The sequence below is a fragment of the Xyrauchen texanus genome, chromosome 26, assembly GCF_025860055.1.
Source record: "Xyrauchen texanus isolate HMW12.3.18 chromosome 26, RBS_HiC_50CHRs, whole genome shotgun sequence".
In the NCBI taxonomy this organism is placed as follows: domain Eukaryota; kingdom Metazoa; phylum Chordata; class Actinopteri; order Cypriniformes; family Catostomidae; genus Xyrauchen; species Xyrauchen texanus.
Window position 1 is genome coordinate 32901192 of NC_068301.1, and position 144179 is coordinate 33045370.

General features: G+C 41.9%; 4 protein-coding genes and 2 pseudogenes across 4 annotated transcripts; all 6 read left to right on the plus strand.

Annotated features, from left to right (window-relative positions):
* The first annotated feature begins 16540 nt into the window (after positions 1-16540).
* Positions 16541-18415, plus strand: LOC127620317 (perforin-1-like; annotated as a pseudogene).
* A 15091-nt stretch (positions 18416-33506) lies between these two features.
* LOC127620222 (perforin-1-like) lies at positions 33507-35564 on the plus strand. The gene is made up of 2 exons (XM_052093369.1): positions 33507-34030; positions 34169-35564. Exons 1-2 carry the CDS (start codon positions 33507-33509, stop codon positions 35373-35375), a joined length of 1731 nt encoding a protein of 576 aa, XP_051949329.1. The 3' UTR covers positions 35376-35564.
* A 15335-nt stretch (positions 35565-50899) lies between these two features.
* On the plus strand, positions 50900-76877 carry LOC127619525 (perforin-1-like). The gene is made up of 4 exons (XM_052092368.1): positions 50900-50908; positions 51818-51895; positions 74970-75496; positions 75636-76877. The coding sequence occupies exons 3-4, from the start codon at positions 74973-74975 to the stop codon at positions 76840-76842; spliced, it is 1731 nt and encodes a 576-aa protein (XP_051948328.1). The 5' UTR covers positions 50900-50908; positions 51818-51895; positions 74970-74972; the 3' UTR covers positions 76843-76877.
* A 21117-nt stretch (positions 76878-97994) lies between these two features.
* LOC127619526 (perforin-1-like) lies at positions 97995-100227 on the plus strand. The gene is made up of 3 exons (XM_052092369.1): positions 97995-98052; positions 98180-98706; positions 98842-100227. The coding sequence occupies exons 2-3, from the start codon at positions 98183-98185 to the stop codon at positions 100046-100048; spliced, it is 1731 nt and encodes a 576-aa protein (XP_051948329.1). The 5' UTR covers positions 97995-98052; positions 98180-98182; the 3' UTR covers positions 100049-100227.
* Positions 100228-101782: 1555 nt separating this feature from the next.
* LOC127619527 (perforin-1-like) lies at positions 101783-103794 on the plus strand. Its single transcript, XM_052092370.1, has 2 exons — positions 101783-102306; positions 102442-103794. Exons 1-2 carry the CDS (start codon positions 101783-101785, stop codon positions 103646-103648), a joined length of 1731 nt encoding a protein of 576 aa, XP_051948330.1. The 3' UTR covers positions 103649-103794.
* A 193-nt stretch (positions 103795-103987) lies between these two features.
* Positions 103988-107434, plus strand: LOC127619675 (perforin-1-like; annotated as a pseudogene).
* Positions 107435-144179: the final 36745 nt, after the last annotated feature.

Sequence of the window (144179 nt, forward strand, 5' to 3'; positions counted from 1 at the left end):
TTGGCTGAGCCGGCTAGCCAGCCAATAACTTCATCAGCCAGCCATTATTCTCAAAACAAATGGCTTCGGGCTCTACTACCTGATCCCTGAAGGGTGTGGTAGGAACCTTGGGCACATAGCCCGGTCGCGGTCTTAGGATCACGAAAGTGTCTGCCAGACCGAACTCCAGGCAAGCGTCGCTAACAGAGAACGCATGAAGGTCCCCGACCCTCTTGATGGAAGCAAGCGCGATCAGCAGGGCGGTCTTGAGAGAGAGGGCACTGAGTCCAACTGAGTCAAGCGGCTCGAAGGGGGGTCTCTGGAGTCCCGTAAGGACGACCGAGAGATCCCAGGAGGGGAACAGGTTAGGCCAGGAGGGAGCTATCCTCCGGGCACCTTTTAGTAACCTGACAATTAAGTCGTGCTTACCAAGAGACTTTCCGTCTACCGTGCTGTGGTGGCATACACCTTGAGGGTGGAGGGGGACAGCCTCCTCTCCAGCCTCTCCTGAAGAAACACGAGCACTGACCTAACTGCGCACTTCTGCGGGTCTTCGGCTCGGGAAGAACACCAGTATGCGAACAGACGCCACTTTAGGGCGTAAAGATGCCTGGTAGAGGGGGCTCTGGCTTGATTGATTACATCTACGACGGCAGATGGTAGACGGGCTAGATCTTCCGCATCCCGTCCAGGGGCCAGACGTGGAGGTTCCAGAGGTCTGGGTGCGGGTGCCAGAGCGTGCCCCGTCCCTGAGAAAGAAGGTCCTTCCTCAGGGGAATTCGCCAGGCAGGGGCTGTCGTGAGGAGTGTGAGGTCCGAAAACCAAGTCCGGGTAGGCCAGTAGGGGGCTACCAGAATGACTTGCTCCTCGTCCTCCCTGACCTTGCATAGCACCTGTGCAAGAAGGCTCACAGGGGGAAATGCGTACTTGCGCAGCCCCGTGAGCCAGCTGTGTGCCAGCGCATCTGCCCCGAGGGGAGCCTCTGTCTGGGCATACCAGAGCAGGCAGTGGGAGGTTTCTTGGGAGGCAAACAGGTCTACCTGGGCCTTGCCGAACCGGTCCCAAATCAGCTGGACCGACTGGGGGTGGAGTCTCCACTCTCCGCCGGGCAAGCTTTGTCTTGACAGCGCGTCCGCCATCACATTGAGGTTGCCGGGGATGTGAGTGGCACGCAGTGACTCCAGTCACTGCTGACTCCATAGGAGGAGACGACGGGCGAGCTGTGACATGTGGAGGGAGCGTACTCCGCCTTGGCGGTTTATGTAGGCTACGACCGTGGTGCTGTTTGTCCTGACTAAGACGTGTTTGTGCCGAATTAACGGAAGAAACTTCTGCAGGGCCAGAAAAACAGCCAGCAGCTCTAGGCAGTTGATGTGCCAGCGCAGCGGGCCTCGGTTCCACCGGCCTGCGGCTGCGCGCCCGTTGCATACGGCGCCCCAACCCAATTTGGAGGCGTCGGTCGTGACCAGAACTCATCGGACACCTGCTGCAAGGGTACTCCAGCCCTTAGAAAGCAAAGGTCTGTCCAGGGTTTGAAGGTCTGCTTTTTTTCTTGTCGGCTTCACGCATCTCGACCATGTTCAGCCACAGTTGATGTTCCTGGACCACTAGAGTGGCCATCGCCTGCCCGAGCGCTTGCGCTGTGACCTTCGTCGCTCTCAGGGCGAGGTCGGTCGCTGAGCGCAGTTCCTGCAGCATGTCGGGATCAGGGCCACCCCCGTGCATGTTGCGAAGTTGCCTTGGCTTGGTGGACCTGCAGGAGAGCCATGGCATGCAGGGCGGAAGCGGCGCGTCCGGTGGCGCTGTAGGCCTTCGCTGTCAGCGAGGAGGTTGCTCTACAGGTCCGGGAAGGGAGTACGGGGCGACCTCGCCAGGTGGTAGGGGTACCGGGGCATAGATGGATCGCAACCGCCCTATCCACCTGGCGCACTCCGCCATCGAGGGTGGGGAGGGCGGACGAGCCTGTGGCGGTGTGACGAGTGGAGAGGGGTGCTCTCCATGAAGACGTCAGCTCGTCATGCACTTCCGGGAAAAACGGAACCGGGGGGGCGAGGCTGTGAGCGGCGCGCAGACCCCAGGAACCAGTCATCCAGCCGTGATGGCTGTGGGGAGGATGGAGGGTTCCAATCCAAGTCCATGCTGTCGGCTGCCCGGGAAAGCATGTCGGACATCTGTGCGTCAGCCTCAGCCTGGGCGTGCAAGCCCGAAGGCGGCAGCCCAGGGGAGTCCTCTGCATCAGATGCTGCGCCCTCCGATGCCGCGGCGAGCTCATCGGCTTCCATCGCAAGAGGGTCGGCTGACTGGCTGTGAGGCGAGTCGCTGGCACCTCGAGCACGGACGGGAATCAACGAGCGTGCTGGGGTGCGGGTGGGCCGAGGGGGCGTACCCGGCGGAGCTGCACCCACTGCCATCTCCAAATCGCCTCCATCGCCAGCCGCATCGTCCTCAATCCCGTGGGAAGGAGCAACACGGGGGGCGGCTGGAGTGGCTTGCTCACGGTTGTAAGCAAGCCGCGACCGCAACGTTGCCATGGTCATGTTCTCACAGTGAGAACATGAACCATCCACAAACGCAGCCTCGGTGTGATCGCTACCCAGACACACGAGACAACGCCTGTGGCCATCTGAAGCGGAGAGCACTCTACCGCATCCAGGAACAACACAGGGGCAGAAGGGCATCTTTATAAAGATGCGTCCTTAAAAGGACGTTCAACGCCGCTGTGTTTTGCTCTTTTAGTGAAATTTACTCTTTTAATAAAAGTCACTCTTTTGTGAAAAAACTTGTGAGAGCTTATTAATTCTGCACTGTCGATGCGCCCAGGGGCAGGAATGCACAGCCGTGCAAACAGGAGAAAGCCGCTGTTGTGCGCCGTGGAATCCAACAGTTATGCAGCAGAGGGATGACAGGAACTCGGTGTGTAGTATGCAGCAGTTGCAGACACGACCATCGGCTCCGAAGAAATTTTCTGAATGAACTCCCGTATTTGGGCCACTTAAATACCCGTATGTCCGGGGGCGGGACATGTAAATACTGGTTGCCAACTCTCATTGGCCTTTTTTCATAGTTCAGAGGTGAATATCGGCGCTCAAGAGAGACCCCTAGTGTCGCTTCTCTGACACAACGTGGAGAGAGCGACAGAAGGGGAACTACATTCTAAATAAGCATGTCATAAAGGAAGGGGGCAGAAGACAGGAACTTCTCCCTTGGCTGGGTGGTATGAATAAACATTTTGGAATCAGAGCTTTGCGTCTCCAGAAATCTTTGACTCGTCTGCACTTTGATTGCTGTTTTGAAGAAATCTACCATGACATAATTAATTGGTGTCAGAAGTGGGATTGGTTCAGGAGCGGAGTGAAGGCTGCCACATCGGGACGGCTGCTGGCGAGCTATATACAAATGCGTGGCCACTGTGAAGTAAGCATTTTTGCTTTTAGTATAAGTGTTTGTGTTAGTTCACCACAAAGTCTGCCCATAATGGTAAGATAATTCTTAAAAAGTCTTCTCCAAATTAAAGAACAGACAAGTTACTGATTCCAAAAGCATTGACTTGTATGCAAAAAATTGTTTGTAACTGTTAAGAGGGCCTTGATGGATAACATTGAATATTGTGTATAATATGTAGAAAAGTCCTGCATGGGTAGGCAAAAGGGCTGCTTATTAGGTCGCCTAAGAGAGGTGATAGAATAGTTGGGTTTTAGAAGTTTGAAGCTCTGTGTTTATGAAGGCTTTATGAATGTAAGAAGTGTGAACATTTCAGTGTTTGTTAGAGTATCTGTATCTGTTTTTGAAAGTGTGTGTAGTGCAATTGTGTATGAAAGTGTATGATTGTGTATAAACAATGAGCCTATATCTAAGGACAAATGTGAATGAAATGAGTACTTTAAAATAAGGAACATAAGAGTGATTGTTTCATGAGACATAAATCATAAATGGACACTAAATGGAGTGGAAGTTGTCTAAAAAAGAAAGTTTGAATTATATACGTTGAATGCATGAAAGCCTGTCTTTTGTGCAAATTTGCAAATGCATTTTCTTTGTAAACACAGAGAAACTAAAAACTTTCCAAAATTTTCTGATTGAAGAATTTGTGATCTAGATGGAGAAACTCAATCCTTGCTGTGTGACTAAAATGGTTAAATTTCATTTGGAAATCACTTATCTGGACAAACAATAATGCTTTAAGTCAAGTGTATCACTTACTAAAGCCAACTAAGTAATTTGATATAAAACAAAGGTTGTATTAAAGATAAGAGTTGGTATAATTATGACAAACACTCCAGTGGAAACACTAACATCTACAAACCCAATGTGCAGGGAACTGATTAATAAAATCCTCAAAGAAATGAGAAAAAATAACCAAAAATTGGAATACAGTATGGCCAAAAGAGGGAACATTTGCTGTGACAGTTGTGAAGAGATGGAAACATTGATAAAGAACTATAATGAATGATAAGAGTAAAAATAGTATAAATAAAAGAGAAAGAGAATGTGAAGTGTTGACAGTGTTTAAAAAGGAAGGAGAAAACTTCTTGAGAAACATAAAACAGGCAAGAAAAATGCTACAAGATGAAGACAGAAAAAAAGTTAGCAGATGTTCTTGACAAACCACCGCACACCAGGTGGTCGGTTTCCAATGATGAGAGGAAAAATTGAAGAAATTGGAGAGGTAGACATAAAAGGGGAAGTATAAATAGCTCACGGAAGCTAATTTAAACAAAGATAGCACTCCAAAAAGGGAACAAGCTGAAGAAAAACAGAGGGAGTTACATTTGGATTGTTATAAGCAAGGGAGCATTGCAGAAGTCATAAAAACAGTATAAAGAAGGTCTAAGATGGAAGACTGTGGATATAGAAGGAAGAGAAGATTAAGATAGTGAAAGAGAAATGAGAGATATAAGGTCAGAAAGAAGTTATAGTGCAGATGGTACAAACCAATAGACTAAGACAAAAAAGAGAGCAGGAAGAAAGGCTATGGGAAAAACCCCAGACAGAAGGAACAGGAGGGGCCAGGTTTAAACAATGTCCCATTTTAGTTAAAAGAACACAGGCACAATATGTGCCATGGGCAACACAGGCCCTGAAGGGGCTGGTCTCTAGTCTTTCTGACTGGAAGCTGACGTAGCTGTAGCGAACACACACACACAAGATGAGACAGTCACAATGTCGGATGAAACTGCTTTATTAAGAGAAAGCAGTGCAGGCAAAAGTACAAAGGGCAAATCCAGTGAAGAGTTGTCGAGGGAAGCGTAGGGTCAAAAGCCGGGGGAATCAAAGTATCGTAAGGGGCAAATCCGGGAGAGAGAGGTAAACGAGAGCGGGAGGTCGAAGCCGGGAAAACAGTTAACAATAAGGGTGAAGAACTAGACGGGACTAGCGGGATCAAAGACAGGGTAACAAGGGGAGCTGGCAAGCTAAGGGGTAAACAAGAGGAGGGCAGAACTAGACGAGACTAGCGGGGGGCAAAGATACGGGAAACTAAACACAATAACCAACACCCGTGAAATGGATGTGCTGTGGTATTTATAGGGGAAGGTGCAGGTGTAAACAATGAAAGGTGACGAGACGAGTGCAGGTGAAACTAATGTGCAGGAGTGCAGATGACGCGAGTGCAGGTGGTCATAATGTTCTGGGGATTGGAAGCGCGTGAGAAACTCGAGGAAGGGAGATTGCCTACGAGCATGTGAGCGAGTAGGAGCAAAGTGGGCGTGAGGGCTCGAGCGAGCAAAAAGAGCGTGAAAAGCTCGAGGGGGCGGAGTGAGGGAGTGTGCGTGTGTGTGCTAGACGATGCGGGGAGAAGCAGAGGAGCGGGGTTTGTGACAGTAGCCCTCCCTAGGGCTGGAAAATGGATTAGGGCATTTGAAGAAGAGACAATGGTTAAGCTCTTGGCATTAGGAGACATCAGGGAATTCCTAGCAAATATACTGGGTGGAGTAAAGATGGAAGATATCCTCTTTGAATCCCACTTGGTGCTGTGGGCACTTCTGAACAACCTTAGATGGCACACCCTTCAATGTGACCCGACCAGACATGTGGATGGTATTAAGCGCTGAATACCCATATAATTTTAAAATTATTTATTCTTGCAAGAAGGACCCAGTCATTACACAGGAGTTAATCTGTGCCATGAGTGAGACCGTGAAGGGGAGGGCTGACTTGTATTTTATACTCTTTTATCCCAAGGTTTGTTAACAGAAGCAGATCCTTCCCCTCTGCATTCCTCAGACACAGAGGCATTCCCTTGCAATGACTATCACTGATCAATGAGTATCAAAATGTCTACAACAGGATCCAGAAAGAGACCCATTAATGACCACACTCTTCAGAAATGCAGTGGTTGATGCCATGCCACAAACAATCAAGAGATGTGGTAGGTCTGAACTTTAAGACACACAAAGACATGTGACCATGTGTCCCATGCTGTAGAACAATACAGAAAGAATGAAGCTCATAAATAAAGAGAGAGAGCTGCAAAGAAAACTGACACAGCTGCAACTTGAAGAACTGACAAGAGAGAATAAAAAGAGGATACTGCTTTCAGTAAAGAAAGAAGAGGTGGAGCAGATAGCAGTCATAGCTCAAATGAACATCCACCTACTCAGATGAACACCAATTGTCCAACCCACTCAACCTGCACTGGTCAGTTCAGTTGTGAACCAGGTTGCTCCTGTGCCAATTGTCAATATCTATAGTGAGCAGCAAGGACAAGTGGGATGGAACAGAAAGCTGCCATAAGGGGGACAAAGAGGAAGAGGCAGACCAAGTTATGGTCCACCTGGAGTGTGCTGGGTATGTGGTCAAGCTGGACACAACAGACGCAACTGCTCAATCAATCCATTGCAAGTGTCTCCTTGTGGTGAAGGGGGGAGGAGTTGACAGCAGCCCAGTCAGGACCAATAGCAAGTCCCAGCAAATTGGCAACAACCCAATAAAACCCTACTACAAGGTCTAGTAAATCCACGGCAGGGTCCTAATTTGGATACTAGGGGTGCCCAGAGAATCCTACAGGGGAGCTTTCAATTTTTAAAACAGAACTGCAGAACCTATGCTGCAGTTAAAAATAGAGGGTAAGAACACACCCATGTTATTAGACACTGGAGTGACCTACATGTGTGTATATTGGGTTTATTCATTCTTGTCAGGTCCACTTCACTGGAGCAGAATTACAGAGAATCCATAGCAGTAATCAAAAAATTGGCTCAAGGAGGCCACAAGGCTTCTAAAACTAAATTGCAGTACTGTCAACCACAGGTAGAATACTTAGGACAAATGGTAGCCTATGGAACAAAAGCCATAGCTCCAGCCCAATTGGAAGGCATAAATAAAACGCCATTGCCTCAAACAGTAGGTCAAATTATGACCTTTTTGGGAATGACTGGTTTTAGTGCAGACTGGATAGAGGAGTTTACTCTAAAACCATTGCGTGAAATCATGAAACAAGCAGGGTTAAATAATAAGAAAATTGAACAGGGCAAATTTGTTTTGACTCAAGCTCATATTCTAACATATCCACGGTGTTCCTGACATACCCAGATATCACTATCAAGCGATATAATACAGTTAACCACACCACATTGATTCCTTTAGCCCATTAAGGAACACCGCATAGTAGCATGGCTAATTCATTAGTATTTGCTAGGTTAAGGCCATATCTTGAATCTATAGCAATCATTATCAACCAACCATTATCACTGTGTAAGAGACACTCTGACTCAAACAGTCTTTTAAAATAAATGTATTCTTGCAAGAAGACCCAGTCATTACACAGCAACCCGTCTGTCATGAGAGAGTGTTTTTTATCAGGCAGGGCTGCCTCTCTTATACATTCCTCCCCCCCTGAGGTCAGCTGGCAGAAGCAGATCTTCCTCCCCCCTTCTCTCCCTTGGATACAGGGACTAGGCTACTAGGCCTGATTTATTATTAACCAGCCCAAACGTACCCCCCTGTACTACATGTCCTCTGATCTGAAGAGGGCAGAGGTCCCCACTCAGCCTGGACCGAGGTGTCTCTGTTCTGCTTTTCAGTCGTAAATACTATCCCTTGTTCAAACATAAATTTCCCAATGTCTTCAGATCAGAAGACCAGGTGGCATTCCTGTGCAATGACTGAGTCTTGACCACTGAGCATCAAAATTTCTACAACAATTACCTTCACTTGAGCAATTGCAAATGGAACTGAAGGCATATATGCATCAACTAACTGCAATACATAAAGCTATCGATTTGCAGGAAAAACATCTAGGTTACTGTTGTAACCTCCATTCCCTGATGGAAGGAACAAGACATATTTTCAAATGAAGCGACACTAGGTGACTTTCTTGAAGGTCTCAGTTACCTCTAAACTTGAGAAAAGGCCAATAAGAAATTGGCAGACAGAATTTGCATGTCCCTCCCCGGACATACGTGTATAAAAGGAGGTATTCGTGTATCTGTTCGTTCAGGTTTTGCACTGATGAGATGAGGTGGCCTGGGGGAACGCAACGTCTCGTTCCCTCCATCAGGAAACGGAGGTTACAGCAGTAAACTAGATGTTACCCGTCAGTCACTCACTCGACATTGTGTCGAATTAAGCGACACTAGGGGACTTTCTTGAAAAGGCCACACCAGCCGCACCTTTTCTCTCTCTATGTTTCTCTCACAGAGTTAAAGCGTCTGGGGCCATTTAAGGCTAAAACATGCATCAGGAAAGGTGTTCTTTTCAAACTCTTATTTTTCCAGGGGGAAAAGACCCCATTTAGACCACAACCTGCCTAGACTGGGGGGAGGTAAAATGTGGCAAAATACTTCACATGGGTTTTCAGGCGACATGGAAGTGGCGCAGTGATAGATCCCATATATTTCATATTTTTTTGATGAGCTGAATTCTTTACCTAGCTTCATGGCAGGAAGCAACCAATACACAACACCATTTTTGTCATCAGGTTCTTAAGCTTGAACGATCCATTGATGTGCGATGGAGCTAGAAATCCAGGTCCTTACCAACCATAGTAAAAGTAGCCATATCCAGACCAAAATGGAGACACAGGGTCTTCTACAACAAATACCAACAAAACTATCTCATTTTTTGTTACTCTCTGTAGCGGTAGGGGACAGACAAGTTGGAGGGAAACGACTGAACAGTAAATGTAAAGTTTTAATGCCAAATTTAACTTAAAACAACATAAAATATAAGACACACACACACACACACACACACACACAGTGGCTGCATGCGTCTCTCTCTCTCTCTCTCAACTGGTGCCTCGAAATCATCTTTATTCCCTTCCCTGCTGATTAGCCCAATTCAGGGCCGTGTGTATGTCATCACGTCCCGGCCCCGCCTTCCTCCTCATCACATTCCTCCATCGCCTGACTCAGGTGAGGGAATGGCCTCCCTTCCTGGAAGGGGGTGTTGCCCTTCCCAGCCTTTCTGAAGCCCTGGGAGAGATAAGAGGAGGGAAAGGAGAGACAGAAAGAGGGAGGCAGAGCAACAGAGAGAGAGAGAAAACTGGCTCACTGGTCCTCAGACATACCATCGCCTGGTTCTAAGCCACTCGTCCGACCTCTGGTGAACGACAGCTCTCTCCTCCCCTGGCGGATGGCAGCGATTTCTCCGACCCATGGCTGATGAAATGGCTCCTCCCCTTTCTAGGCAGACAACAGCGGCTCCTCCAACTCTTGGCGGCTGGCAGCGACCCCTCCGTCCCCTGGCAGATGGCCGTGGCTGCTCCCCTAGCGGACAGCAGTGGCGAGTACTCCTTAACAGCACATCCCTCTTCCTTTCCAAGTTTTGGCACCAATGTAATGGTAGGGGACAGGCAAGGAGAGGCGGGAACCGGCTGAATAGTAAATATTAACTTTTAATGCCAAACTGAACTTAAAACAACATAAAATACAGCGGCCACATGCGTCTCTCTCTCGAACTGGTGCCTCCGGCTTGTCTCAATCCCCTCCCTGCTGATCAGCACGATTCAGGGCCGGCATGTTTCCTCATGGCCTGGCCCCACCCTCCTCCTCATCACAGACTCATTTAGGAAAACTTTGCTGCTAAAAGATTGCAAACCCTACGCTGTGTGTTGTGGATTGCATCCACCTAACTAGAATGGCATGAGAGTTAATAAATAAGGACAACATTTCTAATTTTTTGGTGAACTTCTCCAATAATTTATCTTAAAAGAACCATAAACTAGGCATTGTATAAAATAAATAAATAAATACATAAAAATAGGTTAGGGGAAAAAAACTCTTCATAATTTGAATTAAGTAATTTGAGAGTATGGCACAGAATAAACGTCCATCCTGTTTCAACAATGTCCACTCACATTAAAATGTCTGGCCTTGCTGGATGTTAAATAATAGTACATATTCAGTTTCAGCTCTCATTTAGTGGCATCTATCAAGCTATTTGCAGTCATAGCTGTCTTGAGTGTCTTGTGCTTTAAAAGGTCACATGCATTTGGAGAGGTTACTGACACATCTCTATAGTAATTTCATCTTTAGATGCTCTGCTTTTCACTGAGCATATTTATAGCTTTTTACAGTTTAGGGGACACAGAAGTTTTACTCAGATGTTACTGTAACTTTAGAACAAAATGTTTTACAGTGACGCTGTAGTGTTAAAGCAGAAAGTGCATTGATATATGCAGGGAATGTTTAGAGTGAATACCATACCAGCATAATAATAGTAATAACGATAGTTTAAACCTCAAATAAGCTTAAAGATTTTGGCTATGAAGTGTTGTTATAGCTGCCTAATGATGTGGCAACTGACTTTTGACACCCACAACCACCACTACTATCCATATAAAACAAGAGATTAGTGCAACAGTTTATTAGACAGACTAATGATCGGTTGTGAATTTAATGTTAAGACTCAAAAAATGTAATGTAATTGTGAAACTCTAAACAAAAACTATATTATGATTTTCTTTTCTTTATTTTTGGCTTGTTTGTTATTGCACTTATTTGAAAATGTTCTTTCTGATATAAAAAGCTATAAAACTGATGTAAAATTTGACACCAGTATTACCTTTGACATAACAGTTAAACATTTTTCTTTTAAATTTTTCAGACAATAGAATGGCCAGCCCACTGCTCTGCTGATATCTGCTAAGAGGCCCCATTGTGTGGAGTGAACGCAGTCAGGAGGGCAGTCTTTAAAGAGAGTACATTTAGCTCAACTGACTCCAGCGGCTCAAATAGAGCTCCCCGTAGGCCCCGAAGGAGGTGTGATCTGGGGAGATGATCCGTGATCCATTGCTGACTCCAGAGGAGGAGATGGCAGGCGAGTTGCGACATTCGTTGAAAGTGCACGCCACTTTAGCAGTTGATGTACACTACCGTTGCCGTGTTTCCATCCGGACCAACACGTGCTTGCCCTGGATCAATGGCTGAAGCCTCAGCCAGGCGATCAACACTGCCAGCAACTTGATGCAGTTACGTTTACATTTACATTTATGCATTTGGCAGACGCTGTCGCCAAAGCGACTTACAGTGCACTTATTACAGGGACAATCAGGATCAAATTAAAAATATTTTGATAAAATTATTATGTTATGAAATTGTTTTACATTTAACTTATTATATTATGTGCAGTTATTACATTATGCTTAGTCATTATATTATGAGTTGCTACAACACTTTTTTAAAGAAAAAAATTCTAGTTGATTATGATGAAGCTGGGGTTGATTATGATTATTTTGATTTTGATTTGAAGCCTCCACAGATCTTTAATCAGCTTTATTTCTTGAGCTGTAAATGTCAGCAAGAGGCGCAGTCATTGGAGAATGCTTATATCCATTACACTGATGGCCCTCTAGACTGGGAGAACATTTCACTTCTTAGGTTAAAAGAGCAAGTTCCATGGAGATCGCTGTTCCAGTAGCTGTCTGCATCATATACTTTGAACTTTAGTTTGTTAGCCATGGTGATCTTAATAGGACTAAACTGAAATGTTTCAGGCCAATGTGGATTGTCATCATCATTATTAATCTTAGCGTGCTTTTCCTGTGTGCCAAATGTGACTGATACAACCCCATCTGTATGATGGTTATAAATACTACCAAATAACGGTTCCTTGGCTTGTAACAGCAGAACCATTTTTGGTGCTAAATAGAACACTTGGAAACTATTGATATGTTTTGAAAATGATTATAATATGACAAAATTATTACATTTTCAATTAAAATGTTGAAATCATAATGTAATACATTTCTCATATTGCAATATTACCTATTAAATTTCGGCAAAAAAAAAAAAAAACTTTATTATATTATGTGTTCTAACATTACATTTTGAGAAAATTATTACATTATGAACATTTATTACATTTAACTTATTATATTATATACAGTTATTACATTATGCTTAGTTTTTATATTATGAGTTGCTACAACACTTTTTTAAAGAAACCATAAAAAAAGTATTATTCAGAACCTGAAAATTTTTGATGCAAGGTTTCTATAAAACATAATAGTCTCAATTACGGCTTTACATTAAATAAAAACAATCAAACAACTAATAAAATAAATAAAATCAGGGCATTTGTGTCAATTAAATACTTTTATTTTCTATTAAAATAAATTTTTTTATAAAAAATAACAATGCTTTTACAGCAATCATTAGCTGAATCCATTAATAAATTATTGTAATTTAATAATTCCAAATGCATGAACCAGTCACATTAATAAATACATCAACAAATATATAGATGAAAGAGAAAAAGAAATGCATATGCAAATGACTTAGCAGACTTCTAATTGCTCCACACATTAAGGCTAAATCAGAAACTTATGAATTATTTTATCTTTCATAATGAGAGCTTTTTCTTCCATACTGACACTAATCCTTCGATGACCAAAGTCCCAAGGAATTCACAAATAGAGGTAATAAAAACAAAATTTCATTAATACATCTCCACAATTCTCTATGAGTCTTCATCATCAATCACTGTGTATTTTGGTGTATTTGAGTGGGAGTGACATGGTCCGGTCACCTTCTACCTGATGGGACCATGACAGTATCGGCCATCCTTTGTGTTTTGATTTCCCCTTTTGTTTGAGCACAAGGGTCTGGTTGTTTTTGAACCGCCATGCACGTGTTAATGCTGTGCGCTCTCCAGTGATGTCATGGTCCTGTCAACCGGTCAGGTTGTGTGTGCGCCTGTGGAGAACCATGGCATCATCGTCCCTTGTCTGTTTTGTCAAACGCGTGTTTACGTTTTGCCTTTATGTGTTTTAGGTGTCACTGACATGCTGAATCAGCGTTTCCATGGGAATCTTGATTGTTTACATGGCAATGCTTATCATTACAATCTTCAGCTGGGAATGACACCTACCCCGTGTTTGTTGGACCCAGTTGCACTGCAGTGTGGTGAACCAATCACCACCAGGGGGAGGAGGAACAAGACACCCGTTTCCCTACCACTTTCAGTTTCCGCTGCCATGGAGGCTATTTCCCTGCCACTGCCATTGTCCACAGCCACAATGGCCGTTCCTCTGCTGCTGTCAGCGCCCATGGTCACTAAGGCCGTTTCCCTGCCACTGCCAATGTTCAAGGCCAAGAGGGCCGTATCCCCACTGCTGTCAGTGCCCACGTTCACTGAGGACATTTCCCTGCCACTGTCTTTGTCCACGACCATGAGAGCTGTTTCCCTGCTGCAGCCAGCACTCATGCCTGCCATGCCAAAAAAACAACATCCATGCCTTCCACGGCCAACAAGAAATCTTCCACACCTGACATGGCCAACGAGCCAGTGCCCACATCTGCCACGGCCAACAAGCCAGTAGTGTGCCCACAGCAGTGTGTAATCTGCATTTTGTGTTGTCATTAGAAATCAGAAATAGTTGTCTTGTGTCTTCCTTTAATGCCTGGTCAAACACATGAACAGCACCTCTGCATCACTTATAAAACTCTCTCTGTAAGAGCTAGCTGTAATTTTTGAAGGAAGTCATGAGTGCAGAATCTAAATTCAGCTTGAATTTAATAGAAAAATAGACAAAGTACAAAATAGGGTAAGTACTGGAAAACGGCAAGACTAGGAACTGGGAACTATAACAAACGTACATGAAACAGGATCAAAACACAACAACTGACAAAGACTGAACAGAAATCAGGGCATTACATACACAAGGAATAGGGAATGGAACACAGGCGAGAACAATTGGTATAAGCTGACAGAGATGAAGGCAGTGCATTTTGGGAAGTGTAGTCCAGGGAAAACAGCAGACGGAGGATAAACACAAGGCAACACAACAGTAAATCATGAAGCTCACATAAACTGGGCAGAATAAATATACAAAATAAACAAAAAGTACCTGGTCAAACACATGAACAACCTTTTGAGCTGCTCTGCACCACTTACAACACTCTTTGTGAGAACCAAATTTTGCATCCAAAAATATAAAATAACCAACAAAACTTACATAAAAACATGACCATAATCTCAATGTCTTAAACACAAAAATTACAAAAACAGAGAGTAATCAAATAGATTAAAAATGTAACTAATTAATTGACCACACTTCACATGCGACCTACCTCTGTGAGTGTAAACTGGGAAGAAGCAGAGTGTGCAGACTCCCCAAGTCTACAGAATAAGAGGAATCATCATTGTCATGGTCATGACAAGTGGAATCACAAAACATACTATTTAATTATTTACCTGTTACACATGTTCACAGACACGAAGGCTGTTCTCCTGCCACTGAACACGACCATGGAGGTTGTTTCCCTGTCCCTGCCTGTGTTCACAGCCATGAAGGCAGTTCCCCTGCCACTGCCAGTGCCCATGACTGCACAGGTCATTTCTGTTCCTACCTGTGTTCACAGACACGAAGGCTGTTTCCCTGCTACTGCCAGTGCCCACGTCTATAGAGTCTGTTCTCCCATCATGGTCGGTACTCATGTCCTTGGAGGCTGTTCCACTGGTTCACTTCCAGTACTCAGACCAAGTAATTGCTGTGCGTGATTTGCCACTGTGTGCCCTGTAGTGATGTCATGGTCATGGCACTTAGCCAGGTTGTATGTTCATCTGTGGAGGACCGACATCATCGTCCCTTGTCTATTTTGTCAAAGCGTGTTTATGTTTTGCCCTTATGTGTTTCAGGTGTCGTTGGCATGCTGAATCTGCATTTCCATGGGAACACTGATTGTTTCCATGGATACACTGATCATTACAACATTTAGCTGCAACCGTCACCTGCCCGTGTTTGTTTCTCTTATTTAAATCCTGTCATGTACATGTGTCATGTACGGTGTCTGAATATTGTGATGTACTGTGACTGTTACTGTTTGCCATGGTCTAACACTTCTCTTTTGTGTAGTTGTAGTTGGAGTGTATCCACTGGTTGCCTGTTAGTTGAGGTGCATCTACCTGTCTGCTTGTATTCGCTCTCACTAGTTGGAGCCCAGTACTGTGGAAAAGGATTCCTCGGATATCTGCCCGTGTTTTGGGACTTGCTTACTTGCTTTGAGTTTTGAAAAAGAACTGTTTAAGTTGTAAATAAATTCCAATTGAACTTTCCCTCTGCTTTTGGGTCCTGTCTTCCCCGTACCATGACAGGCAGCCCCTCTCTGCAGGTACTGAGATTGTCGGGAGAAACTTATACACAGCTAGGTTCAAAGGCAGTGATTAAGTATACTGTATGCAAATAATATTTGTTATATATATACAGTATGTTAAAAAGAAAAAGTGATAGCTATAAAGTGTGATAGCTTTATTTGTGACTGGACAAACCTGTGCATGAACCCAAGTTAATTATTGAATAAAATTCTATATGGATCACAAATTCAGACTTTATAGCTCACATACTTTTAATGTAAATACATTTGTATGTGTGTGTGTGTGTGTGTGTGTGTGTGTATGTGTGTGTGTGTCTCACTCAATGTTAAATAATAGTAAATGCACAAATATTCAGTGTCTGTCAGCTCTAATTCAGTGGCGTCTATCAAGCTATCTGCAATCATATATGTCTTAAAGGGCTGTAAAAGACTGCATGCATTTGCAGAGGTTATTTCTGTTGTAACTTCATGTTCTGATGCTCTGTTTCCCACTGAGCATAATTATAGAATTTCACACCTTAAATTATATTAGACCTAAATGCTTTATAATGATGCCGTGGTGCTTAAAAGGCTGATAGTATACAGTGAATACCTTACCATAATAATAATAATAATAATAATAATAATAATCATGATAATAATAATAATAATAAAAATAATAATAATAACAATAATAATAATAATGTAATAATAAGCAAAAAAATATCAACCTCGAGAGATTGTGTTGACACAGACCAGTGACACCCACAACCACCAACACCAGGACTTGTATAAAACCAGGTTCGAGTGACAATTTGACTCATTTATGATCATCTGGGCTGTATTTAAAGGTAAGACTCAAAAGATTTCTGAATGTAATTATGAAACTCTAAATATAAACCATATTATTATATTTATTTAGAAACCATTTGTTTTTGCACTTAAATAAAAATAATCCTATTGATATAAAAATATTTTTAACTAACATCAGATTTGACACCAATAATGACTTTGACATAATAGCTCTTTTAAAATTACATTTTACAGACAATGGGGCAGATGCGGGCTCACCTTATTGTTTTCTGGGCAAGCCATTTGTTTCTCCTGACAGTTTGTGGAGAGGATGAATTAGGCACATCAAAACAGTGTGAAGATGCTCCATTTGTTCCAGGACACAATCTTGCTGGAGAGGGATTTGATGTTGTGACCATGGAGCGAAAAGGTTCTTACGTGATCAACACAGAAAAATGGGATCTGGGAAATGGCACTTGTAAATTGTGCACAAACCCGTACTTGGAGGGAGTAAAACAGAAGTTACCAGCTGCTGTTGTGTTCTGGAGGTCTTTACCAAAGTGTTCAATGAAAGTCTCCAGTAAGATCTTTGAATCAAGTGAATCACTGGTCAATGATTCATCATCAGCTCTCTCGGTCAGCTGGAAAGTTGGTTTAGATGTGAAGGCTGCTGGAGCTGCAGTTGGAAGCACCCATTCCAGGGAAGCAAAATTTGCAATGACAAAATCAAAAGAAGACAAATACAGTTTCACCAAACATGAAGTTGGATGTAACTTTTACAGGTGAGAGAGCTGAGGTCTTGTTTCTCACTAATACATTTATAATGACAATGAAATGAAATAAAAACTTTATTTGTAAATTAGGATCTCTCTGATTTCTTTCATCTCACTGAATGCAAACATGTTTCCTGTTTCTTTGCAGATATGGTTTATCTCAAAATCCACCTCTTCATCACGAGTTTCTTGAAGCAGTCAAATCACTCCCTTCATCTTACGATCCAAACGCTTACCGCAGCCTGATCAACACATTTGGCACTCACTATATTGAACAAGTCAAGTTAGGGGGGAAAATGAAAGCCATAACAGCCATTAAATCCTGTCAGGCAACAATTAGTGGGCTTACAGACACTGCAGTGAAAGACTGTTTGGACGTGGAAGCCTCGGGTTCTTACTCCGGAGTAACTGTGAAGGCAGAGACACATTATTGTAAAGACATGAAAAAGAAAATGGGCAGCAATGAAAAGTTTAGCAGCATGTTTACCGAACGTCAGACAGAGATTATTGGAGGGAACATAAATGGAGAAGATCTGCTTTTTTCTGGTTCATCACACCCAAATTCCCTTAAAACCTGGCTTGAGTCTTTGAAGACCATTCCCGACATAGTGCACTATTCTCTCAAACCCCTCCACTTTTTGCTCAGTGGTAAAAACCCTGCCCAGAAAGGACTTAAGAAAGCTGTGGAAGAATACATAATAGAAAATGCCCTTATGAAGGTTTGCTCAGAATCTTGCAAGATTGGCAGGAAATGCAGTGCAAGAGACCGATGTGCTTGTGTTTGTGATAGTAGTGATATTATAAAGTCTAACTGCTGTCCAACTGCAAAAGGACTTGCAACCCTGAAAGTCTACAGACTCATGGGCTAAAGATCTATATGGAGATGTAGGTTCTGAAACAGATGGGTTTGTATTAGTCAAATTTGGCACACAGGAAAAGCGCACTCAGATTATTGATGATGATAACAATCCACATTGGCCTGAAACATTTGTGTTTGGTCCTATTAAGATCACCATGGCAAATAAACTAACATTCGAAGTATATGATGCAGACAGCTACTGGAACAGTGATATACTTGGTACTTGCTCTTTTGACCTTAGAAGTGGAGTTGTGACAGAAGCCTGTGTCTTTACCTATGGCACCTTCTTTTTTACCTATGAAGTGAAATGTGCTCCCAGTCTAGAGGGCCCTCAGTGTAATGAATACAAGGGTTCTCCAATGGCTGCGCCTCTTGCTGACATTTACAGCTCAAGAAATGGTATTCTGGTTAAAGATCTGTGGAGGCTTGAATTAGCTCAAAATAACTCAAACAAGCTAAGCTTCAAGAGCACTGATGGAAAGCAGGCGGAGCTGTGATTTGCATTTAAGATCAGACCAAAATAATCATAATCAACCCCAGCTTCATTATAATTAGCTAATAAATAAATAAATAAATAAATATATATATATATATATATATATATATATATATATATATATATATATATATATATAAAATAACACTTGCTTCTATTTCTTTTCCAAGTGCATGTTGTATTTTTAACTTAATAAAGCATTCACAAAGGCAGACTTTTCTAATTTCTTTCATTTTCCTGGAAAGAGATGTTTAGCCAGTTACATTAACAATACTCCACAAAGGACAACGGCAAACATGAGGGCTACAATACACTGATGTGGGTAACAAGTTAACAAGACCACCAATGAAAATATAAGGCTGAAAACAATGTAACAAGACAAGATTAATAAACAAAGGAACCAATGAGAAAAAAACACATGAAACATGGCAGGAACAGGATAATCACATGACTAGACAAGGAAGTGGACTGTGGCGCAGAGGTGGGCCTGGACCGTGGAGTAGAGGCGGGCCTGGTCTGGTGAGCAGAGGTTTGCTTGTGACATGGCATGGAGCAGTCTGGAGTTTGACTGAAACATGGCTTGGAGCAGACTGAAGCTTGGCTGTGACATGGCATGGAACAGGCTGAGGTATGGCTGTGACATGGCATGGAACAGGCTGAGGTATGGCTGTGACATGGCATGGAGTAGACTGGGGCGTGGCTGTGTCATGGTATGGAACAGGCTGAGGTATGGCTGTGACATGGCATGGAGCTGACTCTGGCATGGCGGTGACATGGCCTGGAGCCAATTTATTAGAAATTAATATTTCAAGGTTCCACTTCTCTGGTGAAAAAAAAGTATGCTAAGTATACTTGATGCCAGACTAATTTAAGTATGCTTCAAGTGTGTTAAATTAGTTAACTTGAAGTGTGCTATTTTGGAACAACAAATTTTGTACTAAGTATATTTTAGTTGTAATTATATTGTAGTAAAGCATAACTTTAAGTGTATTTAGTGTCCTTTTGTGTACTAAATTGGAACAACTTCAAGTATACTTAGTATACTTTAAGTATATGCCAGTGTAGGGTAATTACATGCTTGATTAGTGATATTAAAATGTACTTTATTTGTGTTACAAGTACATTACAAATTAATTGCAAGTGTCTTTGAAACATACAAGTAATATACTATAAATGTATTATATTTGAGTAAAAAGTATATGCTACCTTTGGCTTATTCAAAATACTACAAATTGCACACTGTCTTCAACAACAAACTGTTATTACTTAGCTATACTTTGTACAATATACTTTAAACATTACATCGTCATACACAAAAACAGTATTTTAAATGTGTTACCTGCATGACATTTTTACTTAAAAATTAAGGAAACCGATTACCTTATTTTTGCAAAGCAAACTTGCTAGCTAAAATGAACTTATATTAATGTTCCTATGCAAGTAATGTCAACTTGTTATTATTCAACTTAATAGTACATTTCTAGTTAACTTTACTTGCTTTTACTTGCTTGTTTTTGTTAATTACTATCAATTAATTAGTAACCTTACAAATGATTTATTTGTAAGATGACTCTATTAAGTCAATTAACTTAAAATTAATACAATTTGTTCACTTTACATCTGAAATACAACTAATCTCAACATGAGTTTACTGTATCACTAAGTTGTATACACTTAAAATACTATGTGCAATCGGTTTCCACATTCTCTTTAAGTAAACTGAACATAATGTTTCTAAAAATGCATCGCTTCGCTTTAGAAGGACTTTATTAAACCCCTGACGCTGTATGGATGATTTTTTTTGAGATGGATGAGCTTTTTTGGGCTTCAAAATTTTATTGCATCAATTTAAGGAATTTAAATCAACAATGTCACAAATCAGAATTTTTTCACAATAGACAAATACAGCAACTGTAAAAGTACACCCAGAACTTTTTCATAATCTAATCTATAATATCATGTAATAAAGCAAATTGACCATTTAAAAAATATAAACAGCGATAAAAATACTTACGAAGCTCATCCTGAAAAATTCCTCTGGGTCATCAGGAGGATTGGAAGACCCTGAAGTACTGCAGTGCAAACATATGTAACATCAGATGACTACGAAAAAGTAGAGACAGGTAGACGTGAGTGTAACAATCATAGCCAAATCATTTCCATTTGATGCTTCTTGGCCAGCATTAGGGGGACATTTTTGAAAAGTTGTGCATCACGGATCACTTTCTTGAAGACTTATGTTACCCCTCAAATCAAATTGTCCATAGATTTCTCAATGGCCCAAACATTCCTCAAGTTTTGGTTTGAAATTTATTTTTGATAAATGTACTTTTAATACGTAGAATGACATGGACACTCGGAATGGAGACATGGTATTGAAACAATTCGAGAATATGTTCCGTGGCTTATGCGATAGTGCTTAAAATGTTGTGCCCTCTTTTCAGATGTATAAGTGCAGAACTTACATTTCCACTGCATAGTAGGTCATCATCTGGTACTCTACAAATAATAATAATAATAATAGTTAATCCATCACTCAAAAGTAAAAGAAACAAAATCAGATGCATATGTTTCTTCAAATTGTGGACCACTTACAATGTTGGACAATGACTAAAATGGAAACAGGTATTAAAAACAAAGCCTGTTGAAGTATCTGTGCTGATTTATATTTAAAAAGATATACATAATACTACTAATGATAATAATACTCTACTTGAAAAGGTGGCGGCGATGGGGTCGGCTGAAGACTCGCTGATAAACTCAATTGAATAGTACCTCAGAATAACACCAACCTCAGGAGCCTGCAGACTACCGTAATAATCATAATAAGCAATCATATTATTTTCGCCACAACCAGCTTGACTGGAGTTCACCACACATCATTGCGTTTTTAAATGAGAAATGTCACGTATCAAATTAAAAAGAGTTACTTTAAAAGAACCAGGCTCAAGATGTCATGGTCTGTTACATCAATTTGTACTTTGTCTGGATTGCGATCTCTAGGGTGAAGGCATCTATGTCAGTCTGCGCTGCCTCGTTCTAATGACCAGTCTTCAGTTCAAACTACTCCAGTACTCCAGTACTCCCATACTCATGCCCATCAAAAACATATACATTTCAAAATGATTTAATATGCTAACAGTCAACAAATTTTACAGATATGAAGCGGGCAAAGACTAGTTTTAACAGAAATGCCTTCAAAAAAAGTGTAGTGAATAACGTGTTTGTGCAAGTTCTTAACATGAGCTAATACGTCACAAAAAACAGCATGAAAACAACAAAGTACAAAAACTCAAAAAATTATTAAGAGTATTAAACAAATAAAGCAAAGTTTAAATCAAAATATATTACCTTGCATTTACCGAAGAAGAACGTCGATTCCTCAGTCCATGTGCTTCTGCTCTGTGTGTGGGAGGGGAAATTGCCGTCCAGTGCGCATGCCTAACAGCACGTCTTGAACATTTTGAGTAGTTAGTTAGTTATGGGAGCTGGGCGGGGGGCGTGACAAGATGGCGGAGAGAGCAGACGCACTGTGAATAGCTCAGAGTAGCAAAGCCTTAAAAATCAATGGAATGGACTAACTCAACAAAACCCTGATCTATCAGATGTAAATCCATAGGGAACTTATTAAAATACTTCAGAAACGTGTAAGTAACCCTGAACACCTCCTGGAGAACAATATTGCAGACCATAACATGACTAGCACAAAAGCTAATGCTAAATTGAAGGCTCTCCAAGCACATGACTACTGTGGTCCAGAAAGTATGGAAACTAACTCCAGAAGAACCAAAAACACCTTAACATCACCTTCCAAACCACCAGCACCACAGAAAAAGTCAAAACCAGACGACGTAGCTGCTGGAGCCCATGCTGAAGACGCCTCTAACGCAGCGATCCTGGCTGCTATCGGCACTCTTCAAAACATGATGCAGGACTTCAAAGCGGAGCTAAAGCAGAACACGCTGACTATAGCCAACATCGTGAACGCGGTAGAGTTTAACTCTGCCGAAATCAAAGAATGTAAAGAACATTGCCAAAAACTGCACGTCAAGGTGAAACAACTCAGAGAGGAGAACACAGAGCTTGGGAAAAGAGCAGCAGAAGTGGAAAAAAGAGCTGCAGAGTTGGAGCGTTATAAAAGAAGATGGAACCTACAAGTAAATGGCTTACAGGAGGAAAAAGACAAAAACACACGACACATCATCTCTGATATCATCGGAAAGATTGTGCCACACTGGAGGGAGAAGATGGATTTCATCCTGGATTCGGTGCACCGACTGGGGCCGAGTAACACCAACCGCCCTCGTCAGATCATCATGCAGTTCACAGGACGCCACATCAGGGACGAACTCTGGCGGATCACCAAACTTCACCCCGTCTGCAATGATCTCAATATCCGCTTCGAAGAAGACCTCACCAAAGAAGACCATGTCCCCCATACTTTCATTAATGGACAAAGATTCTCAACATAGACACAACTTTCCAGGGTTTTTGAATCCCGAAAATAAGTGAGTTTGAATTAAAATGTTTTCTCAGGGTTTTGCTACTATTATATATTCCTAATAGGAAACTTCTATTGTTGTTTTAAGTAAGTTCAGCAATCCATTGTTGTTGATTGTTTTTTTAGTTGTTTTTGCTCTATGTTCAGTTTAAAGAGTAACATCTCTCTAATTTCTGTTAATGCAAGGGGTTTAAGAGACATGACAAAGAGAAAAAGTATTTTCTTATTTTGTAAAGGGAAGAAGTCAAATATAATTTTTTTGCAGGAAACACATTCTAAGGTTGATGATGTTATATTTTGGTCTAAACAATGGGGAGATGAAGCTTACTTTAGCCATGGCACTCCAAGGTCAGCAGGAGTCACCATCCTCCTAAATAATTTCAAAGGTCATATTGTGTCCCATATGGCAGATGAGTTTGGTCACTGGCTGATTCTTATCATAAACATTGATGGTCTGAAATTCATCTTAATCAACATTTATGGCTATAACATCAGCAGAGAACCTACTTGAACAAATTGGCTTACATTTAGACAATCTCAAATTAACACACTCAACTGATAACATCATAATTGGAGGGGATCTAAACCTAGTTCATGATGAATTTTTTGATAAATATCCTTGCAGATACTCTGCAAGTCATCCAAACACCATATTCAAACTTTTGTGAAAAACATAATTTGGCTGATACTTGTAGACACTTAAGTCCAGGAATATCTAAATACTCCTGTTTTAGCTCAAACCACAATTTTAAATCCAGAATTTATCACTGGTTAATTGCAAATCATTTACTATTTTATAATATTAGCTCTGATATTTCTGCTGCACCACTAACAGATCATAGTGTCATTTTACTACAGATAAAATCCAATGACAACAATGTCCATTCACACACATATTGGAAGTTCAATTCCAGTCTGCTCAAAAATAATGACTACTGCCAAAAAATCTAATTATTAATTAAAGAAATTGCCAATTCTGAGGAGCTAACAACTGCTACCAAAAAGTGGGAATTCCTAAAATATAAAATACGCCAATTTACCATCTCATTCAGTAAAATAATTTAAAAAGATAGTGAAAAACAAGAAGTAGACATTATTAATCAGTTAAATATGTACTACAATAAACCAAACCCAACAGAAGATATAGACAGAAGATATTAAACCTCCAACCTAAACTAGATGAAATTTACAGTCGTAAGGCCCAAGGGGCCTTCATTAGATCCAGAGCTAAGTGGATAGAGGAGGGGGGAAAACATTCAGCGTATTTCTGTGGTCTTGAAAAAAAGACAGGAAAAAAATAGCATCAGATCCTTCATGGTTGATAATAATAAAGTCACAGATGATAAATTGATCTCTTCAGAAATCTTGAAATTCTATAGCCACCTCTATAGCTCTAAATTTTCTACAAGTTTTTACTGAAATATTTGAAACATGTGTGCTTCCACCAACAATGAGACATGGGGTTATCGTCTCAATTCCAAAACCTGGGAAAGATCCCAGAATTATAGATAACAGAAGACCCATTACACTCAGAAATTCAGACTACAAACTCCTGACTTACATCTTCACTTCTCGTCTTCAGACAGGGATTTCGGATCTTATTGCAGATACACAGTCAAGTTTCTTAAAAGGAAGGTCAATTCATAATAATATATATAATATACAATAATAGATTGGTAATGGACATCATTGAGTATAGAAGCCAAATAGAGGATGATGGTTTCCTTCTCTTTCTAGACTTCTATAAAACATTTGACTCCGTGGCGCATCCATTTTTTCTTTCGGCGCTCGAACACTTTAGCTTTGGAGACAAGTTTAGAGAATTGGTTTGTGGATTATATCGAGATATTAGTAGCTGTGTCCTATTACCTAGTGGTACCACCCCAAGCTTCAAGATTAATGTGGGTATTCCTCAAGGTTGCCCCATCTCACCATACCTGTTCATCTTAGCCACAGAAATGCTAGCAATCTATATTAAAAACTGTAATGATATTAAAAAACGTAATGTACTTGGCACAGACATAATCATCAGCCAACTAGCAGATGACACAACAATATTCTTAAAAGATAGATACCAAATTTCAACAACTATTGCCAAAATTGAAAAATTCTCCAAAGCCTCAGGCCTAACATTAAACTTAAAAAAGTGTGAATTGCTGGCTGTACACGATACTTCACTGAAAGACATCTGTAATATCCCTATTAAATCAGAATTTAAATACCTGGGGATTTACCTTTCCAAGGACCAAAAACAAAGCCAAGTTTTGAATGTAGAAAATAAAATGATTTAAGAATGCAAGTCAAGACTAAATATATGGCTACAGAGGGACCTATCAATACTAGGTCGAATTTACCTAACTAAGATGGAATGTTTATCGAGATGTTTTTACCCAGCCTTTTTCAATGACATTCCAAACAAATTGATTAAATCTATCAACCAAATCAACCTAAATTTCATTTGGAGAAACAGACCACATTATATGAAGAAAAGCAGTATGGTTAAAGACACAAAGGATGGAGGACTAAAAGTTATTGATTTTGACTGCCTTAATGGAACCTTAAAAAATAAATTGGTTAAAATCTTGGATCAAACACAGCAACTCCTTTTTGTATTGTATTCCAAAGACCTTATTCAAGAAAATTGGAGTATTATAATTTCTTCATAGAGTGGACTTTAATGTTGACAAATTACCTATATCATTGTCAGAGTTTTACAGAGAAATACTCTTCTATTGGAAAATGTTATATGTACATAACTTCTCACCCTACACATCTGTAATCTGGAACAACAGATTTGTTTTGCACCGCAACAGATCTCTGTTTTTTGAAGATTGGTATGGGAGAAATATATGGTCCATAGCCAACTTAATGGATACCAACAGACATTTTTTAAATTATGAACAATTTTGCATCAAATATAATTTCAAACCCTTAAAATCAGACTTTACTAAATTACATAGAGCACTACCCATAAATATTTTGGCTTATCATCCAATACAACCACAATTGGCCCCACTATCAATTCAAGGGATTTTTAGTCTGGATAGAAAATGCACCAATCACTTTATTAGAAATTGTTTTACTGACTAACTTTACCCTGAAAGGCAAAATAAAAATAACATCCTACAAAAAATTGATAAAGATTCAATTACTAAACTAAGAACAATGTATCTAACACTCCCTATACCCCCAAAGTGAAAGAAACACACTTCAAAGTAATGAACAACATTTACCCCTCTAAAGAATTACTTAGACTTCGCTTTGGTATAGATGATAACACATGTACATTCTGTGACAATGATGTTGAAACTATGGACCATGTATTTTTCTCATGTAATGTGATACAGACATTTTTGTGTGATATACATAATTGGGTTAAGCAACAGATGTCTTCATTCCCAACCTCTATCTCCAGAGACGACATAACATTTGGATTGATTTTGCAAAGCAAGGGTGATGAGCTCTGTAGTAATACAATTGTATGTCTAGCTAAATTTTTCATTCACAAATGTAGAATTGTGAAATCAACTCCCAAATTTGTCGTTTTTTTAAATGAATTTAAATTGTATATAAAATCCTTAAAAACTCTGAAAGGTCCTAAAGCACAAAACATATTTGATACCCTAAAACACTTCCCAACTGAGGTAAATAGCTGAACAATGACTGAATTCTTCCCTTATGTTATAATTTCCTACCATTTATTTATTTGAATGTTACTCTTTCCTTTTATAAATCATCCTTATTTTTGTTACTAAGACTACATATATATTTCCTATGTTTGTATTAAGAGCTGCTCCCTCTGGCTATATATCTCTGTATCCTATTTTGAAGAAACAGATTTTATGCAGCCATGTGTCACGATTCACTGTTGTCTACCCTGTGTTTTGCCTCTGTCATCTGTTCCCCATGGACTACACTTCCCATAATTCCCTGCCCTCATCACTGCCAGCTGTCTTCCATTCTCCTCACCTGTGTTTCATCTACTCATTAGTCTTTTTGTATATTATGCCCTGTTGGTTGCTTGTTCTTGGTCAGTTGTTGAATGTATATACTTGAATGTATCCTGACCTACCGTGTTTTGCCCGTGCCCTTCGTGGATGTTTTCTCCTGTCTATGTTTTTGTCTCTCCTCGTGGATGTTTTATTTTGTTCCGGTGTTTTCCCAGTTATTTGTATTTGTTTATTTTTTCATTAAAATCCTTCGCTGCTCCTAGATCCAGCTCTCTTAACTTCTTCCCTGCGTTAGCTACACCATGTTTGTCTGTAAATTTTGATATTTTCAATAAAAAATAAAAATAAAAAAGTTATGGGAGCTGTGTACGAAAATGTCAGCAACAATTACAATTTTCAAAAACTCAACATTTTGGTTAAATTCCAGTAACATATTATATTTTTAAGTTAGGAATACTATTACATTTTACAGTGTACTGAAGGCTGAATTTCTTGGAGGACTTTTTTTACGCAATGCTGAATGAACTTGTTTTCAAGGCCATTGCAATAAATAACATATAAAAACTTCAATAACAGAGTGTTTATTTAAATCTCACATGGTTTTATAATTGTAAAACATAACAAAATGTACCAACTGTAGCTCCCTCCAGTGACAGACATGAGGCACGAGGTCATAGTTAAAAGACCCCTTATGAGCAGATAAATCTTCCTTTTTTTTCCCCTCGTCCTCCCTCTTCTAGGTTTGTCTGCTTGCATGTTTACTACTAAGTGTAGCTGTCGCTAATTTATTTTCTGTCATCTTTTTTGGTGCTTCGCTCAACAGGTGTTTTCTTAATTAGTTACGGGCAGAACACTAGCGCCCTTAAAGTATATTTATCTAAAATATATTTTTAGATAATATACTAAAGTACAATTATTTTAAAGTGTGTTAAAAGTTGTATTGTGAAAATTGGTGAAAGCATGATGCTAATATACTTTAAATATATTCAAAGATAGTACAATTTTGGTTAGTATATTTGCAATATACAATTTAAAAAAAGAATATATTTAAAATACAATAAAGTATACTTTTTTCACTAGGGTTCTGAAGTGTTTCCCTCACATATGAATCCATCACATCCCATTTAAAAAATATAGTTCATATAAAGTGAATTAACAACTTAATTCACATTATATGAAATATATGTAATTTCAATTTCAAGCAATGGGCTTCATTAACGAGGCGATCACAAAAAGAGCCAGGCACCTTCCTGCAATGGTAAAAGAACACCATCAAAATGTTGCTGCTTTTTGGAATTAAAAAGTCACAATAAAAAATATAAATGTCACGACGTGAAAAAAGTCATAACCATCGTGAATTACATTTACATTACATTTATGCATTTGGCAGACGCTTTTATCCAAAGCGACTTACAGTGAACTTATTACAGGTACAATCCCCCGGAGCAACCTGGAGTTAAGTGCCTTGCTCAAGGACAAAATGGTGGTGGGTGTGGGGATCAAACCAGGGACCTGGTTCGATTACCAGTTATGTGCTTTAGTCCACTAAACCACCACCACCACCAGGGGTTGGCAACCTATGGCACACGTGACAGCATTGGCATGCAGAGGGGTAATCATTGGCACACCAGTAACGGCGAGAGAGGAGTAGACTATATTTATATAAATTCTGCACCTGCATTCCAGTCTACATCTTGATGTAAATCCTTCCTCATGATTACGCAGTGTTTTCATCAGCTGAATGGGAAGCTAAACACTATTAAAGTGTGATGAGACTCGCACATCACAAGCCAGCAGCACTTCTCTTTCGATTAAACGCCTGAGTAGATGCGTCCACTTTGCTTTGGTCAGACTGCGCAGATGACAGCCTACATTCCATGTTTCATTTTCTTTTTGCTTTCAGAACAACACGTCATATAATAAGGAAAACACCACTATTAATCCTTCATCGGCACAGCCATTGACTAGGAAAATAAAAAATGGCACTCCGTGTCAAAAAGGTTGCCAATCCCTAGTACACATATCTTGTTGAGTCCAATTTGTGTATTATATAATTTAGTGCCTTGCAGATATAACTTTCTAGATAAAATGTTTCATATTTCTGCTTTGAAGTACTTTAATGTTACACTGTAAAAATTACAATATAATTTTCTTTCAGTTGATGAAAAACTGCCGTGTCTGCAACACCAGATAATCAAACACAAACAGCAGGGTTAAGTTGGAGAGTTTGGACATGTGCAAGAAGGGGCTGCCAGAGTTTGACAGAAATAGTGCTAGGTTGGCGAAGAGTGTATCTAATTTTCTCTAATTTCATAAAATAGAGAACATCTCTTACCCAGCGAATGTGAGAGGGGGTGAGGACACTTCCAATTCAATAGAATTCGACGTCTTGCCAAAAGAGTTGAAAAAGCTAAAAAATCTGAGAAGTAAGAAGGCAAAGGGTGGTCAGGTGGGAGAACCCCAAACAAAGCAGTAATTGAACAGGGTGGGATATCCACCTTGCACTGTATGAGCCTGTGACGTGTGCAGATGGAGGAGGAATACACCCTGTACAAAATTACTTTCCATGTCTCCTCATTAAAGTCAGTACCAATGTCTTGGGACCAAATGATGCATAGGTTGTCAAAAGATGAAAATTTGCAAATGAACAATTATATTCACTAATTTAGAAATTGACACTTTAACACACAGAATGGAGTCCAAATCTGAAGGGAGAGGCACATTAGGAAAGTTGGTAATTTGTTTACGCACAAAGTCTTGAATTTGTAGATATCTGAAAAAAATGGCTTCTAGGAATATTAAACTTAGAGGACAACTGATCAAAAGAGGCAAAAACACTATCAATGTAGAGGTCATCAATAGAAACCAATCCAAGAGCCCTCCAAGAGGCATAAGCACTGTCCAAAATGGAAGGGTGGAATAAAGGGTTATAGTGTAATGGGGGATAAAAAGGGGTTGATATGAAGACCAAAATGGTGCAAAAATTGGGTCCAGATTTTAAGATTGTTTTTTACAATTATGTTATTTGAATATTTCATCAGAGACGTATGTGGAAGACATAGAAGGGAAGCCAGGGAGGAGGACTTACACAAAATGTTCTCAATGTGCAACCAGGATGGGGGGTCAACTAAGTTATTAGAATGAAATCAATATAAAGAAGAGCATATATTTGCAAATTAGGAAGAGTCTTTTTATTCCAAAGAAAATTCTAAATAGAGCTGTCAAGTGAATAAAAATAGGAATACAATGAAAAAAATATATAATTTGGGGAGCACGCGCATCTTAATACAGTTAACCCTCCCAACCAGGGACAAAGGAAGGAGAGACCAATGGCTAAAATCCTAAAATCCTAAAGTTGTGGTCAAATAAGTCTGAAAAACATTTTGTCACATTTATGCCTAAATACCTAAGACTCTGTAAAGCAGATATGAAAGGCAGATATGCTAATAGGTATTCCAAGGCTGCCTTATTGATGGGCATTAATTAACTTTTACTCAAATTTAACTTGTAGCCTGAAATTAGACCAAACTCTGCCAGGACCAGCACCAAGGGGATGGAGGTGCCAGGGTCCGACACATATAACAAAAGATCATCTGCATATAAATACAATTTATGCTCCCGCCCTCCCCTTTGTATGCCAGCCATCACGCTGGATCTAAGAGCAACCGCCAAAGGCTCAATGGCTAATGCAAATAACAGTGGGGAGAGTGGGCAGCCCTGTCTAGTCCCACGACCAAGGGACAAATACTTATAGTTATTATGTGTTCATACACAGGCCATTGGGGACGTGTATAGAAGCTTAATCCAAGCTATAAACTGGTCGGGAAAACCGAAGAATAAAACCCCCACTCGATCAAATGCCTTCTCAGCATCCAGGGTCATGACCGGGTCAGGGGGCCTGGGAGGAGGCCACAGGACGGGAACCGGGTCAGGAGGCCTGGGAGGAGACCTGGGAGGAGGCCACAGGACAGGGACTGGGTCAGGAGGCCTGGGAGGAGGCCACAGGACGGGGACTGGGTCAGGAGGCCTGGGAGATGGCCACAGGACAGGGAACGGATCAGGAGGGCTGGGAGGAGGCCACAGGACAGGGACTGGGTTCAGGAGGCCTGGGAGGAGGCCACAGGAAGACTCGGGAAGTGGAGCCTTGGAAGATTCGGGAGGTGGAGCCGTGGAAGGCGGAGCACTTGAAGACTCGGGAGGCGGAGCCTTGGAAGACTTGGGAGGCAGAGCCCTTGAAGGCGGAGACCTGGAAGACTCGGGAGGTGGAGCCCTGGAAAACTCGGGAGGCGGAGCCCTGGAAGGCGGAGCACAGGAAGGCTCAGGAGACGGAGCCCTGGAAAGCTCAGGAGGCAGAGCCCTGGAAGACTTGGGAGGCAGAGCCCTGGAAGGCTCGGGAGGCGGAGCCATGGAAGGCACAGGAGGCGGAGCCCTGGAAGGCTCGGGAGGCGGAGCCCTGGAATTCTCGGGACGCGGAGCCCTGGAAGACTCGGGAGGCAGAGCCCTGGAATACTCGGGAGGCAGAGCCCTGGAAGGCTCGGGAGGTGTAGCCCTGGAAGGTGGAGCCCTGGAAGACTCGGGAGGCGGAGCCCTGAAGACTTGGGAGGCGGAGCCCTTGAAGGCTCGGGAGGCAGAGTCCTGGAAGGCTCGGGAGGCGGAGCCCTGGAAGACTCGGTAGGCGGAGCCCTGGAAGGCTCGGGAGGCGTGGCCATGGCGTGGAAGGCAGGGGGGCGACCACTGCGGGAGGAGATTTAAAGCCCTCTTCCTCTACGCCACCGTGAAAGGCGAGCTGCTAACTCGCAGATTCTCCTCCACAAACTCGGCGAGCGTCCAGTGAGGATCCGCTGGAGGCAATAGTTCTTTTAGTGCACCACTGAGCCCGCCCTGAAGAAAACTACCAACAAATAATCTGGGTAGTCCACCAAATTCACCAGTTCTAAAAACTTGCAGACTTGATCCTCAACTGGACGGTCCCCTTGCTCGAGGAGGAGAATTCTGATGGCTGCTAGATCCATATAAGTTTAGTTCTTCGGTGACGAAGCAGGCAGAGAATGAGGATCTAAGTGCAGCTTTATTTAACAAAAAAAAGAAAAACTCGGAATAAAGAAAACCACAAGGAACCTTGCACAGAGCATAACAAAACATGCAAGAACTAACAAAGGAAACAAGGAAACTAAGGGCTTAAATACACAAGGGAACACACAAGGGAATGAGGAACACCAGGGGAAACGATCAGGGAATGAGAAATAATCAGGGGAAAACCAATCATAAAATGAAACTACAAAGGACTAAAAAAACCAAACAGGAAACAGGAACTAAACTAAACTTCAACATATAAGCACAAAAAGAAAAGACAACAGGGTATATGACAGCCACTGAGGTTAGCATTACTAATTTGCTGACATCTGCGCTCTCTGAGACGTGTCTGACCATAAATTTTAGATATACAAAGCGAACGAACTCCAACCACAATATCGCAAAAATCACGCCGCCGGCAATAATGCACTTATTACTTACGCCATCTGTCAAACACGGATATAGTGGAATAAGTCCCGCATTCTAAATAAAAGAGCCAATCATCCATTCGTAAAGTCATTGTGTCACTGCAGATGTTTAACAGACTCGGGACCCGAAGTATAAGAATGGGACCTGACCCGGACCCTGCTGACCGTTTAAAATATGGACCCTCTAGTCCACTCTCTAAGTAGATATACACAGGTAGGTTCAGAGAAAGTGATTCAGTATTCCTTATGTGAATAATATATGTGAGCACTTCACAATGTTAAAAAGGAAAATTTATATAAAGTGTGATAAATTGTTTTGTGACTGGACAAACCTGTCCATCCATCCATCCATCGTCAACCGCTTATCCTGTGTACAGGGTCGCAGGAGGCTGGAGCCTATCCCAGCTAACATTGGGCGAAAGGCGGGGGACACCCTGGACAGGTCGCCAGTACAAACCTGTCCATGAACCTTATTATTGAAGTTAATTATTGAAACATTCCAAAATTCTACATGGATCACAAATTCAGACTTAATAGCTCACATACTTAGTGCACTTGTACTGTTTGTGTGTGTGTGTGTGTGTGTGTCTGTTTTCCACTGAGCATATTTATAGAATTTCACACAAATGTTTTGCTCAGATGTGTTAAAATGACATTAGACCTAAATGCTTTATAATGATGTTGTGGTGCTTAAAAGGCTGATAGTATACAGTGAATACCTTACCATAATAATAATAATAATAATGATAATAATAAAAATAATAAAAAATAAGAATAATAATATTATAATGTAATAATAAGCAATAAACTATCAACCTCTAGAGATTGTGTTGACTTGAACACAGACCAGTGACACCCACATCCACCAACACCAGGACTTGTATAAAACCAGGTTCAAGTGACAGTTTGACTCATTTATGATCATCTGGCTGTATTTAAAGGTAAGACTCAAACGATTTCTGAATGTAATTATGAAACTCTAAATATAAACCATATTTTTATATTTATTTAGAAACCATTTGTATTTGCACTTAAATAAAAATAATCCTATTGATATAAAAATCTTTTTAACTGACATCAGATTTGACACCAATAATGACTTTGACATAATAGCTCTTTTAAAATTAAATTTTACAGACAATGGGGCAGATGCGGGCTCACCTTATTGTTTTCTGGGCAAGCCATTTGTTTCTCCTGACAGTTTGTGGAGAGGATGAATTAGGCACATCAAAACAGTGTGAAGATGCTCCATTTGTTCCAGGACACAATCTTGCTGGAGAGGGATTTGATGTTGTGACCATGGAGCGAAAAGGTTCTTACGTGATCAACACAGAAAAATGGGATCTGGGAAATGGCACTTGTAAATTGCGCAAGAACCCGTACTTGAAGGGAATAAAACAGAAGTTACCAGCTGCTGTTGTGTTCTGGAGGTCTTTACCAAAGTGTTCAATGAAAGTCTCCAGTAAGATCTTTGAATCAAGTGAATCACTGGTCAATGATTCATCATCAGCTCTCTCGGTCAGCTGGAAAGTTGGTTTAGATGTGAAGGCTGCTGGAGCTGCAGTTGGAAGCACCCATTCCAGGGAAGCAAAATTTGCAATGACAAAATCAAAAGAAGACAAATACAGTTTCACCAAACATGAAGTTGGATGTAACTTTTACGGGTGAGAAAGCTGAGGTCTTGTTTCTCACTAATAAATGTATAATGACAATGAAATGAAATAAAAACGTTATTTTTAAATGTGATCTCTCTGATTTCTTTCATCTCACTGAATGCAAACATGTTTGCTGTTTCTTTGCAGATATCGTTTATCTCAAAATCCACCTCTTCATCACGAGTTTCTTGAAGCAGTCAAATCACTCCCTTCATCTTACGATCCAAACGCTTACCGCAGCCTGATCAACACATATGGCACTCACTATATTGCACGTGTCTGGTTAGGGGGGAAAATGAAAGCCATAACAGCCATTAAATCCTGTCAGGCAACAATTAGTGGGCTTACAGATACTGCAGTGAAAGACTGTTTGGACGTGGAAGCCTCGGGTTCTTACTCCGTAGTAACTGTGAAGGTAGAGACACATTTATGCAAAGACATGAAAAAGAAAATGGGCAGCAATGAAAAGTTTAGCAGCATGTTTAACGAACGTCAGACAGAGATTATTGGAGGGAACATAAATGGAGAAGATCTGCTTTTTTCTGGTTCATCACACCCAAATTCCCTTAAAACCTGGCTTGAGTCTTTGAAGACCATTCCCGACATAGTGCACTACTCTCTCAAACCCCTCCACTTTTTGCTCAGTGGTAAAAACCCTGCCCGGAAAGGACTTAAGAAAGCTGTGGAAGAATACATAATAGAAAATGCCCTTATGAAGGTTTGCTCAGAATCTTGCCAGATTGGCAGGAAATGCAGTGCAAGAGACCGATGTGCTTGTGTTTGTGATAGTAGTGATATTATAAAGTCTAACTGCTGTCCAACTGCAAAAGGACTTGCAACCCTGAAAGTCTACAGACTCTGGGCTAAAGATCTATATGGAGATGTAGGTTCTCAAACAGATGGTGTTGTATCAGTCAAATTTGGCACACAGGAAAAGCGCACTCAGATTATTGATGATGATGACAATCCACATTGGCCTGAAACATTTGTGTTTGGTCCTATTAAGATCACCATGGCTAATAAACTAACATTCGAAGTATATGATGCAGACAGCTACTGGAACAGTGATATACTTGGTACTTGCTCTTTTGACCTTAGAAGTGGAGTAGTGACAGAAGCCTGTGTCTTTACCTATGGCACCTTCTTTTTTACCTATGAAGTGAAATGTGCTCCCAGTCTAGAGGGCCCTCAGTGTAATGAATACAAGGGTTCTCCAATGGCTGCGCCTCTTGCTGACATTTACAGCTCAAGAAATGGTATTCTGGTTAAAGATCTGTGGAGGCTTGAATTAGCTCAAAATAACTCAAACAAGCTAAATTTCAAGAGCACTGATGGAAAGCAGGCGGAGCTGTGATTTGTATTTGCAATTGCGATCAGACATGAAAGCATAAAAAAATAAGATAAAGTCACAAAATAGAGTGGTTTAGTTGCATTTTCAAGTGTTTCTTTTTTTGTGAACATCCAAAACATTTGCTTTCTTTACCTCTTTTGTATGTGCTTCATATTTGTATGTGCTTCATATTTAGATTTTATTAAAGCATTCATAAAGACAGACCTGTGTGATCTATTTAATTTTTGGAAAGTGAAACTTATTGAATCAATAAAAGCATCTACGCACTAATTTACAAGAACAGTCCTCCTCTAGGTTCATAGGGTTAAATGCCATGAAGGCTATTCTCCTACCACTGCCAGTGCTCATGACAATGGAGGTCATTTCTGTCCCTGCCTGTGTTCACTGCCATGAAGGCTGTTCACCTGCCACTGCCAGAACCCACGTCCACGGATGCTGTTCCCCGCTCACTGCCAGCACTCACAGCCATGGAGGCTATTCCCCCATTTAATATAAAGTCATAAAATAGAATGTGTTAGTTGCATTTTCAACAGATAGCAAAACTAGCTTAAGTGTTTTTGGGGATTCTCACTTAGAACATCCAAAACATTTGCTTTCAAAAACATATTTTTTGTATGTGCTTCATATTTAGATTTTATTAAAGCATTTATAAAGACAGACCTGTGTGATCTCTTTAATTTTGGAAAGTGAAACTTACTGAATCAATAAAAGCATCTATGCACAAGAAAAGACCTCCTATAAGTTCATAGGGTTAAATGCCCCTTTTTTTTGTTATGTTATGGTATGTTATGGGTTTCTCTTTCAAGACGCTCACTTCAACACTGCATCAGTTAACTGACACTTTGGGGATCTCCACAGAGATAACCGATCTCTTCGTCTTCTTATCAAATCTAGTTTTTGTACACACTCACTGTCCGAACGTCCATACCTGCTGCACCACGTCTCTCTATTTCTTCAGTGTCTCATGCTGGACAAGCACATTTTTAGACACGATGTCAAGTTACAAATAACTTCAGGTCTCAAAAACGCATGTCGAGACATCTGCTTTCTGTTTCATTAGTTGCGCTGCATCTAGAATGTTTTTAGCGCAGGTGGCACAAAGATTTAACATTCTAAACAAGTAAGGTTTCAAAGAGGTGACTATTTCATTGTTTAACATTATTCCAGATTGTTCTGCACCAAGCAAATATCAGCACTTAAATGGCAATGTTTTTATCCCCCCTTCTGCTCTAGTGTGCTTATGGGCTGCCATGCCTTGTGTTTACTGCTACAAATGTGGCCTAAGATGCTTACATAAAATACAGCCTTTTGGAACATGTTGAACAATACACTGCAGCCTCCAGGTGAAAGTGAAGTAAATAAGACAGAAATATATTCAAAAATCTTATATAACAAATCTTCAAAGTTATACAAATAATACTGTACCATATTATAACAACAAACTCAACAACAATAAATAATTGTTGGGTTATAATAAAATAACAACTGAGTTCTAAAATGTTAGTAAGTGAAGTAGTAGGTTTTGCGCAACATGTTAAATTGGGGATCCTGGCTGGTCGATTGCTTGAGGCCTCAAAAATCACAAGCATGCCCCTGTGCACATCGACATAGATTGATCTCTCCTTCTGTTAGCGGACAGACAATCCCTCATTTCACATTTTGACTGCTTCACCAGTGAGTGGATTATTTCTATGGAATGGAAACATATCCTTTGAATTATTGAAGTGTATTCATAAACGCTAGCACATTTATTGTATAAAAAGAGCCATTTGCTTTACAACATCTTTTTCACGATGTCATTTCGTAAATGTTTTCCACTGTGTGAGCTGTTCATGTGCACGAAGGCAGCGCTCAGAGAGATGGATTGCATTCACCATTTTATGGCCCTCTACAGTCTAGTGGTTGGATAATTCAATAATTATGGACAGTTTTTTTTTACAGACTCTTGAAGGAATTACATGAAAAGACTCAACCAAACAAAAATGTACAGTGTCTGGAGAGACAATAATTACCTTACCTGAGGAAAATAGAAAAGAAACAACATGTCTTATTAACACTCACTCAAACATAAAACAAGGATAAATCCCAGTCAAAGAAAATACCTTTAACCAAAGTACACAGAAAAAGCAACTATAACAACACTTTCCTAAGTAATACAACATATGTTTGGCTTGGAGAGGGGAAAACTCCTTGTAGTGAGGCACTGCCAAGGCTTAATACCATCTTTCTCTCCTAACAACCAATCACAACAGTCAGTTGATTAGCAGTCATTAATGACAGCAGCTGAGGCAGCCTGTGAGGAGAGAGAGACGAAACAGGGACTGAGTTTGGATTTGCGTACTACCATACTACTCGGAACTCAGCAAGGGGTATACATTGGGTCCTTCTCATTTCTAAAATTGTGTATCCTCATTTCCTTTCCATGCTTCCTTTCCTCACTTCCTACCTCAACAATCTTAGGAAACAAGGCAAGGATCTAAGGAAAGGAAACGAGGATGGAGGAATCAAAGAAAGACAAATTTGAAAAATGAAATGCCCTGCTCTCTCACGCATCACTTCAGAGTGCATTTTTGTGAAGCTGCAGTACATTTACATGCTTACTGTTATGTTATTGAAACTTTATTTATTAATATATTCATAATAAATCCATATAATTCAAGATGCACTGTTGAAGTATGTGTCAATTATGGTTTATTTAAACTGCAAAGGTGATACATTAATTAAAACTATTGTGTCTGATGAGAAGGGGGAGGAGAATTAAAACGTGCATCAGGTGCTTCAACCAAAAAGTGTTCCACATAGGATGCTCCTTTGTTTCCTCGTATAGATCCTTATATTGATAGATCCTTCATGATGGCGGACTTTGATTAGTTTCCGGGTCACGGGCTCGAGGACAGAAAAGTGAGGCAACAAGAATGCACAATTTAGGAAATCAGAAGTACCCACAGTACACACACAATATACGTCTTGACATAACACCCCCACCCTTAAGATAACACACCCAGGTTTGTAAACAAAGTGTCACATTGAAAGCAAAAAAAGTTTACACATTGCAAGCAAAAATGAACAATGTCAGCATACCTTAATTTTAACCTTCATGCACTCTAGATCAGTGCATCAGCAATTTTTTGCCCTCTTTTTAAAATGGATGTCAATGTTGAATTCCTGTACAATAAGGTACCAGCGTTTCATCTTGTGATTTGTTTTTGATATCCGCTAAAGGAAAATTAAAGGGTTCTGGTCAGTGTAAATAGTAATGGGAATGCAACTACCCCCTAAATGCACTTCAAAGTGCTGCAGGGCCAACAACAAGGTCCAGGCCTCCTTCTCGATGATACTATAATTACGTTGACACCTAGAAAATGTCTTAGAGAAGTAAGAAATGGGATGTTCCATGCAAAAGCCATCATCTTGCAGCAAAACGGGTCCAGTACCAGTAGTACTAGCATCCGCCTGTAACTTAAACAGTCACTTAAATTTAGGGGCAGAGAGATTAGAAGCATTCCAAAGGAGATTCTTAACAGCATTAAATGCACAAACACTTTTCACTCCACAAAAACCTTCTTGATGTGCTGAGTAGGTCAGTCAGCAGGGAAACTATTGCAGAAACGTTTTACAAACCCATGGTACAAACTTCATAACTCACATTTGTCTGCTGGGGTTAGAAACTCAACAATAGTGGGCACCTTAGCCTCAACAGGTTGCACTTGTCCTTGTCCAATCTGCTAACCCAGATAAGTGACTATTGCCATTGCAAATTCACACTCTAGTTCAAGGCCATCCAAAAGATCCACCCAACTCATCAAGTAAATCATAACATCATCTAAGTAAATCTCACAATTTAGCACTTCTGTCAAAGCCCTCAACATAAGGCTTTGGAAAGTAGCTTATATGTTTCGCATTCCAAAAGCCACGATCGTATATTGCAGGAAGTTGTCAGGAGTGACAAAGCAGATAACTCAGAGGTGCAAGGAGTCAAAGGCACCTGCCAATAACCTTTGAGAAGATTCAGTTTGGTGACGAAACAGGAAGAACCAACTTCTACACAATCCTCCATTCGCAGTAAAGGAAAAGATTCTGGGACTGTTAAACTATTTACCTTAAGGTAATCCATACAGGATCTTTTTTTGGACCAGTAGGTAGGTAGAGCTCCATGGACTAATCATGGCCAATAATTGCAGCAATAAAAACCTCTACATCTTTTTTCAATATTTCATGCTTTCTGGAGATCACTCGAAGGGTGCTGCTTAACTGGTTGGGACTTACCTACATCTACGTATGTCAGGACTTAGCACCGTATGTAGTCTGAGTAGGAACATCAGAAAATAGGCAGGGATATTTGTGAATCAATTTCACAACATTTGCATACTGAATCTCAAAGAGATGTCAAAGGCAAGCCTCTAGGTTAACCAAAACAACAGAGTCCTGTAACTGCCCACAGGAGGTCTGCATATATCTTTTGACTAATCCATCCACCTAAGGACTATACACAGATGATAATGCAACAGTAGGCACAGCGGGTAGCATTTTAAGAGACTAAATGGCATCTTGTAAAATAGGCCTTGAGCACATTCACATGGCATACTCTTTCTTCTGCAGTTTGGGGTGCCAATGACATAGTTGGTATCACTAAGCTTCTTCTAGACAGAGTAAGGACCAGATAATTTGGCTTGTAAAACCGAACCAGGAATGGGAAGAACAACTAACACAGAATCTCCTGGCAGTAAACTACACAGAAACTTTTTTCTGTCATAAGGGACCTTAACTTTAGATTGGGTGTCAGCCAGATGTGCCCTAGCATCCTCATAAGCTTTATGAAGCATTTCCAGAAAATAGCTTACATTATACAAATCTAATACAGGAAGTTCTAACTAATACACTGTTCTTGTAACAGTTTTAGCGGTTGCCGAACTCTTTGGAGGTTGCCGAACACTTTGAAGGTGCAGTTTGAACCTTGGTCTGACTGAATGGTCTTGGGAAATCTCAACATAGAGCAGAACTTAACAATTTCTTTGACTAACTCTATGGCTTTAATTAAACAGAGTAGAACAGCCTCAGAATAGTGCATGGCAGTACACATGATGGTTAAAATGTACTGGTGGCCAGACTTTAACTTGGGCAGGGGACCTACACAGTCAATGATAAGTCATTTGTATGGTTCTCCCATAACAGGAATAGGATGTATGGAAGCTGGCATAATAATTGAGTTCACCAGAGAGTTAAGATGTGACAAGATCAAACAAATCTTGAAACAGCTGACTTTAACCCAGGCTAAAAGAAATACTTAGATTTTTGAGAGTGACCTGAGAGCACATTCTCATGGACTAATTTCAAAACTTGAGAAAGATATCCAGATGGCAAAATTATCTGATAAGAGGCATGCCAACTACCATCCTCAGAAAGTTGACATCTCCAGCTACACCTTTTTTGAGTGGACACCAGTTTGGCTGGACATGTGAAAAGATCAGATTTCAGATATACAGTGTGTAGAGGAACAGTAACACAGCCCAATTTGATACCACAGACATACACATTCGTTCCAGTGTAGGATGTGTATGAAAACATGATATATACAGGTATATATATTTATGTGTCTTTAGCCATTTTTGAAGACAGAGAGTGAGTCTGCTTCACGGATTAAGTTGGGAAGGACATTCAACCAACAAGATACAGTGAAATCGAAAGTCTGGGAAAGTTATTTGGTGCTTCTTTCTGTTGGTACATCAAGGCGCTCCTCATTAGCTGACCATAGGCTTCTGGTGGGAATGTAGTTCTGCTGTAATGATTTTAGGTATTTTGGAGAAGACCAAGTCACTGTTTTGTTCTGCATCAGAGCCTCGAATTTAATATGTGCATCAACCGGCAGCTAGTAAAGACAAGGATTGGTATAACATGTGGTCTGTGAAATGTATTTGTTATCAATGATTATCCCAAAATTTCTGACTATTTTGGAAGGTGTTATTGTAGTTGATCTCAGCTGAACAGTGATGTTGTGTTCAACAGCAGGGTTGGCTGGAAAGACGTGGAACTCCATTGCAGTTGGTGTTCCTTCATCCAGCTCAAGATGTCTGCAAAACAGGCAGAGATTCAAGCAGTCACCTATGTGTCATTGGGCTGGAAAGACAGGTAGAGCTGTGTGTCATCGGTGTAGCAATGGTATAAGGACCCATGTGCTATGGGTCCCAGTGATGTTGTGTATATAGAGAAGAGAAGTGGCCCAAGCACTGAACACTGGGGTACCCCAGTATGTAGCTGATGTGACTTGGACACCTCACCTCTCCAGGCTACCTTGTAAAACCTACCAGAGATCTAGGACTTAAACCAGCCAAGCACAGTTCCTGTGATGCCAGAGGGTGGACAGTAGGATCTGTTGATTGACTGTTTCAAAGGCTGCAGTTAGGTCCAGTAGAATCAGGATGGATAATCTCAGCCACTCAGTGACAGACAGTTTCGGTGGAATGTTCATTTTTTAAGCCTGATTGATTGTCATCTTGCAGCTGGGTCTGATTGAAAATTATTCTTTTTTTTCACCCCAATTTGGAATGCCCAATTCCCAACGACTTGCCGCAATCCAGGTGGTGGAGGATGAATCTCAGTTGCCTCCGCATCTGAGACCGTGAATCCACACATCTTATCACGTGGCTTGTTGAGCGCATTACTGCAGAGACCTAGCGTGTGTGGAGGCCCCCAAAAGCTAATCATTTCTAGTGTTTTCTCCATGAATGAGATGTGAGAAACTGCTGTGTAGTGTTCTACCTTTGTGGGGTTAAATGGGTTACTTGAGCCTGCTTAAATGTGGTGGGAAAAATACCTGTAAGTAGAGATGTTATAATTATGTGTGTGAGTGCAGGTAGGATGGATGGAGAGATGGCTTGGAGAAGATGGGAAGGAATAGGATCAAGGGGGTTGGTGGGGTGGTTGGAGAGGAAGAGTTTAGAGAGCTTAATCTCAGTAAAGGTGAGAACATAGGGATAGAAGAGCTGCGTACAGGAGGTGGTTGTTTGATAGGGTGTGGTGGTGAAAATGTATTGATAATGCCTGTAACCTTATTAGTAATAAATGTTGCAACGACATCTGCTATCAGTGAGGTTTCAGGCAGTGGAGGAGGAGGACCAAGGACTGTGTTAAATGTCCTAAATAGGCTGCCAGTGTCTGTGGTGCTGTTGATCTTGACCTGATAATAGGATATTTTTGCAGATTTAAAGGGGGCCTGGGTAGCTTAGCAAGTAAAGACACTGACTACCACCCCAGGAGTCGCAATTTCGAATCCAGGGCATGCTGAGTGACTCCAGTCAGGCTTACTAAGCAACCAATTGGCCAGGTAGCTAGGGAGGGTAGAGTCATGTTGGTATAACCTCCTGGTGGTCACTATAATGTGGTTCATGCTCTTGGTGGGGCACGTGGTGAATTGTGCATGGATGCAGTGGAGAATAGCATGAAGCCTCCACATGTGCTAGATCTCCACAGTAATGCACTCAACAAGCCATGTGATAAGATGTGTGGATTGACGGTCTCAGATGCGGAGGTAACAGATTCGTCCTCCACCACCCGGATTGAGCCAAGGTACTACACCACCATGATTACCTGAAGTGCATTGGGAATTGGGCATGCCAAATTGGGGAGAAAAGGGGTGAAAATAAAAAAAGCAGCAGGCAGAGACTGATACCTACTCAAATCTGCTGGGTCTTTAGATTTCCACCATCTCCTCTCAGCCACCTTGAGGTCAGAGGACAGATGATGTCTTGACAGGTTATTAAAGTAGAGCGTCTGTTGTGTGTCTGTTGCAGTGTTTACATCCAGGGTGAAAAATACATTTTGTGAGGGAAGAGAGGTAGAGACAGCAGTGGAAAGGCAGGTGGGTGAAAGAGAATGGAGGTTACGGCAAAAGGAAACCAAAAGTCTGTTTTAATACAGATGGGACAGTCATGTTGAATTGAATGACGTAATGATCAGAAACTTATAAAGGAGAAACAAAAATATTTGTTTTTGAAAATGAGGTCCAGCTGGTTGTCCAATCTGTGAGATGTTGTAGTGCTTAGTCTAGAAAATTAAAGACAAAAATCCTTGCACAAAAATGGAGCACAAGAATACAAAATTAGAGGGTTTTTCGCAGTGCATGGAAGGATATTGTCTGTAGGTACAGACAGGCACTATAGGCTATCAGGTCAGCATATTTAAGCAAACTCATAGAATATAACCACAACAATCCTAGGTGTTTATTCAGTACTGTGCCTAATAAAGCCTCAATAGAACCAGATATTCCGTTGCAGCACAAGAGTAATTAGTTCATAGTTCAGTAATAGTTCCAAGAGTATCAAAATCCACAAAAGGAGGTAGATTCTTTTCATATTTGGCTCCTAAACTATGGAATAGTCTCCCTAACACTGTTCGAGATGAAGACACACTCAGTTTATGTCTAGACTAAAGACTCAACTATTTAGCCATGCATACACCAAATTTATCATTCAACTCACAATTAGGCTGCTTTAGTTAGGTCTGCCGGAACCAGACACCAGAAATATTGATCATGAGCTATAACTCTGCAATAAATTGAATGGCATCTATGTTAATATTATTCTATTTGTTTCCCTGTCTCAAACTCGGGACTCCTATCCTGAGGTTACCAGAACTGGCTGGATCCAGCTCCATTCCTGCTTCGTATTGGACTCCACTTCGCACTAAGTTATGATGACTAATAGCAGCCGGTGCCAGCCAAACATCACTTCAGTCTATTACAATGGAATTCGATGGATGAACTGATGCCAACTTGAACCATAAGACATGGGATACTTCATATGTCATTGCCTGAACCTTGGACTTATGATAGACCTCACAGAAATTACCGGCCGGTTGAACTGCGTTGAGCCTGGTTTCTCTCAAGGTTATTTTTCTCCATAAACCAACATCTTATGGAGTTTTGTGTTCCTTGACATAGAGGTTCTAAATACAATTATTATTTAATTACTTATTTTTAAACACAATTCACAATTGTATTTTATCAAACTACACAATGATGACTCTTAAGACATAGAATCCTTTATTTTGGTCACACATTATACACACAGTTTTTTTCATATATAAAGTGAAATTTATTAGTTTTCACATATCCCAGCTAAGCTGGGGTCAGAGTGCAGGGTCAGCCATGATACGGCGCCCTTGGAGCAGATAGGGTTAAGGGCCTTGCTCAAGGGCCCAACAGTGGCATCCTGTTCAGTAACCCTGAGCCTCAACCACTGAGCCACCACTGCCCCTCATAATAGTCAGATAATAGATTTTACAGTTTCAATTTCTGTTAATGCATGATTTTCTGTAAATCTGCTTTGAAATGCTGTGTGTTGTGAAAGGTGCTATACAAATAAAAATGGCTTGACTTGACTTTTGAAGTCATACGAGGCCAGAAGTTCAGACTTGCAGGCAGCAACTTCGTTTGTGCCCATTGTGATGGATAATTAACCAATACTCTCCACTGGAGACTTGTTTGTTGTTCATTAACATTTATAGTATATCACATATGAGATTCACTCTAATTGAGGTAGGCTGTGAAATATTATTTCATTTAAGCAAGCCCCTTTTGACAATCATGTTAACTGGGAACTTTCTAAGGCTAGAAATTAAGAACATCCATTTGAGGCTTACTGTAGAATTCTGATTGTTGAGCAGGGTGTGATGCTCTCAGGAATTACTTTATACTGCCTTACTCTCAAGGACTATTATCTGTGTTAAGACTCAGACGAAGGCAGACGAGGAGTGGGGATCTAAAAGCAGCTTCTTTAATGAGTGAAACAAGACGGTGAACAGGGTAACTCAGAATGAAACAATATGGGGAACAAACAAACATCCACGTAGGGAAAACAAAACATAAACACGAGAAACATCCAAGGAGAACACAGGCTGGGGGAAACATCCACGGAGAGCAGGAGAACACAAATAATAGAACAAATACCTTAAATATTCCAACATCTACATTCAACAAAACATCTAAAACATACACCTTCAGTGAAACATACAACAATCAACAAGGAGTGGAGAAACAGCAGGGTTTAAATACACAGGAGACATGATGATAACAAACGACAATCAGGTGAGAACAATGACACAGGGCTGGCAGTGATGAGGGCTGGGAATTGTGGGAAGTGTAGTTTTTGACAAAGACTAGTGAAACACAGGGCAGACAACAAGGGAATCGTGACAATCTGGAAGCATGTGTTTTGAAAAAAACTACAGCAATTATGACATTTTACAGTTAAGTGCATGATGTTGAATGGGCATCCAATTTTTGATCTTTAATTCCTGTATTTATTAGTGCAAATACTCAGTTTAGAAATTAGATTAGCTAACCAAGCCCGAACAAATGTAGGCATATATGCATTCAGTTCTACTCAATGTATCTCTAAATAGACTACTTTAGCTTCATCCATCACATCTCTATTTTATCTACAATGCATAAAATTTGAACCCACATTCATTAATATTATTGCGAGCTCATATGTCTTTTTTTTTTTTTTACCAAGGTCACCCTTTGTATTAGAACTACAGGATTTCCTGAGTATTTCTTAGTACTGCTATGTTAAGTGCCTGTGGTTTTTATGTTTTGAGCTTTTCACATATCAGTTGAGACTCTTCATTAGCACATAACCTATACACACAACAGTTTGTAGATGACAATTTGAAAAAAATTTTTTATTGAGAATAAACACAGTGACATGCAAACTGGCAATCATATGAGAGAATCAAATAATAATACTTGTTCCTGTAGCTATTTGCTTTAGTAATTTCCGCACACACACACACACACACACACACACACGTGCTCACATGATAAAAAGCATCTTGGTTACTGACGTAAGCCAAGTTCCCTGATGGAGGGAAAGAGACATTGTGTTGCTGTAGTGACACTAGGGGTCGATCTTGCGAGCCCAAGACACCTTCAGATCTTTGAGAAAAGACCAACCAGAATTGGCGAGTAGAATTTGCATGTCACTTCCCCCTGACATACGGGTATAAAAGAGAGCTGGAATGCAGGATTCATTCAGGTTTGGCACTGAGTAGCCGAGACAAGGTCCTGGCCATTACAGCAGTATAGTACAGCCTGTGGCAAGAGGGACACAACGTCTTGTTCCCTCCATCAGGGAATGGTGGTTATGTCAGTAACCGAGACGTTGTCCTTCTGTCAGGTGTAGCAAGCTATTGTGAGTGTAGAATTCCCAACAACCCGGGGGAAGGAGACGTATCTAGTAAGGGAGCAGGCCGTGCCAACCTAGGCCTTTTCTCTCTAAGTTTTCTCTCCACCGAATATAAGATTTGGCTGGGTCCTAAGAATGTTCATAAGATGCACCTGGGAAGGCTTTCTTTTCCTTTCCTATTCTTTCAGGGGGAAAAGACCCTGCAGAGACCACACCCTGCCCTGAAGGCAGGTTACCTGGGTAACCGAGACCTGTGGAGCATTTACTCCAGTACAGGGCAAGTTAGCACATGTACTGGTTCTGACTACAAATTCCTCTGCTGAATTTGTGAGCCAGAGGACTAGGAGGACGGACATCCAGGGTTCACAGATCATGAACACGAATGGGAGAGAAGAGTGCACGGCTTCACCTCGTGGAGGTGAAAGACTCTATATGCAAGCGGTACACCTCGGCCACCTGCAGCTTCCAGCCCGAACTCCAGGCACTGAGAACACTTGAAGCTCCCCGATCCTCTAATGGAAGTGAGCGCGGTCAAGAGGGCGGTCTTTAATGAGACGCCCTTTAAATCGACTGACTCTAAGGTCCTAGAAGGTCCACAGAGAGGTCCCATGAGAGAAAGAGGCACGGCCTAGGAGGATTCAACCTGCTTACCAAGAGACTTACCTACAACAGCATCGTGGTGTGTTGCTATAGCAGCTACAAGACCTTGAGGGTGGAGAGGGACAGCCGCCCCTCCAATTCTCTTCCAGGAAGGGAAGCACTGACCCGACTGCATATGGGAAGAACACCACTTCACTGTGGGCGGTACACCACTGTGGGCGATATCACCTTCTGCGATAGAGCATCTGCTGTGGCGTTGAGGTTCCCAGGGATGTGAGTGGCCCACAGTGACCTGAGTCACTGCTCACTCCAGAGGAGTTGACGGGCAACAAGAGTGTAAACTGCCTTGGCAGTTTATACAAGCCACTGTTGCCGTGTTGTCCATCCGGACCAACACGTGCTTGCCCTAGATCAACAATAATAGCCTCCCCCAGGGATAGCAACTCGAAGCAGTTGATGTGCCAGCACAGGCGTGGTCCAGGAACCAGTGGCCGCATGCCAGTTGCACATGACACCCCAGCCTGACTTGGAGGCATCTCGTTAATCATGACATGCCTGGAAACTGGCTGTATGGGGATTCCAGCCCACAGGAACGCAAGGTCTGAAAAGGTGGTGGCAGGCGGGCGTGAGAGCCGCATGATTTTTTTCGCAGCACCATGCATACCTTGGGACACGGGTCCGAAGCCAGTGCTGTAGCAGTCTTATATACATCAACCCGAGCGGCGTGACCGCCACTGAGGATGCCATATGCCCCAGGAGCCTCTGAAAGTATTTCAGTGGGACCGACGTTTCCCACCTGGATAAGTTCAGGCAGTTCAGAGTGGACTGCGCGCGCTTGCTTGTGAGGCGCGCTATCATTGACACAGAGTCTAACTCCATGCCGAGAAAAGAGATACTCTGAACTGGGGAGAACTTGCTCTTTTCCCAGTTGACCCAAAGCCCTAAATGGCTGAGGTGCGTGAGTGTGTGCACAGTAACTCTCGAGAGTGCCCTACAATCAGCCAGTCATCAAGGTAATTGAGTATGCGAATGCCCACTTCCCTTTATGGGACAAGGGCTGCCTCTGTGACCTTCATGAAGACGTGATGGGACAGGGACAGGCCGATGGGGAGGACCTTGTACTGATATGCCCAACACTCGAACGCGAATTGTAGGAGGTAAAATCGAGACGTGAAAGTATGCGTCCTTCAGGCCTACCACCGTGAACCAATCTTGCTGCTGGGTGCATGTCAAGATGTACTTCTACGTCAGCATCTTGAACGGGAGTCTGAACAAGGCCCGGTTCAGAACTCAGAGCTCCAGAATTGGCCACAACCCACCGCCCTTCTTCGGAACAATGTAGTAAGGGCTGTAAACTGCCTCACCTTGGCTGGAGGGACAGGCCCTTCTGTAGAAAGACCGCAATCTTCGCCCACAGGATGGCGCCATTCATGCCATTCACTGACATAAGGTGAATGGGCGCCTGGCGAATTGAATCGCATAGCCAAGTCGGATGGTTCTGGCAAACCAACGCAACATGTTGTAAATCGTTAGCCATGCGTCCAAACTCTGGGCAAGGGGCAAAATGGAAGGATCACCTCCGAAGTTCCTGGGGGTGGGGCCTCGCGGCGGGGGGAGCAGGGAGTGCCATGTTGAGGAGCGAGGCTCCGACCCGAGGCGACCGTGCTGAGGGAGCTCTCAAATACTTACCTTGCTCTGTGCGCCTGGCGTAAGGCGGGCCATTGACTGAGGAGGAGAGCCTCTTGGGCTGTCCGGGGTGTGGTTTATGTGGTGCAGCTGGGCATGTGAAGGTGGGGAGCAGTGTTTGTGAGGCCCTGGCTGCATTAGGCTGGCACTGAGGCAAGCTGTCTGTCTTATCCCAGAACTGGACGGAAGCAAACAAGTGTGCTGGGGAATGAGTGTTCCGTGGGAAATTACCTGGCAGAACCGTACCCATTGAAGCCCCCCAATCGCCCTCAGTGTCAACCGGGGCGGCCTCATACCTGTAGGTAGAAGGACCAGTGGGGGGACAGCTGAAGTGGCTTTCCATTGAAAGAAGGAAAGCCGTGACCGCAACGTTGCCATGGTCATGTTTGTGCAATGAGAACATGAACCATCCATGAACGCTTCCTCAAAGTGTTTATTGCCCAGACATGTAAGCGGAGTGATCGTGGCCGTGAGAAGCAGAGAGGGAACGACCGCACCCAGGAAGTCGCCGATATACAACCGCTTGACTCAGAAGAAGAAATCGGAATGAATCCCGCATTCCAGCTTTCTTCATACCCGTATATCGGGGGAGTGGCATGCAAATTCTACTCACCAATTCTAATTGGCCTTTTCTCAAAGATCTGAAGGTGTCTGGGGCTCTCAAGATCGACCCCTAATGTCCCTACATCGACACAACGTTGAGATCATTAACATATGAAAATAATTGATTCTCACAAGAGATTTGCCATAATTGAGTTTAATGTCAAAAGTACTGCTGTTATTATGCCAATAGAGCTTTTCATCAGTGACGTCAATTTGTTGGTGAACCCGAAAAGGCTAGTTCACCATGGGTTCCCTTGGGAAATATCTATGGGTTTTTGTAATAGAGCTGTTCACCTTGTAGTCCAAAAACCTGGAAAATAATTTGCCATGGGTTCCCCCTGGATTTACCTATGGGTTTTTATAATGTTTTTTTGAAAAACATAAGGTCTGTGGTAAACATTGCTTGAAATACTTGGACTACAACATAATTACACACAGTAATACCTCAAACTTTTTAAGCCGTATTGAATAAAAAAAAATTAGAATTAAAATCACTGAGGCTTCAAAATTCACGTTGGAGTTATGACTGTGTGTAATTTATGTTGCAGATCAAAAAGTCCAGGTATCATCAAGTAAAGTTTACCACAGACCTTATTTTACACATAAGTAAAAAAATAAAAATGACGAATTATCTTCCTTGTTCATCTACAAATTGATGTCACGGCTGAACAGCTCTATGAGGTTTTCCAATTTATAAGTAAAATAAGGTCTGTGGTAAACATTACTAATGTAAAAATTGCCCATATTTTTACAAGTAAAAGAGCTTGTGTAAAATCACCATGCAACAACTGCTTTATGCATCACAATGAGCTAGTAGCTAACAGCTAGCGGTCGTGTTATTGTTTTGGTCAGTTTGTGTCATGTTTAAAATGGCCTAAACTGCAGTGGAAATACAAGATCGGAAACGTAAAGCGAGTAGAGTTGAGGTGAGTCGAACTGTAACGTGCAGTGGAAAAGTGCCATAAGGGCTAATAGCCCAGCTTGTTGTTAGAGACTATTTATACTAACTCCGCCCAACACTGTGTGATAGCCTTATATTAATACACCACTAGATGGCACTCAGTTCGTGGTGGTAGTTATGTTGTGAAGTAAGAGAACAGAAGATGGAGAATGCTGCACATATGTTTAGTTGTCCTGTTGGTTCCGAGCATTGTATTAAAGATTCCTGAATTAATATCCTTTTTGTGTTTCTTGTCTACATGAAGACATAACACACTGCCCAGACCAAACTCAAAGCAGCCAATATTTAAAATATTTTATATAAAAATGTCAAATAATGCTGTTGGTTACTGATTATGAGAAGATCTAAAAACGAAAATCCACCAAAATGTCACCTCTCCCAACGTCACATACACTAATGTGACGTTGGGAGAGGTGGGCTGATGCAGGAAGGCAGAATTTAATATAGAACATATAGGAAGAAGAAAACGGCCATCTTTGTGAGGTCGCAGGCAGGCTGTTGTGGTGAGTTTAAAGGATGATTTTAAAGATACTTATCTGTGAAAAATAATAGTGCTTTCAGCCAGCTTCTTGTGATTCAATAGACTGGTTTGTTATATTTGTATTCCGATCAGAGCGACTTCCACCTCCGCTTCAGTAATGGCTGTTTTAGCCGATTGCTGTGTAAATGCGAAGACACTACTGACTAATAATGTTATTTTTGTGTTACTTTATTTAATAGTTTCTTTTTAAAATGTACACGTATTATTAAGTTACAGTTCTATATTAATTTTATTATTATTAATAATAATTTTCATTTTTTTACAATATCCAACAGCATCTTACTGTCAGTGAAAAGGTGGAGGAATTGGATAATTAAAATTTATCATGAATGTATACTAGTGTGTGTATATAAAAAGTATACGTGGACACCTTTAAAGTGAACATATGAAAAATAACAATTATTTGTTACAATATATTTTTATTTTTTTTCTTCATGACCCCAGACACTGCTTTGTAGCATGGGACACAAAATATATTCGGAAATCTGTTAAAATTAATAAACTGTGGCCTATAGATTTATATAGACATTTGGTGGTATAAGTTTGGTTTAAGCATTTTAAACACCCATTTTCAAATAAAAATCTTCAATATAAAGTCGGCTACAAGTGATGGCTCAATATTCAGTTAAGGATATTGAAGCCTACCATATTCTCTGCACTAAAATAAGCATCATCGTGGGATCTTAGCTCAACACAGACCCTAATATGACTATAATCTGCCACCTAGTGATGAACTACTGCAATGATTTTATGAAACCTGGGGTTGTTTGTAATCTTAGAATAGCAGCATGATGATGATTATACTGTATCTCAGTAGTGCTCAGGAGGTAACTGATCCACAACAGCGTCTGTTGTGTTACTTGTTATCTAGGTTCCCAAAGAAGGGAAACCCTCACAGAACAACTTGGATTATCAACTCCCATCGCAGAGGCCCCATGGGAAAAGGCCAGTGAGTACTTCATCTATTTCTGCTCTAAACACTTCACCCCTGACTGCTTTGAACTCTCTGGAGTCACATCTGTATCTCATTTTTGTTAAAATGTTATTACTGTTTGCTTCTTTTTTAGGGCCCACTGAAAGTGCAGAGTCCCTATTGTTCTTCTAAGGATTATTATTATTTGGGCCCAAGTACTGAATTTGTGGAGGCCCTATTGTACTCCTATGGATTATTATTAGTATTTTTATCATTTTTCATGGTTTCGGGGGTTTTTGGGGCACTTAACATGCTCAAAAATTAATGGAATTGCAAACGTGTCAGAGTTGTTGGCCATTAGGGCTTGGCAAAAGTTCATACATGGGCGTGTAGAGGGGGCACTGTAGCACCACCTAGAATATGGTCATGTTCGGGGGGCTTTATAGCACATCCCTTTTGAGTTACAGTCACCAAACATTGTACATATATAGATCTCATCAAACAAGACAACTTTCGCACTGACAGTCATAAACTCCCCCCAGCAAGGGGATTTGTGTTACCAAATGTGGGCAAAATCATGCCAAGACATTGACAATGCAAAATTGCCATGGCGACACCATAAAGTAACATCACAGTATGGGCTGATCACATTTATGAGGCTATTATGGGTCACGGTCATAGCGTCACCAACTGACAGCAAGAAGTTTGTCACTTTTAACAGACTTTGAAATATCCCTCTTATGTTTACATGACTAGCTTCAAAATTCTTTAGAATAATGTCAAGACACTGCTGATGTAAAATTGTAAATGGATATTTGTTATCATAAATAATGTTGCCATGGCAATGCATTAATTGTTATTATTCCTTTCTTCCTATATTTGGGGTTTTTGAGGAACTTGTCATGCTTCAAATTTCATGAAATTTTACACACACACATCAGAATTGTCGCCAATAGGGCTGAGCAAAAGTTGCAGGGGAAGCTCTATAGCACCCTCTTTAAAATGGGCATGTTAGACAATCTCTGTAGCACCCCCATTTTCACCTACAGTCACCAAACTTGGTACATATATAGTTCTCATCAAGCTGGACAACTTTCTTAATTATAGTCATTAGATCCATGTGGCAGGGCAGAGGGCGTGGCTGAGTCGTGATACTACATACCCAGTAACTTATCAGGCTAATCAAGCCTTCGAGAGGGATAAGGCTGACTGCGGAGGATGGTGCGGGGGAGAGAGAGATCGTTTACGGACATGTCCGTCATAGAGATGTTTGTCTTTTGGTTAAGTTAATCAAAAGACCTTTCAACACTAAAATTGTCTTACAAAAGTTCAATTACTATATTGTTTTGTATGAATGAGTGCTCAGGATGGTTTTCACATCATTTTGTAGCAAAAACGTATCGGTTACCTAACGTAACCTCGGTTCTCTCTAGATGAGGGAACGAGTATTGCGTAAGCTAGCTTACGCTACGGGAAAGATTCATCTTTTCTGAGATATTGAAGCCAAAAAATTATCTTTAATTTTTGTATCCATTGTCAACGCAGTGCGGCAGCTGCAGACCTTGAGCGGGCTAGCTAGCGAGCTCATAGGTTGCTCTGCGGCAACTGCTGCAGCCTATAGACGAGCTTGGGCTGAACTCGCATCCAATGAGAGGCGTCCAGCGCTCACTGCAACAAAGCCCGCCAAAATGGGCGTGACTAGAGTGCATATAAGCGTAGTTCGTAGGCTGGAACCCTGGTTTTCATTGACTGAAGCGAAAAGTCGCTCATGGCGCGAAGCATGGTCGGCTACGCAATACTCGTTCCTCATCTAGAGAGAACCGAGGTTACGTTAGGTAACCGATACGTTCTCTTACGAGAGGTTCTCTCGTATTATGTAAGCTAGCTTACGCTACGGGAACCCATTGTCAACGCCGTGCTGCCAAGCATCCACTGTATGAGCCCCAGGGAATTAAGGGGGACCCGGGGAGCCCTTATGAGTGGGGAAATAATATTTGGCCGGCAAGAATGTGGGTCATTGATTGTGTAATACATAAGCACATAGTGGGAAGGGAATCGACAGAGCGGCGGTGCCGGTCTGTGTGGAATGTGTCCCATCAGTGCAGCTCACCAGGGGAGCTGTAGCGTATTAAACCGCTAGTAGTTTTGCCTGCAGAGCGGGCACTTCCATATTGTAAAATCTGACAAAGGTGGAGGGGGAAGTCCATCCCGCTGCCACACATATGTCGTGAATGGAAATCCCGCTGGACCATGCCCACGAGGATGCCATGCCTCTAGTGGAGTGAGCCCTAATGCCCAACGGGCATGGCAGGTCTTTTGACGTGTATGCAGCAGCAATAGCGTCCACTATCCATCTAGATAGTGTCTGTTTCGAGGCGGCGAGACCTTTGGTGCGCCCTCCGAACGAAACGAAAAGCTGCTCAGAGCGTCTGAAAGCGGCGGAGCACGCAGTATACAATCTCAGTGCTGGCAGCGCCGATAGGGAAATGACCTGTGCTCTGAAAGGAGTACCGATCACCTTGGGAACATAGCCGTGTCTAGGCTTTAAAATGACCTTGGAGTCACTTGGTCCAAACTCAAGACACGCAGCGCTGACAGACAGCGCGTGAAGGTCTCCCACACGTTTGACTGATGACAGGGCAGTCAGAAAAACGGTTTTGAGTGAAAGGTATTTCAAATCCACGGATTGAAGTGGTTCGAAAGGGGGGCTTTCATAGTTTCGAGAACTATAGAAAGATCCCAGATAGGAACCGATGGGGGCGCGGGGGTTCATCCTTCTAGCTCCCCTGAGGAAGCCGGATGACCAGCTCGCTTTTACCCCATGACTGGCCGTGCAGGGGTTCAGCTGAACGCCGCAACGGCCGCCACATACACTTTGAGCGTGGATGGGGATCTGCCCTTATCCAGCAGCTCTTGTAGAAATACGAGCAGCAACGACACCCCACATGTCCGTGGGTCCAGGTCTCGGTCGGTGCACCATTTTGAGAACACAGACCATTTTGACGCATAGAGTCTTCTCGTGGAAGGGGCTCTAGCGTGTATGATGGTGTTTATTACTCCTTCTGGCAGAGCGACGGGTAGTCATTGATCACCCACGCATGCAGCCTCAGCTCTGGGTGGGGATGCCAGATTGTGCCGCGAGCTTGAGAGGGAAATCTGCTCTCACTGGGATGGGCCACGGCGCTGTCAGTGACAGCTGCGTAAGCTCCGGGAACCATGTCTGATTCTCCCAACGTGGGGCTATGAGGAGCACCGAGTGACGCGCTTCCTGATCCTCTGCATTACCTGTGGCAATAGCGAGACGGGAGGGAAGGCGCAAAGCCGGGCGCCTGGGCCAGTCCTGGGCCAGCTGCCCTCGCCGAGAAAAATATTGGGCAGTGAGAGTTCTCTTTGGACGCAAAGAGGTCTATCTCCGCTCTGCCGAATAGGTGCCATAACGCCTGGACTGTTTGAGCGTGCAGGGACCATTCCCCTGGGGGAATATTGTCTCTGGACAGTCTGTCCGGGCCGCCGCTCAGGTGGCCTGGCACGCGCGTCGCCCTCAGCGAGCGCAGGTGGCACTGGGACCAACTCAGTATGCGTTTGGCCAGATGGAAGAGGTTCCTGGATCTGACACCGCCCTGACGGTTTAGGTAGGATACCACAGATCTGTTGTCCGAACGGACCAGGATGTGGTGACCCTGAATGACCGGGAGAAAGCGCACGCAGCGCGCATCGACCGCTATCATTTCCAGACAATTTATGTGAAGGAGCTTTTCCTGAACTGACCATAGGCCGAAAATCGGAGAGCCCTCGCGAGACCGCGCTCCAACCCGTGTTGGACGCCGCCTGTCGAGATGACTTTTCGGCGAGATACAGCTCCCATTGTCACTCCCCGCTGATACCATTCGGCCACTGTCCAGGGCTGCAGAGCTGAAATACAGGTCTGAGTCACCTTGATGGGCTGGCGGCCTGTGGCCCAAGCCCGGCGAGATGCGCTGGGTGTTTAGCCAATGCTGAAGCGGGCGATGTGCAGTAAACCCAGCTGAAGTACTGCTGCGGCTGAGGCCATGTAGCCTAGCACTCTCTGAAATTTCTTCAGAGGTGTGAGGCTGTTCATCTGAAATGACGCTGCTAGTCGCTGCACACGCGCGCGCTGTGTAGATAAGCGAGCCGCCATTGCCACTGAGTCTAGTTCTATTCCAAGGAAGGAAATTGCCTGACTGGGCTGTAGTGAGCTCTTGGTCCAATTGACTGCAAGGCCCAAACTGTTCAGATGACTGAGGAGAACTGTCCTGTGAGACAGAAGCTCCGTATGTGATTGTGCCAAAATCAGCCAATCGTCCAAATAGTTCAGAATTCGCGAAACCCTGACTCACGAGGGGTGTGAGCGCCGCGTCCATGCACTTCGTGAAAGTACGGGTGCTAAGGACAGGCCGAACGGAAGGACGGTGTATTGATAAACCTGGCCGTCGAGGCTGAATCTCAAGAATGGCCTGTGACGGGATTTATCTGAATCTGAAAGTATGCATTTTTCAGATCGAGAGAAATAAACCAGTCCCCTGGCGCATATGCGCGAGGAGTTTGCTGGTTGTAAGCATTTTGAACGGTCTTTTGCAAGCGCTTTGTTCAAAACCCTGAGATCTAATATTGGTCTGAGGCCGCCGTCTTTCTTGGGGACAAGAAAATAACGGCTGTAAAACCCCGACTCGCTCAGGGAGGCGGCACTCTCTATGGCCCTTTTGCACAGAAGGTTTGTTATTTCTGAACGAAGCATGCACGCTGCTTCCGTGTTCAAAGTAGTTTCGAGCCGCGCTCTGAAGCAAGGAGGACGGCGATCGAACTGTAGCAAATAGCCCTGTTTTATTGTGCTTAACACCCATTCGGATATCCCTGGAATATCTTCCCACGCTTTGAAGCGTAATGTTAGAGGGTGAATGGCCAAATCGCTCTGATTGCCGCACACAGCGCGCTGAACAGAATGTGTGAGCGCGCTTACTGTGCTTATGCTGGACTGCTCGCAGACAGCATGGACAGGCTGTTCTGTGAGTGACTTCCCGATTGAGGTGAATGGGGAAAGAGTCACATCTGTTAAGTGATGCGCAAGCATAGCCACGGGCACGGGACTTACATACAGAGAAGTGTTTGCTGGCCGTGTGACAGAGCGGGCAGAGAATGGGCGCGCGCACATATTCGTGAGCGCATTTATTGACTCTAACACTCGAGTGGTTCATAACCGCTTTTGAGTGTGCTCTGATGGGGACACGGAACGTGTAATGCTTGTGTGTAGAGGTGAACACATGATTGTGGGCACATTTTCTACACATAAGGCTGGTCGTGTGACAGAGCGGCCAGAGAATGGGCGCGCGCACGGATTCGTGGGTGCGTTCTCTCAGGTGTGTTCTCTCAGGTGTGAGTGTGCTCTGATAGGGACACGGGACGCAGGCAAGCGGGTAATATCACCGGCTTGTTGGCTGCTGAATCCACCACTGCAGTAGCCTGAGAGAAGGGGACTGACAGGGGCGTACGGGACTTACATACAGCTGGCCGTGTGACAGAGCCGGCAGAGGAGGGATGCGCGCACGGGCTCGTGGGCGCGTTTATTAACTCTAACACTCGAGCGGGTCGTAACCGCTTATGTGAGTGTGCTCTGATAGGGACATGGGATGTGTAATGCTTGTGTGTAGGGGTGAGCACTGGATTGTGGGCACATTTTCTACACATAAGGCATGTATACTCTTTACAAGATTTCTTTGGGTTGCCGTGAAAACGGCGTTTGACTGCAGGCAAACGGGTAGTATCACCGGCTTGTTGGCTGCTGAATCCACCACTGCAGTAGCCTGAGAGAAGGGGACTGACAGGGGGCGAAGCTTTGACGGTGGTCCGGCCATGGCGGGACTGAGCCGTCGTTTTCTCAACAACGCTAGGAGGACTTCGGTTGCTCAGGTTTCAGTACAATCTTAGGCCGAGGCCCGCAGGGGGGCGGCGGTCTGTGGCGGCTGTCTGAGCGCGATCGAGGGCGACCGCCCTGTCGACGCTGAGAAGTCTGGCTTGTTGAGCTGGGCGCTGTGAAGAGGCTCGTGCAGGAGGCTGGTCACTTGGGCGGCCTGCAGAGGAGCTAGCGCGACGAGGCAGAAAGAGATTCATGGCTTGGGCTTCGAGAAACGGTCAACAATGCCACTCACCGCGGAACCGAAGAGACCGGACAGAGAGAGCGGCGCGTAGTGCGTTCAGCTTCTCCCAAGTCGGTTAGTCAGATCTGAAACAGCCTCTGTCTGTAAGACGGCCATGGAATGCAGAGCAGATGTGGCTTGGCCGGCGGCGGTATAGGCGCGGCCAACACAGGCGGAAGTAGTTCTGCAGGCCTTAGACGGGAGCACCAGCTTAGACCGCCATCTCGCGGAGGGCGGGCAAAGGTCCGGTGTGAAGTCTGTTGGGAGCCTGCTCAGGGGGCGGTGACCACTCGAGCCCGAGGCGGTCGACGGCCTGTGTGAGGAGGCGCGTTAGTTCCCCTTCGACTCCGGCGCGGGTCCTGCTGGATTCCTGGGCCGAGGAGGAGGCGTGTGAGCCTGACCACTCCTCGCTGTCCGAAGCCATGATGGAACAGCCCTTATCCTCCGCTTCTTTGTCCGAGATGGCAGCAGAGCAGCTGCTCGGCGGCAACTGCGCGTCCCGGGTGGGCAGGGAGGGTGAAGGCGATGCTCGAGGGAGGGGCTCCGGCGAGGCAATCACTTCTACCACTGGTTCCGGCAGCCTTTGAGAGCGGCGTTTTTACTGCGCGGCTGAATGGAAGGCGGCGCGGCGGCTTCGGTCCTGAGCGCTTCGAGTCGAGCCCGCAGGGTTGAATATTGAATATGCCTTATTATTTACTGTTCGTGAACTAATAATTTAAGCAATAATTTAGCAGTTATTCTATACCATAGATATACATTGAAAATATTTTTTATTTGCCTTTATTACATTATTACATTATAAAATACAATTCAAAATAATGCTTACAATATAAGAAACTGGAGTAACACTAACACTGTTACTCTTATTATTTTGGGTATGTCTGGCCATTCTCGCACTGGTCCCAAGTCAGCTAAAAGAGTAAACACTTTCCTGACACTTTTTCTTATCCCTGGTACTCTGACATCGATTCACAGGCACAAAAACCTCTCCCATTTAAGCCTAGCCGTCCATTCGGTATTGACCTAGGTAGCGAGCGCCAGGCTGTGCGGTCAACCTCCAATATGATGTTGCGAGTAATTGACTTTTTCATGCTGTTTTTACTCCGGCTGTAGTTGCTGAGATATGCAGCTTTACAAACTGTCGAGGCTGGCAATGCTGGCTGTGGGACGGGCGAGGCTGGCAATGAAGGATCTGGGATGGACGATACTGGCAATGCAGGCTCTGCAACAGATAAGGCTGGCAACGTAGGTTCTGTGATGGACGACGCTTCCAGCTTATTGGCCGTGGCAGGCATGAGCGCTGGCTCATTGGCTGTGGCAGGCATGGGCTCTGACAATTTGTGAGGTAGGGTCTTCATGGCCCTACGCACGGCATCAGTGGCAGATCATTCAACTTGGAGACAGGGACCATGGAAGGCTTCGAGACAGGGGCCACGGGAGACTTGGAGTTGACACCACGTGGAGCAGACTCAGACGTGGTTGTGACATGGCGTGGAGCAGAGTCAGACTTGCATGCAACATGGTGTGGGAGGCTTGGAAGTCTGGTTCAGAGTGTGAACCGAGTGTGTCTAGTGTTAAGCTCACGTATTCCTCCCAAGTGTAATCTCCTGTCTCCTGCAAATCCCTCCACCTGTGAGCTAAGAGTCCGATCCGAAACAGTGATTTAAGGTGGGAATCAGCACATCCAGTGAAGCTGGCAATGAGGCTGAAACGATGGGATTATTCCCTTATGGGTAAATCCTCCTGGCTAAACTGGACGAACATAGCCACTAGATCCATTTGGTCAGTTGTTCTGTAATGTATGAAGGAAGTAACTAGAGCAGAATCTAAATGCAGCTTGAATTTAATAGAACAATAGACAAAGTACACAGGGTAAGTACTGGAAAACGGCAAGACTAGGAACTGGGAACTATAACAAACGTACATGAAACAGGATCAAAACACAACAACTGACAAAGACTGAACAGAAATCAGGGCATTACATACACAAGGAATAGGGAATGGAACACAGGCGAGAACAATTGGTTAAAGCTGACAGAGATGAGAGCAGTGCATTTTGGGAAGTGTAGTCCAGGGAAAACAGCAGACGGAGGATAAACACAAGGCAACACAACAGTAAATCATGAAGCTCACACAAACTGGGCAGAATAAATATACAAAATAAACAAAAAGTACCTGGTCAAACACATGAACAACCTTTTGAGCTGCTCTGCACCACTTACAACACTCTTTGTGAGAAACAAAATTTGCAATCAAAAATATAAAATAACCAACAAAACTTACATAAAAACATGACCATAATCTCAATGTCTTAAACACAAAAATTACAAAAACAGAGAGTAATCAATTAGATTAAAAATGTAACTAATTAACTGACCACACTTCACATGCGACCTACCTCTGTGAGTGTAAACTGGGAAGAAGCAGAGTGTGCAGACTCCCCAAGTCTACAGAATAAGAGGAATCATCATTGTCATGGTCATGACAAGTGGAATCACAAAACATACTATTTAATTATTTACCTGTTACACGTGTTCACAGCCACGAAGGCTGTTCTCCTGCCACTGAACACGGCCATGGAGGTTGTTTCCCTGTCTCTGCTGTGTTCACAGCCATGAAGGCAGTTCCCCTGCCACTGCCAGTGCCCATGACTGCACAGGTCATTTCTGTTCCTACCTGTGTTCACAGACACGAAGGCTGTTTCCCTGCTACTGCCAGTGCCCACGTCTATAGAGTCTGTTCTCCCATCATGGTCGGTACTCATGTCCTTGGAGGCTGTTCCACTGGTTCACTTCCAGTACTCAGACCAAGTAATTGCTGTGCGTGATTTGCCACTGTGTGCCCTGCAGTGATGTCATGTTCACGGCACTTTGCCAGGTTGTATGTTCGTCTGTGGAGGACCGTGATATCATCGTCCCTTGTCTATTTTGTCAAAGCGTGTTTATGTTTTGCCCTTATGTGTTTCAGGTGTCGCTGGCATGCTGAATCTGCATTTCCATGGGAACCCTGATTGTTTCCATGGATACACTGATCATTACAACATTTAGCTGCAACCGTCACCTGCCCGTGTTTGTTTCTCTTATTTAAATCCTGTCATGTACATGTGTCATGTCCGGTGTCTGAATATTGTGATGTACTGTGACCGTTACTGTTTGCCATGGTCTAACACTTCTCTTTTGTGTAGTTGTAGTTGGAGTGTATCCACTGGTTGCCTGTTAGTTGAGGTGCGTCTACCTGTCTGCTTGTATTCGCTCTCACCAGTTGGAGCCCAGTACTGTGGAAAAGGATTCCTCGGATATCTGCCCGTTTTTGGGACTTTCTTACTTGCTTTGAGTTTTGAAAAAGAACTGTTTAAGTTGTAAATAAATTCCAATTGAACTTTCCCTCTGCTTTTGGGTCCTGTCTTCCCCGTACCATGACAGACAGCCCCTCTCTGCAGGTACTGAGATTGTCGGGAGAAACTTATACACAGCTAGGTTCAAAGGCAGTGATTAAAGGGGTCATGACATGAGAAACCAAATTTGCCTTGATCTTTTGGTATATAAGAGGTCTTTGTATCATTAAAACGTCCTGCAAGTTTAATATTTTAAGACGTCCTCCCCATTCTAAACGAATCATTTATTTAATCAAGCTCAAAATACAGCTGGTTCTGGATTCATGGTTAGAAGTGACGTGTCGGTTAGAAGTGACGTAACAGCGTTTGCATATGACCGCCTCCAGCACAACATAACTACGCTTATAAGCGCCAAGACAACTACGCTCATTTCAGTATCGCCGTCGCCTCACAAGTGTTCAGTCGATGGACAGCGAGCTCTGACAGAGACTACTTGTGCACAGGAAAATTACGATGCCACACAGATGTGCTGTTCCTGGCTGTGGTCAAACAAAACCTCTGAATAAGCTGCCGAAAGATCCAGACGCCAGGGAAAAATGGATGCAGTTTATTTTTTGCGGATCTGACCCAGTCACGGCAGTGTTAACTTAAGCGTTTGTTCTGTACATTTTAAGGATGACTGTTTTGAGAACAAATCTCAATATGATGCTGGCTTTGCCAGAAAACTGTTGCTCAAAGATAAGTCCGTGCCGACTATTCTGGGAACAACGACGACGCAAACTGTAAGTAATCTATTTTAAACTTTAAACTACTTTTTAAAGCGCAGTTTCATTCATTATGAATAATCACAGTGTTTTTACTTAGTTTACTTGCATATTGTTCTGGCTGGGGCGTCAATAATTGATACATAGGCACTGACGTTAGCCAATCATAACAGTGGGCGTTAACACTGAAGTCTTAAATGGAAAACGCCCCCAAAACAGACTGTTTGAATCAGAGGATGAGAAACAGGGTGGGAAAAGGTCATAAATCACTAGATTTTAAAAGTTTTTCTTAAAAAAAAATATATATTAATACTATAATTGCACCTAAGGGAACATAATAATACAATAAAAAAAACCATGTCATGACCCCTTTAAGTATACTGTATGCAAATAATATTTGTTATATATATACAGTATGTTAAAAAGAAAAAGTGATAGCTATAAAGTGTGATAGCTTTTTTTTGTGACTGGACAAACCTGTCCATGAACCCAAGTTAATTATTGAAAAAAATTCTATATAGATCACAAATTCAGACTTTATAGCTCACATACTTAGTACACTTGCATGTATGTGTGTGTGTGTGTGTGTGTGTCTCACTCAATGTTAAATAATAGTAAATGCACAAATATTCAGTGTCTATCAGCTCTAATTCAGTGGCGTCTATCAAGCTATCTGCAATCATAAATGTCTTAAGTGTTTTGGGCTGTAAAAGATTACATGCATTTGCAGAGGTTATTTCTGTGGTAACTTCATGTTCTGATGCTCTGTTTCCCACTGAGCATAATTATAGAATTTCACACCTTAGGCAACACAAATGTTTTTCTCAGATGTGTTAAAATGACATTAGACCTAAATGCTTTATAATGATGCTGTGGTGCTTAAAAGGCTGATAGTATACAGTGAATACCTTACCATAATAATAATAATCATGATGATAATAATAATAATTAAAATAATAATAATAATGTTGTAATAAGCAATAAAATAATTGTATTACTTTGTGAGGTCGCAGGCAGGCTGTTGTGGTGAGTTTAAAGGACGATTTTAAAGACACTTATCTGTGAAAAATAATAGTGCTTTCAGCCAGCTTCTTGTGATTCAATAGACTGGTTTATTATATTTGTATTCCGATCAGAGCGACTTCCACCTCCGCTTCAGTAATGGCTGTTTTAGCCGATTGCCGTGTAAACACGAAGACACTACTGACTAATAAAGGTTTTTTTGTGTTACTTTATTTAATAGTTTCTTTTTAAAATGTAGACGTATTATAAACAATACTAAATTGCGAACAAATCTTTGATATATTGAACGGTGTTGCCATGGCGACACCATAAAATAACATCACAGTATGGGCTGATCACAGTTATGAGGCTATTATGGGTCACGGTCATAGCGTCACCAACTGACAGCAAGAAGTTTGTCACTTTAACAGACTTTGAAATATCCCTCTTATGTTTACATGACTAGCTTCAAAATTCTTTAGAATAATGTCAAGACACTGCTGATGTAAATTTGTCAAGGGATATTTGATATCTTAAATAGTGTTACCATAGCAATGCATTAAATGTCATTATTCCTTTTTATGTATATTCACATGTTTTTGTGGTACTTGTCATGCTTGAATTTTCATGATATTTTGCACACACATCAGAATTTTCAGCCAATAGGCCTAGGAATAAGTTAACACATGGGCGTGGCTGGGGACCTATATAGCACCACCTTTTGACAAAAGTGGTGGGGTCAGTTTCTTCTACAGTCACCAAGCTTGCTACATATATTGTTCTCATCAAGCCGGATAACTTTCAAAATTATAGTCATTAGCTCCGCCCAACAGGAAGTCATCCATTTTGGATTGAATGTGCTTTTTTTTTTTAATTGCTGGCCCTGAACTTTTGAATACTCCTCCTAGGGGATTCATGTTATTATCAACAAATTTAGGCAATATTATGCCAAGACATTGAAGATTCTAAATTGCACACAGATTTTTTTTTATTTTGAACGGTGACACCATGGCAAAGCAATAAATTTATGGCGAAAAATGGAAAACAGGAAGTGCCTTATTTCTTCTGTGTGCATTTTGAATGAAAATTCAGCTGTATGTTTGGTAATGGGGGCTGATAACATTGATGTGGCTATAATGGGTCACGGTCATAGCGCCACCAACTGGCATTAGGAAATGTGTCCCTTTGAAATAGCCCACTTGTGTTTACATTAATTGCTTTTTTATTTAGAAGAATGTCAAGACACTGCTGATGTAAATTTGTAAATGGATATTTGTTATCATAAATAATGTTGCCGTGGCAATGCATTAATTGTTATTATTCCTTTCTTCCTATATTTGGGCTTTGTGAGGAACTTGTCATGCTTCAAATTTCATGAAATTTTACACACACACACATCAGAATTGTCGGCCAATAGGGCTGAGCAAAAGTTGCAGGGGAAGCTCTATAGCACCCTCTTTGAAATGGGCATGTTAGACAATCTCTGTAGCACCCCCATTTTCACCTACAGTCACCAAACATGGTACATATATAGTTCTCATCAAGCTGGACAACTTTCTTAATTATTGTCATTAGGTCCATTTGGCAGGGCAGAGGGCGTGGCTGAGTCGTGATTCTACATACCCAGTAACTTATCAGGCTAATCAACCCTTCGAGAGGGATAAGGCTGACTGCGGAGGATGGTGCGGGGGAGAGAGAGATCGTTTACGGACATGTCCGTCGTGTGTGTGTGTTTGTCTTTTGGTTCAGTTAATTATTAAAATATTGTTTATATTGCCAGGCCAGTTCTCGCCTACTCCTTTCCATTGAACTGCTTTACAGTCCACCAACAGGAAGTCTGCCATTTAGATTTTTTTAATATTGCAGTCTCTGAACTTTTAAATACTCCTCCCAGGTGATTCATGAGACCACCACATTTAGACAACATTATAACATTTTTTAACAGATTTTGATATATCAAACTGTGTTGCCATGACAAGGCATTCAATTAATGATGAAAAATTAGATACAGAATGTGTATCATATCTTCTGTTTGCAATCTGTGATTAAAATAAAAATGTATATACATATTTAGTCTTGGGGCTAATCACAGGGACTATTTTGGGTCACGGTCATAACGTCACCGCTTCGCAAAATTGCGAAGGGATTTTTTATATATCGAAAGTTGTTGCCATGGCGAAGCGACAAAATAAATTGAATAAGGAAAAGTTTCATATCTTCTGCGTGCAGAAAATTAAAAACATAAAAATTGAGCAAATTTTTAGTCCTTGCAGGCTGATCACATTAATGTGAATATTGTGTGGCACGGTCGTAGCGCTACCAACTGGCGGAAGGAAGTTTGTTACTTTTAACAAATGTTGAAAAATACCTATAATGTTCGCCTGAATTGCTTAAAAAAATACAGATTAATGTCAAGGCATTGCACATTTTAAATTCTGAAGGGTTTCTTGATATCTTAAATACTGTTGGCATGGCAATGCATTAAATGCCATGATTCCTTTTTGTGCATATTCACATGTTTTGAGGTTTTAAGCATAATTGAATTTTAAAGTTTAATGTTAATAAACATATTTATTACATTTTATACAAATAAAATATAGTAAAAATATCAACTGAAATGTAAAAATACAAGAAAACCCATGTCTAATCCACTGTCTATTAATTCTCTGACTGGCAATTTCAAGAAATGTCCAGTAGAGGGCATCCAAGCTCCATTGTTGAATGATTCCCAACAGTTCGGAGTCTGAGTCCAGAATGGGCGGGACTGAGTTCAAGAGTTGGTTGAGGTATTTTGCAGTCGAATCTCATAAAAAAAAATCCAAACAATGTGTCCCCACTCAATATATACATCAACTGAGGTGCGGATGCAATCTTTATTAATGAAAACATATTATTTTATATGGACGGATTAGAACCTTTAACCCTTTCCATCCGGAGCGCTCAAATTTGGGAACAATTATTCCCATGGTTCCTGTCTCAGTTTCTTCGCCGTCCAATCACCGATTTTATTTCTGAAAACTGCCAGATACCCGTGACAAAATAAACTAAAGCCACATATGATTTGTTAATTACATCTGCTTGCATATGACAGGCAGCTAGCCTCTATTTTTAAGCAAATTTCTGTGAAACTTGTTAAATAAACATTAGCTAGCAATACTATGTACACTTTCAGCTACATATCAATAACTTTTTTTTGCCAATGTTGTTGTTGTGAAAAATCCACCTGAAGTAATGTGAGGCAGAGAGCAGATGCTGTTCAGACATTTTTTTAAGCTGATTTTTAAACTGTCTGAATGCCCGGATGCTTGCTTTATGTTCCACCTCTGTTCGTGGTGGCACAAGAATATTAATACTGAAGAAACATCACCTGACACTCAAAATGAAGCTGTAGAACAAGAGCGAAAAGCACTTTGTAATTATTTTGGATTCATTGCATATTGCACCCCTCGCTTTGAACGTAGATGTTAAATACACTGCACATGAGCAACACGACTGTTGTGGCAAAAAAATTATTAACCAACCATTATCACTGCGTAAGAGACACTCTAAAATTATTAACAAAATTAAATTATTTATTCTTGCAAGAAGGACCCAGTCATTACACAGGAGTTAATCTGTGCCATGAGTGAGACAGAGAAAGGGCGGGCTGACTTGTATTTTATACTCTTTTATCCCAAGGTTTCTTAACAAAAGCAGATCCTTCCCCTCTGCATTCCTCAGATACAGAGGCATTCCCTTGCAATGACTATCACTGATCAATGAGTATCAAAATTTCTACAACAACGACAAAACTAAAATGATCCCATTCTAATCAAGGCACAGACGCGGTGAAAATAATTTATTTATTATGCTGATTAGACAGCTTTGTTTTTAATGAGAGCATTCGTGAGAGAGCAGAACATTGTGTGGAGTGTCAGTGCGCTTACGTCGAAATGCAGATCTCAAACATTGTAACCTGAAGTGAGAGACAGCAGGGCCCTATTTTAACGATCTGAAACGCAAGTATCAAGCGCGAAGCGCAAGTAACTTTATGGGCGGGTCTTGGGCACTGTTGCTATTTTACCGGCGGGATAAATGACTCTTGCGCCCGACACAAGTTTAAAAGGGGTTGGTCTGAAATAGCTTCATTATTCATAGTTGTGGTTTGGGTGTAACGTAAAATAAACCAATCAGAGCGTCATCCAACATACCCTTTAAGAGCAGGTGCGCATGTTGCATGGCGGATTGTTATTATTATGGCGGATTTACCAGGCACGCGCCAGGAGCGGTTCACAGCCGAGGAGACCGACGTTCTTGTCAGGGCAGTGAAAGATAGAGAAGTGACGTTGTATGGGGATGGGAGAAACTCACCCAAATCAGTCGGTTAAACAGGCGTGGGAGGAAACACAATTGTTTCATCAGCTGGCATCCCCAGGACATCGCACCAGTGCCGCAAGCGCTACAACGATATCAGAAGATGGGGGAAGTCCAAGCTTGCTAGCAACAATCGGACACGCCGTATAATGGGAGGTGGATCTGCCTCTACTCAGGACCTGACGCCAGCAGAGGACATTGCCGCGTCCACCCTCACCGCTGAAATCGTTGAAGGGTTTGGGGGCTTTCAAATCGGCACCCAACCAGAAATGCAAGCAGTCCAACCCCAAGGTACACTTACAAATCAAGTTCACATACATTAAGGTTTATTATGAAAATATTTTAATTGTTATTTACATGAAATAAATGTAACCCAGCCACACAATAAATAAAAACATTATAATGCAGCTTCGCAGGAAGACCCTGGCCTCGCGAGCCGTGCGCACGGGTTTGACATGCTGGAGCAGGAGCTGTCCGGGATGCAGCAAAGTATGGTTGCCCGTCTTGACCGGATGGCGATGTTGCTGCCGCCTCTCGGGCGCATCTCCTCAAGTTTGGAGAGGATTGCTGCAGCCATGGAGCGTGGCCCTTCAAACACACCACCTGCTCCTGCTGTGCCTCTTCCTCCTCCTGTTGTACCCCTTCCTCCTTGCCCCACTCCATCTCCGTCCACCCGTTCCACCAGGAGCACATCACGCAATGCCACTCCCGGACCCTCAAGTGTCCAATCCCGCCGTGGCGCGCGTCGCATTACTATCAGAGGAGGGAAAAATAATTAAATTTATTCTGTTTAAATCTTTTCAACCTAATTTTCCATTTGTATTTTTTTCATTTTGACAAATGTAAATAAAGAAATGTCACAAATAAATACTTTCGGATGTTTTGGACTCGTTCTCGCTGAATCACGAATATATGCATGGTTATATTTTTGAAATGTAGTCGAACATTAGGCCGAGATTAATTTGCTTTACCTCACTATAGATGACGCAGCAGCTCTTCTGCCAAATAAGCTCTCCTGTCCCCTGCTGCTGCTGGGGCATTTGGGTTAAGTGGCATCGGCACGTGCAGTTCACCATCACGTCTCCTTAAGTCCTCTAATGTTTCCTCATCTATGTCAACAACACAACTTTGATTTATGGAAATGTTGTGTAAAACAACATTTCACAAACACAACACAACATGCACAACACAAACACAAACACAACATGCCACAAAGAATGCTGCAACTTTTTGAGGACTGTACTGTAAAGTGCCTCCTGACCTATCCAAACACCTGAAGCACATTTTCAGTATGCCGAACGTTCGTTCAATTACACAGCGTGTTTGTGTGTGTTTTCGATTAAACCGTATTTCACTCATTGTTGCTGGCATCAAAAATGGTGTCATCAGCCATGTCTTTAACGGATACCCGTTGTCCCCTAATAGCCACCCATCCAACGGGGGATTCCCCTCGAAGATGGCAGGAATGGCAGAGTTTGCTAGTATAAATGAGTTGTGGCTCGAGCCTGGATAATTCGCAAAGACATGGGTGATTTTACTATTAGCATCGCAAATGACTTGTATGTTGATTGAATAGGTTCCCTTGCGGTTGACGTATACAAGTGCGTTTTCTGATGGGGCACGTAGCTGCACATGGGTGCAGTCTATAACACCAAGAAAACGCATGCTTCGCTCTTTCCTGGCTGTCAGGTGTGACGGGGAATTGGATGTATTCCCCAGCATGTCGGACTAGACATGATGTAACTGCATGTATAGCCGAACTTATGGCAGATTGTGAAATGCCTCCAATGGAGCTAAGGGGGTGCTGGAACGACCCAGATGCATAGAAATGCAATGCTGCTGTAACTCTCACTGCAACGGGGCAGGCATAGGGACAGGGTGCAGGAGATGGCAGATGTCTGTCACAGCCTGGCGGGTCAGGCGTAACTTACGCATACATTCCTCCTTACTGAGGGAGAGATAGGTCTGTCTGGGCTGGTAGACTCTCTCCCTACGGCGTCTAATTCTCTGTCCCAAGACATACTCCATTTCACTGTGCAATAGAAAAAAATATGAGAAAGTTCAACTTAACTGGTAAGTTAAAGAGTAAGGTTTTTAATGTACTTCAGATTTTTTATTTTCCTGGTTCTTGATATGTATATGTCAGATGTCCTTATATACATATGTGTCTTGCCAATACTGGGCAAACAGGTCTGATCCGTCATTACTACAATTAGCCTGAAAAATTTGGGTAAATCTGTAAGCTAGATTTAGGCCTACATTTTTTTACATCTTCATGGACACCACAATGATTTCCCTCATGTGTTAATATTTTTCCTTGTTATAATGTATGATTTGCAAAAATAAAAACTGCTGCATCTGTGTTGATGAGAGAATCAAAGTGTATGCGTGTTGTGCACCCGCTACGTTATGGCCAAGCATGCGCGCTTAAAATAGCATTATGAACAACGAGCAACGCGTCACTGACTTTAGACTAGGTTTTTTTCTGGTCAGTGGCGGAATTGTTTTCTGGAATTGCAAAATAGCACTAGGGAATGTTTGCGCCGAAACACGCCTCCTTTTTGCGCCGACCCGCCCAGGGAGCGTAAGTTCATTTCCTAGTTTACCGATGTGCGTCTGTGGAGGGAAAAGCCCGCTTTGCACGGGTGCAAAATAGGAATGATACATGCGTCAGTGTACAAAGTAATTTGCGCCGGGTGCAAGATAGGGCCCAGCAGTCTTTATAATGGGAGCATTTGTCGTGTTGCTCGATTTCTGTGTACAATTTATTAAAAATGTAATAAAGTTTTGTCATGTAAATAAGAAGGCCAATGTGAATTTGATTTGTACAAAATAGCAATAAAGTAACTCGGCTAAACTGTTCTAAGTGTGTTTTGGAAGTGTAGCCAACATAAAGAATATGGCATGAATAGCATATGTCAGGAATCACCGTCATTGTTATCGTGTCTGCTCTAATAAGACCCATTTGCCAAACAGCTGGTATTGGTAGATTTAACATTTTCACGAATCTAGCAAACTCTGAAAGCAAATTACTGTTTTTAATTTCCAAAGTGCAACCACTGAGGTCAATGGCCACTTACATGAACAATATCACCATTGAAGATCTAACGGGATGAATGTTCCCCTGTCTCTCCATAAAAGGTCTTACTGAACAGAGTAACTTGGTCAATTTAAATCGGCTGTTAATAAGTTTGAATATTGAATATGCCTTATTATTTACTGTTCGTGAACTAATAATTTAAGCAATAATTTAGCAATAATTAAATGCATTCTATACAATAGATATACATTTAAAATATTTTTTATTTGCCTTTATTACATTATTACATTATAAAATACAATACAAAATAATGCTTACAATATAAGAAACTGGAGTAACACTAACACTGTTACTCTTATTATTTTGGGTATGTCTGGCCATTCTCGCACTAGTCCCAAGTCAGCTAAAAGAGTAAACACTTTCCTGACACTTTTTCTTATCCCTGGTACTCTGACATCGATTCACAGGCACAAAAACCTCTCCCATTTAAGCCTAGCCGTCCATTCGGTATTGACCTAGGTAGCGAGCGCCAGGCTGTGCGGTCAACCTCCAATATGATGTTGCGAGTAATTGACTTTTTCATGCTGTTTTTACTCAGGCTGTAGTTGCTGAGATATGCAGCTTTACAAACTGTCGAGGCTGGCATTGCTGGCTGTGGGACGGGCGAGGCTGGCAATGAAGGATCTGGGATGGACGATACTGGCAATGGAGGCTCTGCAACAGATAGGGCTGGCAACGTAGGTTCTGTGATGGACGACGCTTCCAGCTTATTGGCCGTGGCAGGCATGAGCGCTGGCTCATTGGCTGTGGCAGGCATGGGCTCTGACAATTTGCGAGGTAGGGTCTTCATGGCCCTATGCACGGCATCAGTGGCAGATCATTCAACTTGGAGACAGGGACCGTGGAAGGCTTCGAGACAGGGGCCACGGGAGACTTGGAGTTGACACCGCGTGGAGCAGACTGAGAATTGGCTATGACATGACGTGCACCAGATTCAGACGTGGTTGTGACATGGCGTGGAGCAGAGTCAGACTTGCATGCGACATGGTGTGGGAGGCTTGGAAGCCTGGTTCAGAGATTAGGATCCTCTGAACCGAGTGTGTCTAGTGTTAAGCTCACGTATTCCTCCCAAGTGTAATCTCCTGTCTCCTGCAAATCCCTCCACCTGTGAGCTAAGAGTCCGATCCGAAACAGTGATTTAAGGTGGGAATCAGCAAATCCAGTGAAGCTGGCAATGAGGCTGAAATGATGGGAGTATTCCCTTATGGGTAAATCCTCCTGGATAAACTGGACGAACATAGCCACTAGATCCATTTGGTCAGTTTTTCTGTAATGTTTGAAGGAAGTAATGAGAGCAGAATCTAAATGCAGCTTGAATTTAATAGACAAATCGACAAAGCACAAAACAGGGTAAGTACTGGAAAACGGCAAGACTAGGAACTGGGAACTATAACAAACGTACATGAAACAGGATCAAAACACAACAACTGACAAAGACTGAACAGAAATCAGGGCATTATATACACAAGGACTAGGGAATGGGACACAGGTGAGAACAATTGGTAGAAGCTGACAGAGATGAGGGCAGTGCATTTTGGGAAGTGTAGTCCAGGGAAAATAGAAGACAGAGGATAAACGGCAACACAACAGTAAATCGTGAAGCTCACACAAACTGGGCAGAATAAATATACAAAATAAACAAAAAGTACCTGGTCAAACACATGAACAACCTTTTGAGTTGCTCTGCACCACTTACAACACTCTTTGTGAGAAACAAAATTTGCAATCAAAAATATAAAATAACCAACAAAACTTACATAAAAACATGACCATAATCTCAATGTCTTAAACACAAAAATTACAAAAACAGAGAGTAATCAATTAGATTAAAAACGTAACTAATTAATTGACCACACTTCACATGCGACCTACCTCTGTGAGTGTAAACTGGGAAGAAGCAGAGTGTGCAGACTCCCCAAGTCTACAGAATAAGAGGAATCATCATTGTCATGGTCATGACAAGTGGAATCACAAAACATACTATTTAATTATTTACCTGTTACACATGTGTTCACAGCCACGAAGGCTGTTCTCCTGCCACTGCCCACGACCATGGAATTTGTTTCCCTGTCTCTGCTGTGTTCACAGCCATGAAGGCAGTTCCCCTGCCACTGCCAGTGCCCATGACTGCACAGGTCATTTCTGTTCCTACCTGTGTTCACAGCCACGAAGGCTGTTCTCCTGCCACTGCCCACGACCATGGAGGTTGTTTCCCTGTCCCTGCCTGTGTTCACAACCATGAAGGCAGTTCCCCTGCCACTGCCATTGCCCATGACTGCACAGGTCGTTTCTGTTCCTACCTGTGTTCACAGACACGAAGGCTGTTTCCCTGCCACTGCCAGTGCCCACATCTATGGAGGCTGTTCTCCCATCACGGCCGGTACTCATGTCCTTGGAGGCTGTTCCACTGGTTCACTTCCAGTACTCACAGACCAAGTAATTGCTGTGCGTGATTTGCCACTGTGTGCCCTGCAGTGATGTCATGTTCACGGCACTTTGCCAGGTTGTATGTTCGTCTGTGGAGGACCGTGATATCATCGTCCCTTGCCTATTTTGTCAAACCGTGTTTATTTTTTGCCCTTATGTGTTTCAGGTGTCGCTGGCATGCTGAATCTGCTGCTTCCATGTGTATCCATGGGAACCCTGATTGTTTCCATGGATACACTGATCATTACAACATTTAGCTGCAACCGTCACCTGCCCGTGTTTGTTTCTCTTATTTAAATCCTGTCATGTACATGTGTCATGTCCGGTGTCTGAATATTGTGATGTACTGTGACTGTTACTGTTTGCCATGGTCTAACACTTCTCTTTTGTGTAGTTGTAGTTGGAGTGTATCCACTAGTTGCCTGTTAGTTGAGGTGCGTCTACCTGTCTGCTTGTATTCGCTCTCACCAGTTGGAGCCCAGTACTGTGGAAAAGGATTCCTCGGATATCTGCCCGTTTTTTGGGACTTTCTTACTTGCTTTGAGTTTTGAAAAAGAACTGTTTAAGTTGTAAATAAATTCCAATTGAACTTTCCCTCTGCTTTTGGGTCCTGTCTTCCCCGTACCATGACAGGCAGCCCCTCTCTGCAGGTACTGAGATTGTCGGGAGAAACTTATACACAGCTAGGTTCAAAGACAGTGATTTAGTATACTGTATGCAAATAATATTTGTGAGCCCTTCACAAGTTAAAAAGAAAAAGTGATAGCTATAAAGTGTGATAGCTTTTTTTGTGACTGGACAAACCTGTCCATGAACCCAAGTTAATTATTGAAAAAAATTCTATATAGATCACAAATTCAGACTTTATAGCTCACATACTTAGTACACTTGTATGTATGTGTGTGTGTGTGTGTGTGTGTGTGTGTGTGTGTGTGAGTGTGTATTTATCACTTTGTGGGGACCAAATGTCCCCATAAGGATAGTAAAACCCGAAATTTTTGACCTTGTGGGGACATTTTGTCGGTCCCCATGAGGAAAACAGCTTATAAATCATACTAAATTATGTTTTTTGAAAATGTAAAAATGCAGAAAGTTTTCTGTGAGGGTTAGGTTTAGGGGTAGGGTTAGGTTTAGGGGATAGAATATAAAGTTTGTACAGTATAAAAACCATTATGTCTATGGAAAGTCCCCATAAAACATGGAAACACAACATGTGTGTGTGTGTGTGTGTGTGTGTGTGTGTGTGTGTGTGTGTCTCACTCAATGTTAAATAATAGTAAATGCACAAATATTCAGTATCTGTCAGCTCTAATTCAGTGGCATCTATCAAGCTATCTGCAATCATAAATGTCTTAAGTGTTTTGGGCTGTAAAAGATTACATGCATTTGCAGAGGTTATTTCTGTAGTAACTTCATGTTCTGATGCTCTGTTTCCCACTGAGCATAATTATAGAATTTCACACCTTAGGCAACACAAATGTTTTTCTCAGATGTGTTAAAATGACATTAGACCTAAATGCTTTATAATGATGCTGTAGTGCTTAAACGGCTGATAGTATACAGTGAATACCTTACCATAATAATAATAATCATGATGATGATAATAATAATAAAATAAAAATAATAATAACAATAATAATAATAATGAAATAATAAGCAATAAAATATCAGAGAGAGATTGGGATGACTTGAACACAGACCAGTGACACCCACATCCACCAACACCTGTATAAAACTAGGTTAGAGTGACAAAATGACTCATTTATGATCATCTCGGCTGTATTTAAAGGTAAGACTCAAAAGATTTCTGAATGTAATTGTGAAACTCAAAATATAAACCATATTATTATATTTATTTAGAAACCATTTGTTTTTGCACTTACATAAAAATAATCCTATTGATATAAAAATATTTTTAACTGACATCAGATTTGACCCCAATAATGACTTTGACATAATAGCTCTTTTTAATTTACAGACAATGGGGCAGATGCGGGCTCACCTTATTGTTTTCTGGGCAAGCCATTTGTTTCTCCTGACAGTTTGTGGAGAGGATGAATTAGGCACATCAAAACAGTGTGAAGATGCTCCATTTGTTCCAGGACACAATCTTGCTGGAGAGGGATTTGATGTTGTGACCATGGAGCGAAAAGGTTCTTACGTGATCAACACAGAAAAATGGGATCTGGGAAATGGCACTTGTAAATTGTGCACAAACCCGTACTTGGAGGGAGTAAAACAGAAGTTACCAGCTGCTGTTGTGTTCTGGAGGTCTTTGCCAAAGTGTTCAATGAAAGTCTCCAGTAAGATCTTTGAATCAAGTGAATCACTGGTCAATGATTCATCATCAGCTCTCTCGGTCAGCTGGAAAGTTGGTTTAGATGTGAAAGCTGCTGGAGCTGCAGTTGGAAGCACCCATTCCAGGGAAGCAAAATTTGCAATGACAAAATCAAAAGAAGACAAATACAGTTTCACCAAACATGAAGTTGGATGTCACTTTTACGGGTGAGAAAGCTGAGGTCTTGTTTCTCACTAATAAATGTATAATGACAATGAAATGAAATACAAACTTTATTTGTAAATTAGGATCTCTCTGATTTCTTTCATCTCACTGAATGCAAACATGTTTCCTGTTTCTTTGCAGATATGGTTTATCTCAAAATCCACCTCTTCATCACGAGTTTCTTGAAGCAGTCAAATCACTCCCTTCATCTTACGATCCAAACGCTTACCGCAGCCTGATCAACACATTTGGCACTCACTATATTGAACAAGTTAAGTTAGGGGGGGGAATGAAAGCCATAACAGCCATTAAATCCTGTCAGGCAACAATTAGTGGGCTTACAGACACTGCAGTGAAAGACTGTTTGGACGTGGAAGCCTCGGCTTCTTACTCCTTAGTAACTGTGAAGGCAGAGACACATTTTTGTCAAGAAATGAAAAAGAAAATGGGCAGCAATGAAAAGTTTAGCAGCATGTTTAACGAACGACAGACAGAGATTATTGGAGGGAACATAAATGGAGAAGATCTGCTTTTTTCTGGTTCATCACACCCAAATTCCCTTAAAACCTGGCTTGAGTCTTTGAAGACCATTCCCGACATAGTGCACTACTCTCTCAAACCCCTCCACTTTTTGCTCAGTGGTGAAAACCCTGCCCAGAAAGGACTTAAGAAAGCTGTGGAAGAATACATAATAGAAAATGCCCTTATGAAGGTTTGCTCAGAATCTTGCCAGATTGGCAGGAAATGCAGTGCAAGAGACCGATGTGCTTGTGTTTGTGATAGTAGTGATATTATAAAGTCTAACTGCTGTCCAACTGCAAAAGGACTTGCAACCCTGAATGTCTACAAACTCATGGCTGAAGGTCTATATGGAGATGTATTTTCTGCAACAGATGGGTTTGTATTAGTCAAATTTGGCACACAGGAAATGCGCACTCAGATTATTGATGATGATAACAATCCACATTGGCCTGAAACATTTGATTTTGGTCCTATTAAGATCACCATGGCAAATAAACTAACATTCGAAGTATATGATGCAGACAGCATCTGGAACAATGATTTACTTGGTACTTGCTCTTTTGACCTTAGAAGTGGAGTTGTGACAGAAGCCTGTGTCTTTAAATATGGCACCTTCTTTTTTACCTATGAAGTGAAATGTGCTCCCAGTCTAGAGGGCCCTCAGTGTAATGAATACAAGGGTTCTCCAATGGCTGCGCCTCTTGCTGACATTTACAGCTCAAGAAATGGTATTCTGGTTAAAGATCTGTGGAGGCTTGAATTAGCTCAAAATAACTCAAACAAGCTAAGCTTCAAGAGCACTGATGGAAAGCAGGCGGAGCTGTGATTTGCATTTCAGATCATACCAAAATAATCATAATCAACCCCAGCTTCATTTTAATTAGCTAATATACATATATATATATATATATATATATATATATATATATATATATATATATATATATATATATAAAATAACTCTTGCTTCTATTTCTTTTTCAAGTGCATGTTGTATTTTTAACTTAATAAAGCATTCACAAAGGCAGACTTTTGTCATTTCTTTCATTTTCCTGGAAAGAGATGTTTAGCCAGAGTTTAAAGATAGTAGTCTATAGGAAATATTATTAAAAAATTATTTTACTTTTAAAATTACAGTACTTTTGTTTTAATTTTTTTTATAATGTCATAAAACCACAAAAGACAACCAGACAAAACAGAGTTTTAAGATAATTGTTCCAAACAATTCATACCTGTTAGTTGTTGACTATAGTTATATAAACCAGTGCTTGAAGTAGGCAGTTACGCATGATGCGTAATTCATGTCACATCACCAGTAGATTTTCTTACGTCCCGACAGCTTTTATAAGGTGTCGGTACAGTTTCCTGCTCCTGCGAATGCAAATTAAACAACTTTACTATGATGTTTTTTTTGTTTTTACTGCAAAAACAAACAAACAAAATACATTTAAAAAAAATGTTGCAAATGGCATCAAATTTTTTCAGAAAACTGCAGCAAATTCAGTCATTTTGATTAATCAACCGAACTGATCGGATTACTATCAGATTAATGCACATGCCTTCCAAGCACCGAGGGCCCTGATAAGGTTCAGAAACCGTATACATGTCAAAATGTTGCTTTAACCATCCTAGTATTATTAGTACTATTATTATTGGTGACATTATTATTATTATTATTGCTTTGTAAATAAATCATAATGCACAAGTTACAAATATCTTGAAAATGCTTTATTTCCATAAAATTAAAAGTTGCAAACATTTTCATTAATTAAGTAAATGGTTGCAATTTTGTTATCAATTTACTTCCTTTTCATCATTAAGTTACTTATAATCATGTTTCAATTTACAAGAACCACCACAAATAAATAAGAAATAAATAAGTAGGCAATGGTGTAACGTTGCTGGCAAGGACAAAGACGATGGAGTGACAAACCCAAGTGCAGTTTATTAAACAAAAGTGAGATCCAAATACCCTAACTAGAAACAAAAAACAAAACATGACTTGACTAAATCTGGACTTGGCTTGGCTTGACTTAAACAAAACTACAACAAAGTTACATTAACAATACTCCACAAAGGACAATGGCAAACATGAGGGCTAAAATACATTGATGTGGGTAACAAGTTAACAAGACCACCAATGAAAATACAAGACTGAAAACAATATAACAAGACAAGACTAATAAACGAATGACAAAAAAACACATGAAACATGGTGGGAACAGGATAATCACATGACTAGACAAGGAAGTTTAAAATGAAGGACCTGAAGACATGAACAGGACTAATGTTTCAAAATAAAAGACATGAAAAACAGGAACCAAAAGAATAAACATGACATATCCCCTCCTCTAAGGGGTGGCTCCAGATGCCCCATCACATGAAAAAAAAACAGAATAAACATGACAAGACGTGTCTTGAGGCGTGGGGCATGGCGAGATAGGGCGTGGGGAATGGGATCAAGGCGGAGTCCGGGGGGGTGGGGGACTGTGGACTGTGGCGCAGAGGTGGGCCTGGACCGTTGAGCAGAGGCGGGCCTGGACCGGTGACCAGAGGAGCAGTCTGGGGTTCGACTGAAACATGGCGTGGAGCAGATTGAAGCTTGGCTGTGACATGGCATGGAGCTGACTCTGGCGTGGCGGTGACATGGCCTGGAGCTTTTTTTTAGAAATGAATGTTTCAAGGTTCCTGTTACATCCCATGTGATAAGTGTGACTTGTGTTTTGGAGTATGTTTGTTTTTGTTCTCTCTCTCTCTCTCTCTCTCTCTCTCTCTCTCTCTGTCTCTCACCATTTACTTTCGTTTTCAGCAGGCAGGCATGGTATTTAATTGGCCCATTCATCTGTCAATCTTGGAGACGCATGTTGACGACATTGCGTGTTTCCACCAATGAGGGCGGGCTATGAGAGTATAAAAGAGAGCACCTGCGTGGAAAGCGGGAGGATTCTTTCTTTGTTTGATGCCTGCATGTGCGTTTGTTGTAATCGTGTTAAATTATCTGGTTGTAAACTGATGTTATTAAACGTGAAAAAAGGAAAAGGACAGGTAATATATCACGTGATATACATGTGCCACACTGAGGTTTCAATTGTGTTAGAACACTAGGTTAGTGACGCGTGCCATCCCTTGTATTTTTGGTTATAGTGAGAGTAGGTTATTTAGGGCGCTATAGATAACTTCTCTTCTGATATGCTTTTCTGTGAAGTTTAATTGTTTGGTTAGATTAGGAGTGTTTATTTTCTTTTAGTAAGATTGGTTATTGTTTTATTTATTTATTTGATTTGGCACGGTCCAAGTTCTTTTCATTTTCCCCATTTCCTTGGGTGATTTATAGTTTTTTTTTATAGTTATGTTGTATATCTTTTGTAAACTTATTTAAATACTTATTATGTATATGTGTTCTCCTATTATTCTTCATAATAAATATTGATACTTTACCTTATTTGAAACTCGTTGGTGTGATTGCTTCCCAGGACATGCACAGTGTTTTTCTTTTTTAAATGTTGCACCCCAATTCCCCGAGCCTTAAAAGGGTTTGTAACAGTTCCACTTCTGAAGTGTTTCCCTCACATATGAATCATCACATCCCATTTAAAAAATATAGTTCATATAAAGTGAATTAACAACTTGTCATTTCAATTTCAAGCAATGGGCTTCATTAACGAGACGATCCCAAAAAGAGCCAAGCACCTTCCTGCAATGGTAAAAGAACACCATCAAAATGTTGCTACTTTTGGCATTAAAAAGTCAAAAATAAAATTGATAAATGTCACGATGTGAAAAAAGTCATAACCGTCGTTAATTACATTTACATTATATTTATGCATTTGGCAGATGCATTTATCCAAAATGACTTACAGTGCACTTATTACAGGGACAATCCCTCCGGAGCAACCTGGAGTTAAGTGTCTTGGTCAAGGGCACAATGGTGGTGGCTGTGGGGATCGAACCAGTGACATTCTGATTACCAGTTATGTGCTTTAGTCCACTACGCCGCCACCACCACCAGGGGTCGGCAACCTATGGCACACGTGCCAGCATTGGCATGCAGAGGGGTAATCATTGGCACACCATTAACGGCGAGAGAGGAGTAGACTATATTTATATAAATTCCGCACCTGCATTCCAGTCTACATCTTGATGTAAATCCTTCCTTATTATTACGCAGTGTGATTTCATCAGCTGAATGGGAAGCTAAACACTAATAAAGTGTGATGAGATTCGCACATCACAAGCCAGCAGCACTTCTCTTTCGATTAAACGCCTGAGTAGATGCGCCCGCTTTACTTCGGTCAGACTTCGCGGATGACAGCCTACATTCATTTGTTTCATTTGTTTCTTTTTGCTTTCAGAACAACACGTCATATAATAAGGAAAACACCACTATTAATCCTACATCGGCACAGCCATTGACTAGGAAAATAAAAAATGTCACTCCATGTAAAAAAGGTTGCCGATCCCTGGTGTAATAGCTTGTTGAGTCCAATTTGTGTATTATATAATTTAGTGCCTTGCAGATATAGCTTTCTAGATAAAATGTTTCAAATTTCCACTTTGAAGTACTTTAATGTTACACTGTAAAAATTACAATATAATTTTCTTTCAGTTGATGAAAAACTGCCATGTCTGCAATACCGGATAATGAGTCTTAATGCCGAAGCATCTAACAATTTCTTTGTGTGTCGGCCAAATACATGAAATATTATGTATGATTTCCAAAAAAAGTGTCGGGACAAATAGAGAAAGTGAGGGGGAGCATCACAATGAATAGTTTCTATAGTTTAAAATAGCAAATGTTATGTCGGTAGCCAAGTGAGCCGCAATACAGCAGACCCAAAATTAAGGGGAAATTATTTAATTATTTAATTAATCAGCTATTATTGAATGTTGATAAAGAAAACGAAAATCTTTCATATAACGTAATATTATTAACTTACATCTGTATCTTTTGTTGGCAGTGGCACTGGTCGACCTTGAAATTTAAAATGTCCTCGCGAGACCAGTTTTAACCCAACTGTGTGCGTTATTATCGAAACAACCCAATAAATGTTAGGAATAACCCAACAATATGTTTAACCCAGCTATTGGGTAAAATAAATAACCCAACGTTTTTTGGAGTGTATGTTTTCTCAATATACCCCCATGACCTACTATTTCTGGAGGGATTCCGAAGTGAATGGACACTTTACAATCCAATAATCTCTGGGGAGCTGTGGAAATTTCAAGTTTAAATAGATTAAATTAAATGAATGGCAGTGTACCATGAGTCAGAAGGCTCTTCTCAACTGTTAGTGATATATATTCCAAGAAATTTGTCCCTTGTGCTTACATTGTGCTTTTAGGTTATTTTCGTGTTTGTTATCACATCATATATACAGGTCACAGGTCAACACCAATGTCCCCAGAAGTATGTCCAGAATCTATTCGTACTTCTTGCAGTCATACCCAATGTTTTATCAGCTGAGAGGTACGCGATTTTGGATGCAGAGCAGGTTTCTGTTTTGTCAGACAAAGACAGCATTATGCACAGCATGAATTAAATGTATACCTGCCTTTCAGTCATATTAATTTGCTCTTGTATTTTCAAAGTCTGAAATGACTTTTAAGCTTGATAAATCACCTTTATTTTGCACATTTGTAGGCGCACCTTTAAATTGTATATTCTTTTAGAGGAAACACACAATAAATTGCTATTACTACACATCTGAAACATGCTATTTTACACATCTGAAACATGCAATCCTCAGAAGACCTTTTTTTGTGCTTAATCTTTAGTAAATCATCAGGGCCAATGTGCGCATCAAGAGATATGCCTGGTCGTAACACTTTTCCCCATCAATAGTATATAGATATATAGTATATATATTTGGTATATAGTACCAAATAACGGTTCTTTGGCTTGTAAAAGCAGAACCATTTTGTTTATTTATTTTGTTATTATTATTTATTTATACATTTTAAGATACATTACAGAGACAACAAACAAACACAAAAAAGACACTACAATAATAAGCAACAATGAACAAATACACTGAAGGAAAAAAAAAAACATATATATATATATATATATATATATATATATATATATATATATATATATATATATATATATATATATATATGCATATATAAATAAAAAATTATAAATTATAAATTGCAATCCTACAATATATTGGGACGGAGCAAATCAAACACAAACAGCAGAGTCAAGTTGGAGAGTTTGGACATGTGCAAGAAGGGGCTGCCAGAGTTTGACAGAAATAGTGCTAGGTTGGCGAAGAGCGTATCTAATTTTCTCTAATTTCATAAAATAGAGAACATCTCTTACCCAGCGAATGTGAGAGGGGGTGAGGACACTTCCAATTCAATAGAATTCGACGTCTTGCCAAAAGAGTTGAAAAAGCTACAAAATCTGAGAAGTGAGACGGCAAAGGGTGGTCAGGTGGGAGAACCCCAAACAAACCCGTAATTGGACAGGGTGGGATATCCACCAAGGGTAGACAGGGCAGGGCAGGTCCAAAACATATGGATTAGAGTGGCTGAACCAGAATGACACCTGTCACACTCAGGGTCAATAGAACTAACCTCTTAGACCAGTGTGCTCTATGAACCAACTTGCACTGTATGAGCCTGTGATGTGCGCAGAGGGAGGAGGAATACACCCTGTACAAAATTACTTTCCATGTCTCCTCATTAAAGTCAGTACCAATGTCTTGGGACCAAACGATGCATAGGTTGTCAAAAGATGAAAATTGCTAATTAATAATTATATTCACTAATTTAGAGATTGACACTTTAACACACAGAATGGAGTCCAAATCTGAAGGGAGAGGCACATTAGGAAAGTTGGTAATTTTTTTATGCACAAAGTCTTGAATTTGTAGATATCTGAAAAAATGGCTTCTAGGAATATTAAACTTAGAGGACAACTGATCAAAAGAGGCAAAATCACTATAAATGTAGAGGTCAGCAATATAAACCAATCCAAGATCCCTCCAAGAGGCATAAGCACTGTCCAAAATGGAAGGGTGGAATAGAGGGTTAATGAGTAATGGGGATAACAAAGGAGTGATATGAAGACCAAAATGGTGCAAAAATTGAAAAAGATTGTCTTTTACAATTATGTTATTTGAATATTTCATCAGAGACCATGTATGTGGGAGACATAGAAGGGAAGCCAGGGAGGAGGACTTGTTCTCAATGTACAACCAGGATGGGGGATCAACTAAGTTGCTTGAATCAAACCAATATAAAGTAGAGCGTAAATTTGCTGCCCAATAATATATCAGAAAATTAGGAAGAGTCTTTTTATTCCAAAGAAAATTCAAAATAGATCTGTCAAGTGTAACAAAGAAGGACTTTAGAATAAAAATAAGAATACATTGAAAAAAGTTGTGGTCAAATAAGTCTGAAAAACTTTTTGTCACAGTTATGCCTAAATACCTAAGACTCTGTAAAGCAGATCTGAAAGGCAGAGATGCTAATGGGTATTCCAAGGCTGCCTTATTGATGGGCATTAATTCACTTTTAGTCAAATTTATCTTGTAGCCTGAAATTAGACCAAACTCTGCCAGGAGGTCCATCACCAAGGGGATGGAGGTGCCAGCGTCCGACACATATAACAAAAGATCATCCGCATATAAAGACAATTTATGCTCCCACCCTCCCCTTTGTATGCCAGCCATTGCGCTGGATCTGAGAGCAACCGCCGACGGCTCAATGTCTAATGCAAATAACAGCAGAGAGTGGGCAGCCCTGTCTAGTCCCACGACCAAGGGAGAAATACTTATTATTTGTTCATACACAGGCCATTGGGGACGTGTATAGAAGCTTAATCCAAGCAATAAACTGGTCGGGAAAACCAAATCTCCTCAGTGTGAAGAATAAATACCCCCACTCGATCAAAAGCCTTCTCAGCATCCATGGAAGATGAAGCATAGAGGATATTCAAGAGGAGTCTAATATTGTGACAAGAGTGTCTATTTTTAATAAACCCTGTCTGGACTGGTGAAATTATGGTTGGAAGAACCAGCTCCAAACGTCTTGCCAGAATCTTAGCCAATAATTTCACATCTGTACAAAGTAAGGAGATGGGGCGATAATTACTGCATTGAGAAGGGTCTTTATCTTTCTTGAGAATAAGGGAAATAGTAGCCTGGCGCAGAGATTAATATATCAATCATTCAATACCTGAACTGTAAGACTCATTAAACATGTTTAGCAAAAGAGGTGATAATTTATCGGAAAAGTCTTAAAGAATTATACCGCAAAGCCATCAGGCCCTGGAGATTTACCATTCTGCATCAGACTAAGAGCAGCCTTAACTTCATCCAGCGTAAGAGGAGCTATCAAATTAGAGGAGATATCAGAATCATTGCAAGGCACATTTGGAGAGCTGAAAAAATTGTCAAATTGAGCCTCTTCAGTAATGCTCTCAGAGGTATATAAAGAGATATACAAGTCTCTTAATTGGTCAATAATAGACAGAGGATTAACTGAAGACCCAGTGGCAATGGAAATTTGAGTAATAAGGTGTGAGGCAGCAGACTGCCACAACTGGTGAGCAAGTAATTTGATTTATCGATTTATCGCTGAATTCATAATAATTACAACGAGTCTTATGCAGCGCTTCACTTGCTTCATTCGTAGCTAGCAGATCAAACTCTGCTTTTGTCATGAGAAACTTAGTGAAGTGGTCTACTTGTGTTGAGCTAGCACAGATGGACTGAAGGTCTGCCAAAGCACTAGATAAATTAGCAATAATTGAAATTACAATAGTGTTATAAATACATGAACTGACCAATGAAAGCAGTTTATTATCAACCAGAAAGTAGTCAATACAAGAGAAAGAGCGATGAACAGGGGAAAAGAAAGATAATTGTTTTGTGTTAGGATTGAAAAAACTCCAAACTTCTGAAACGGCATATTGCTCCATAAAAAGCTAAATAATCCTACCAGATTTAGACTGTACACAAGGCCTAGAGGAGGAACGGTATAGAAGAGGGTCTAAACAGCAGTTCAAATCCCCACCCAGAATTAGTTGGCTGGAATGTAGATCAGGGAGGGAAAAAAAAATATTTTTTTTTTAACTTGTCATCCCAATTGATATAGGCCATATATGTTTGCCAAAATAAAGCGAACCTCATTGATCTGTCCTCTAAGAATAATACATTTTCCATTTGGGTCTGAGATGACCTCAGAAACTGAAAAAGGAATTGATTTATGGATGAGAATAGCTACACGCCGGGACTTACTAGGGAAGCCAGAACGGTAGAGCTGGCCTACCCAGCCCTTTCTCATTTTTAGATGGTCTGCAGGCCTGAGGTGAGTTTCCTGAATAAAGGCGATGCTAGTATTCAAATGTTTCAAATCATTAAGAACTTCGCTTCACTACAGAATTGAGTCCTTTAACGTTCCAACTGGTGAATTTCAGTGTACCATGGGGAGCAGTCCTGTTACTCATCATAAACAAAAGCAAGAAGTTAACACCTGAGATCCGAGGACATCGACCAGAAGCTGAGAAAAAAAAGGTCGTCGGACGTGGTCCCTCGATCGACTCAGGAAAGCCCAAAATTCGAATATTCTGGCGCCGGCTGCAGCTCTCGAGGTCCGAGACTTTAGCCTTCAGCCACTCATTATCCTTCTGGAGCCTCAAACATGTAGCCTCGATAGTTCTGGACTCGAGATTACCGAAGCGAAGATCATGATCTGTCACCGTGAATTGAACGTTATCTAGCTTGGTTGACAAGCTTTCGAAAGATGCTTTGAAGTCCGCGGCAATAGAGGCTGTAAGATCGGCGTGTAAAGCACTGATCTTGGCTAGCGTAATGCTAGCACCAGGCATAGAAGCACCATCTCTGTCTTGATCACCCTGTTTGCCCTTCCCCTTTGACATTTCAAAAGCAGTTAAGGTCGCGAAACAATTAACGAACATATGCTGTCAAATGTAAACAAAAAATGCTGAGGTTTATATGAGGTAAATGAAAAGTATTTGGGAGCGAGCCCCGCACACGTTTACTCCTCAGGCGCCACAACTGGAAACTGTCCAGCAGAACCATTTTTGGTGCTATATAGAACACTTGGAAATTATTGATATGTTTTGAAAATTATTACAATATGACAAAATTATTACATTATTACATCGACCTCTGTGGTCGTGTACACGGGAAGAGACTTGGGAACAGAAGACTTTCTTCTCCTCCTCTGGACGGCTGAAGGTGGCAATGCTGGCTCTGGGACAGACAAGGCGGGCAACGCAGGCTCTGTTACAGACGAGTCAAGTCAAGTCAAGTGCTTTTTATTGTCATTCAACCATATACAGTTAGTGCAGTACACAGTGAAATGAGACAACGTTCCTCCAGGACCATGGTGCTTTATAAAACAACATAGGACTTACACAGAACCACATGAGACTACATATATCATACCTATATAAAGTGCACATGCAAATGTGTGCAAAAAGTATGGGACAGTACAATAAATTACTAAAAATTAACAGGACAATAGGCCTAGTGATGACAGTTTCTAAAAATGCTAAATGTAAACAAAACATACTATGAGATAGTGTTCTATGGACATAGCAGTTATTGAGATAGCAGCCAGGTATAAAGTGACAATAAAGGCAACTCAGGACACGTGTGTGCGTGTCAGTCCAGTCTCTGAGTATTGAGGAGTCTGATGGCTTGAGGGAAGAAGCTGTTACACAGTCTGGCTGTGAGGGCCCGAATGCTTCAGTACGTCTTGCCAGATGGCAGGAGGGTGAAGAGTTTGTGTGAGGGGTGTGTGGGGTCATCCACAATGCTGGTTTCTTTGCGGATGTAGTGTTTTTTGTAAATGTCTTTGATGGAGGGAAGAGAGACCCTGATGATCTTCTCAGCTGTCCTCACTATCCTCTGCAGGGCTTAGCGGTCCGAAACAGTGCAAGTCCCAAACCAGGTAGTGAAGCAGCTGCTCAGGTAGCTCTCAATAGTCCCTCTATAGAATGTAGTGAGGATGGGGGTTGGGAGATGTGCTTTCCTCAGCCTTCGAAGAAAGTAGAGATGCTGCTGGGCTTTCTTGGCAATAGAGCTAGTGTTGAGGGACCAGGTGAGGTTCTCCGTCAGGTGAACACCAAGGAATTTGGTGCTCCTGACAATCTCCACAGAGGAGCCATCGATGTTCAGCAGAGAGCAGTCACTCTGTGCTCTCCTAAAGTCAACAACCATCTCTTTTGTTTTGTCCACATTCAGGAGACATGTTGTTAGACGCTTTGCCTATCTGATGGCCCGGGACAGTTTGGCCCTCGCTGTTCTTAGGGCAGCCTTGTCACCTGCTCTGAAGGTGGAGTCTCGGGTCCTCAGCAGCGCATGCACCTCAGCAGTCATCCACGGCTTCTGGTTGGAGCATTTGGTGATGGTCTTGGAGAAGGTGACATCATCAATACACTTGCTGATGTAGCTGGTCACTGATGCTGTTTATTCCTCCAAGTTGGTAGAGCCGCCATATGTTGCAGCCTCCCTGAACATGTGACAGTCAGTACACTCAAAACAGTCCTGAAGAGCTGAGATGGCTCCTGCTGGCCAGGTTTTCACCTGTTCTGGAGCATTTTTTTTTTGCATCTGACAAGCGGTCTGTATGCTGGAATTAGCATAACTGAGATGTGGTCTGAGTAGCCAAGGTGGGGGCGGGGATCCGCCCGGTATGCGCCTGGGATGTTTGTGTAAACAAGATCAAGCGTGTTTGCCCCTCTCGTTGCAAAGTCCACATACTGATGGAATTTAGGGAGCACTGTCTGAGATTTGCATGGTTGAAATCTCCAGCAACAATAAACAGTCCATCAGGGTGAGCGTTCTGTAGTTAAATAATAGCCCCTTACAGCTCACAGAGTGCTTCCTTAGCGTTAGCGCTGGGGGGAATGTAAACTCTGGTTATAACAACAGTTGTGAATTCCACTGTTTTTCCACTGAATTGAGCAGAAAATAGAGACTAGCATAGAGTTATTGCACCATTCCGTGTTGATGTAAACACACAAGCCACAACCGCGAGTCTTACTTCACAGAGCTGCATTTCTGTCGGCACGAAATGAGGCGAGCCCATCTAGCTGAATGGCGGCGTCCAGAACTCTGTCGCTGAGCCACGTCTCCATGAAAACAAAGATGCAGCAGTCTCTAAGCTCACGCTGCGTAGTCTGTTGGAGTTGGATGTAGTCCAGTTTATTTTCCAGTGAGCAAAAATTTGAGAGCAGGATAGACGGGAGATCTGGCCCGCTAGGGTTTGTTTTTAGCCTAGCATGGACCCCCGCCCTCTTGCCGCGCTTTCATTTCCTCACACACCACTTACGATGTCCCCTCCCCCGTTCATGCCGAGGACTGGATGCCTGGTCTAAGCAGGCCGAATTTGCGTAGCTTCTCCTGCAGATCATCATACAGCTTGGTTTTTGCATGAATCTTATATTTTAGCAGTGTCTGGCCATGGTAGACACGAAGACCGGTTTTTCCAATGTTCATGTGCAGTAAAAGTCGGGCTAAGTGACAAAAATAGCACCATTTTGGATCCAGAGTGGCCGCTGCATGCTACCGCGCTGCCATCTTGGATCATTGGCAGGCAACATAGGCTCTGAGATGGACGAGGCTGGCAACATAGGCTCTGGGATGAGGCTTCCAGCTCGTTGTCCATAGCAGGCGTGGGCATTGGCTCATTGACTGTTGCAGGTGTGGGTGTTGGTTGTTTGCCATAGCAGGCGTGGACGTTGGCTCGTTGGCCGTGGCAGGTGTGGGTGCTGGATCATTTGCAATGGAAGGTGTGGGTGCTGGCTCGTTGGCTGTGGCAGGCATGGGCACTCACATTTTGTGAGGTAGGGTCTACATGGCCCTACGCACCGACATCAGTGGCAGATCATTCAACTTGGAGACGGGCCGTGGAAGGCTTCGAGACAGGGGTCGCGGAAGGCTTGGTGCAAGGAGCCATGGAAGGCTTGGCTGTGACATGGTGTGGAGCAGACTCAGATTTGTATGTGACATGACGTGGAGCAGATTCAGACGTGGTTGAGACATGGCGTGGAGCAGACTCAGATTTGGCTGTGACCTGGCGTGGGAGGCTTGGAAACTGGATTCAGGGTAGGGAGAGTAGGATCCTCTGAACCCAGAGTGTCTAGTGTTAAACTCACATATTCCTCCCAAATGTAGTCTCATGACTCCGGAAAATCCCTCCACATGTAAGCTAAGAGTCTGATCCATTACAGGGATTGAACATAGCTACTAGATCCATTTGGTCAATTGTTCTGTAACGTTTGAAGGAAGTCATGAGTGCAGAATCTAAATTCAGCTTGAATTTAATAGAAAAATAGACAAAGTACAAAACAGGGTAACTACTGGAAAATGGCAAGACTAGGAACTGGGTACTATAATAAATGTACATGAAACAGGATCAAAACACAACAACTGACAAAGACTGAACAGAAATCAGGGCATTATATACACAAGGACTATGGAATTGAACACAGGTGAGAACAATTGGGAACAGCTGACAGAGATGAGGGCAATGCATTTTGGGAAGTGTAGTCCAGGTAAAACGGAAGACAGGATAAACATAACGCAACACAACAGTGAATAATGACATTCGCGCAAAGTGGGCAGAATAAATATACAAAATAAACAAAAATAAGTGCCCACGTCCATGGAGGCTATTTTCCCATCATGGCCAGTACTCATGTACATGGAGGCTGTTTCACTGGTAACTGCCAGTACACACAGACCCCGGTAATCGCTGTGCTTGATTTGCCACTGTGCACCCGCCGGTGATGTCAAGGTCATGGCACTTTGATTAGATTAGATTAGATTCAACTTTATTTTTATTGTGCAAGGTACAAGTACAAAGACAATGAAATGCAGTTTGCATCCAACCAGAAGTGCAAAAAAAAAAAGCAGAAATGTGCAATGTGATATTCAAGTGTAGACAGGTGTAGCAAAGGCAGGACAAGAAATATATTGCAGTGTTATAAGAGCAGAATAAATATGGCTATGTAATATCAACAGTGTATGAACAACATGTACAGATATGTGCAATGCAGTAGCAGTGACATTAAAAGTAGTAAGAATAATATAAATATATGCAGTGTATTAGCAGGATATATAATAAGAAAAACAGAGTAAATATGTATATTCTGTATGAACCATATAGACAAATATGTACAGTATGTACAGCTATGTGCAGTGTGGTAACATAATAAGAGCAGTAAGAATAAGTGTATGTGCAGGATGAATAGTATGAAGAGCAGTAGAATATGGCTATGTATAGGTGTAATTACAGTATGTACATTTTTAATTTTCACCAGGATGCAGAGCTAGAGTTCAGTAGGGTGACAACCGCAGGAAAGAAGCTTCCTCTGAAACTGTTGGTTCGGGTGTGGCGGGACCTGAAACGCCTCACGGAGTGGGATGAACAGTCTTTGATGATTCTGCGCCCCTTGCGCAAGCAATGTTTGCCCTGGATTGTCTCGATGGAGGGGAGTGAGGTACCAGTGATGTGTTGGGCAGTTTTCACCACCCTCTGCAGTGCTTTCCGGTCAAGGGCAGAGCAGTTGCTATACCAAACTGTGACACAGTTGGTGAGGATGCTCTCGATGGTGCAGCGGTAGAAGTTCACCAGGATCTGAGAAGACAGGTGGACCTTCTTGAGTCTCCTCAGAAAGAAGAGACGCTGACAGGGGCGATTCTAGGATTTTCATTTTAGGGGGGCTCAGCCCCCAATGAGGGTATGATTAAAAAAATATTGTTTGACTTTTAGGGTAGGGTTGTATACTACTAACCTTATTGCAATCCACTATTCCATTGTATTCCCTGTATTTCATATATGGGAGTAGGAGTACTGACTGAGCCATATACAACACTGTAAAAAAAATTAAAAATTTAGATGTGACCAGTCACTAGAAAATTTTGAGTTGGGAATGTAGATTTTTTTTTACAATGAAGACTTCCTGATTCATTATTCACTGTACAAACACACGCACACACGTTTCCAGTACAAACACAACATTTTACTGTTTGCATTTCTATGCTCACATACAAACCTTAGATACTGAATTTTTCTGACAAAATAAAATAAAATTTTAACCAGAAAATAACATAAAAGTCATAAACTTTGACTATCCATTTCAGCAATATAAACAACACAGGTATGAGGCTGGACAATGGATTAAGAGGGGCTGTGGTTAACTATCAGAAGGAATGAAAAACAAGCGAAAATGAAGCAGCCTGTGAGAAGCAGGGACAAAGTTTTTGCAGCCCAGTTACTGGTCTTTCATTGGGAGCATCAACCTGTGTCTTCTCTCCTTAAGAGTAGCAAACCTGTTGATTATTTTATCATGGTCCAATTGCTCAACGACATCTTTCTCGATGGCCATAACTGCCAGTTGATGGAGCCTGCTCTGACCCATTGTTCTCCTTAGCCAGTTGCGGAGACGACGAAGAGCACTGAAACACCTCTCGCACGAACAGCTGCTAACAGGTACAGTGAGGGCAACCTGGATGACAGATTTCAGTGACGGAAACATTTCAGAATCCAGCAGGTTATAAAGTGAAAACCATGTCCTGTGGAGCTGCACCAGCTTGCTTTTTACGTGTCAAAAAGTGCCTTGCTACCATGACTACCTCTGTCTTCAAATCAATGTTGTAGTGGTGTGCTAGTTCTTCTAAATGTGGCTCAGACAGGAAGTTTTCAGACACTGGACTACATGCTTGAATACCTTGAAGCAATGTGGCATTTACAGCAGAAAAACGGTTCTCCAGTTCAGTTATCATTCTATCCAGACATGGATATAGTAACTTTGTTTTGACTTGTTCGGCATCTGTGCAGATTCTCCTATGTGCACCATAAGTTGTTTCAACAACAAAATCCTCCATCCTTTTTTTCTTCTGTCTCTGGCCAGAAAGTTGCTCCTCAACTACAATGTGATTATCTTCACACACTGCCTTTGCTCTAGCATATATTTCTGCAGCAGTGGGATCACTGCGTTTCTGCTTTAAGGAGTCACACACAGCATCTTTGTATGCAACTGCTTGGGGAAGGTCAATGGTCTCTTTTTGGAGATATTTGTGCAAGCCTGCCACTACAGATAGGAGATCCTTGAAAAGAATCAACAAATACACAAATGAGAATTTGCAAATTTTTGTTTTCAACCCCACTGCAGTAGCTGTATTGATGGCAGAGAGGCAATCAATGATGGCAGGCAAATTTTCAAGCACAGCATTCACTGAGTGAAGCTGGCACGCCCACCGTGTGTTGGACAGCTGCACCAGTTCACATGGTTGCAATCCCAATTTTGTTTGTGCTTCTTTAAACTTGTGGTGGCTGACCAGGGAAACACTGAAAAATGAATACAGACTTTCCAGCAGACTAAAGAACTCTGCGGCCTCAGTAATCCCTCTGTAGGTGTGGCACAAGACGAGATTCAACTCATGGGCATAACAGTGAACATATACAGCCTCAGGGTACCTCTCCCTGAAAAGAGACTGAACACCTCCAGCTGCTCCACTCATAACTGCTGCTCCATCGTATGTCTGAGCAACACACTTCAATTGAGCAATTCCTTCTTCTTGTAATTTTCTCTCTAATGCTTCTGTTATTGACTTTGCGTCGAAACTTCTCAGCTCTGTCAGGGACAGGAATCTCTCTTTAACTGTTCCCTCAGTGACATACCTCACACAAATTGCTAGCTGTTCAGTGTGTCCATCTCTGGCCTCGTCTGCCATAATGGCAAACATTTTTGACTCATGCATTTCTTTGATCAAAGTTGCTGTCACCTCTTTTGAGCAGCACTCTATCATTTCATTCTGACTGACAGGAGAGAGGTAGGTGCTGTTTGATGGAGGTGTGTAATGCTGCAAGAAAGGATCAAACTTCTGCAAAAGCCCCATGCATTCCAAGAAGTTGCCCTTATTATGACTTTCTGCTGTTTCATCATGACCCCTTAATGGTAGCCCTTGCTTCCCCAACATGCAGGTCACAGCCGCAACACGTCGCATATACTCCCTTCTTTGTCTAATTTCATCAGCATTTGCTGCTTCAATCTGCTGTATAACATTTCCCTGTAATGCACTAGCCTTGTAACTTTTCCATGAGACAATACAATCCTTGTGTGACTGAGTCCCCTCATGTTTGTGAAATGCGTTGAGTGCCTTTTTCCAGTTTTTGTATCCACTACTCACAAATACATCATGCTTCAAGTTTTTACCAAAGACATGGCAAGCAAAGCAGTAGGCAGAATCTGTCTTCTGTGAGTACTCAAGCCAAGCAAAAGTTTGAAACCAGTTTGGCTGGAATGATCTTTTTTGTAAGCCAAAGTTCTCCTGGGGATAAGTGTGTAATGTTGCCTGTTTTGGACCTGTGTCCTTTTCGCCTAAGTCAAACTGATCTAAAGGTGCAGCTGCTGTATGTGCTTCATCTGACATTTCTTTCTCTGTATGTCTGTCCTCTCTCTCCTGACACATGTCTTCCTCTTCTTCATGCTCTCTCTGTCCCTGTACTGTGACAATCACGTACAAATACGAGTTTGGTAACTTAAGAAATTTTTGGTAACTATAGAAATCTTAACTTCATTTGTATTTATTAACTGACCAGACACGTTATCCAAACCAACTCTGTTCACTTTCTCACCTGGATCATGATCTTGCCCTTTCTCTGTTGTGCCTTCTTCAATCTGCTCTGCCTCCACTTCATTCTCTTTTTGCACTGACTTTTCTGAGAAACCAAAACGTTTATTTCAGTTCAGTTGACTGAAAGACAATTAATAATTTCTTGTTGAGTGTCAATAATGTCAGGACATTCATGTTTATCCTTTGACGATACCACTGCTTTTTCTTATGAAATGTACATGGAAATTGGCAGACAATTAAAACAACATTAGGGTTCAATGACTGCAATGAGTCTTGGGAACACAGTGGTATTGTGTGTGAGAGGCTGTCTACGTTCTTTTCACCTGACTGTTGCTCATTTGCAGATCTACTCCTGCACGACAAGAAAAATTGTTGTATATCCATCTACAATGAAATATAAATTATTTTTTTTTTTTTTTTAGCTTTTTAGCCTTTATAATCAACAATACAGTTGGTTTTAAATCAAGTTACCCCCTGAAAATTTTGTTCATTTCAAATCATTTAACTAACCAGCTAATATTCATTAAGAATATAGACAAAACGTGTATTAATGTAATTGTCTATTGGCAATATGTTTAATCTGTTCTATATTTATTTCTATTTATTAAAAATAACAACATGAATTATCAATTTGCCACTTCTATAAATCAATGACTTAAAAAAATCACAAATCCCTTTACTCTACTCTTACTCTAATATATGTATCATGATACACTCCTGATTCATTATTACTTAATACAAAACTATATTTAATAATACAAAACAAAATAACTCCACATGATGTTTCTCTCTCTGTGCCATTTAGTGCTTTCAGACAATGATGTGTGTCTTTAATCATTTCTGTGCATGGCTGCATTGTAATGTAATGCCGAAATACACAATAATATGTTTTAAATTAAAAAATAAAATTAAAATAAATCATGATCGTTTTCTAAAAGTATGATTTCATGGGTGTTAATCGCTTCATTTTTGTTGGAAGAAAAAACAACTATCACACTGTAATAAGGGCTGAAGGAAGGTGGTGAACGCAGCGATTGGTATTGGATGTATGAGAAACCGAACCGTCCTGTATTGCTCCAAAAAACATTATGTAAACTGCAATGCATTTATGACAAAGAACTGCACCGATGCAGATGTCATATCATAGCAATCTATCAATAAATGCGCACACACACACACACACACACCTTGAACTCTCTGACGTTCGCTCTGCTCTGCACCCCTGCGGATTGAAAAGCGCGCTGAATCCATGCAGACTCAGATAAGGGGAGGAGCCGAAACTTGACGCAGCTTTCCGCCGTTTCAAATGAGTTTTTAAAGGGGACTGATATTAATTAATAAAAAAATTGTTAGGGGGGCTGGGCAGAAATTTAGGGGGGCTGAAGCCCCCCTAAAAAGGGCCTAGTGATGCCCCTGGACGCTGGTGAGCCTTCTTGATCAGGGTAGAGGTGTTGAGGGTCCAAGAGAGGTCCTCAGAGATATGGACGCCCAGAATCTTGAAGCTGGTGACACGCTCCACCTCAGTCCCGTTGATGAGAATGGGTGTGTGTGTGTGCCAGCTTTAGACTTCCTGAAGTTTACAATGAGCTCTTTGGTCTTCTTAGTGTTGAGAGCCAGGTTGTGCACCACGATGATAGGTGCTGGACCTCCTCCCTGTAGGCCGTCTCATCGTTGTTGATGATGAGACCAATCACCCTAGTTTCGTCTGCAAACCTGACAATGGTGTTAGAGCCATGTACAGGTGTGCAGACATAGGTGAAGAGGGAGTAAAGGAGAGGGCTCAGCACACATCCCTGCGGTACGCCAGTGTTTAGGGTGATGGTTGAGGAGGTGTGATTATCTAACCTAACAGACTGAGGTCTGTTGGTTAGGAAGTTTAGAATCCAGTTACAGAGGGAGGTATTGATGCCCAGTTCACTGAGTTTGGTGATCAGTTTTTAGGGGATGATGGTGTTGAATGCTGAACTAAAGTCAATGAACAGCATTCTTACATTGGTGTTTCTATTGTCAAGGTGGGACAGGGCAGATTGAAGTGCCATAGAAATGGCATCCTCTGTGCTCCTGTTCTGACGGTAGGTGAATTGGAAGGGGTCCAGTGAGGGTGGTAAGTAGGTCTTGAGATGGACCAGGACCAGCCTCTCGAATGATGGGGGTGAGTGCAACTGGACGGTAGTCATTAAGGCTTGTTGCATTTTAGTGTTTTGGTACCAGCACAATGGAGGTGGTTTTAAAGCGTGCGGGGACAGCTGCTTGGGCTAGTGACAGATTAACTGTCCTTACTGTTGGTTTCACATGTTTGATGAGTGCTAAATACTTGGGCAGTAGAAACAAAGAGAGGTGATCTGAGTGTCCTAGATGGGGGAGGGGAGCAGCTTTGTATGCAGCTGCTATATTTGTGCAGCCTTGGTCTAAAATCTTTCCTCCTCTTGTGGATAAATTTTGATGGAATTTAGTTTAAAATTTGAGTGGTTGAAGTCACACGCGACAAAGTAGGCTGCCTCAGGATGCAGATTTTGTTGTTTACTGATAGCAGAATGCAGTTCTTTCATGGCAATCTTAGCATTAGCATGCGGTGGTATGTGGGCTGCTGTTACTACAGTTGATGTAAACTCTCTGGGCAAATAGAAAGGTCTAAACTTAACCATGAGATACTCATGGTTAGCTGAGCAGTGACTCTCGGTGATGGTGGTGTCTGTGCACCACGTTTTGTTAACATAAATGCACAAAACTCAACCTCGGGTCTTACTGCAGTCATCAGCTGTTCTGTCCGCATGGAGGAGGCAGCGTCCAGCTAGCTCGATAGCGCTGTTGGGTATTCCGCTATTAAGCCAAGTTTCTGTGAAAATCATGATGTTGCAGTCCATAATCATTCTGTGTGTGGAAATCCGCAGCCGCAGTTCATCCATTTTGTTCACCAGTGAGCGAACATTGGCTAGGAAAAGGCTTGGAAGAGCGAGTTGATGTGGAGTTAGCTTTAGTCTCGCTGGAATTCCACTGCGTGACCCCCTGCAGCGTTGTTTGAGTGTCCGTCTGAAGAGCCCTTCAGTCGGTGTGGGGATGTTCGGAGGACCCGTTGGTTTAGAGATCTCTGGAATTACGCTAATAACGGTGTCAGAATTGCAGGAACCGATGTTCAAGTTTTCCTGTCGGGGTGTACGATATGTATGCTAAACTGTTTTTACCAAAAATACTTGAGATAAACAAGCATATTACCACTAATTTGTAGAATCTGGAGAGACACTGAGCATCGCGATGCATTCGCATTATCGAAATGTGTAATGAAGCCCCTAAAACATTGCTATGGTCACATAAATTTCATGAGACCAGGATGGTTCAATTTTAAAGTTTAGATAGGAGTTCTGTTATAGAGTTAAGATAGGACTTCTAATAAATAGTTAAGATGGCCGTTCTGATATAGAGGTTTATTGAAGAATTTAAATTCTAACAGCATTTCCTGTAGATAGGCATTCTAAAATGGAGTTTATATTGGAGTTCTTTACATTGGAGCTTCCATCAGCAAAGATGGCAGCATCTAGCTTCTGGGTGGTTGCTAGGGCATTGTTAGAGGTTGTGTGTTCGCCTGTGGAGGACCTCTAGTCCACTCTCTAAGTAGATATACACAGGTAGGTTCAGAGACAGTGATTCAGTATACCTTATGTGAATAAGATATGTGAGCCCTTCACAATGTTAAAAAGAAAAAGTGATAAAAAGTGTGATAGATTTTTTTGTGACTGGACAAACCTTTCCATGAACCTTATTATTTAAGTTAATTATTGAAACATTCCAAAATTCTATATGGATCACAAATTCAGACATAATAGCTCACATACGTAGCACACTCAACATACGTGTGTGTGTATGTGTGTGTGTGTGTGTGTGTGTGTGTGTCACTCGATGTTACATAATAGTAAATGCACAAATATTCAGTGTCTGTCAGCTCTAATTCAGTGGCATCTATCAAGCTATCTGCAATCATAAATGTCTTTTTGGGCTGTAAAAGACTGCATGCATTTGCAGAGGTTATCTCTGTAGTAACTTCATGTTCTGATGCTGTTTTCCACTGAGCATATTTATAGAATTTCACACAAATGTTTTGCTCAGATGTGTTAAAATGACATTAGACCTAAATGCTTTATAATGATGTTGTGGTGCTTAAAAGGCTGATAGTATACAGTAAATACCTTACCATAATAATAATAATAATAATAATAATCATGATAATAATAATAATAATATAAATAATAACAATAATATTAATAATGTAATAATAAGCTATAAAATATCAACCTCGAGAAATTGGGATGACTTGAACACAGACCAGTGACACCCACATCCACCAACACTTGTATAAAACTAGGTTAGAGTGACAATTTGACTCATTTATAATCATCTGGCTGTATTTAAAGGTAAGACTCAAACGATATCTGAATATAATTGTGAAACTCTAAATATAAACCATATTATAATATCATTATTTTATCAGATTTGACACCAATAATGACTTTGACATAATAGCTCTTTTTAATTTTACAGACAATGGGGCAGATGCGGGCTCACCTTATTGTTTTCTGGGCAAGCCATTTGTTTCTCCTGACAGTTTGTGGAGAGGATGAATTAGGCACATCAAAAGAGTGTGAAGATGCTCCATTTGTTCCAGGACACAATCTTGCTGGAGAGGGATTTGATGTTGTGACCATGGAGCGAAAAGGTTCTTACGTGATCAACACAGAAAAATGGGATCTGGGAAATGGCACTTGTAAATTGCGCAAGAACCCGTACTTGAAGGGAATAAAACAGAAGTTACCAGCTGCTGTTGTGTTCTGGAGGTCTTTACCAAAGTGTTCAATGAAAGTCTCCAGTAAGATCTTTGAATCAAGTGAATCACTGGTCAATGATTCATCATCAGCTCTCTCGGTCAGCTGGAAAGTTGGTTTAGATGTGAAGGCTGCTGGAGCTGCAGTTGGAAGCACCCATTCCAGGGAAGCAAAATTTGCAATGACAAAATCAAAAGAAGACAAATACAGTTTCACCAAACATGAAGTTGGATGTAACTTTTACAGGTGAGAGAGCTGAGGTCTTGTTTCTCACTAATAAATGTATAATGGCAATGAAATGAAAAACTTTATTTGTAAATTAGGATCTCTCTGATTTCTTTCATCTCACTGAATGCAAACATGTTTGCTGTTTCTTTGCAGATATGGTTTATCTCAAAATCCACCTCTTCATCACGAGTTTCTTGAAGCAGTCAAATCACTCCCTTCATCTTACGATCCAAACACTTACCGCAGCCTGATCAACACATATGGCACTCACTATGTTGCACGTGTCATGTTAGGGGGGAAAATGAAAGCCATAACAGCCATTAAATCCTGTCAGGCAACAATTAGTGGGCTTACAGACACTGCAGTGAAAGACTGTTTGGACGTGGAAGCCTCGGGTTCTTACTCCGGAGTAACTGTGAAGGCAGAGACACATTTTTGTCAAGAAAAGAAAAAGAAAATGGGCAGCAATGAAAAGTTTAGCAGCATGTTTACCGAACGTCAGACAGAGATTATTGGAGGGAACATAAATGGAGAAGATCTGCTTTTTTCTGGTTCATCACACCCAAATTCCCTTAAAACCTGGCTTGAGTCTTTGAAGACCATTCCCGACATAGTGCACTACTCTCTCAAACCCCTCCACTTTTTGCTCAGTGGTAAAAACCCTGCCCGGAAAGGACTTAAGAAAGCTGTGGAAGAATACATAATAGAAAATGCCCTTATGAAGGTTTGCTCAGAATCTTGCCAGATTGGCAGGAAATGCAGTGCAAGAGACCGATGTGCTTGTGTTTGTGATAGTAGTGATATTATAAAGTCTAACTGCTGTCCAACTGCAAAAGGACTTGCAACCCTGAAAGTCTACAGACTCTGGGCTAAAGATCTATATGGAGATGTTGGTTCTCAAACAGATGGTGTTGTATCAGTCAAATTTGGCACACAGGAAAAGCGCACTCAGATTATTGATGATGATGACAATCCACATTGGCCTGAAACATTTGTGTTTGGTCCTATTAAGATCACCATGGCAAATAAACTAACATTCGAAGTATATGATGCAGACAGCTACTGGAACAGTGATATACTTGGTACTTGCTCTTTTGACCTTAGAAGTGGAGTTGTGACAGAAGCCTGTGTCTTTAAATATGGCACCTTCTTTTTTACCTATGAAGTGAAATGTGCTCCCAGTCTAGAGGGCCCTCAGTGTAATGAATACAAGGGTTCTCCAATGGCTGCGCCTCTTGCTGACATTTACAGCTCAAGAAATGGTATTCTGGTTAAAGATCTGTGGAGGCTTGAATTAGCTCAAAATAACTCAAACAAGCTAAGCTTCAAGAGCACTGATGGAAAGCAGGCGGAGCTGTGAATTGCATTTGCAATTGTGATCAGACATGAAAGCATAAAAAAATAAGATAATGTCACAAAATAGAGTGGTTTAGTTGCATTTTCATTCTTCATTCATTTCTGTGTTTGTGAACATCCAAAACATTTGCTTTCTTTACCTTTTTTGTATGTGCTTCATATTTAGATTTTATTAAAGCATTCATAAAGACAGACCTGTGTGATCTATTTAATTTTTGGAAAGTGAAACTTATTGAATCAATAAAAGCATCTACGCACTAATTTACAAGAACAGTCCTCCTATAGGTTCATAGGGTTAAATGCCACGAAGGCTGTTGTCCTACCACTGCCAGTGCTCATGACAATGGAGGTTGTTTCTGTCCCTGCCTGCGTTCACTGCCATGAAGGCTGTTCCCCTGCCACTGCCAGTACCCACGTCCACGGATGCTGTTTCCCGCTCACTGCCAGCACTCACAGCCATGGAGGCTATTCCCCCATTTAATATAAAGTGATAAAATACAATGGTTTAGTTGCATTTTCAACAGATAGCAAAACCAGCTAAACGTTTTTTTTTTTTGTTTTTGGGATTCTCACTTAGAACATCCAAAACATTTGCTTTCAAAAACATATTTTTTGTATGTGCTTCATATTTTGATTTTATTAAAGTATTCATAAAGACAGACCTGTGTGATCTCTTTAATTTTGGAAAGTGTTTATATTGGAGTTCTTTACATTGGAGCTTCCATCAGCAAAGATGGCAGCATCTAGCTTCTGGGTGGTTGCTAGGGCATTGTTAGAGGTTGTGTGTTCGCCTGTGGAGGACCTCTAGTCCACTCTCTAAGTAGATATACACAGGTAGGTTCAGAGACAGTGATTCAGTATACCTTATGTGAATAAGATATGTGAGCCCTTCACAATGTTAAAAAGAAAAAGTGATATAAAGTGTGATAGACTGTTTTGTGACTGGACAAACCTTTCCATGAAACTTATTATTTAAGTTAATTATTGAAACATTCCAAAATTCTATATGGATCACAAATTCAGACATAATAGCTCACATACGTAGCACACTCAACATACGTGTGTGTGTATGTGTGTGTGTGTGTGTGTGTCACTCGATGTTACATAATAGTAAATGCACAAATATTCAGTGTCTGTCAGCTCTAATTCAGTGGCATCTATCAAGCTATCTGCAATCATAAATGTCTTTTTGGGCTGTAAAAGACTGCATGCATTTGCAGAGGTTATCTCTGTAGTAACTTCATGTTCTGATGCTGTTTTCCACTGAGCATATTTATAGAATTTCACACAAATGTTTTGCTCAGATGTGTTAAAATGACATTAGACCTAAATGCTTTATAATGATGTTGTGGTGCTTAAAAGGCTGATAGTATACAGTGAATACCTTACCATAATAATAATAATAATAATAATAATCATGATAATAATAATAATAATATAAATAATAACAATAATATTAATAATGTAATAATAAGCTATAAAATATCAACCTCGAGAAATTGGGATGACTTGAACACAGACCAGTGACACCCACATCCACCAACACTTGTATAAAACTAGGTTAGAGTGACAATTTGACTCATTTATAATCATCTGGCTGTATTTAAAGGTAAGACTCAAATGATTTCTGAATATAATTGTGAAACTCTAAATATAAACCATATTATAATATCATTATTTTATCAGATTTGACACCAATAATGACTTTGACATAATAGCTCTTTTAAATTTACAGACAATGGGGCAGATGCGGGCTCACCTTATTGTTTTCTGGGCAAGCCATTTGTTTCTCCTGACAGTTTGTGGAGAGGATGAATTAGGCACATCAAAAGAGTGTGAAGATGCTCCATTTGTTCCAGGACACAATCTTGCTGGAGAGGGATTTGATGTTGTGACCATGGAGCGAAAAGGTTCTTACGTGATCAATACAGAAAAATGGGATCTGGGAAATGGCACTTGTAAATTGCGCAAGAACCCGTACTTGAAGAGAATAAAACAGAAGTTACCAGCTGCTGTTGTGTTCTGGAGGTCTTTGCCAAAGTGTTCAATGAAAGTCTCCAGTAAGATCTTTGAATCAAGTGAATCACTGGTCAATGATTCATCATCAGCTCTCTCGGTCAGCTGGAAAGTTGGTTTAGATGTGAAGGCTGCTGGAGCTGCAGTTGGAAGCACCCATTCCAGGGAAGCAAAATTTGCAATGACAAAATCAAAAGAAGACAAATACAGTTTCACCAAACATGAAGTTGGATGTAACTTTTACAGGCGAGAGAGCTGAGGTCTTGTTTCTCACTAATAAATGTATAATGACAATGAAATGAAAAACTTTATTTGTAAATTAGGATCTCTCTGATTTCTTTCATCTCACTGAATGCAAACATGTTTGCTGTTTCTTTGCAGATATGGTTTATCTCAAAATCCACCTCTTCATCACGAGTTTCTTGAAGCAGTCAAATCACTCCCTTCATCTTACGATCCAAACGCTTACCGCAGCCTGATCAACACATATGGCACTCACTATGTTGCACGTGTCATGTTAGGGGGGAAAATGAAAGCCATAACAGCCATTAAATCCTGTCAGGCAACAATTAGTGGGCTTACAGACACTGCAGTGAAAGACTGTTTGGACGTGGAAGCCTCGGGTTCTTACTCCGGAGTAACTGTGAAGGCAGAGACACATTTTTGTCAAGAAAAGAAAAAGAAAATGGGCAGCAATGAAAAGTTTAGCAGCATGTTTACCGAACGTCAGACAGAGATTATTGGAGGGAACATAAATGGAGAAGATCTGCTTTTTTCTGGTTCATCACACCCAAATTCCCTTAAAACCTGGCTTGAGTCTTTGAAGACCATTCCCGACATAGTGCACTACTCTCTCAAACCCCTCCACTTTTTGCTCAGTGGTGAAAACCCTGCCCAGAAAGGACTTAAGAAAGCTGTGGAAGAATACATAATAGAAAATGCCCTTATGAAGGTTTGCTCAGAATCTTGCCAGATTGGCAGGAAATGCAGTGCAAGAGACCGATGTGCTTGTGTTTGTGATAGTAGTGATATTATAAAGTCTAACTGCTGTCCAACTGCAAAAGGACTTGCAACCCTGAATGTCTACAGACTCTGGGCTAAAGATCTATATGGAGATGTAGGTTCTCAAACAGATGGTGTTGTATTAGTCAAATTTGGCACACAGGAAAAGCGCACTCAGATTATTGATGATGATGACAATCCACATTGGCCTGAAACATTTGTGTTTGGTCCTATTAAGATCACCATGGCTAATAAACTAACATTCGAAGTATATGATGCAGACAGCTACTGGAACAGTGATATACTTGGTACTTGCTCTTTTGACCTTAGAAGTGGAGTTGTGACAGAAGCCGGTGTCTTTAAATATGGCACCTTCTTTTTTACCTATGAAGTGAAATGTGCTCCCAGTCTAGAGGGCCCTCAGTGTAATGAATACAAGGGTTTTCCAATGGCTGCGCCTCTTGCTGACATTTACAGCTCAAGAAATGGTATTCTGGTTAAAGATCTGTGGAGGCTTGAATTAGCTCAAAATAACTCAAACAAGCTAAGCTTCAAGAGCACTGATGGAAAGCAGGCGGAGCTGTGAATTGCATTTGCAATTGTGATCAGACATGAAAGCATAAAAAAATAAGATAATGTCACAAAATAGAGTGGTTTAGTTGCATTTTCATTCTTCATTCATTTCTGTGTTTGTGAACATCCAAAACATTTGCTTTCTTTACCTTTTTTGTATGTGCTTCATATTTAGATTTTATTAAAGCATTCATAAAGACAGACCTGTGTGATCTATTTAATTTTTGGAAAGTGAAACTTATTGAATCAATAAAAGCATCTACGTACTAATTTACAAGAACAGTCCTCCTATAGGTTCATAGGGTTAAATGCCACGAAGGCTGTTGTCCTACCACTGCCAGTGCTCATGACAATGGAGGTTGTTTCTGTCCCTGCCTGTGTTCACTGCCATGAAGGCTGTTCCCCTGCCACTGCCAGTACCCACGTCCACGGATGCTGTTTCCCGCTCACTGCCAGCACTCACAGCCATGGAGGCTATTCCCCCATTTAATATAAAGTGATAAAATACAATGGTTTAGTTGCATTTTCAACAGATAGCAAAACCTGCTAAACGTTTTTTGTTTTGTTTTTGGGATTCTCACTTAGAACATCCAAAACATTTGCTTTCAAAAACATATTTTTTGTATGTGCTTCATATTTTGATTTTATTAAAGTATTCATAAAGACAGACCTGTGTGATCTCTTTAATTTTGGAAAGTGTTTATATTGGAGTTCTTTACATTGGAGCTTCCATCAGCAAAGATGGCAGCATCTAGCTTCTGGGTGGTTGCTAGGGCATTGTTAGAGGTTGTGTGTTCGCCTGTGGAGGACCTCTAGTTCACTCTCTAAGTAGATATACACAGGTAGGTTCAGAGACAGTGACTCAGTATACCTTATGTGAATAAGATATGTGAGCCCTTCACAATGTTAAAAAGAAAAAGTGATATAAAGTGTGATAGATTTTTTTGTGACTGGACAAACCTTTCCATGAAACTTATTATTTAAGTTAATTATTGAAACATTCCAAAATTCTATATGGATCACAAATTCAGACATAATAGCTCACATACGTAGCACACTCAACATACGTGTGTGTGTATGTGTGTGTGTGTGTGTGTGTGTCACTCGATGTTACATAATAGTAAATGCACAAATATTCAGTGTCTGTCAGCTCTAATTCAGTGGCATCTATCAAGCTATCTGCAATCATAAATGTCTTTTTGGGCTGTAAAAGACTGCATGCATTTGCAGAGGTTATCTCTGTAGTAACTTCATGTTCTGATGCTGTTTTCCACTGAGCATATTTATAGAATTTCACACAAATGTTTTGCTCAGATGTGTTAAAATGACATTAGACCTAAATGCTTTATAATGATGTTGTGGTGCTTAAAAGGCTGATAGTATACAGTGAATACCTTACCATAATAATAATAATAATAATAATAATAATAATAATCATGATAATAATAATAATAATATAAATAATAACAATAATATTAATAATGTAATAATAAGCTATAAAATATCAACCTCGAGAAATTGGGATGACTTGAACACAGACCAGTGACACCCACATCCACCAACACTTGTATAAAACTAGGTTAGAGTGACAATTTGACTCATTTATAATCATCTGGCTGTATTTAAAGGTAAGACTCAAACGATATCTGAATATAATTGTGAAACTCTAAATATAAACCATATTATAATATCATTATTTTATCAGATTTGACACCAATAATGACTTTGACATAATAGCTCTTTTAATTTTACAGACAATGGGGCAGATGCTGGGCTCACCTTATTGTTTTCTGGGCAAGCCATTTGTTTCTCCTGACAGTTTGTGGAGAGGATGAATTAGGCACATCAAAAGAGTGTGAAGATGCTCCATTTGTTCCAGGACACAATCTTGCTGGAGAGGGATTTGATGTTGTGACCATGGAGCTGAAAAGGTTCTTACGTGATCAACACAGAAAAATGGGATCTGGGAAATGGCACTTGTAAATTGCGCAAGAACCCGTACTTGAAGGGAATAAAACAGAAGTTACCAGCTGCTGTTGTGTTCTGGAGGTCTTTACCAAAGTGTTCAATGAAAGTCTCCAGTAAGATCTTTGAATCAAGTGAATCACTGGTCAATGATTCATCATCAGCTCTCTCGGTCAGCTGGAAAGTTGGTTTAGATGTGAAGGCTGCTGGAGCTGCAGTTGGAAGCACCCATTCCAGGGAAGCAAAATTTGCAATGACAAAATCAAAAGAAGACAAATACAGTTTCACCAAACATGAAGTTGGATGTAACTTTTACAGGTGAGAGAGCTGAGGTCTTGTTTCTCACTAATACATTTATAATGACAATGAAATGAAAAACTTTATTTGTAAATTAGGATCTCTCTGATTTCTTTCATCTCACTGAATGCAAACATGTTTGCTGTTTCTTTGCAGATATGGTTTATCTCAAAATCCACCTCTTCATCACGAGTTTCTTGAAGCAGTCAAATCACTCCCTTCATCTTACGATCCAAACGCTTACCGCAGCCTGATCAACACATATGGCACTCACTATGTTGCACGTGTCATGTTAGGGGAAAATGAAAGCCATAACAGCCATTAAATCCTGTCAGGCAACAATTAGTGGGCTTACAGACACTGCAGTGAAAGACTGTTTGGACGTGGAAGCCTCGGGTTCTTACTCCGGAGTAACTGTGAAGGCAGAGACACATTTTTGTCAAGAAAAGAAAAAGAAAATGGGCAGCAATGAAAAGTTTAGCAGCATGTTTACCGAACGTCAGACAGAGATTATTGGAGGGAACATAAATGGAGAAGATCTGCTTTTTCTGGTTCATCACACCCAAATTCCCTTAAAACCTGGCTTGAGTCTTTGAAGACCATTCCCGACATAGTGCACTACTCTCTCAAACCCCTCCACTTTTTGCTCAGTGGTAAAAACCCTGCCCGGAAAGGACTTAAGAAAGCTGTGGAAGAATACATAATAGAAAATGCCCTTATGAAGGTTTGCTCAGAATCTTGCCAGATTGGCAGGAAATGCAGTGCAAGAGACCGATGTGCTTGTGTTTGTGATAGTAGTGATATTATAAAGTCTAACTGCTGTCCAACTGCAAAAGGACTTGCAACCCTGAAAGTCTACAGACTCTGGGCTAAAGATCTATATGGAGATGTAGGTTCTCAAACAGATGGTGTTGTATTAGTCAAATTTGGCACACAGGAAAAGCGCACTCAGATTATTGATGATGATGACAATCCACATTGGCCTGAAACATTTGTGTTTGGTCCTATTAAGATCACCATGGCAAATAAACTAACATTCAAAGTATATGATGCAGACAGCTACTGGAACAGTGATATACTTGGTACTTGCTCTTTTGACCTTAGAAGTGGAGTTGTGACAGAAGCCTGTGTCTTTAAATATGGCACCTTCTTTTTACCTATGAAGTGAAATGTGCTCCCAGTCTAGAGGGCCCTCAGTGTAATGAATACAAGGGTTCTCCAATGGCTGCGCCTCTTGCTGACATTTACAGCTCAAGAAATGGTATTCTGGTTAAAGATCTGTGGAGGCTTGAATTAGCTCAAAATAACTCAAACAAGCTAAGCTTCAAGAGCACTGATGGAAAGCAGGCGGAGCTGTGAATTGCATTTGCAATTGTGATCAGACATGAAAGCATAAAAAAATAAGATAATGTCACAAAATAGAGTGGTTTAGTTGCATTTTCATTCTTCATTCATTTCTGTGTTTGTGAACATCCAAAACATTTGCTTTCTTTACCTTTTTTGTATGTGCTTCATATTTAGATTTTATTAAAGCATTCATAAAGACAGACCTGTGTGATCTATTTAATTTTTGGAAAGTGAATCTTATTGAATCAATAAAAGCATCTACGCACTAATTTACAAGAACAGTCCTCCTATAGGTTCATAGGGTTAAATGCCATGAAGGCTGTTGTCCTACCACTGCCAGTGCTCATGACAATGGAGGTTGTTTCTTTCCCTGCCTGTGTTCACTGCCATGAAGGCTGTTCCCCTGCCACTGCCAGTACCCACGTCCACGGATGCTGTTTCCCGCTCACTGCCAGCACTCACAGCCATGGAGGCTATTCCCCCATTTAATATAAAGTGATAAAATACAATGGTTTAGTTGCATTTTCAACAGATAGCAAAACCTGCTAAACATTTTTTTTTGTTTTTGGGATTCTCACTTAGAACATCCAAAACATTTGCTTTCAAAAACATATTTTTTGTATGTGCTTCATATTTTGATTTTATTAAAGTATTCATAAAGACAGACCTGTGTGATCTCTTTAATTTTGGAAAGTGAAACTTACTGAATCAATAAAAGCATCTATGCACAAGAAAAGTCCTCCTATAAGTTCAAAGGTTAAATGCCCTTTTTTTATTATGTTATCGTCTAGGTTAAGGATGTAACCTCCATTCCCTGATGGAGGGAACGAGACGTTGTGTCGGAGAAGCGACACTAGGGGTCTCTCTTGAGCGCCAAATATGCCTCTGGTTTATGAAAAATGTCCAATGAGAAGTGTGCAGACAGTATTTGCATACCCTGCCCCCGGACATATGGGTATAAAGGCGAGGAAATACGCCAAGTTCATTCAGGATTTTTCTGAGGAGCCAGAAATGTTCCGGCCACTACAGTGGCTCGGCTCAGCTACGTGGCCAGGAGGACAAAACGTCTCGTTCCCTCCATCAGGGAACAGAGTTTACATCCATAACCTAGACGTTCCCCATCTGTTGCTCTCTCAACGTTGTGCCAGAGAAGCGACACTAGGGGTCCAATTTAAATCACGCCATGCGCTGAGCCGTGTACGTGTTCTGCTGACACAGGAGCGGGCAGGTATTTTACATGCAAAGGCAACCAGCTCTGTCAGACTGCACATACCCTTCCCCAATGCCCCAAAAAAGTCATCAGAATCCTTCTGGTTACCCTAGACAGGGGAACAAGGTGACGCATGCCAACCTGGGAACGGGCCGAGCCTGGCTGGGCCTCTTTTCTCTCTATGTTTCTCAGCATAGAGCAAGAAACGGCCGGGGCCTTTACACGCATTGAGGGAAAAAAGACCCTGCGGAGACCACACCTGCCCGCAGGGGAGGTAAGAGTGGTGAATACATCACATGGGTTTTTAGTCGACATTTGGAAAGTGGCACAATGGTAGATCCAGCCTCAAGGAGGGGGGAGTTGCTACAACACGGCGACCGGAGGGCAGCTGGGACTGCCTAAGGGAGACGCAGGTCCACTTTTGTACACACAGGGGGAGTCCACGTAGGAATCCTGCCCTTTGGAGCACCTATTCCAGTACAGGGCTAAGGGAAAGGGCGATAGGTGCAAGCGATCCACCCGGCCAGTCCATCAGCGTGTTACTGAGTTCTACATGCTCGGACCTGAAAAAACACTGGACGATACTGACTCAACCCTGAGATTGAAAAATCTCCCAAGGGTATTAGGTGTTGCCCAACCAGCTGCTCTACATATGTCGGCTAGGGAGGTGCCCCTGGCCGGTGCCCAAGAGGATGCAACACTCCTTGTTGAGCGTGCTCGGACCCGCAAAAGGGGGGGGCACGGCCTGGTTTTGATAGGCCAATGAAATGGCATCCACGACCCAGTGGGAAAGCCTCTGTTTGGAGACAGCGTCTCAGGCTCTAGTGCTGAGAAAAGACTCGAAGCACTTACCTTGCTCCGCACACCCGGCAGGGGGTGGGTTAGTGACTGAGGAGGATGTCCTGTAGCGGCGTCCTCTGGACTCGTCAGAACCAGCTGGCCGGGGAACAGTCGTGGGGCTAAGTGCGGAGGGTCCACATCCAGCGTGCCGGGACTGTTGAGGTGTGGCCGTGAGAACAGCATTTGCGGGCCAGGTGACCCAGAAAGAGGAAATTGCTCTATTAGTGGAAAAACGTGCAAAACTACCTTTAACTGAAGGTTCTCTTCCCGGCCCTCCACCGGGGGACGGAGTGGTCTGTTTACCAACTCCGGAGCAAACGTCTCGATCTCTGGGTCGTCCATCTCTGGAACGCTTGGGAGCCTTCCGGGTCCTCGAAGGGGTCAGTGAGATGGGCTGGCGTGCACTTCCTGCGGGGTGCTCGACGCTGGGGCTGAGAGCTGGGCCCGATCTTGGTTGAGGCTTAACAGCACATTTTTAATTTTTTTTTACTACCTTTAACTGAAGGTTCTCTTCCCGGCCCTCCACCGGGGGACGGAGTGGTCTGTTTACCAACTCCGGAGCAAACGTCTCGATCTCTGGGTCGTCCATCTCTGGAACGCTTGGGAGCCTTCCGGGTCCTCGAAGGGGTCAGTGAGATGGGCTGGCGTGCACTTCCTGCGGGGTGCTCGACGCTGGGGCTGAGAGCTGGGCCCAATCTTGGTTGAGGCTTAACAGCACATTTTTAATTTTTTTTTAAGCCGCAGGAGGACACCCTTGGCAGGCAGATGGGGCATAGCCCATGGCGGCATGTTTGTGGCGGGGCAGGATGTGTGAAATGGCCTCCATCTGCTTCTTCACCGCTGAGGACTGCTGGGCGGAGTCGTCAACGGTGCCGCCGAATGGACGGAGCTGGGAGACAGGCCGTTCGAGAAAGCGTGCTTTGTCTACCTCCTGTATTTCCACCAGGTCCAGTCCATAGATTGCATTTCTGGACCACAGGGGTGGCCATTGCCCCCATTCGAGTGCCGGCGCTTCTGACCTTCATGGCCCGGGGGGCGTGATCAGTCATTAAGCGCAGATACTGCAGCACATCAAGAACAGGACTACCCAAGTGCAAGTTTGAAGTGCCTTGAACTGGTGTTGGTTGCAGGAGGGGCCGTGGCATGCAGGGTGGAAGTGGTCTGGGACCGCTCCACCATCAAGGGTAGTGAGAGCGGAAGAGCGAGGAAGCCGGTTCCGGGCAGTAAAAGGTGCCCTTTTACGGCTTACTCAACTCATCATGCACGTCCGGGAAGAAGGGAACCGTGGGGGTCGAGGCTGTGAGCGGCGCACATGACCGCGGGACCAATCAAGTAGCCGTGGGGGGGGACGGGATTATCTGGGCCAGCCTTATGCTCGCGGTACCCGGGAAAGCATAGCGGACTTCTGTACATCAGGCTCAGACTGGGCGTGCAGACCCGAAGGTGGCGGCCCAGACGACTCATCACCATCAGACGCCAAAATAACGTTCTCCGATGCAGTGGCGATGTCGTCATCCAATTCTGGGAGATCAAGGGACCAGCAGGCCGGCCGCGAAGCGGACCGCACTCATCCCGAGCTCGGACAGAAGCAAGCAAACGTGCCGGGGAGGTGGGTGGTTCGAGGAGATTTACCCGGCGAACGGAGCCCGTCATTATCCCCAAATCGCCTCCATTGCCTGCGGTGCCTGCCTCAATCCCGTAGGGTGCGGCTGAAGTGGCTCTCTCTCATGACAAAAGAAAGCTGCGACCGCAATGCTGCCACGGCTATGTTCTCGCACTGAGAACATAAACCACTGGAGAGAAATCGCTCATCCCGAGCTCGGACAGAATCCAGTAAGCATGCCGGGGAGGCAGGTGGTTCGAGGGGATTTACCTGGTGAACAGAGCCCGTCATTGTCCCCAAATTGGGGAGCTGATGGGCTGCCATGCCTTGTGTTTACAGCTACAAATGTGGCCTAAGATGCTTACATAAAATACAGCCTTTTGCAACATGCTGAACAATACACTGCAGCCTCCAGGTGAAAGTGAAGTAAATAAGACAGAAATATATTCCAAAATGTTATATAACAAATCTTCAAAGTTATAAAAATAATACTGTACCATATTATAACAACAAACTCAACAACAATAAATAATTGTTGGGTTATAATAAAATAACAACTGAATTCCAAAATGTTAGTAAGTGAAATAGTAGGTTTTGCGCAACCTCGTCATAAAAAAAAAAATTGTGTTTTGTAAAAATACATGTATTGCTTTTTTATAAATGTCTTGTGGAAAAACTGGAAAACATGTATTATCTTTAACTAGATTTTAGTTTCATAAAACATTTTGAATGTACTTGGATACAATGGCTGATAGGATGAATTTAAAATTATAAATTAAAATTCATTTTATGTAATTGTTTTAAGCAAAATATTTCTAAATTGGGGATCCGGGTTGTTCGATTGCTTGAGGCCTCAGAAATCGCAAGCATGCCCCTGTGCACATCGACATAGTATTCCTTCATCCAGCTAGTGGGGGAGATGTGGATCATCGCTTGCTTCATCTCTCTCAAGGTACCCGGAGTGCAGCAGAGTTTGCCATCAAGTTTTGCACCCTTGCCACAGAGAGTGGATGGAACCAACGAGCCTTGAGAGCCACCTTTCATCATGCCTTGTCTCCTGAGCTCAAGGACGAGTTGGCATTCCGGGACCCCATGCCTGATTTCAAGTTCCTCATTGACGTAGCCATCCGGGTAGACCATCGCCTCAGAGAACACCAACGGGAGTTACAGCAGGAGGCCAGATTGCTGGATCCATGCCACTCTTACCCACGGCACTCAACATCATCAAGTTTGTGCCTTTGTAGACTCTGGGGCCGCCGGGAGTTTTATGGATTTTGAGTTGGCCAAGATACCATCAATTCAGCCTGCTACCCTGCAAGAACCCCTTAACATTACAGCAGTTGATGGCAGCCCCCTGGGTTCCGGGACAAGTTTATCAATGTACCCCACCTCTCCAGCTAAGGGTGGGGCACCACCAGGAACTAATACAGTTCCTCTTGATTCACTCTCCTAAGCTCCCTCTAATTCTTGGCTTCCCATAGCTAACCGCTCACAACTCACACATTGACTGGTCCCGAGGTGTTGTTAGAACCTGGGGAACCAACTGCCGTGTCTCAGACGTTGCCTTCTGCTGTACTCCCAACCCGCTAAGATCATTCCTGGAACTTTCGCCCGATGTCTCCAGGCGGAGTTGTACCTCCTTAATATTATTAACTCCTCGCTATCCTTAGGACATGTCCCAAGTAACTTTAAAATGGCAGTTATCAAACCACTTATTAACTCTTTCCCCGCCAAACACGGAATTTTCCGGGTTTTATGAAAAAACGCTTCCCCGCCAAACATGGAATTTTCCGGGTATCTGTGTTTTAGGTGGTATACGGTAAGGAAGACCCGCACGCATGTTTTGAAAGAGTACGCAACTCTTTGATCAAAGAAACAGACTGTGATCGTCTCAAACGTGAAGTGGAACACCATACTAATACTAAAGCACTTGTTTATAAAAATGCCTTTTTCTCAGCTTTTTGTCCGAAATGTTGTTTTTGACAAAACCTACCTCTGTACAAGTGGCAATAAAAAAAGAACAAATGAAGATAAAATAAAATAGTTTTTTTTTTTGCCTAAAAGCAGAGGCTCAGATCTTTATTTTGATATATAGCATCTTCATATATTCATGGAAGAAAATATTCTGCGGGCCATTAAATTTAGAGAAAATCGTCAAAAACCCTGGCGGTGGCTGGCAACTTTTTTTAAAAAACGCTGGCAGGGAAAGAGTTAAGAAGCCACAACTTGATCCTGGAGAACTGGCTAATTATAGACCAAATCTCCTGTTTATTTCGAAAATACTGGAAAAGGTAGCATCCTCCCAACTATGTTTATTTCTAGAGAGAAATAGTATATATGAACAATTTAAGTCCGGATTTAGGCCCCATCACAGTACAGAGACTGCACTTATCAGAGTAACAAATTACTTGCTCTTATCACCTGATCAAGACTGCATTTCACTTCTAGTACTTTTAGATCTTAGTGCTGCATTTGACACAATAGATCACCACATTCTCTTGAATAGGCTAGAGAATTATTTTGGCATTTGTGGAGTTGCATTTGCATGATTTATTTATCCTATTTAGCAGACTGCTACCACTTTGTCTATGTAAATGAGAAATTGTATAACCAAAAAAAAAGTAAAGTATGGAGTGCCACAGGGATCAGTTTTAGGGCTTCTTCTTTTCTCATTGTATATGCTTCCCCTGGGAGATATTATCAGGAATCGTGGAATAAGTTTCCACTGTTATGCCGATGATACCCAACTTTATATTTCTTCAAAACCTGATGAAATTTCACAATTCTCCAAATTAGCAGAGGGTATCAATGAAATAAAAGATTGGATGGTCAGAAATTTCAGAAAAGAGGTACTAATTATGATGCCAAAAAACGAGTTCATGTCCTCAAGACTAGATTATTGTAATGCATTACTGGGAGGATGTCCAGCAAGATCAATAAATAAACTTCATATGATCATATTAGCCCTATTATATCATCGTTACATTGGCTACCTGTTAAATTTCATATTCATTTTAAAATTCTGTTAACTACATACAAAGCTTTGAATTGTCTAGCTCTGCAGTACTTAAGTGACTATTACCATGCTATATTCCATCTCATTCATTAAGATCGCAAAATTCTGTCCTGTAATAGTTCCAAGAATATCAAAATCCACAAAAGGAGGTAGATTCTTTTCATATTTGGCTCCTAAACTATGGAATAGTCTCCCTAACACTGTTCAAGATGCAGCCACACTCAGTTTAAGTCTAGACTAAAGACTATTTAGCCATGCATACACCTAATTATCATTCAACTCACAATTAGGCTGCTTTAGTTAGGTCTGCCGGAACCAGACACCAGAAACATTGATCATGAGCTATAACTCTGCAATAAATTGAATGGCATCTATGCTAATATTATTCTATTTGTTTCCCTGTCTCAACCTCGGGACTCCTATCCTGAGGTTACCAGAACTGGCTGGATCCAGCTCCATTCCTGCTTCATGTTGGACTCCACTTCGCATTAAGTTATGATGACTAATAGCAGCCGGTGCCAGCCAAACATCACTTCAGTCTATTACGATGGAATTCAAAGGATGAACTGATGCCAACTTAAACCATAAGACATGGGATACTTCATATGCCATTGCCTGAACCTTGGACTTATGATAGACCTCACTGAAATTACCGGCCGGTTGAACTGCGTTGAGCCTGGTTTCTCCCAAGGTTATTTTTCTCCATAAACCAACATCTTATGGAGTTTTGTGTTCCTTGACATAGTCGCTTCAGCTTGCTCACTGGGGTTCTAAATACAATTATTATTTAATTACTTATTTTTAAACACAATTCACAATTGTATTTTATCAAACTACACAATGATGACTCTAATACAGGGGTTCTCAACCTTTTGCAAGTTGGGCCCCCCCCCAAAGCTGGTTCATTGCAGTTGGGGTCCCAGTGCCCCCCGCCCCGCCCCATGCTTTATTGTTATTATTATTATTATTATTATTATTATTATTATTGGCAGTAGCACCAGACTTCTAATGTGAGCTTGCAGGCATTATTATTATGAGTAGTAGTAGGCCTATCATCATTACTAGGCTATTGCTATATAATTATATGAGGTTACATGCTTTATTGTTGTTATTATTATTATTATTATTATTATTATTATCATCATCAGTAGGCCTATTATCATTACTAGGCTATTGCTTAAATTGGGAATTGGCACCAGACCTCTGATATTAATTTATGCTTTATTATTGTTATTATTACTAGGCCTAATAGTAGGCATCATCTGCATTTTTTACAGAAGCTTGCTGTAGGTGATGTTAATGTGAGACCTGAGCCTGCTTTGCCTTGCAAAGATCCTCAATTCTTGGCTCAATGTTTGATAAACATAGCCTCAAATCATCCTCGATTTGTGCATGATTGCGGTATTTCGTTTTGAGTACAGTCATTTTTGAGAATCCTGCCTCACACAAATATGTTGACGCGAAAGGAGAATCTTCAAGGCGACGTCACAGAGTTCAGGGTATTCCTGCATCAATGCTGCCCAGAATGACGAAAGAGTGCAGGAGCTAAAGAGTTCCTTCAGTCTACTGTCACTCTTCAGCTCAATACGCTGTTCCTGCATATCAATTGATAGCTTGTTTGCTGTGCACACAAACGGATCTCGAACCCACGCAAAAGAGCTATAATCCTCTTTAAAGTACGTTGCAAATTGTTTTCTCATTGCTGACAGGTGCTCAGACGCTGATTGAAATAGGGAGGAGAAATCGTGTGATGTGCCTGCATCAGTGATAAAGTCTGCAAGGCTGGGGAACATGTCGCAGTTCCCTCGACTGATGCGGCCATGCCAGAGGTCTAGTTTTTGTGTGAAGGTGTGCACTTTGTCTGCAAGGAGCAAAATATGAGTTTCGCGGCCTTGCAAATACAGGTTGAGGCCATTCAAGCGGTCAAATATATCGACCAAATAGGACAGAGACGCAAGCCACAGAGTGTCATCCAGATGCTTCACCAGATCTGATTTGATTTCTGTCAAAAACCACTTCACCTCCTCTCGCAGCTCATACAACCGCTGTAACACCCGCCCCCTGGAGAGCCAGCGAACTTCAGTGTGCAGAAGCAGCTGTTCGTGCCCTGACCCCATCTCCTGGCAGAGGACCTCAAACCAGCGAGAGTTTAGCGCCCGTGATTTGATGAGATTTATTATTTTCACGGATTGGTTCAGCACGGAGTCAAAGAGAACCGGCATTTTTTTAGCAGCTAGTGCTTCGCGATGGACCATGCAATGTGTCCATTTCACAAGTGGATCTACTTGCTGAACGCGAGCAGCTAGGCCACGCTCACGCCCCGTCATTGCCTGTCCAAAGCCAAACCATTTTCACGGATAAAAATATCAAGGACATTGAAAAATGGCTTCTCCTGTAGTGTGCGACTGAAGAGGCCGGCAAAACAGGACATCCTCCTCAATCGCCTTGTCCCGCAGATACCTGACATAGGTGAGGATCTGTGCCTGCCCAGCAATATCAGTGGATTCGTCCAGCTGCAGCGCGTAGTAAGGAATCTTTTTTACGAACTCTATCAGTTGCTCTCTGATATCATTGGACATGTCTACAATTCTCCTAGCGACTGTGTCATTGGACAGTGGTACTGCACCGAGTTTGGCTGCTGCACTATCGCCTATCAATATTTTGCACGTCTTGCGCTGCCGGCAAAATGAGAGTCTCAGCGATTGTATGCGGTTTACCCAGTTTACCGATCCTTTTGGCCACTACATACGATGCCTCCAAACACTGTTTAGACACAGTGCTGTGCACTGAAATGGTTGCCTGTTGCTGATGGAGGCCATCAAGATTTCTTTTAAAATATTCAGCTGGTTTATTTTTAATGCCAGCATGCTTTGTTTCGAGGTGCCTTTTTAATTTGCAGGGCTTCATACTGTCGTTTGCCAGCACTTCGGCACACACGAAACACTGAGGTCTCAGATCAGCCGTGACTGTAAACCCAAATTGCAGGTATGCTTCATCATACCTTCGAAGCTTTTTTGCAACTGGTGGTGCGTCGGTTGGCTTGTTGGTCCTCACAAGAAATTTCTCCATTTTGATGTGTTTTCAATAAAGTTTAGGCAATAAGTAACTGTGTGTGTGGTGTATGTTGAGAGACGTATCAGGGGCTAATCAGTCGAGACTTAGGCACAATCTTTAATTAAACGAACAAAATAATTATTTTGCAGACAATTCAGATTTTATTTTAATACTTAACGATTGTAGCCTCGTCAGTGTGTGTGTGTGTGTGTCTTAGTCGTGTGGGTAGTTTTAGCTAAGTGTAGCTACTGCCTAGCAGTTAAAAAAAAATACTGGCTAGGGCGGAGATTTGATCTAATCTTAAAAAAGAATGTTTGTGGGTTTAGTCTTTAAAAAGAATGTTGGGGTTTTGTAGTAAAGGCCTATGTAAATCGAGATTGATAAGACTAGCGAGAGCTGGCACAAGCGAACTTGGCAAGAGACTAGATTAGAGTGAATGGAAAGCTATGTCGTGAGTCAATTTAAATGCAGTGATTTATTTTTGTGTGAGAGTGAGTGAACATCTACATTTATACCCCGCTCTGTAAGCCAGGGCGGGAACGGCGGTGGCCATGCGCATGCGCAATTCATTTGCAGCCTGGACGCGGAGGGGTGTGTGTCTCCTCTCTGCTCTGACTGCTGCGCAAGGCTACTGAGAGACTGACCGCCTGTGAGTGCTTTTGGATGGGAGAGGGGCTCATGGCAGCACCCGCTGTTCGTTGAGCACAGTAGGCCTAACTGCAGAGTGATTCGTGCTTTCGAGTCTCCAAACACCACAAAAGTCTCCAAAAACACCAGTAAAAGTCGCTGGATTTGTCGCTTTTGACAAAAAAAAAAAAGCCGCCAGGAGGATGATTTGTTTGTGTTATAATCAGTGCTTGAAGTAGGGGGAAAAGTGGCGGCACTCTCTTTGCATTGGCAAATCATGACATTTTTACAGTGAAAAACAAAACTTTATTTTGCAAAACTTTACAAAACTAGATATTGCTGTTACAACAATGTATTGTTATTTATTTAGCATAGCGCATCTCACAGCAATACTCAATCGTGTTTTGAATGATTCAGTGTTGTGAACGAATCGGTTGAGTCAAAGATTCAATGACCCATTCACAAACATCTATCTCATTCTTGATGAATCGGCCGTTTGAACGAATCGTTTGAATGAACGACTCAATGACTCGCTTAATGATACCGCTTATGCTTATCACCTGCATTTGCACTCACTATCGACAAACCAATCAAATTTGTTCAAAACTTTTTTTTTTAAATCAGTCCAAACACATTAAATTTTTTATTCAGGAGTTATGTATATACAAAACTATAACTTTTTATAACAGTAGTTTAGTGATAAAAAAATGTGCCCAAAAAAAAAAAATTCCATTTTTTTTTCCCTTCCAACGTAGCCTACTCGCACCCCCACCCCCCGGTTGAGAACCACTACTCTAAGACATAGAATCCTTTAATAGAATCCTTTATTTTGGTCACACATTATACACACAGTTTTTTGCATATACGTATAAAGTGAAATGTATTAATTTTCACATATCCCAGCTAAGCTGGGGTCAGAGTGCAGGGTCAGCCATGATACGGCGCACCTGGAGCAGATAGGGTTAAGGGCCTTGCTCAAGGGCCCAACAGTGGCATCCTGGTCGGTAACCCTGAGCCTCAACCACTGAGCCACCACTGCCCCTCATAATAGTCACATAATAGATATTACGGTTTCATTTTCTGTTAATGCATGATTTTCTGTAAATCTGCTTTGAAATGCTGTGTGTTGTGAAAGGTGCTATACAAATAAAAATGGCTTGACTTGACTTTTGAAGTCATACGAGGCCAGAAGTTCAGACTTGCAGGCAGCAACTTCGTTTGTGCCCATTGTGATGGATAATTAACCAATACTCTCCACTGGAAACTTGTTTGTTATTCATTATCGTTTATAGTATATCACATATGAGATTCACTCTAGCTGAGGTAGGCTGTGAAATATTATTTCATTTAAGCAAGGCCCTTTTGACAATCATGATAACTGAGAACTTTCTAAAGCTACAAATTAAGAACATCCATTTGAGGCTTACTGTAGAATTCAGATTGTTGAGCAGGGTGTGATGCTATCAGGAATTACTTTATACTGCCTTACTCTCAAGGACTATTATCTGGAAGCATGTGTTTTGAAAAAACTACAGCAATTATGACATTTTACAGTTAAGTGCATGATGTTGAATGGGCATCCAATCTTTGATCTTTAATTGCTGTATTTATTAGTGCAAATACTCAGTTTAGAAATTAGATTAGCTAACCAAACCCGAGCAAATGTAGGCATATATGCATTCAGTTCTACTCGATGTATCTCTAAATAGACTTCTTTAGCTTCATCCATCACATCTCTATTTTATCTACAATGCATAAAATTTGAACCGACATACATTAATATTATTGCGTGCTCATATGTCTTTTTTTTTTTTACCAAGGTCACCCTTTGTATTAGAACTACAGGATTTCCTGAGTATTTTGTAGTACTGCTATGTTAAGTTCCTGTGGTTTTTATGTTTTGAGCTTTTCACATATCAGTTGAGACTCTTCATTAGCACATAACCTCTACAACAGTTTGTAGATGACAATTTTAAAATATTGTTTTATTGAGAATAAATACAGTGACATGCAAACTGGCAATCATATGAGAGAATCAAATAATAAGACTTGTTCCTGTAGCTATTTGCTTTAGTAATTTCCACATACACACACACACACACACACACACACACACACACACACACACACACACACACACTTGTGCGTGCACACATGATATAAAGCATCTTGGTTACTGACGTAACCTCCGTTCCCTGATGGAGGGAAAGAGACGTTGTGTCGATGTAATTACACTAAGGGTCCATCTTGAGAGCCCAAGACACCTTCAGATCTTTGAGAAAAGGTCAATGAGAATTGGCGAGTAGAATTTGCTTGTCACTTCCCCCGACATACGTGTATAAAAGGTAGCTGGAATGCAGGATTCATTCAGGTTTTGCACTGAGTAGCTGAGACAAGTTCCCGGCCATTACAGCAGTGTAGTACAGCCTGTGGCAAGAGGGACACCACGTCTCATTCCATCCATCAAGGAATGGAGGTTATGTCAGTAACAGAGACATTCTACTTCTGTCACTCATTCGACGTTGTGTCGATGTAGTGACACTAGGTGTCCCTATACGAAATGCCACATGGCTGAACTGTGTTACATGAACTGCCAATGCAGGTGTAGGCAAGCTATTATGAGTGTAGGAACAGATGCACTTTGATTGCTCGTAGCCTCCCCAGATGCCCCAAAAACGTAGTGTAATTCCCAACAACCCAGAAGGGGGGAAGGAGACGTATCTAGTAAGGGAGCAGGCTGTGCCGTTTTCTCTCCACTGAATATAAGATTTGGCTGGGGCCTAAGAATGTTCATAAAATACGCCTGGGAAGGCTTTCTTTTCCTTTCCTATTCTTTCAGGGGAAAAGACCCTGTAGAGACCACACCCTGCCCTTAAGGCAGGTTAGCTGGGTAACCTAGACCTGTGGAGCACTTACCCCAGTACAGGGCACGTTAGCACACGTACTGTTTCCGACTACAAATTCCTCTGCTGAATTCGTGAGCCAGAGGACTAGGATAAAGGACATCCAGGGTTCACAGATCATAAACACGAATGGGAGAGAAGAGTGCATGGCTTCACCTCATGGAGGGGAAAGGCGCTATATGCAAGCGGTACACCTGGCCAGCTGCCCCGCCTTATGAAACTTACCTGTTCGTACCTGAAAGAACACGGGTCAAAAACCAGCTCAACTGGAACCGCTGCTCTGCAAATACCTGCTAGAGAGGTGCCATTAGCCAGTGACCATGAGGATGCCAGACTCCTTGTAGAGTGTGCTCGTATTGCCCGAAGGGTGGGCATGGCCTGGACCTGATAAGTCAGCATGGTGGCGTTCACGACCCAGTGGGCTAGCCTCTGTTCGGAGACAGCGTTCCCTTTAAGCTGTCCGCCAAGGCAGGCAAGGAGCTGCTCAGAGCATCTAGATTTCTGAGTGCAATCCAAATAGATGCACAAAGCATGCACCGGACACAGCAACAAGAAGGCTGGGTCTGCCTTCTCCTGGGGTAGCTTGCTTGCAGGCTCACCAACTGGCCCCCAAATGGGACATGGGAACCTTGGGCATATAGTCCAGTCGGGGTCTCAGGATCACGTGAGAGTTTTCCAGCCCGAACTCCATGCACGTTTTGCTGACAGAGAACACTTGCAGGTCCCCGATCCTCTGATGGAAGAGCATGGTCAGGAGGGTGGTCTTTAATGAGACGTCCTTTAAATCGACTGACTCTAAGGGCTCGAGCTGGGCTCTCCGTAGGCCTAGAAGGACCACAGAGAGGTCCCATGAGAGAAAGAGGCGCAGCCTAGGAGGATTACCTGGTAATTAACCTGCTTACCAAGAGACATACCTTCAAGAGCAATGTGGTTGTGGCAGCGGGGGCATGGTCAAGCGCCCGTCCGGGAGTGGAAAGCAGTAAGGGCGCTTACACCTGAGCTAAATTATGCCTAACACCTGTCTCTAATTCCAGTGAGCACGAGGAGAGCGGCATAAAAAGCAGACACCGAGCCTCCACACTATGGTTTTTTCCATAGGTATTACTGTATACACACAGTAATACCTCAAACGTGAATTTTGAAGCCTTAAATTTAGTTTTTTAAATTCAATACAGCTTCAAAAGTTTGAGGTATTACTGTGTGTATTTATGTTGTAGTCCACGTATTTTCAAGTAATGTTTACCAGAGACCTTATTTTTCTCATATGTAAAAAAAAAAAAAACATAAAAACCCATAGGACAATCTAGGGGAACCCATGGCAAATTATTTTCCAGGTTTTTGGACTACAAGGTGAACAGCTCTATTACAAAAACCCATTGATAAAAATATCAAGGACATTGAAAAATGGCTTCTCCTGTAGTGTGCGACTGAAGAGGCCGGCAAAACAGGACATCCTCCTCAATCGCCTTGTCCCGCAGATACCTGACATAGGTGAGGATCTGTGCCTGCCCAGCAATATCAGTGGATTCGTCCAGCTGCAGCGCGTAGTAAGGAATCTTTTTTACGAACTCTATCAGTTGCTCTCTGATATCATTGGACATGTCTACAATTCTCCTAGCGACTGTGTCATTGGACAGTGGTACTGCACCGAGTTTGGCTGCTGTACTATCGCCTATCAATATTTTGCACGTCTTGCGCTGCCGGCAAAATGAGAGTCTCAGCGATTGTATGCGGTTTACCCAGTTTACCGATCCTTTTGGCCACTACATACGATGCCTCCAAACACTGTTTAGACACAGTGCTGTGCACTGAAATGGTTGCCTGTTGCTGATGGAGGCCATCAAGCTTTCTTTTAAAATATTCAGCTGGTTTATTTTTAATGCCAGCATGCTTTGTTTCGAGGTGCCTTTTTAATTTGCAGGGCTTCATACTGTCGTTTGCCAGCACTTCGGCACACACGAAACACTGAGGTCTCAGATCAGCCGTGACTGTAAACCCAAATTGCAGGTATGCTTCATCATACCTTCGAAGCTTTTTTGCAACTTGTGGTGCGTCGGTTGGCTTGTTGGTCCTCACAAGAAATTTCTCCATTTTGATGTGTTTTCAATAAAGTTTAGGCAATAAGTAACTGTGTGTGTGGTGTATGTTGAGAGACGTATCAGGGGCTAATCAGTCGAGACTTAGGCACAATCTTTAATTAAACGAACAAAATAATTATTTTGCAGACAATTCAGATTTTATTTTAATACTTAACGATTGTAGTCCTCGTCAGTGTGTGTGTGTGTGTGTGTGTGTGTGTGTGTGTGTGTGTCTTAGTCGTGTGGGTAGTTTTAGCTAAGTGTAGCTACTGCCTAGCAGTTAAAAAAAAAATACTGGCTAGGGCGGAGATTTGATCTAATCTTAAAAAAGAATGTTTGTGGGTTTAGTCTTTAAAAAGAATGTTGGGGTTTTGTAGTAAAGGCCTATGTAAATCGAGATTGATAAGACTAGCGAGAGCTGGCACAAGCAAACTTGGCAAGAGACTAGATTAGAGTGAATGGAAAGCTATGTCGTGAGTCAATTTAAATGCAGTGATTTATTTTTGTGTGAGAGTGAGTGAACATCTACATTTATACCCCGCTCTGTAAGCCAGGGCGGGAACGGCGGTGGCCATGCGCATGCGCGATTCATTTGCAGCCTGGACGCGGAGGGGTGTGTGTCTCCTCTCTGCTCTGACTGCTGCGCAAGGCTACTGAGAGACTGACCGCCTGTGAGTGCTTTTGGATGGGAGAGGGGCTCATGGCAGCACCCGCTGTTCGTTGAGCACAGTAGGCCTAACTGCAGAGTGATTCGTGCTTTCGAGTCTCCAAACACCACAAAAGTCTCCAAAAACACCAGTAAAAGTCGCTGGATTTGTCGCTTTTGACAAAAAAATAAAGCCGCCAGGAGGATGATTTGTTTGTGTTATAATCAGTGCTTGAAGTAGGGGGAAAAGTGGCGGCACTCTCTTTGCATTGGCAAATCATGACATTTTTACAGTGAAAAACAAAACTTTATTTTGCAAAACTTTACAAAACTAGATATTGCTGTTACAACAATGTATTGTTATTTATTTAGCATAGCGCATCTCACAGCAATGCAAACTGGCAATCATATGAGAGAATCAAATAATAAGACTTGTTCCTGTAGCTATTTGCTTTAGTAATTTCCACATACACACACACACACACACACACACACACACACACACTTGTGCGTGCACACATGATATAAAGCATCTTGGTTACTGACGTAACCTCCGTTCCCTGATGGAGGGAAAGAGACGTTGTGTCGATGTAATTACACTAAGGGTCCATCTTGAGAGCCCAAGACACCTTCAGATCTTTGAGAAAAGGCCAATGAGAATTGGCGAGTAGAATTTGCTTGTCACTTCCCCCGACATACGTGTATAAAAGGTAGCTGGAATGCAGGATTCATTCAGGTTTTGCACTGAGTAGCTGAGACAAGTTCCCGGCCATTACAGCAGTGTAGTACAGCCTGTGGCAAGAGGGACACCACGTCTCATTCCATCCATCAAGGAATGGAGGTTATGTCAGTAACAGAGACATTCTACTTCTGTCACTCATTCGACGTTGTGTCGATGTAGTGACACTAGGTGTCCCTATACGAAATGCCACATGGCTGAACTGTGTTACATGAACTGCCAATGCAGGTGTAGGCAAGCTATTATGAGTGTAGGAACAGATGCACTTTGATTGCTCGTAGCCTCCCCAGACGCCCCAAAAACGTAGTGTAATTCCCAACAACCCAGAGGGGGGGAAGGAGACGTATCTAGTAAGGGAGCAGGCTGTGCCGTTTTCTCTCCACTGAATATAAGATTTGGCTGGGGCCTAAGAATGTTCATAAAATACGCCTGGGAAGGCTTTCTTTTCCTTTCCTATTCTTTCAGGGGAAAAGACCCTGTACAGACCACACCCTGCCCTTAAGGCAGGTTAGCTGGGTAACCTAGACCTGTGGAGCACTTACCCCAGTACAGGGCACGTTAGCACACGTACTGTTTCCGACTACAAATTCCTCTGCTGAATTCGTGAGCCAGAGGACTAGGATAAAGGACATCCAGGGTTCACAGATCATAAACACGAATGGGAGAGAAGAGTGCATGGCTTCACCTCATGTAGGGGAAAGGCGCTATATGCAAGCGGTACACCTGGCCAGCTGCCCCGCCTTATGAAACTTACCTGTTCGTACCTGAAAGAACACGGGTCAAAAACCAGCTCAACTGGAACCGCTGCTCTGCAAATACCTGCTAGAGAGGTGCCATTAGCCAGTGACCATGAGGATGCCAGACTCCTTGTAGAGTGTGCTCAGATGTGCTCGAAGGGTGGGCATGGCCTGGACCTGATAAGTCAGCATGGTGGCGTTCACGACCCAGTGGGCTAGCCTCTGTTCGGAGACAGCGTTCCCTTTAAGCTGTCCGCCAAGGCAGGCAAGGAGCTGCTCAGAGCATCTAGATTTCTGAGTGCAATCCAAATAGATGCACAAAGCATGCACCGGACACAGCAACAAGAAGGCTGGGTCTGCCTTCTCCTGGGGTAGCTTGCTTGCAGGCTCACCAACTGGCCCCCAAATGGGACATGGGAACCTTGGGCATATAGTCCAGTCGGGGTCTCAGGATCACGTGAGAGTTTTCCAGCCCGAACTCCATGCACGTTTTGCTGACAGAGAACACTTGCAGGTCCCCGATCCTCTGATGGAAGAGCATGGTCAGGAGGGTGGTCTTTAATGAGACGTCCTTTAAATCGACTGACTCTAAGGGCTCGAGCTGGGCTCTCCGTAGGCCTAGAAGGACCACAGAGAGGTCCCATGAGAGAAAGAGGCGCAGCCTAGGAGGATTACCTGGTAATTAACCTGCTTACCAAGAGACATACCTTCAAGAGCAATGTGGTTGTGGCAGCGGGGGCATGGTCAAGCGCCCGTCCGGGAGTGGAAAGCAGTAAGGGCGCTTACACCTGAGCTAAATTATGCCTAACACCTGTCTCTAATTCCAGTGAGCATGAGGAGAGCGGCATAAAAAGCAGACACCGAGCCTCCACACTATGGTTTTTTTCCATAGGTTTTACTGTATACACACAGTAATACCTCAAACGTGAATTTTGAAGCCTTAAATTTAGTTTTTTAAATTCAATACAGCTTCAAAAGTTTGAGGTATTACTGTGTGTATTTATGTTGTAGTCCACGTATTTTCAAGTAATGTTTACCAGAGACCTTATTTTTCTCATATGTAAAAAAAAAAAAAACATAAAAACCCATAGGAAAATCTAGGGGAACCCATGGCAAATTATTTTCCAGGTTTTTGGACTACAAGGTGAACAGCTCTATTACAAAAACCCATAGATATTTCCCAAGGGAACCCATGGTGAACTAGCCTTTCGGGTTCACCAACAAATTGACGTCACTGATCAAAAGCTCTATTGGCATAATAACAGCAGTACTTTTATCATTAAATTCAATTATGGCAAATCTCTTGTGAGAATAAATTATTTTCATATGCTAATGGTCTCATGGAAATATAGATTCCCCTTCTGTCACTCACTTGACTTTTTTGGTAGATTTTCTTTTCTTTTTTTTTGATCCTCTCATAATCAGCAGAGCCATATAGAGAGAGAGTTGCGACAACGGAAGTTCTAAATGCTTGCTCGTCACGTGATTCACGTAGACTTCAGATAGTTCCAAGAAGTGCTTTTGCGGTCATTCCAAACTGTTAGAGTAGAGTGACAGAACTGTGATTTCTGGTAATTAGTAGTCAATAAATGCATTTATTTTATATATTTATGTAACACACTGACATATGTATGTAGCATGAGTATGTTGTTACAACGATGTTGTTTTTTAAAGATCAAATCAGCTAATATTTGAGGATTAGTGTTCAGCTACCGTTATTTGCCTCAACTTATTTCAGGCTAGGGTTTCTGTTGCCTTTTTATGTTACCTCATGTTCATTGTTTTCACTAATCTCATGGTAACTAATGTCATATTTATGACTTTTCAGATAGTACAGAGACAGGCTGGTGACAGGTGATTTCCAGCTTGCACCGCACAATGGGTCAATGAACTATTAGCAGCAGTTCCGTAAATGTAAAATTTAGTGAAATGAAGCTTATTGTTTACAATTCTTACAATTCTATATATAGTAATATAATTATTTATGTATTATAAATATTATATATCTAATGTATAATTCTTACAATACTTATTCATATACACAATATATTCAGCTTTAAAACAACTTAATCATACTCGTATATAAACTGCCGTTCAAAAGTAATGAGGCTGAAAATTCAGCTTGGCATCACAGGAGTAAATTACATTTTAAAATACATTAAAATAGAAAACAGTTATTTTAAATTGTAATAATATATTACGATATTACTTTTTTTGTATTTTTATTCAAATAAATGCAATAACTATTTACAGCAATTCATGAATACATTTCTAATAAATTAAATAGCATGCCAAGCATTTTGTATGTGTCCTTTCTTTCATGTTGTCATTGCATAGTCTCCAATCGCTCAGAGAAAGGTGTGCGAATGTATGGCTTCCCCACTGACATGGAGAGGAGAAAAAAATGGTTGGCTCAAGTCAGCAGGAGCAATCTAAATATAAATAAAAATTACAACAACAAAAAAATGTGTGAGGTATTTGCAAAGATTTTACAATTAATAGGGTGTTCGTTACTAACTTTATCCAGCTCCAATCCTTGCCTAATCTGTTAGTTATCCGATAACATCCCTTATCTCCTAATTTAATGAGTAATACTCAACTATAAGGTTTTAATTTACAAGTTATTTTTATTTAGATGTACTGATAATATACAGAATGAGATAATATTACTCTTTAAACATCTCACCTTTTAAAAGTGCGTCGCAAACGGTTTGTTCTGCTGCATCTGTACGGCGCGGCATGTGTTTGCTGCTACTTCCGGGAACTATTGAGAGGCTCCACGAGCCGCCATTGCTGTAAAAAAAACGTTCCATTGGAGTCAATGGAGTTGTCGCAACTCTCTCTCTATATGGCTCTGATAATCAGTAACCAACAGCATTATTTGACATTTTTATATAAAATATTTTAAATATTGGCTGCTTTGAGTTTGGTCTGGGCAGTGTGTTATGTCTTCATGTAGACAAGAAACACAAAAAGGATATTCCTTCAGGAATCTTTAATACAATGCTCGGAACCAACAGGACCACTAAACATGCACATGTGCAGCATTCTCCATCTTCTGTTCTCTTACTTCACAACATAACCACTAGGGATGCACCGAAATTTCGGCCGCCGAAAATATTCGGCCGAAAATGGCACTTTCGGTTTTCGGCCGAAAGAGAAAAAAGGCCGAAAATATATACCTCATCGCCTCGCCCCTCAGTGCTCTGATTTCACTCTGGATCGATCTAGCCCTTATCACGGCGCTACCCAACAAAGGCCGATCATGTCAGCGGTGTGGAAATTCTTCAAAGTTTCTGATAAGGACATCACATTTGCGATCTGCAGTGTTTGTTCAGCAGAACTTTCAAGATATATATATATATAGAGAGTACAGCAAGAGATTCTACAGGAAAGCGCCCCGATCCACAGCAGTGCCACAACTAGCGCAGCTAGACCACAACTTGAGACGTATCTAGCTGAACTACCCGTTGCCAGAAGCGACAATCCCCTTGACTACGGGCGCATAAACAAAGACCGCTTTCCTTTTCTTGCGCGGATTGCGCACAGGTATTAATCTGCCCAAGCACCAGCACAGACATTGTTGCCAACTTAGCGACTTTTCAGACCCCTTTAGCGACATTTTTTCAAAAAAGTGACTAGCGACAAATCTAGCGACTTTTTGGACAAACCTTAGCAACTTTCCAAATATCGCCAGTACTGCAAGCGTGAGGTCTTACTTCCCCGCTGTGTCTGCTCTGTTCAGTGACCGGCTGAGAGGAGCAGCACATTCCGTTGACTGCACGCCAGCGGACATAGACATGAATGAGCTGCGCATGTGCACGCTGTGTTAGCAGGAACCAATCAGTGATCACATAGTAGCTGCCTTCTCCTTTGTTTTAATTCAAAACATATAATTTGACCGTTTTTTCTTGGCATGCGCTTATATTCACTACTAATCAGAGATTTAGTTCATCTGGTTCGGTTTCTGAACTCTCCGACTTCAGATCGTATATTTACAGACTCTATACATTTTACTTATCCAAACACAACAATAAACCTTCTTCAAACTCATAAACATGTAACGTTAGCTAAGTTCCGTTCCGTTCCGTTGTCTAACAGAAAATATGTAATTGACAACCGTTTTACTGGACATTCGGCTATATACTTATATAAAAACAGTATGAGCACGGTTTAGGGGAGATAACCGTTATTATAAACTGAAGTAGGCTACAGTACCGACAAATTAGGCAGAATGCAAATACGACGCCATGACGTCATTAATATGCTATTGACGCATGACGTCATCTGGCGACATTTAGCTACTTTTCGAGCAGGCTTTAGCAACTTTCCATTGAAAATAGTTGGCAACACTGAGCACAGAGAGTGAGAGACTGTTCTGTGTAAAATCTCATGTTCTAGATGAGCTTTCTGACAGGAGAGACTGTCAGAAAGTTTAGAAACTTTTGTTCTTGAAGAGAAACCTGTCACTTGTACTTAAATAGAAAGCGGTCCAATATGATGTGTATAGCAATTAGGCTACATTACACTTGTTCTTCACTTGAGGATACATCTGTCGTTTACAGTTGAGGTTGGATTTAGTTCAATTACTGTTGTTTTGCACAATAATGTTCACTTAAAGTGCACATACATTTACATAAACAGAATAGAGCGCTGATCTATATATATATATATAATTATATATTATAGTTATATAGATCAGTAGAATAGAGGCCCTCTGCCATTCTGTGTTCTGCCTTTTGTTTTAATTAAAATTACTGTTGCATATTTAAACTTTTTGAAAGATGTTAGTAAGTTCATTACTTGACTCTTGTTTTGCATATAATAGTTTTCTAAAGCTTTACATTATTTGGATAATTGTTAATAAAATCTGTAAAATTTGATTTTTACAGAACTGAAAGAAGAAGAATATTTAATATAGTTTTAATATATTTTTGTCCAATTTTGGTGTGTTACTTTCAATAAAAGTGTGATTTATTTTATTGGTTTGTAGTTTTTCAATTCAGATTCATTAAATTCATGAAATTAATGAAAAAGTATAAAATTAATACAACTATACACAACATTTTTTTCTTTAAATAGGTAAAAATTTCAGTTTCGGTTTCGGTTTCCGGCCAAGTGCATCTTGGATTTTCGGATTCGTTTTCGGCCCAGAATTTTCAGTTCGGTGCATCCCTAATAACTACCACCACGAACTGAGTGCCATCTAGTGGTGTATTAATGTAAGGCTGTCACACAGTGTTTTGGGCGGAGTTAGTATAAATAGTCTCTACCAACAACCTTGCATTTCCACTGCAGTTTAGTGCCATCTCAACATGGGTGGGATTATAGGCTGGTCGTCATACACTCACCTAAAGGATTATTAGGAACACCATACTAATACTGTGTTTGACCCCCTTTCGCCTTCAGAACTGCCTTAATTCTACATGGCATTGATTCAACAAGGTGCAGAAAGCATTCTTTAGAAATGTTGGCCCATATTGATAGGATAGCTTCTTGCAGTTGATGGAGATTTGTAGGATGCACATCCAGGGCACGAAGCTCCCGTTCCACCACATCCCAAAGATGCTCTATTGGGTTGAGATCTGGTGACTGTGGGGGCCATTTTAGTACAGTTAACTCATTGTCATGTTCAAGAAACCAATTTGAAATGATTCGAGCTTTGTGACATGGTGCATTATCCTGCTGGCAGTAGCCATCAGAGGATGGGTACATGGTAGCCATAAAGGGATGGACATGGTCAGAAACAATGCTTAGGTAGGCCGTGGCATTTAAACGATGCCCAATTGGCACTAAGGGGCCTAAAGTGTGCCAAGAAAACATCCCCCACACCATTACACCACCACCACCAGCCTGCACAGTGGTAACAAGGCATGATGGATCCATGTTCTCATTCTGTTTACACCAAATTCTGACTCTACCATCTGAATGTCTCAACAGAAATTGAGACTCATCAGACCAGGCAACATTTTTCCAGTCTTCAACTGTCCAATTTTGGTGAGCTCTTGCAAATTGTAGCCTCTTTTTCCTATTTGTAGTGGAGATGAGTGGTACCCGGTGGGGTCTTCTGCTGTTGTAGCCCATCCGCCTCAAGGTTGTGCATGTTGTGGCTTCACAAATGCTTTGCTGCATACCTCGGTTGTAACGAGTGGTTATTTCAGGCAAAGTTGCTCTTCTATCAGCTTGAATCAGTCGGCCCATTCTCCTCTGACCTCTAGCATCAACAAGGCATTTTCAGCCCACAGGACTGCCGCATACTGGATGTTTTTCCCCTTTTCACACCATTCTTTGTAAACCCTAGAAATGGTTGTGCGTGAAAATCCCAGTAACTGAGCAGACTGTGAAATACTCAGACCGGCCCGTCTGGCACCAACAACCATGCCACGCTCAAAATTGCTTAAATCACCTTTCTTTCCCATTCTGACATTCAGTTTGGAGTTCAGAAGATTGTCTTGACCAGGACCACACCCCTAAATGCATTGAAGCAACTGCCATGTGATTGGTTGATTAGATAATTGCATTAATGAGAAATTGAACAGGTGTTCCTAATAATCCTTTAGGTGAGTGTAGTTGCGCCACCTCTATGCCGTGACATCATCTTAAACACGACACAATCTGACCAAAACAATAACACGACCGCTAGCTGTTAGCTACTAGCTCATTGTGCTGCATAAAGCAGTTGTTGCCAGAGGTGGGACCAAGTCATTGTTTTTCAAGTCACAAGTAAGTCTCAAGTCATTGCATTAAAGTCTCGAGTCAAGTCCCAAGTCAAGGCAGGCAAGTCCCAAGTCAAGTCCCATGTCAAGGCAGGCAAGACCAATTTACAAGTCCTCAACTTTTAGCTTCAAGTCTTAAACAAGTCATTAGTGCACTATAAAAAAAAATTCTAGAAGTTTCTAATTTATAATCTAATTTTTTATCGATATCTACCTGTAAAGACCAAAGAGGCTAATAAAGATGATACATGGATCTTATCTTTGGACACACATTAAGGCAAACCAAACTTTTACTCTAAACACGCAGTGAAAGGACACTGAACGTACTGAACTGGTGAATGAAATCTGAAATACTACCAGGCAGTGGCTAATTGAAGTTGCATATACGAGTTATATAGTGTAAAGGGCTGCAAACAGAGTAAATTATCGGTTTTGTGATTTTTAGAACCATAACCAATATAATTAAATAAATATAGCTAAACGCATGACAGAGGACCAGCGCGTCCGCAAAAGAATGAGTGTGTTTACATGCACGTTCTAACCAGTTATGCTCAAAAAGCATCAACATGCGTGTGTGGTCACAATAAATGGCGTTCCTTTATCGAGGTCATACAACAGCATAATAAAACACTGGGTAGATTTAGTCCATTACACCAATTGCTATAACACGTTAAACGCTACTGACCGCAGTAAAAAATAGTTTGCGTTTCGATATGCAGAATTTGTTAGCCTGTAAATCTGCCATGTTCTGCCATAGACATGTATGTTATTGAACCATAGCTGACGTAAATTAGTTAACAACTTACCTCTGTCTGTGGATTTTCAGATGCCTCACAAAATTGTACGTTGTCGACGAGGTGTCTGTAATTTTGGAACCACAGGTTCTACATGTTGCAATCCTTTTGTTGCCTTTAACGCTGTATTCAATACATCATAATTATATCACTTTTGGAATCATTTTTGCTGTGTCCTTGTCCTTAAATGCGCGCCGCGGTCTTCAAACTTGGTCCAGCTTTCGTGGAAGCTGATTGGTTGGTTGTCTGATTGGTTGAATAAGGAGTGTTGACATGCAGATTTGTAAATCAAATTAATCGTTAATTTGGGAAAATAATTGTTGATTTACTGCACATTTTTAATTATACAACTCTTATCTTTGGTTTTAAAAAGTATAAGTATTTCCAAGTCAGACGGCTGAAGTCCAAGTCAAGTTGCAAGTCATTGCTGTCAAAGTCTAAGTCGAGTCGCAAGTCTTTTTTAATTCTATCGAGTCGAGTCACGAGTCATCAAATTAGTGACTCGAGTCCGACTCGAGTCCGACTCAAGTCCAAGTCACGCGACTCGAGTCCACACCTCTGGTTGTTGCATGGTGATTTTACACAAGTGTAAGTTAAATTGGCCTTGCCTGGTTGTTTTAGAAGCAAGCTTCCCAGTAGCTGGTCAACTAAATAAAGTGAATCTTTCAAGAAGAATATAGAGTTAACGTACCATCCTCCATCATGGACTCCAGCCGGGCACTCTCCCTCCTATTGCTCGCCGATCTAGATAGTGTCAAATCACTTCCATTTTTCCTTGATGGTTCTGTAGTCACTTTGAAGTTTTTTTTTTACTTTTCCCTACACTGTTGGTAGGTTCGTTGGTAGCCGTGTGTGGCCAACAGCTGATACACTTCCTGAGAGAATTTTTCGTTTCACTCATCGCTAACGCATGGACCATCTGCACCTCATTTATTGACCATGGCATTTAAAACTTTAAAGCTAGCGGATTGATGTCGCGTGTCGGAAATCCAGTGACGTTGGTAGTGACGATTCTCCCTGACCAATCAGTGATCTGCAGGATTTTGACGTCACATTTAGTAATGGCTCGGCTTGCTTGGAACCTCGACCGAGGTGGTACTAAAAAAGTACCAGGTACTATCCACAGTGGAAAACCTTGAAAAAATGAGCTGAGTTGAGTCGAGTTGTACCATGCAGTGGAAAAGCCCCATTAGTGTAAATAGACACTCCGATAATGAATACACATAATCTATATTATAGAAAGTGCACAGTGTTACTCACAAAAACACAAAACACCATAAGGGTAACACATGTGACACCAAAATAATGTGATAAACATTAGCTAAACTACATTAAATATAACACAAAACACCTTTATGTACATAAGTGATATTGAAAATAAGAAGAAACCAAAATATTCCCTTAAAATATAAATTATTTTCCCCTGTAATTTTAACAATAGTTTAAATAAAATGAAATTGTATTCTCTTTTAACCATAATATAAATGTTTAACATTAATTATATATGGTTAATAAAAAATACAAATAAAATAAAATTACATGTATTGTATTAAATATATTATCTTTAACAAGACAATAAACTAATGTGACGTTGGGAGAGGTGATTGGCTGATGCAGGAAGGCAGAGATTATTATAGAGCCCATAGGAAGAAGAAAACGGCCATCTTTGTGAGGTCGCAGGCAGGCTGTTGTGGTGAGTTTAAAGGACGATTTTAAAGACACTTATCTGTGAAAAATAATAGTGCTTTCAGCCAGCTTCTTGTGATTCAATAGACTGGTTTATTATATTTGTATTCCGATCAGAGCGACTTCCACCTCCGCTTCAGTAATGGCTGTTTTAGCCCTCTGCTGTGTAAACACGAAGACACTACTGACTACCCAGATAGCAAACTGACTCCGGAACGGATCTGCCACGGAGAAATCACAAGCAAAAGTTATTTTTGTTTTACTTTATTTAAAAGTTTATTTTAAAATGTACACGTATTATTAAGTTACATTTCTCTATTAATTAACATATTATTAATAATAATTGTCTTTTTTATATAATATCCAACAGCATCTTACAGTCAGTGTAGCAACATTTGAAAAGGTGGAGGAATTGGATAATTAAAACGTATTGACATGAATGTATACTAGTGTGTGTATATAAAAAGTATACATGGACACCTTTAAAGTGAACATATGACAATATACGTTGACACCTTTAAAGTGAACATATGACAATATACGTTGACACCTTTATAGTGAACATATGACAATATACGTTGACACCTTTAAAGTGAACATATGACAATATAACCTTATTTGTTACAATGTTTTTTTTTTTTTTTTTTTCATGACCCCAGACACTGCTTTGTTGTAGGCTTAAGGCATGGGACAAAAAATATATTCGGAAATCTGTTAAAATTAATAAACTGTGGCCTAGAGTTTAGATTTATATAGACATTTGGTGGTATAAGTTTGGTTTAAGCATTTTAAACACCCATTTTCAAATAAAAATCTTCAATATAAAATAGTGATGGCTCAATATTCAGTTTAGGATATTGAAGCCTACCATATTCTCTGCACTAAATTAAGCAACATCATGGGATTTTAGCTCAACACAGGCCCTAATATGACTATAATCTGCCACCTAGTGATGAACTACTGCAATGATTTTATGAAACCTGGGGTTGTTTGTAATCTTAGAATAGCAGCATGATGATGATTATACTGTATCTCAGTAGTGCTCAGGAGGTAACTGATCCACAACAGTGACTTGTCTGTTGTGTTACTCGTTTTCTCTAGGTTCCCAAAGAAGGGAAACCCTCACAGAACAACTTGGATTATCAACTCCCATCGCAAAGGCCCCATGGGAAAAGGCCAGTGGGAACTTCAGAGTGGCTTCATCTATTTCTGCTCTAAACACTTCACCCATGACTGCTTTGAACTCTCTGGAGTCACATCTGTATCTCATTTTTGTTAAAATGTTATTACTGTTTGCTTCTTTTTTAGGGCCCACTGAAAGTGCAGAGACCCTTTTGTTCTTCTAATGATTATTATTATTTGGGCCCAAGTGCTGAATTTGTGGAGGCCCTATTGTACTCCTATGGATTATTATTAGTATTTTTATCATTTTTCATGGTTTCGGGGGTTTTTGGGTCACTTAACATGCTCAAAAATTAATGGAATTACAAACGTGTCAGAGTTGTCGGCCATTAGGTCTTAGCAAAAGTTCATACATGGGCGTGTAGAGGGGGCACTGTAGCACCACCTAGAATATGGTCATGTTCGGGGGGCTTTATAGCACATCCCTTTTGAGCTACAGTCACCAAACATTGTACATATATAGATTTCATCAAACAAGACAACTTTCGCACTGACAGTCATAAGCTCCCCCAACAAGGGGATTCATGTTACCAAATGTGGGCAACATCATGCCAAGACATTGACGGTGCTAAATTGCGAACACATATTTGTTATATTGAACAGTGTTGCCATGGCGACACGATAAAATAACATCACAGCATGGGCTGTTCACAGTTTTGAGGCTATTAAGGGTCACGGTCATAGCGTCACCAACTGACAGCAAGAAGTTTGTCACTTTTAACAGACTTTGAAATATCCCTCTTATGTTTACATGACTAGCTTCAAAATTCTTTAGAATAATGTCAAGACACTGCTGATGTAAAATTGTCAAGGGATATTTGATATCTTAAATAGTGTTGCCATGGCATGGCATTGCATTGGCATCACCTCTATGGACATAAGTTTAACAAATGGACCTCTATAGCACTACCTTTTGACAAAAGTGGTGGGGTCAGTTTCTTCTACAGTCACCAAGCTTGCTACATATATTGTTCTCATCAAGCCGGATAACTTTCAAAATTATAGTCATTAGCTCCAACCAACAGGAAGTCAGCCATTTTGGATTGAAAGTGCAATCGCAGGCCCTGAACTTTTGAATACTCCTCCTAGGGGATTCATGTGATTATCACCAAATTTAGGCAATATAATGCCAAGACATTGAAGATTCTAATTGCACACAGATTTTTTATATTTTGAATGGTGACACCATGGGAAAGCAGTACATTTATGGCGAAAAATGGAAAACAGGAAGTGCCTTATATCTTCTGTGTGCATTTTCTATGAAAATTCAGCTGTATGTTTGGTAATGGGGGCTGGTCACATTGATGTGGCTATTATGGGTCACGGTCATAGTGCCAACAACTGGAATTAGGAAGTGTGTCACTTTTAATAGACTTTGAAATAGCCCATTTGTGTTTACATGAATTGCTTCAAAATTCTTTAGAAGAATGTCAAGACACTGCTGATGTAACTTTGTAAATGGTTTTGTTATCATAAATATTGTTGCCATGGCAATGCATTAATTGTTATTATTCCTTTCTTCCTATACTTAGGTGTTTTTGAGGAACTTGGCATGCTTAAAATTTCATTACATTTTTCACACACATATGAATTGTCGGCCAATAGGGCTGAGCAAAAGTTGCAGGGGGAGCTCTATAGCACCCTCTTTAAAATGGGCATGTAAGACGGTCTTTGTAGCACCCCCATTTTCACCTACAGTCACCAAACTTGGTACATATATAGTTCTCATCAAGCTGGACAAATTTCTTATTCATAATCATTGGGTCCACCAAACAGGATGTCTGCCATTTGGATTTTTTTTATATTGCAGTCTCTGAACTTTTAAATACTCCCAGGTGATTCATGAGACCACCACATTTAGAAAAAATTATTCCAAGACACTGAAGATGCAAAATTTTGAACAGATTTTTATATATATCAAATGGTATATTGACATGGCAAGGCATTAAATTAATGGTGAAAAATGGGATACAGAATGTGTATCATATCTTCTTTGTGCAATGTATGATTTAGATACAAATTTAGATGTATATTTAGTCTTGGGGCTAATCACATGGACTATTTTGGGTTATGGTCATAACGTCACCACCTGGCAGCAGGAATTGTGGATCTTAAGACAGACTTTAAAATAGTCCTCTTATATTTACCCATATTGCTTCAAAATTGCTTGGAATAATGTCAAAAGCCAAATGCATGTGTCCACCTTGCATCGTTTTCCGAAAGCCACTGGGTGGAAATGAACCAGTTGTGCTTGGGCCCGTCATCGTTGCTTGCAGATATTTAGGGCCCGAGCACTGAATGTTCTTCTAAGGATTACTTCTTCTTTTCAAGGTTTTCGTTACTTTTGGGGTGCATAACATGCGTGAAAATGTATCGGTTACCTAACGTAACCTCGGTTCTCTCTAGATGAGGGAACGAGTATTGCGTAAGCTAGCTTACGCTACGGGAAAGATTAATCTTTTCTGAGATATTGAAGCCAAAAAATTATCCTTAATTTTTGTATCCATTGTCAACGCAGTGCGGCAGCTGCAGACCTTGAGCGAGCTAGCTAGCGAGCTCATAGGTTGCTCTGCGGCAACTGCTGCAGCCTATAGACGAGCTTGGGCTGAACTCGCATCCAATGAGAGGCGTCCGCGCTCACTGCATCAAAGCCCGCCAAAATGGGCGTGACTAGAGTGCATATAAGCGTAGTTCAGTAGGCTGGAACCCTGGTTTTCATTGACTGAAGCGAAAAGTCAGCCGTGGCGCGAAGCACGGCCGGCTACGCAATACTCGTTCCCTCATCTAGAGAGAACCGAGGTTACGTTAGGTAACCGATACGTTCTCTTCACGAGAGGTTCTCTCGTATTGCGTAAGCTAGCTTACGCTACGGGAACCCATTGTCAACGCCGTCGCGCCAAGCATCCACTGTATGAGCCCCAGGGAATTAAGGGGGACCCGGGGAGCCCTTATGAGTGGGGAAATAATATTTGGCCGGCAAGAATGCGGGTCATTGATTGTGTAATACATAAGCACATAGTAGGACCGGGAGCGACAGAGCGGCGGTGCCGGTCTGTGTGGAATGTGTCCCATCAGTGCAGCTCACCAGGGGAGCTGTAGGCGTATTAAACCGCTAGTAGTTTTGCCTGCAGAGCGGGCACTTCCATATTGTAAAATCTGACAAAGGTGGAGGGGAAGTCCATCCCGCTGCCACACATATGTCGTGAATGGAAATTCCGCTGGACCATGCCCACGAGGATGCCATGCCTCTAGTGGAGTGAGCCCTAATGCCCAACGGGCATGGCAGGTCTTTTGACGCGTATGCAGCAGCAATAGCGTCCACTATCCATCTAGATAGTGTCTGTTTCGAGCGGCGAGACCTTTGGTGCGCCCTCGAACGAAACGAAAGCTGCTCGGGCGTGTGAAAGCAGCGGAGCGTGCAGTATACAATCTCAGTGCTCTGACCGGGCAAAGGAGATTGGCGTCGCGTTCGCTATCCGGTGCTGGCAGCACCGATAGGGAAATGACCTGTGCTCTGAAAGGAGTACCGATCACCTTGGGAACATAGCCGTGTCTAGGCTTTAAAATGACCTTGGAGTCACTTGGTCCAAACTCAAGACATGCAGCGCTGACAGACAGCGTGAAGGTCTCCCACACGTTTGACTGATGACAGGGCAGTCAGAAAAGCGGTTTTGAGTGAAAGGTATTTCAAATCCACGGATTGAAGTGGTTCGAAAGGGGGCTTTCATAGTTTCGAGAACTATAGAAAGATCCCAGATAGGAACCGATGGGAGCGCGGGGGTTCATCCTTCTAGCTCCCCTAAGGAAGCGGATGACCAGCTCGTTTTTACCCCATGACTGGCCGTGCAGGGTTCAGCTGAACGCCGCAACGGCCGCCACATACACTTTGAGCGTGGATGGGGATCTGCCCTTATCCAGCAGCTCTTGTAGAAATACTGAGCAGCGACGACACCCCACATGTCCGTGGGTCCAGGTCTCTGTCGGTGCACCATTTTGAGAACACAGACCATTTTGACGCATAGAGTCTTCTCGTGGAAGGGGCTCTAGCGTGTATGATGGTGTTTATTACTCCTTCTGGCAGAGCGACGGGTAGTCGTTGATCACCCACGCATGCAGCGCCCAGCGCTCTGGGTGGGGATGCCAGATTGTGCCGCGAGCTTGAGAGAGGAGATCTGCTCTCACTGGGATGGGCCACGGCGCTGTCAGTGACAGCTACGTAAGCTCCGGGAACCATGTCTGATTCTCCCAACGCGGGGCTATGAGGAGCACCGAGTGACGCATTTCCCTGATCCTCTGCATTACCTGTGGCAATAGCGAGACGGGAGGGAAGGCGTAAAGCGGGCGTCTGGGCCAGTCCTGGGTCAGCGCGTCCTCGCTTTTCGAGAAAAATATTGGGCAGTGAGAGTTCTCTTTGGACGCAAAGAGGTCTATCTCTGCTCTGCCGAATAGGTGCCATAACGTCTGGACTGTTTGAGCGTGCAGGGACCATTCCCTGGGGAATATTGTCTCTGGACAGTCTGTCCGGGCCGTCGTTCAGGTGGCCTGGCACGCGCGTCGCCCTCAGCGAGCGCAGGTGGCACTGGGACCAACTCAGTATGCGTTTTGTCAGATGGAAGAGGTTCCTGGATCTGACACCGCCCTGACGGTTTAGGTAGGATACCACAGATCTGTTGTCCGAACGGACCAGGACGTGGTGACCCTGAATGACCGGGAGAAAGCGCACGAGCGCGTACTCGACCGCTATCATTTCCAGACAATTTATGTGAAGGAGCTTTTCCTGAACTGACCATAGGCCGAAAACCGGAGAGCCCTCGCGAGACCGTGCCCCAACCCGTGTTGGACGCGTCTGTCGAGATGACTTTTCGGCGAGATACAGCTCCCATTGTCACTCCCCGCTGATACCATTCGGCCACTGTCCAGGGCTGCAGAGCTGATATGCAGGTCTGAGTCACCTTGATGGGCTGGCGGCCTGTGGCCCAAGCCCGGCGAGACGCCGGGTGTTTAGCCAATGCTGAAGCGGCGCATGTGCAGTAAACCCAGCTGAAGTACTGCTGCGGCTGAGGCCATGTAACCTAGCACTCTCTGGAATTTCTTCAGAGGCGTGAGGCTGTTCATCTGAAAAGATGCGGCTAGTCGCTGAACACAGCGTGCGCTGTGTAGATAAGCGAGCCGTCATTGCCACGGAGTCTAGTTCTATTCCCAGGAAGGAAATGGTCTGACTGGGCTGTAGTGAGCTCTTGGTCCAATTGACTGCAAGACCCAAACTGTTCAGATGGCTGAGGAGAACTGCTCTGTGAGACAGAAGCTCCATATGTGACTGAGCCATAATCAGCCAGTCGTCCAAATAGTTCAGAATTCGCAAGCCCTGACTCCGCAGGGGTGCGAGCGCCGCATCCATGCACTTCGTGAAAGTACGGGGTGCTAAGGACAGGCCGAACGGAAGGACGGTGTATTGATAAACCTGGCCGTCGGCGAATCTCAAGAATGGCCTGTGACGGGGATTTATCTGAATCTGAAAGTATGCATCTTTCAGATCGAGAGAAATAAACCAGTCCCCTGGCGCACATGCGTGAGGAGTTTCCTGATTGTAAGCATTTTGAACGGTCTTTTTGCAAGCACCTTGTTCAAAACCCTGAGATCTAATATGGGTCTGAGGCCGCCGTCTTTCTTGGGAACAAGAAAATAACGGCTGTAAAGCCCCGACTCACTCAGAGAGGGTGGCACTTTTCTATGGCCCTTTGCACAGAAGGCTTGCTATTTCTGAACGAAGCATGCACGCTGCTTCCGTGTTCACAGTGGTTTCGAGCAGCTCTGAAGCGAGGGGCGGCGATCGAACTGTAGCAAATAGCCCTGTTGTATTGTGCTTAACACCCACTTGGATATCCCTGGAATAGCTTCCCACGCTTTGAAGCGTAACGCTAGAGGGTGAATGGCCAATTCGCTCTGATTGCCGCACACAGAGCTGAACAAAATGTGTGAGCGTTTAGTGTGTTCATGCATGATTGCTCGCAGACAGCATGAACAGGCTGTTTTGTGAGTGACTTCCGATTGGAATGAATGGGGAAAGAGTCACATCTGTTACGTGATGCGCAAGCATAGTCATGGGCACGGGACTTACACACAGAGGAATGGTTGCTGGCCGTGTAACAGATCGGGCAGAGAATGGGCGCTACGACGCATTTGTGGGCGCATTTATTGACTCTAGCGCTCGAGCGGTTCAGTAACCGCTTTATGTGAGCGTGCTCTGGTGGGGACACGAGACATGCAGTGCTTGTGTGCAGAAGTGAACACTGGATTGTGGGCACATTTTCTACACATAGGGCTGGTCGTGTGACAGAGCGGGCAGAGAATGGGCGCGCGACGCATTTGTGGGCGCCTTCATTGACTCTGATGCTCGAGCGGTTCAGTAACCGCTTTATGAGAGCGTGCTCTGATAGGGGCACGGGATGTGTTATGCTTGTGTGTAGGGGCGAACACTGGGTTGTGGGCACTTTTTCTACACATAAGACATGTTTGCTCTTTACAAGATTTATTTGGGTCGCCGTGAAAACGGCGTTTGAGTGCAGGCAAGCGGGCAGTGTCACCGGCTTGTTGGCTGCTAAATTCACCACTGTAGTAGCCTGAGAGAAGGGGACTGACAGGGGGTAAAGCTTTGACAGTGGTCCGGCCGCGGCGGGACTGAGCCGTCGTTTGTTCAACACAGTTAGGAAGACTTCGGCTGCTCGGGTTTCAGCGTTACCTTAGATCGAGGCCCGCGGGGGGGCGGCGGTCTGCGGCGGCTGTCTGAGCGCGATCGAGGGCGGCCGCCCTGTCGACGCTGAGAAGTCTGAGATTGTTGAACTGGGCGCTGTGAAGAGGCTCGTGCAGGAGGTGTAGTAAATTTTTTATCAAGTTAATCAGGAGTAATCGATGAAAACTTTGTTGATTTATACCACAGTTATGTCTGAGGGGCAAACATGCAGTTTACTCTATGTAAAGGCCTGTGACGTGATGAATATGTGCTCACATAGGTTTGACTATTTGTCTGTGTGTGCAGAAACAAAAATAGCATTACTTAGGGGGGAGAATTGATCTCTTCCAAAGGACATTCTGTTACTTCTTAATATGGTCAAGACCAGAGTCAATGAAGAGCATGACAGATAATGCATGTAAGCCACACCTTGTTTGAGGAGGTGTATTTAAGTGAAACCAAACCCAGAGATGCTTGAGTTGTTGTTGTTGTTGTTGTTGTTGTTGTTGTTGTTGTTGTTGTTGTTGTTGTTGGTACTGTGGTTCCACCGTAGGCAACTCGGCTTTATTGTATAATAAAGTCTATTCTTCTGAAATCAAAACCCCAAAGATGCTGAGTGATTTTTCACAAAATTGGCATGAAAGGCTACAACAATTGGCGCCCGAACAGGGACAGAAGAGAGCAGAGTCTTTACATCACAGGCTGGCTGGGAAGGCGAACACAAACACGGTGGCCACCATTAGGAGGTAAGCATATTTTGCTTATAAACGTTTGTGTTACTTGCCAGTTCAGCCTGTGGTGGTAAGAACGCTCAAAAAGCTCTTCTAAACCAATAAAAAAGGAAAATAAGAATAAATAAAGGGTTTTGATTCCAGAAGAAATAATTGCATGCAATCATCTGTAAATTTTTGTTAATTGTTTTGTGTGTATAAAACCTGTAGGAACGGGTCACTCAAGAGGAGTGTGTGTTTGTGTGTATAAAACCTGTAGGAACGGGTCACTCAAGAGGAGTGTGTGTTTGTGTGTATAAAACCTGTAGGAACGGGTCACTCAAGAGGAGTGTGTGTGTATAAAACCTGTAGGAATGGGTCACTCAAGAGGAGTGTGTGTTTGTGTGTATAAAACCTGTAGGAACGGGTCACTCAAGAGGAGTGTATGTGTATAAAACCTGTAGGAATGGGTCACTCAAGAGGAGTGTGTGTTTGTGTGTATAAAACCTGTAGGAACGGGTCACTCAAGAGGAGTGTGTGTTTGTGTGTATAAAACCTGTAGGAACGGGTCACTCAAGAGGAGTGTGTGTTTGTGTGTATAAAACCTGTTGGAACGGGTCACTCAAGAGGAGTGTGTGTTTGTGTGTATAAAATCTGTAGGAACGGGTCACTCAAGAGGAGTGTGTGTGTTTGTGTGTATAAAACCTGTAGGAACGGGTCACTCAAGAGGAGTGTGTGTTTGTGTGTATAAAACCTGTAGGAATGGGTCACTCAAGAGGAGTGGTAGAATAGTTGCGTTCTAGAATTATTTTGTGTTATTGTGAGCTCTGTGTTTATTAAGGCCTTGTGTTTGTAAAAAGTGTGGTCATTTCTGTGGTTTGTGAGAGTATCTGTATTTGTGTTTGAAAGTGTGTAAAGAGCAAGTGTGTATGGACGTGTATGACTGAGTACAGACATAAGCCCAGTACAAAGATTGGACTGAAAGCCTGTCTTGAGAAACTTTGGAATAATTAACTTTGTTAAAATATAGAAAACTAAAAATGTTCCAAAATATCAGCCTGTGCTGCATAAATGGTAAGGGGTATATATGCAATTTACAGCAGAGAAAATATATTTGGGCTATTTTCAACCTTCCATCAATATATGGAGGCAGAGAAGAGCTGATATAACAGGAAGAAAAGGCACCTAATAAATATTCTGGTTGTAAAGTGGAGATAAAACCAATGATAAAGATATATAGATAGAAATATACATCTAATATAGATGTAAAACAAAATTAGGAAAAAAGAAATCAAAAAGTTAACTTACAACTGGCTGGAAAACATTTAGTCTTGGCTGTTCTTAGTCTAGCAGCTGTTGATTGGAACGGGCTAGAACATAACTCCTAAACTAGACTGTAGCATAGAAATGTATTTGACTTCATGCAGATAATCTATACATTCAAGAGATATTGTAGGGTGTGTGACCAAGTTAGAGAGACTCAGCTTTGCTGCGTAGACAGAAAGTTAACTCTTAGCTTGTGAGGTTTTTTTTTAGACTAGCAGCTGAAAAATATGACAGGCCTCTGAACTACTCAGTCACAGAAGAGAAGTGAACTTCATACAGAGAAGTCAAAAGATATCTGTGCTTAAAGTTTAACCTTTAAAGCACAGGGACAAGTAACA

Coding starts and splice junctions, on each gene's coding strand:
- LOC127620222 (XM_052093369.1), top strand. CDS start 33,507: ATGGGGCAGATGCGGGCTCACCTTATTGTTTTCTGGGCAAGCCATTTG. Junction 34,031..34,168: donor GTTGGATGTAACTTTTACGG/GTGAGAAAGCTG, acceptor GTTTCTTTGCAG/ATATCGTTTATCTCAAAATC.
- LOC127619525 (XM_052092368.1), top strand. CDS start 74,973: ATGGGGCAGATGCGGGCTCACCTTATTGTTTTCTGGGCAAGCCATTTG. Junction 75,497..75,635: donor GTTGGATGTCACTTTTACGG/GTGAGAAAGCTG, acceptor GTTTCTTTGCAG/ATATGGTTTATCTCAAAATC.
- LOC127619526 (XM_052092369.1), top strand. CDS start 98,183: ATGGGGCAGATGCGGGCTCACCTTATTGTTTTCTGGGCAAGCCATTTG. Junction 98,707..98,841: donor GTTGGATGTAACTTTTACAG/GTGAGAGAGCTG, acceptor GTTTCTTTGCAG/ATATGGTTTATCTCAAAATC.
- LOC127619527 (XM_052092370.1), top strand. CDS start 101,783: ATGGGGCAGATGCGGGCTCACCTTATTGTTTTCTGGGCAAGCCATTTG. Junction 102,307..102,441: donor GTTGGATGTAACTTTTACAG/GCGAGAGAGCTG, acceptor GTTTCTTTGCAG/ATATGGTTTATCTCAAAATC.